The sequence below is a fragment of the Elephas maximus genome, chromosome 5 (assembly GCF_024166365.1).
Source record: "Elephas maximus indicus isolate mEleMax1 chromosome 5, mEleMax1 primary haplotype, whole genome shotgun sequence".
Lineage (NCBI taxonomy): Eukaryota > Metazoa > Chordata > Mammalia > Proboscidea > Elephantidae > Elephas > Elephas maximus.
The window spans coordinates 154,334,512-154,478,690 of NC_064823.1; positions in this window are offsets into that span (position 1 = coordinate 154,334,512).

The window sequence follows — 144,179 nt, forward strand, 5'->3', positions numbered from 1 at the left end:
AATGTATTTTATTACTTAACTTTGCTTCTAGGAAGACTTTGTGATGATTACAGCATTGCCATTCCAGTTTGGCCTTTCCGTCTGTCTTAGTTATCCAGCACTGCTATAACAGAAATACCACAAGTGGATAGCTTTAATGAACAGAAATTTTTTTTTTTTCACAGTTTAGGATGCTGGAAGTCTGAATTCAGGGCGCAACCTCTAGGGGAAGGCTTTCTGTCTCTGTTGGCTCTGTGGGAAGGTTCTTGTCCCTTCAGCTTCGGTTTTCTGGTTCTTTGGAGATCTCCAATTGGCTTGGCATCTATCTTCCTCCAACTCTGCTTGCTTAATCTGTTGTTTAATATTTTGTAAGAGGTTGACTCAAAACACACCCTACGTGAATCCTGCCTCATTAACATAACAAAGACAATCCATTCCCAAATGGGTTTGGGATTATAACCACAGGCATAGAGATTAGGATTTACAGCACATTTTTGAGGGACACATTTTAATCCATAATACCTTCCTATTTAAAAATTGGTTTTGCAAGACTCCACTCTGCCTCCAGTTATTCTCGTTTGATTGCAGTTACAAGCCTCATCAATTCTGCCTCTCAAAGAGGTCCTGTCTTCTGCAGGTGAGATTTCCTCTCCCACATTGGTGCTTTAGAAGATCAAAAAAATGACTTCCACATCAGTTATTAGAATCTTGCTCATTTGAGTTCTGATTCTCCCTTGATGTTAGAAGCAATTCCATTAATAGGATAAAAAGGATATACGATGTTATATTGGAATAGGGAATTGAGCTGGGATTAAAGAGTTACCTTTAGTTAAAACTCATGGAAAATAATCCTCTGCCTGGTTTCACGCTGACAGATTTTTTTTTTTCTGAAAACTTGAGGTATCTAGGAATTGAAACCAGACAGTTTACTTTTGGTATGTATGTGTATTTTAGACTGTTCGGTAGGGAACTACTCCAGAACACTGTTTATACATCATGTGTAATGTCACTATTCCAGTTGCCAACATAAGTCATGAAACGCACATGCAACGGAACAATGCTCTACTCACATAGAAAAGAGATAGAGCCAGGTCAGAACTCCCACGGCCAGCAAGTTGGCTCCAGTGACCTGAGCAGGGCAGATGTGTACATTCCTCTTGTGCTGCAGGTGAGAAACCCTGTTCTCTCCCTGCCTGGAACAGATAGAGAAGTGGAATTGTCCAGATGCTATACGATGCCTGTACATAAACAGGACAGAGAAAGTTACTGTGTGACCAGAAGAGGGAGGGAAGCTTCCCTGACAGGGAGAAGAAACCGGAAGAAAGAAAGAGACTCAGTTTCCAGGTTCTCTTATCAGAGAATGTTCTGGGTCTAAGGTTTCTACATGGGCAACTCAGATGGGAGATGCAGAAGCTGACAGACAGACCTTTCTTCTAACATCATGCATTCCATCGTTTATCCAGTAAACAGTAAACACTCACCATGCCGAGCACTCTACTGGATGTTAGGGATAGATGAAAAACATAACCCTGCCCTCAAAAAAACCCATACGTTGATGACAAGCACAGTTACGTTAGAGAATGATAAGGACTGTGGATAAACCAGAAGAACAGAAAATGGTTACTTACATGCCCGAGAGCCTCTGACCTTCTCAAAAATTACTGAATGATGTCAAATCTACAAGACTTCACAGCTAGGCATTTCATCATGTTAACAATCATTTCCAACAATCAGCACAGAAGGGGAAAGAGAGTTTTACTTCAGCTACCAAATGGAAAGATAAAATAGATTCATTTTATATATATATGTGTGTGTGTGTGTGTGTGTGTGTAACGGCCTATTTGTACAACCTAACTTTGGTCCTATATAGAAGAAGGTCAGGGCACTCTTTCCATTTGCCCTCTGATAAAAGCTTTGAAAAGTGACCTGCTGAAAGATGGGGTTGCAGAGTGGAAAGGGTCAGTTTTTTTACAATTTATAAATGCACTGCAATAGACTTCAAGGTTTTGTTGCAGCAAAGTGTAGATACAGAACTCTGGAATTGTAAATAATAGAAATGTGACACTCAGAGGGACCTTTGAAATTATCTAAGACAATTTGTACAAAAATTAGTTTAAAGATGTGAAAATTACTTTTATAAGAGTATTAATCATAGGGCCAAGAGCGTTGAGAAGTAGAGTGGGTAGATAGAGTGTGAGGTGCAAAGATGGGGTAAGAGAATTCTCCACATGTAATGTTTTCTTCCATGTGGAAGGGCTCCATTAGCAGAATCCCTGGCCGCTCCTTATACCTCCTTCTCCCTCTCTGGGGACAAAGATTGCGCAGCAGATTGGTGTATTTAGAAGTGCGTACATAGCAAGTCTGCTCCCTCCTTTTGCTTTTCAGCAGGCCTATTTGTGGAGGGCATGAAATTTGATAACTGTTGGCTCTGCAGTGCAATCATCAGAGAGTCTGGACACCCTAGGGAAGGACCATAGTGCTCCAGAGCTGCCTAACAAAGGGAGGGGAAATCTGTGTCTAACATTCAATATTAGGAAGTCTACTTCGTCAATACTTATCTATTAGTAATCATAGTAATATACTGGTTCCTGTTATGGATTGAATTCTGTTCCCCCAAAAATATGTGTTATAAACCTTAATCTTTATGCCTGTGGTTGTAATCCTATTTGGGAATGGATTGTCTTTGCTATGTTAATGGAACAAGATTAATGCAGTGCGTGTCTTGAGTCAATCTCTTTTGAGATATAAAAGAGATAAAACAAGAAATGAAGTAAGAGAAATGGAGGAAGAGAGATGTCAAACACATGAAGATAGCCCAGGAGCAAAACCTCAGACGAGATAAGGACATTTCTACAGAGCTGACAGACAGACAAAACCTTCCTCTAGAGCTAGTGCCCTAAATTCAGACCTCTAGCCCGCTTAACTCTGAGAAAATGAATTTCTACTTGTTAAAGTCAACCACTTGTGGTATTTCTGTTATAATACCACTAGATAACTGAGACAGAATTTGGTACTGTAAGTGGGGTGTTGCTTTAACAGATACCTAACATGTGGAAGTGGTTTTGGAATTGGGTAATGCGTAGAGGCTGGAAGAGTTTAAAGATGACTGTGGGGGAAACCCTGGTGGCATAGTGGTTGAGAGCTATGGCTGCTAACCAAAAGGTCAGAAGGTGCTCCTTGGAAAATCTATGGGGCAGTTCTATTTTGTCCTGTAGGGTCCTATTAGTCAGAATCAACTTGACAGCAATGAATTTGGTTTTGTTTGTTTGTTTTGTTTTTATAAGATTGCAATGAGTCAGAATCGAATTGACAGCAATGGGTTAGGTTTTTGGTTTTAAGAGCAAAAACATAGATTGCCTTGAAGAGACTTGGTAGAATTATAGACATCAAAGGCTATTCTGATGAAGGTTAAGAAGTAAGGAGAGCTACAAAGTCTCTATCACCTCAGAGAATATATATGGGGCCAGCAACAGAATATTGCTAGTAAAGTGGATGTCAAATGTGCTTCAGGTGAGGCTTTAAAAGAAAATGTTGAACATGTGACTGGACGATGGAAGAAAGGCTATGCTTTTTATGCAGTACCAAAGAGCTTGTCTGAATCATGTTCATATGTTTGGCGGAAGGTAGAACTTGTAAATGATGAACTTGGGTATCTAGCTGATGAGATTTCTAAGCAAGATCTTAAAGGGGCTACATGGATTTTCCTTGCCCCTTAAAGTGAAATGTAAGAGAAAAGACATGGACTTAAAAATGAACCCTGAAAAATGAAAACTGAACTTAAAGATTTGGGAAGTTCTGTTGTATAAACTAATGACACATGTTCTTGAATTTTCTCCAAGGATATGGCTACACAATCTTTTTTAAAAGAGATTAAGCTGTGACTGATGACTTTAACCAACTACCACAGCAAATCCCCACCTGTCTCTCAGCTTGTCATACTGTGGGGGCTTGTGTGTTACTGTGATGCCAGAAGCTATGCTACCAGTATTCAAATACCAGCAGGGTCACCCATGGCAGACAGGTTTCATCAGAGCTTCCAGACTAAGATAGGCTAGGAATAAAGACCTAGCAGTCTACTTCTGAAAAGAATTAGCCAGTGGAAACCTGATGAATAGCAGCAAAACATTGTCTGATATAGTGCCGAAAGATGAATCCCTCAGGTTGGAAGGCACTCAAAAGACAACTGGAGAAGAGCTGCCTCCTCAAAGTAGAGTCAACCATAACGACATGGGTGGAGTCAAACTTTCAGGACCTTCATTTGCTGATGTGGCAAGACTCAAAATGAGAAGACACTGCTGCAAACATCCACTAGTAATTGAGAGCTATGTCATTAATATCACATTCAAGAAAATTTTGCTGAAGATCATTCAAAAGTGGTTGCAGCAGTATATTGACAGGGAACTTCTGGAAATTCAAGCCAGATTTAGAAGAGGACATGGAACCAGGGATATCACTGCTGATGTCACATGGATCCAGGCTGAAAGAGAATACCAGAAAGATGTTTACCTGTGTTTTATTGACTATGCTGTCATTGGACAGTGTGGATCATAACAAATTATGGATAGCATTGTGGAGAATGGGAACACTTAACTGTGTTCTTGGGGAATCTGTGCATGGATCAAGAGGCAGTCATTCAGGAAAGGTGTGCATCAGGATTGTATCCTTTCACCATACCCATTCAATCTGTATGCTGAGCAAATAATCCAAGAAACTGGACTATATGAAGGAGAAGGGCATCAGGATTGGAGGAAGACTCATTAACACTAACATTATGCAGAAGAAATAACCTTGCTTGCTGAAAGTGAAGAGGACTTGAAACACTGATGAAGGCCAAAGACCACAGGCTTCAGTGTGAATAACGTCTCAACATAAAGAAAACAAAAATCCCCACAAATGGACCAATACGCAACATAATGATAAATGGAGAAAAGATTGAGGTTGTGAAGGATTTTATTTTACTTAGATCCACAGTCAACACTCATGAAAGCAGCAGTCAAGAAATCAAAAGATACATTGCATTGCAAAAATCTGCTGCAAGAGATCTCTTTAAATTGTTAAAAAGCAAAGATGCCACCTTGACGACTAAGGTACACCCCAAGCCATGGTGTTTTCAATCACCTCATATACATGTGAAACCTGGAAAATGAATAAGGAAGACCGAAGAATCGTCACCTTTGAATTGTGATGATGCTAAAGAATATTGAATATACCATGGACTGCAAAAAGAACTAAGAAATTTGTCTTGGATAAAGTACAACCAGAATCTTCCTTGGAAGCAAGGATGGCAAGGCTGCATCTCACATACTTTGGACATGTCAGCAGGGATCAGTCTCTGGAGAAGAACATCATGCTTGGTAAAGTACAGGGTCAGTGGAAAAGAGGGAGACCCTTGATGAGATGGATTGACACAGTAGCTGCAACAACGGGCTCAAGCATAGCAACAATTGTTGAGAATGGCACAGGACTGGGCAGTGTTTCGTTCTTTTGTGCATAGGGTCACTACTAGTCAGAACCAACTTGATGGCACCTAACAACAACCACCACCACCACCACAGCAGAAAACCCATCAGCTGAGGTTAAAAGGCACAGAGAAAGAGTGAAAGCAAAGAACTCTGTCTGCATCTTGAAATTCTACATGCAGGAATTAAGCCAAAAGAGCTACATCTGTTGTCCTCCAGAAAAAGAAAAGGACCACCCCCGGAGCAACTCAGAGATCAGCAGAGCTGTTGAAAGGAGCACAGGACCTAGGGCCTTCTTGGTTTTAAAAGGCGGGGTCATGGTCTCCTGAATCTCAAAAGGTGAGGCCACAGCCTCCAAAGTTTGAAAGAGTCAGATTTTTGCCTACTCTGGGGCTGCCATGAAGTTGTGCCAGGGAGACGATGCTGCCACCGAAAGCTGAGGTGGCGGGGCTGCCATGACCAATTGGCAGAAGAACAGCACTTGCCAGAACTGAGGGTGTGGGGTCGCCACTCATATGGACTAGGAGAATGGGCCACCCAAAGCTGAGAGAGCATAGTTGCCATTCCAGTGGGCCTGGAAAGTGGAGCTGAAGCCCAGGGCCTGGGGGCCCCCACCCAAAATCCAGAGAGCACGGCCAACACCGAGAAACCGGAGGGCAGGGCCATTGCCTAGATGGTCTCGGGAAGAGAGGATTATTTTCAAGCCTTGAAAGCTAATGTAATTTTTTTTTTTTGCTGGGTTTTCAACTTGCTTGGTACCTGTTATCCCTTCTTTCCCTCCAATTTCTCTGTTATGTAATAAAAATGTCTACCTTGTGCCTATTCCATCATTGTACTTTGGAACAGATAGTTTGTAATCTAAATATCACAAGTTCACAAATGCAGAGGAATTTTGCTCCAGGATGGAATATGCCTAAAGTCTCACTCATATTTGACATAGATAATTCAGAAGATGGAATTTTTCAGTTGGAATTGATTTAAAACTTTTGGGATGATGTGATTGGATAAACATTTTTTGCATGTAGGAAGGATGTGAATTTGGGGGAACAAAGGGTGAAATGCTGCAGGTTGAACTGCGTCCTCCCAAAATATGTATTATAGTTGCTAATGTCTATGCCTGTGGTTATAATCCCATTTGGGTTGTGTTGTCTTTGTTATATTAATGAGGCAAGATTACTATAGGGAGTGTCTCCAGTCAATCTCTTTTGAGATATAAAAGAGATTAAACTAATGAGCCAGAAGCAGAGATGAAGAAGATCACTCAGGAGCAAAAGCCCAGAAGAGACATAAACTTACCTCCATAGCTGACAAAGAGAGAAAGCTTTCCGCTAGAGCTCTCAGACTGAATTCAGACTTCTAGCCTCCTATACTGTGCAAAAATAAATTTCTGTTTGTTAATGGCACCCATTTGTGGCATTTCTGTTATTCTACCACTAGAAAACTAAGACAGCCTCTTATCAGTGGTGTGCTGTTAGATGTTTTACAACTAGTTCTTCAAAAACAACAACAAAAAGCCCTGATTTACATTGTTGCGAGGTGCCCTTGAGTTGATTCCAACTCATAGCAATGCTATGAACAACAGAACGGAACACCGCCTGGACCTACCATCCTCATCATAGTTGCGATGTTTGAGACCATGGTCACAGCCACTGTGTCAAACTCTCTCGTTGAGGGTCTTCCACTTTTTCATTGACCCTCTGCTTTACCAAGCATGATGTCCTTCTCCAGGGGTGGGTCCTTTCTGATAACATGTCCAAAGTACATGAGATGAAATCTCACCATCCTCACTTCCAAGGAGCATTCCAGCTATTTTTCTTCCAAGACAGACTTGTTTGTTCTTCTGGCTGTCCATAATATACTCAATATTCTTTGCCAACATCATAATTCAAAGGCATCAATTCTTGGGTGTTCCTTATTCATTGTCCAGATTTCACATGCATATGATACGATTGAAAATACCATGGCTTGGGTCAGGTACACCTCAGTCCTTAAAGTGACATCTTTGTTTTTTCACACTTTAAAGAGATCTTTTACAGCAGATTTGCCCAATGAAATACATCCTTTGATTTCTTGACTGCTGCTTCCATGGACATTGACTGTGGATCCTAGGAAAATGAAATCCTTGACAACTTCAATATTTTCTCCATTGATCATGATGTTGCACACTGGTCCAACTGTGAGGATTTAAGTTTCATCAGTAGGTGCTTCAAGTCTTCTTCACTTTCAGCAAGCAAGGTTGTGTCTTCTGGATATTGTAGGATGTTAATGAGTCTTCCTCCAATTCTGATGGCACATTCTTTTTTCCATACACTCCAGCTTCTCAGAGTATTTGCTCAACATAACAGATTGAATAAGTATGGTGAAATGATACAATTCTGACACACACTTTTCTTGATTTGAAAACATCTAGTATCCCCTTGCTCTGTTTGAACTACTGCCTCTTGGTCTCTAGACAGCGTCTTCATGAGCACAATTTAGTATTCTGGAATTCCCATTTTTTGCACTGTTATCCAAAACTTGTTATGATCCACACAGTGGAATGCCTTTGCATAGTCAATAAAACACAGGTATACATCTATCTAGTATTCTCTGCTTTCAACTAGGATCCATCTGACATCAGCAATGATATCCCTGGTTCCACGTCCTCTTCTGAATCTGGTAGTTCCTTGTCAATGTACTGCTGCAACTGATTTTGAATGATCTTGAGCAAAATTTACTTGTGTGTAATGTTAATTATATTGTTCAATAATTTCTGCATTCTGTTGTATCACCTTTCTTTGGAATGGACACAAATATGGATCTCTTCCAGTTGGTTGGCCAGGTAGCTGTCTTCCAGATGTCTTGGCATAGACGAGTGAGCATTTCCCACACTGAATCTGTTTATTGAAACATCCCAATAGGTATTCTGTCAATTGTTGCAGCCTTCTTTTTCACCAAAGCCTTCAGTACAGCTTAGACTTCTTCCCTCAGTACCACAGGTCCGTAATCATATGCTACCTCCTGAAATGTTCGTCTGTCGGCCAATTCTTTTTGATACAATGACTCTGTGTATTCCTTCCATCTTCTTTTGATGCTTTCTGTATCATTCAATTTTTGCCCATAGAATCCTTCAATATTGCAACTCAAGTCTTGATTTTTTTTTCTCCAGTTCTTTTAGCTTGATAAATGCCTAACATGTTCTTCCCTTTTGGATTTCTAACACCATGCCTTTACACATTTCATTATAATATTTTGTCTTCTCAGTTCACCCTTTGAAATCTCCAGTTCTTTTACTTCATCATTTCTTACATTTGCTTTAGCTACTCTACTTTCAAGACCAAGTTTCAGACTCTCTTTTTGTCTTTTCTTTCTTTCCTGATTTTTAATGAGCTTTTACTTTCTTCCTGTATGATATCCTTGATGTCATCCCACAACTTGCCTGTCCACAACTTGCCTGTCTTTGGTCATTAGTAGTCAGTGCATCAAGTCTATTCTTGAGATCATCTTCCCAGGTAAGGATTCCAATATTTTTTTTTTTTTTGAGTGTGTGAAGGGGCACAATTGCATCCATAACTTCAATCCAGAAACACAGGATATGTCTGCATTTAGACTATCTTTAAAAAAAAAAAAAATTTTTTTTATTTTTATCAGAACTTTTTTTTTTCCTTTCTGTAGTTTTTTTTTTTTTTTTTTTTAACAAGGTTTCTTAGGTTTACTACTGTGCATGGTGTTACCACAAGCCAGGAACCAACTTTAAGTCTGCTAACAACAACAATAACCACTGTTTTCTGAGGTGTGTTGGGTGCTATTGGAAATGGTCTTTTTTTTTTTTAATTTCAAAATCAAATGTTTTTTACTGATGTATATAAAAAAATGGTTTCTGTATATTAATCTTTTATCCTGTAACTCATTTGGTCATTAGTGTTCAATGTGTTAAATCTATTCTTGAGATGGTCTCCAAATTCAAGTGGGAATATATTCAAGGTTAGCCTTTGACTCTCGTGGACTTGCTTTAGTTTTTTTTCAGCTTCAACTTGAACTTGCATAGGTGCAATTGATGGTCTGCTCCACAGTTAGCTCCTTGCCTTGTTCTGACTGATGATATTGAGCTTTTCCATTGTCTCCACAGATGTAGTCAATTTGATTCCTGTGTTTTCCATCCAGTGAAGTCCTGGAGTATAGTCATCATTTATCTTGTTGAAAAATAATATTTGCAATTAAGGACTCATTGCTCTTGCAAAATTCTATCATGAGATCTCCAGTGTCTTTTCTATCACCAAGACCATGTTTTCCAACTACTGTTCCTTCTTTTTTGTTTCCAACTTTCCCATTCCAATCACCAGTAATTATCAATGCATTTTGACTGCATTTTTGATCAATTTCAGACTGCAGAAGTTGGTAAAAGTCTTCAATTTCCTCATCTTTAGCATTAGTGGCTGGTGGGTAAATTTGAATAATAGTCATATTAATGGGTCTTCCTTGTAAGCATATAGATATTGTCCTATCACTGATAGCATTATAATTTAGGATATACCTTGAAATGTTGTTATATTATTGACAATGAATGTGATGCTATTCCTCTTTAATTGGTCATTCCAAGCATAGTAGACCCTATGACTGTCTGATTCAAAATGGCCAGTGCCAGTTCTTTCAGCTCACTAATGCCTAGGATATCGATCTTTATGCGTTCCATTTCATTTTGGGGACACTCAATTTTCCTAGATTCATACTTCGTGCATTTGACTTTCTGACTATTAATGGTTGTTTGCAGCTGTTTCTTCTCATTTTGAGTTGTGCAATATCAGTAAATTAAGATCCCAAAAGCTCGTCTCCATCCACCCCTTTAAGGTGGACTGTACTTTGAGGAGGCTGCTCTTCCCCAGTTGTATTTTTAGTGCATTGATGGAGCAGTGGTTTAGAGTTCTGCTGCTAATCAAAAAGTTGGCAATTTGAATCCACCAGCCACTCCCTGGAAATACTATGAGGCAGTTTTATCCTGTCATATAGGGTCACTATGAGTCAGAATCAACTTGATGGCAACGAGTTTGAGATTTTTTTTGGTTTTCCAACCTAAGTGGCTCATCTCCCAGCAGTATATCACACAATGTTCCTCTGCTATTCATAATGTTTTCACTGGCCAATTTTTTTCCGTAGTAGGCCTCCAGGTCCTACTTCCTAGTCTGCCTTAGTATGGAGCCTCTGCTGAAACCTGTCCACCAAGGGTGACCCTGCTGATATTTGAAATACCTGTGCCAAAGCTTCCAGTATCACAGCAACACACAAGCCACTGCTGGAAGACAAACTGACAGACTCCTTGTTTATAGCATTTGCAAATTCTGTTCTGTAAATACGCTCATCAGGGCTTATTTCAAGCCACTAATATGGATGTCACTGAATGAGGCATTGAAAAGGAAGGTGAACAGGTGACTCCCACATCTGGAACAAGATGGATTCAGCCAATTCACTGTCTCTTTCCCAACTTAATATTTATCTCACATCTCAGTGGTTGGAGAACCTGGTTAGAGAGGAAGACTGCTATTTATTCCGGCCCTTCAAATACCAGCACTCGGTTTTCCTAATATCCAGTTTGCTATGCACTGAAGAATGTTCCCCAAAATGTGAATTAAGATAATGTTCCCTGCACCTGTAATTATGATTTTATTTGGAAAGAAAAGTCTTTTGTCATGTTAATGAGGTCATAGTACTGTAGAGTGGGTGCTAAACCTAATCACTTCTGAGCTATAAAAAATTAAGAGTAGACAGAGAGACTTATGGGGTAAGAGGAAAACAGATGACTATGACACATGCTTCTACAATCCTAGCAACACCAAGGATTCCTCCAGCTACTAGAAGACAAAATAGATAATGAGGGATCTCTTCCTATAGCTATGCCCTAAATTCAGACATCTAGCCTCCTGAACTGTTCTATAAAACCATGCACTGCGGTGTTTCTGTTATGGCAGCACTTGGCAACTAAGACATAATCACACTACTAGCTCACGTTACATCACAGTGACATTGGGAGACTTGAGTTGTGCTATTTATTATATAGCCAAACAAATACACACACAACATGTATAACTTGATCATGGTAGTGGGTACACAGGTACATGTGTATGTACCTATATATATATATATATATGTATATATACATCAGAACTTACTGACCACTTAAAATTGATGAATTTAGTTCTATGTAATTTGGAGGTTAATTAAAAAGTTAGTTTTAATAATGTCAATATATTCACTTGGAATGAAAAGAATTAAATTATTAGTATGAAGCAAGCATAAGAAAACAGCCAAGTGATAGTGGGTATTCACTTCTCTACCTACAAATCTTCACCCCTGGATATTTATGCTTTGGCCATGTGACTTGCAGTTTCTCCATTGATGTTGAGTTTAACCACTTGTCCTTCTTTGTTCCTGTGACTTTTAGTGTAACGTGCGTGTAAGTGACAGTGTGAGTTCTGATCCTTATGCTTCTGTACTTACTGCAATCACCATGAGTTCATGGCTTGAGTAGCCCAATAGGCCTAAAAGAATGAAAGACACAGAGACCTAAATAATGACCTAGAGCTAAGCCTGACCTGGATCTACGGAATTCAGCTGACCCTCAGACATGTGAGTGTGAGAATGCATACTTACTCTTGACCACTGAGTTCTGGGTTGCTTTATTTCACATTATTAGATTCCAGCTGACTGATAGCATAACCTTGGTTCTTCTGAGTTATAGCTGTAGAAGGAAGGACTCTGTCTTTAGCCTGGGACAGCTATACGACCTTAGGAAAATTATTTAATAAAGTTTCCATTACTCAATTCATTCATTTATAAAGTGAGAATTGTGTCAGTAATCTAGTTCATACAGTTGCTATATGGCCAACATGAGTTTATACGTCAAAAGTTTTTGGCTCACCATCTGGAACCCACTGAGAATTCTACGAGAGCAAGTAGAAGTGTGAGGAGTGGTAACAGAATTAGGCAAATCCCACCTCAGTCACTCACTATCTGTGCAATTAAAAAGTCTTTCCGTGATTTAATTACTCACCTGCAAAATATGTGCTTGTTGTTGTTATTAGGTACCTCAAGCCAGTCCCAACTCATAGCTACCCTATATACCACAGGATGAAACACTGCCTAGTCCTGCGCCCTTCTTACTATCATTGTTATGGTTGAGACTGTTGTTGCAGCCACTGTGTCAATCCACCTCATTGAGGATCTTTCTCTTTTCTGCTGACCTTATACTTTACCAAGCATGATGTCCTTCTCCAGGGACTGATCCTCCTGATAACATGTCTGAAGTATGTAAGATGCAGTCTCTCCGTCCTTTCTTCTAAGGAGCATTCTGGCTGTACTTCTTTCAAGACAGATTTGTTTGTTCTTCTGGCAATCCATGCTATAGTCAATATTCTTTGCCAACACCACAATTCAAAGGTGTCAACTCTTCTTCAGTCTTCCTTATTCATTGTCCAGCTTTCACATGCATATGATGTGATTGAACATACCATAGCTTGGGTCAGGCAACCTTAGTCGTCAAGATGACATCTTTGATTTTCAACACTTTGAAGAGGTCTTTTACAGCAGATTTGCCCAGTGCAATGCATCTTTTGATTTCTTGACTGCTACTCCCATGAGTGTTGATTGTGTTTCCAAGTAATATGAAATCCTTGACAACTTCAATCTTTTCTCCATTTATCATGATGTGGCTCATTGGCCCAGTTGTGAGGATTTGTGTTTTCTTTATGTTGAGGCATAATCCATACTGAAGGCTGTGGTCTTTGATCTTCATCAATAAGTTCTTCAAGACTTCTTCACTTTCAGGAAGCAAAGTGTGTCACCTGCATAATGCAGGTTGTTAATGAGTCTTCCTCCAATCTTGATGCCACTTTCTTCTTCATCTAGTCCAATTTCTCGGATTATTTGCTCAGCATAAAAATTGAATAGGTATGGTGAAAGGATACAACTCTGAGGCACACCTTTCCTGACTTTAAACCACTCAGCATCCCCTTGCTCTGTCCGAACAACTGTCTCTTGATCTATGTGCAGGTTCCTCAGGAGCACAATTAAGTGTTTGGAATCCCCATTCTTCACAATGTTATCCATAATTTGTTATGATCCACACAGTAGAATGCCTTTGTGTAGTCAATAAAACACAGGTAAACAGCCTTCTGGTATTCTCTTCTTTCAGCCAGGATCCATCTAACATCAGCAATGATATCCCTGGTTCCATGTCCTCTGCTTAATCTAGCTTGAATTTTTGGCCGTTCCCTGTTGATATTCTGCTGCAGCCACTTTTGAATGATCTTCAGCAAAGTTTTGTTTGCATGTGATATTAATGATACTGTTCGATAATTTCTGCATTCGGTTGGATCACCTTTCTGGGAATAAGCATATTTATGGATTTCTTCTAGTTCGTTGGCCAGGTAGCTGTCTTCCAGATTTCTTGCCATAGACACATGAGCACTTCCAGTGCTCCATCCATTTGTTGAAACATATCAGTTGATGTTCTATCAATTCCTGGAGCTTTGTTTTTTGCCAATGCCTTCAGTGCACCTTGGACTTCTTCCTTTAGAACCATCAGATCCTGATCATATGCTACCTCTTGAACACCTATGAATTCTTTTTGGTATAATGACTCTGTGTATTCCTATCATCTTTTTTTTTTTGATGCTTCCTGTGTCGTTTAATATTTTCCACATAAAATCCTTCACTATTGCAACTCAAGGCTTGAATTTTTTTCTTCAGTCTTTTCAGCTTGAGAAATGCTGAGCACGTTCTTCCCATTGGTTTTCCAGCTCCTGCTCTTTGCAAATGTCATTATAATATTTACTTTGTCTTCCCCAGCTACCCTTTGAAATCTTCTGTTCAGTTCTTTTACTTCATCATTTCCTCCATTTGCTTTAGTTGCTCGATGTTCAAAAGCAAGTTTCAGAGTGTCCTGTGACATCCATCTTGATCTTTTCTTTCTTTCCTATCTTTTCAAAGACCTGTTGCTTTCTTCATGTATGATATCCTTGATGTCATTCCACAACTTATCTGGTTGTCCGTCATTAGTGTTCAACTCTCCCAATCTATTCTTGAGATGGTCTCTAAATTCATGTGGGATATGCTCAAGGTCGTACTTTGGCTCTCGTGGACTTGCTCTGATTTTCTTCAGTTTCAACTTGAACTTCCATATGAGCAATTGATGGTGTGTTCCACAGTCAGCCCCTGGCCTTGTTCTGACTGATGATATTGAGCTTTTCCATTGTCTCTTTCCACAGGTGTTGTTGATTTGATTCCTGTATATCCATCTGGTGAGGTCCATGTGTTTAGTCACCGTTTATGTTGGTGATAAAAGGTATTTGCAATGAAGAAGTCATTGGTCTTGCAAAATTCTATCATGTGATCTCCAGCATTGTTTCTATCACTAAGGCCATATTTTCCAACTACTGATCCTTCTTGTTTATTTCCAACTTTCACGTTCCAATCCCCACTAGTCATCAAGGCACCCTGATTGCAGGTTCGATCAATTTCAGACTGCAGAAGCTGATAAAAATCTTCAATTTCTTCATCTTTGGCCTCACTGGTGGGTGTGTAAGTTTGAATAATAGTCGTATTAACTGATCTTCCTCTTGGGCGTATGGCTGTTATCCTATCACTGACAACGTTGTACTTCAGGGCAGATCTTGAAATGTTCTTTTTAATGATGAATGCAACACCATTCCTCTTCAAGTTGTCATTCCAGGCATAGTAGACTATATGATTGTCTGATTCAAAATGGCCAGTATCAGTCCATACCAGCTTATTAATGCTTAGAATATTGATGTTTATCTGTTCTATTTCATTTTTGACAGTTTCTGATTTTCCTAGATTCATACTTTGTACATTCCAGGTTCTGATTATTAATGGATGTTTGCAGCTGTTTCTTCTCTTTTTGAGCCATGCCACATCAGCAAATGAAGGTTCCAAAAGTTTTACTCTATCCAGGCCATTAAGGTCGACTCTACTTTGAGGAGGCATCTCTTACCCAGTCGTCTTTTGAGTGCCTTCCAATCTGATAGTCTCATCTTCCAGCAGTATGTCAGACACTGTTCTGATGCTGTTCATAAGATTTTCACTGGCTAATGCTTTTCAGAAGTAGACTGCCAGGTCCTTCTTCTTAGTCTGTCTTAGTCTGGAAGCTCAGCTGAAACTATTCCTCCATGGTGACCCTGCTGGTATCTGAATACTGGTGGCATAGCTTCCAGCATCAGAGCAAAACACAAGCCCTCACAGCAAGACAAACTGACAGACACGTTTCAAAATATGGAAGTGTTTATAATGATACCCATCCTACCTGCCTCTCATAGAATTTGATGAAGATCACAAGAGAATATTATGCAAAATCAGTTTGCCTAATAAAAGGAACAGGATACATTAGAACTATTTTGTTGATTTAATAGGAAAGGGTGTTACTTCTTGCTGAATGTTGATAGTCCTCCCGCAGTAATCCTTATGTATGTCTCATGGGAATCTGTGATTATTTGCAATGTTTTAAAATAAAACTATCAGCAGCAGATTTTAAGAAAAAGAAAGAAATGAGGAAAAAAGAAAAACCTGGGAACATTGCCAATAAAAATTGCTGTTGGATGTTTGCACAACTTGAAGAATGTAATCAATGTCACTAAATGGTACAGGCAGAAGCTGTGAATTGGTGTATGTTTTGCTGTGTATATTCCCAACAACACCAACAAAGAAATAAAATTAAAATTTTGCTGCTGGAAAACAGAAATTAAATGGTCAAATGTTATCTTGTCCACAGGCAATAATCTTGGAGCTATGACGGGCACTTCTGATTCCTGAATGGCCATGTTTTAATGGGACAAAATTGCATACTGCTTGTCCTTGGCAGCAAATATCAAACAGATGAAAGTTGCATTAGGTTTGTAATTAAGATATTACTTTGACGTTGTAAGCTGTTAGTGGATTGGATCTCAATTAACTTCCTGAACTTCTGGCATCTTAATTGACCATGTCACCTTTCTATTTTAAACAGAAATTGTTAAATGATATTTTCCCAGAGCTGTAGCTTCAGTTAATCTCCTTCCCCTGGGCTATAGTGCCAAGACAATAGATACCTGGTATAAAATCTCTTCATCATGGCAGTAACAACCATTTGGCTTCTAAATACATAAATATACATATCTCATATACACAAAAAAACTCACTTATGTGTATTGTAGGTTTTCAGCACAACACATGGCATACCCTGAGATACTTTTATTTAATCTGAAATATGTGTCTGTATGCATTAAATAGATCATAGATCATAGACAACAGATTTTATATGCACATATACATATATATACAACTGAAAGTAATTACTTGATGTTTAAATAAAATTTTAATTATATAAAAGCAAACTCCAGGAATAAATCATATATAAAAAAGAACCAGAACCCAGTGCCGTCGATTCCAACTCTTAGAGATTCTATGGGACAGAGCAGAACTGTCCCATAGAGTTACCAAGGAGCGCCTGGTGGATTTGAACTGCTGACCCTTTGGTTAGCAGCTGTAGCACTTAACCACTACACCACCAGGGTTTCCAAATCATATATAGACACATTTATGCATACACAGGCATGCATGACTTACTAGAAAGTAATGTGATATTTTTAACCAAATTTCAGGAGCATTTATGCTGAAGTGAATGTGATCCTTTTCATAGTGTGACTGTCCCTATGGGGCGCCGTGCATTGCAAAAAGGGCTTATGTTGCTAAAAACATTCCTGAAACTGTTCTGTTTGAGAACTGCCTTCAGTGTTAACTCTTCCCTATAGTAACCAGTGACAACTCTTGGCAAAATCTCAGTCCTTTGAAAGTTGACTGAACATCTAGAAACTGCCAAAAGCATCTGGCATGAAGAATGATGAAGATGGCTGTGAAGAAGGTGGGGACATTGCTTGGGATCAATGGCTCCGAGTGATGATAACATAATAAGAGTTTATTTTTCTCTGTGGCTTCTAACCTGTGTCTAAAGTCATGGTCAAAAGTAGGGATGACAACATGCTTTGAGCAAATTTATACAGGGATGCATATGAAACCTTTTCTTAATCGCCTACTTTGAGTACACAGAATAATAAATCATTACTGGTAACGCATTCACTCTTCTTTCTTGCTTTACCCCCTTCCTGAAAGGCCCTATTTTGTAACAACAACTGAATACAATCATTTCCCATCTTCGCAAAAAGGAATTAACCTTCCTTTTTGGAAGATGAAAAAGATTTGAAAAAGGAGTTTTCCCCTGGAATCACAGAGTTAGGATGTCACTTACCTTTTCTGTGAAATAGGCACATTACGCCTTTGTTAGGAAGTTTTTGTGAGGATTTAATAATAAAACCTGTAAATTACTTATTACAGTGCTTGGGCAAAATACGTGGACAGTGTTTGTTAGTTCTCTTCTTCCCACTCTTCTCAACACCTCCCAGCTAATAAAGTGTCCGGAGCATCCTAACTTGTGTTATTAGTTTCCTGGAGGCCAGAAATCAATCAAATATTTAGCAGGGGTGGTTCCTTCTGGATGTTCTGAAGAAGAATTGCTTCCAAGCTTCTGGTGACGGCCAGAAATCCTTAGTGTCCCAATCTCTGCCTCCATCTTCACATGGATGTCTTCTGTTTGTATATCTGTCTGTGTCTTTTAATCTCTTTTATAAGGGCACTACTCAACATCAGATTAGAACCCACCCTACTCAAGTATGATCTTATGTTAACTGATAACATCTTGAAAAACCATATTTCCAAACAAGGTTACAATAACAGATATCCAAGGGTTAAGACTTCAATATATCTTTTGAGGAAGACACAATTCAATTCATATGGTAACTTTTTAAACAACAAATAAAAAAATTTAGCCTTTTTAAATGTGATGAAAATATACACGATGAAACATTTTCCAATTCAACAATTTTTACATGTATATTTCATTGACATTGATTACATTCTTCTTATTTGCAAACATCATTGCTCTCCTTTTCCAAATTATCCCACCATCAATATAAGTTCAATGCCCCCTCACAACATAATTTTTAAAAATGATTTTGTTAATTACCACAAATAGTAAATATTATACAATTAAAAACATGGCAGCCACTTTCCACCCATCTTAAAGCAGATATCTAAGAGTTTTAGGGATATTCTACTAATTCATGTTGCCTCTTGGTTCCAATATAAGAAACTCTTTATCCTTCTCTGATAAATTCCAACAAAACATTTCAACTTAAAACATTTTTGTAATATCTTTACCATTACACATTGGTGTTGATACAGAACAAAAGAAGGTAGTGGCATTTTAGACACACATTAATTTACTTAGATGTATTTTTGATTGTTTGGTGGATTGACTGAAAGAAATCTTGTTTCCTTTTTTTTAAAATTTAATTTCAAGGAGAACAAAGAAGATTGTTAACCAAAATATATGCAAGGCTTTCAAACACTATTTCAGATTTGTCTCCCAGAGAGCTCAGATGCAAACCAGGAGGTGCTGGAAAGCTAATTACGCTGAGTTTGAACTAAGCCTGTGTCTAAGCCAAAGTTATAACCCCAGGAACCACTTGCTTCAGCAAATCCTCATTCAGAAGCAGTGAGCACTCACTCCATGCTGCTAGTGGTCACACACACTGTGGCCACAAAGGCAGGATGACAGCCCTTGGATAAACCTGCCAGTCTAAACTGCATTTTCTCACATAGGGGCCATAGGAACCATGGGAAAATTCTTGAACCAGAAGATTTTACAGGTAACAGACAAAGCCTCTTTACTGGAGATGTGAGGTATGGCCTTCTTGAATGAGTCATATTTAATTATATAGTTTTGTTTTCTTTAAGTGCGAGGGAAGGTTTTGATGTGACTTTTGGGCAAAGTGAACCAAAATCTGTCATTAATTAAAAAGCAATTTAAGAATTCCGTGGAAAATGCTGTGATTTTTACAATGTGGCTTGAATTTATTAGTTGGGGGGCTTCAAATGAGCTCATCAGGTTCTCACATAGGGGACACCCATCATGTATGTCTCAATTGGTATCCATGGTCCTTTATCTGAGAAGAGAGTGCCTGCTGCTTCCTGCTATCAGAAAAGGCCTACTTCTTTTTTTGTGGAAAGTCTATCCTTTCATATTAGCTGTCATCATACTGTACATTTCCTAGAATTGTTTCTGAGACAGTAGAAAAATACATATGGGGTGGAGGTGGAAAAAGGGGGGTGATTGAAGACCCAACTGCACAATTCCTCAGAGAAAATATATCCACATTTTTGCAAAACACCTTGATGGAACATTTGGCTGTGGAATGTGGATAGAACATTTGGCCAAAGTCTCCAGGCTAAGACCCAAACCGACTACGCTGGAGATAAGGAAAACTTGATTACTTTGCATAATAACATAGGTAAAATTTGGGGTTTCTATAGGTATGGACTGCCAAAAGAATGACCAAATCTCCCTTGGAAGAAGTACAGCCAGAATGCTCCTTAGAAGCAAGGATGGCAAGACTTACTCTCACATACTTTGGACATGTTATCAGGAGGGATCAGCCCCTGGAGAAGGACATCATGCTTGGTAAAGTAGAGGGTCAGTGAAAAAGAGGAAGACTCTCAAGGAGATGGATTGACACAGTGGCTGCAACAATAGGCTCAAGCATAACGATGATTGTGAGGATGGTGCAGGACCAGGGAATGTATCATTCTACTGTACATAGGGTTGCTATGAGTCAGAACCAACTGGATGGAACCTAACAACAACAACATAGACAGCCAGGAAGAAGAAGGTTCAGGTCATTGGCAAAAAAGAGGAAAGGTTTTGATAGAGAGAAATAGCCAAGAGAGAATTGAGAGACTAGGACTCTAGAAGATAGGGTATTTGGAGATAGATTTGGGGGCTAGGTTCTTTAAAGAATGAAACTATATAATATTTAATTTTAAATGATTTTTAGCCTGGTTCTTTGTTGTAATCCCTTTGGTATTAACCCCAAAATTCAGTTAAATTCCACTCAGAACAATGGCCATGTTAGAATGGTGTCTTGAGAAAACCAAGATCACAGAGGTTTTGTTTAGTATTTGTTCCATATGTGATGTAGGAAAGGACCTATGCTCAAGAAACAAGACAAGAGGAATGTTAAGAATTAAATGGAAGCAAAATAGAAGAGTACAAAGGGATAAGAGGAACATGAGCTGCTTTATTAATTTCCAAAGCTAATGGAAAGTAACTGAGTATTGCTATGTTGACCACCCAGTCTGTGTGAAGATTTGATTCATTTTTATTTAAATTCTATTACTTAATGTAAATCCAGAGTGCTTAAAGGCTTGGGGATATCCAGGAAGCTGACACTACTGGGTAGCAATCTCGGTGTTTCCACTCTAGCTTTATTAAAGCATTTCGATCAATTAAGTCCTTTTCCTCAGCTGTGAACATGGCTCCCTAGTGGCTACATATAAAATACAAACTCTTAAGCATGGTATATAAAACTTGTGGGCCCAACCCACCTTTTCAACTCATTTCCAAAATGTTCTAACCCACACTCCGTGCTTTCACCTGTAAGAATGTTCAATGGACCTATTTGCAAAAGAAAAACTGTCCCAAAATTGGCCTTGTTTAGAACCAACTTGCATGAGGTTAAGTCATAACACCATTGCTATAGAAGAGAAGGTGCCCAATTCCCTAGAAAAGAAAGGACCTTTTGAGTATACAGCTCACAATTCCTCCTTCTGGGGAGAAATTAGTATTTCTGGCAAAATGCTAAGTGATTTTTTGCTGAACTTTAATGCAATTAATCCTTATTCTGGGACCTTCGCCCATTCCATTTACTGCCATCTGACTGTCACTCAAGAATCCAGTGACCTTAAGAGACTTTCCTTTCTTTCTGTATCTAACATAATTACCTGTATTTAATAGAAAATCTAACAAGGTACCATCCAGTCTCTTGCCCTATAAAGTGCACCATCCAATAGCTAGGAAAAGACATCAAGCATGGTAAAACAGACTAGTCAGAAAAAAAATGAAGAAAAATCTCCATGAGATGGATTGACACAATCACTGCAACAGTGGGTTCAAATATACTAACAATTGTGAGGATGGCGCAGGCTGGGGAAATACTTTGTTTTGTTACACATTATGTTGCCATGAGCAGGAAATGACTCAGTAGCAACTAAGATCAACGATAGCTAAGAATAAACCCTTGGATGGGCTCACTATGGACTTTATTTTTATTATTATTTAATCCCTCACGCAAGTTTGTGACAAATCTTTGACCCATGTTTATAACTAAACTGACTGAAAAGTTTTCTTTAATACACGCAGCAGTATTTGAGTTGCTTCAAACTCTGAGATCCAGATGTCCTTGAAAGCTAAAATTACATGGAAAGTTACATTAAGAACCTGCAATATGCAGCTGACACAATCTTGCTTGCTGAAAGTGGAGAGGGCTTAAAGCATTTATGATGAAGATCAAAGACCACAGTCTTCAGTATGGATGACAACTAACATAAAGCACACAAAAATTCTCACAATTAGACCAGTAAGCAACATCATGATAAACAGACCTGAACAGATTTCAGAGGGCAGCTCAAGAAGACAAAGTAAAGTATTATAATGACATGCAACGACCTGGAGGTAGAAAATCAAAAGGGAGGCACACACTAGGCATTTAACCAGCTGAAAGAACTGAAGAAAAAAGTCAAGCCTCGAGTTGTAATATTGACAGATTCTGCAAGCAAAATGTTAAACAACCCAGGAAGCATCAAAAAAAGATGGAATACACAGAGTCACTATACCAAAAAAAATTGATCGATGTTCAGCCATTTCAGAAGGTAGTAAATGATCAGGAACCAACTGTACTGAAGGAAGAGATTTAAACAACACAGAAAGCAGTGGCAAAAAACAAGCCTCCAGGAATTGACGGAATACCAACTGAGATGTTTCAACAAACAGATGCAGCACTTGAAGTGATAACGTATCTGTCCCAAGAAATTTGGAAGACAGGTACCTGGCCAACCAACTGGAAGAGATCAATATTTATGTCTATTCCAAAGAAAGGTGATCCAACTGAATGTGGAAGTTATTGAACAATATCATTAATATCACACACAGGAAAATTTTGCTGAGGATCATTCAAAAGGGACTGCCACAGTATATAGACAGGGAACTGTCAGAAAATCGAGCCGAATCCAGAAGAGGCCGAGCAACCAGGGATATCATTGCTGATGTCAGATAGATCCTGTCTGAAAGTGGAGGATACCAGAAATATGTTTACCTGTATTTTATTGATTATACAAAGACATTCAACTGTATGGATCATAACAAACTATGGATAACATTGCAAAGAATGGGAATTGCAGAACACTTAGTCGTGCTCATGAGGAAACTGTACATAGATAAAGAGACAGTCCCTCAAACAGAACAAGGAGGTATTGTCTGGTTTAAAGTCAAGAAAGGTGTATGTCAGGCTGGCATCCTTTCAGCATATTTATTCAATCTGTATGCTGAGCAAATAATCCGAGAAATTGGACTATATGAAGAAGAATGTGGCATCAGGATTGGAGGAAGTCTTATTAACAACTTACGTTATGCAGATGACACAACCTTCCTTGCTGAAAGTGAAGAGGACTTGAAAAACTTCCTGATGAAGATCAAAGACTACAGCCTTCAATATGGAATACATCTCAACACAAAGTAAACAAAAATCCTCACGGCTGGACCAATAAGCAACATCATGATAAACAGAAAAAAGATTGATGTCAAAGATTTCATTTTGCTTGGATCCACAATCAACACCCAAGGAAGCAGCAGTCAAGAAAGCAAAAGATGCATTGCATTGGGCAAATCTGCTACAAATGATCCCTTTAACGTGTTAAAAATCAAAGATGCCACCTTGAAGACTAAGGTCTGTCTGACCCAAGCCACAGTGTTTTCAATTGCCTCATAAGCATGTGAAAGCTGGACAATGAATAAAGAAAACTGAACAAGAATTGACACCTTTGAACTGTGGTGTTGGAGGAGAATATTGAATATACCATGGACTGGCAAAAGAAAGAACAAATCTATCTTGGAAGAAGTACAGCCAGAATGTTCCTTAGAAGCAAGGATGGAGGGACTATGTCTTTCATCCTTTGGACATGTTATCAGGAGGGACCAGTCCCTGGAGAAGGACACTATGCTTAGTAAATTAGAGGGTCAGTGAAAAAGAGGAAGACCCTTAACTAGATGCGTTGCCACGGTGGCTGCAACAATGGGCTCAAGCATAATCATGATTGTGAGGATGGCACAGGACCAGAAGTGTCCCATTCTGTTGTACATAGCATCGCTATTAGTCAGAACTGACTAGCCAGCACCTAACAACAAACAACAACAGCTTATTTTAATTTTTTTAATATAGACACACAAAAAAATTTGCAATACACGTGTAGCTTTCATTCCTAAAACATAAATTTTTCTTGGGCAGTGATTTTATAGATGATGGGTTTTTTTTTTCCTTCTGGTGGAGTAATTTTGCTTGTTTGCTTTTCCTCTCATTTCTAAGAGTATTTGTAAAAATTATGAAATTTTTTTGACTCAACTTGGTACGAGACAGTAATAAATAAAGAATTCCATCTGAATACAGGTAAAGAACATAAAATGTTTCCTGGAATTAAGGCATTCCAGTAATTTTATAGTTTTATTCATTCAATAAATATTTGCTAAAAGCCTACTATGTACTGAGCACAGTGCTACTGGGGATACAGTGATGAATACTGATGACTGTGGTTTTCTTCCCCCATGAAACTTGCAGAGTAAGCAGGTGACGGGGCTCAAACATATAACTGTCATCATGACAGCATCATATAAAAAGCTTTAAGTAATGCTGTTGGTGAATTGTTGTCCTGCCACAATGGGCTCAAGCATAACAACAATTGTAAGGATGGTGAAGGACCAGGCAGTGTTTTGTTCTGTGGTACATAGGGTCACTATGAGTCGGAACCAACTCAACGGCACCTAACAACAACAAGAACAGTTGGTGAATAGAGGAATCCTTGGATAGCGCAAATGAGTAAGCGCTCAGCTACTAATTGAAAGGTTACTGGTTCCAATCCACCCAGAGGCACTTTGGAAAGGGCTGGCAATCTACTTTGGAAAGGTCACTGCCATTGAAAACCCTATGGAAGGAACACAAACAAAAATATTTACAGCAGTATTCATTGTAGCATATTTCACAATAGCCAAAAGATGAAAACAACCTAAATGACCTTCAACAGACGAATGGATAAACAAAATGTGGTATATACATACAGTGGAATATTACTTAGCTATAAAGAGAAATGAAGTCATAATACATACTACAACATGGCTGAACCTTTAGAAAACATTGTACTGAGTAAAATTAGTCAGTCAGAAAGGACAAATACTCTATGACCTCACTTATATGAAACAAGGAAATATACAGCAATAAAAGCTTCTCAGTGTTTACCAGGGATGGAGTGAAGTGGGAAAAGGAGAGTTTTTGCTTGAGGGCAACAAATTTATTTTAATGGTGGTAGAATAATTAGAAAAAAGACAAGGATAGACGTTTTGCAACAAGAAGTGTGTAATCAATGCCACTTAATTGTTCATGTAAAAATTGTTAGAATTGACAAACGTTTTATCGTGTATATTTTCACAACAATAAAAATAAAACAAAACAAACTTTTGGAGGACAGCTCTACTCTGAAACACATGGGGTCACCATTAGGCAGAAAGGACTCAAAGGCAACTGTTTTGTTTGTTTTTATTTATTGGTGAATGCAACTGGGGGCCATAGCTAGACTGGAGGGTTTGGAAATTGACTCTCTGATTAAACATTTTTTAACCTGATAGCTAAAAGACCAATATATATTATCTAGATGCTATGGATTGATTTGTGTCTTCTAAAAATGTGTGTCAATTTGGCTAGTCCATGATTCCCAGTATTGTGTGATTGCCTACCATTTTGACTTCTGATGTGATTTTCTAATGTGTTGTAAATCCGAACGCTATCATGTTAATGAGGTGGGGTTAACGGCAGTTAGGTTGAAGAGATAGCGCTTGACCTACAAGTCTGTTGTTGTTAGTTGTCTTGGAGTCAGTTCCAACTCATAGTGACCTTATGCATAACAGAAGAAAACACTACCTGGTCCTGCACCATCCTCACAATAGTTGATATGATTGAACCCATTGTTGCAGCCACTGTGTCAATCCATCTTGCTGAGAATCTTCCTCTTTTTCGGTGAGCCTCTGCCTTACCAAGCATGATGTCCTTCTCCAGGGACTGATCCATCCTGGTAACATGTCCAAAGTACATGAGACGTAGTCTTGTGATCCATACTCCTAAGGAGCATTCTTGTCGTACTTCTTCCAAGACAGATTTTTTCGTTCTATTAGCAGTCTGTGATACATTCAATATTCTTCTCCAACACCACAATTTAAAAGTGTCAATCCTTCTTCATTCTTCCTTATTCATTGTCCAGCTTTCGCGTGCATGTGAAGTGATTGGAAACACCATAGCTTGGATCAGGGTCACCTTGGTCCTCAAGGTGACATCCTTGCTTTTCAACCAATTTTTTTGCAGCCAATTTGCCCAATGCAATGCGTCTTTTCATTTCTTGACTGCTGCTTCCTTGGCTGTTGATTGTGGATCCAAATAAAATAAAATCCTTGACCACTTCAATCTTTTCTCCATTCATCATGCTGTTGCTTATCAGTCCAGTTGTGAGAATTTTTGTTTTCTTTATGGTGTTGTCCAATTCATAGTGAAGGCTGTGGTCTGTGATCTTTATCAGTAAGTGCTTTAAGTCCAGTTCACTTTCAGCAAGCAACGTTGTGTCATCTGCATAATTCAGGTTGTTAATGAGTCTTTCTCCAATCCTGATGCCCCTTTCTTCTTCATTTAGTCCAGCTTCTCAGATTATTTGTTCAGCATACAGATTTAATTGGTGTGGTAAAAGGATACAACTATGACACATGCCTTTCCTGACTTTAAACCACACAGTATCCCCGTGTTCAGTTCGAAAGACTGCATCTTGATCCATGTACAAATTCCTCATGGGCACAATTAAGTGTTCTGGAATTTCCATTCTCTCCAGTGGTATCCATAATTTGTTATGATCCACACAGTTGAATGCCTTTGTATAGTCAATAAAACATAGATAAACATCCTTCTGGTATTCTCTGCTTTCAGCCAGGATCCATCTGACACCAGCAATGATATCCCTGGTTCCACATCCTCTTCTGAATCCAGCCTGAATTTCTGGCAGCTCCCTGTTGATACACTGCTGCAGCAGCTTTTGAATGATCTTCAGCAAAATTTTGTTTGCATGTGATATTAATGCTATTGTTCAATAATTTCTGCATTTGGTGGAATAACCTTCCTTCAGAATAGACATAAATATGGATCTCTTCCAGTCCTTTGGCTAGGTAACTGTCTTCTGAATTTCTTGGCATAGATGAATGAGAACTTCCATCTCTGCATCTGTTTGTTGAAACATCTCAATTGGTATTCACTCAATTCCTGGAGCCTTGTTCTTCATCAATGCCCTTCATGCAGCCTGGAATTCTTCATTCAGTACCATCAGCTCCTGATCATATATTACCTCCTGAAATGGTTGAACTTTAACCAACACTTTTTGGTGTAGTGGCTCTGTGAACTCCATCTTTTTTTTTTTTTTTTTTTTTGATACTTTCTGCATCATTTAATATTTTCCCTGGTAGAATTTTTCAGTATTCCAACTCAAGGCTTGAATTTTTTATTCAGTTCTTTCAGCTTGAGAAAGGCAAAGCTTGTTCTTCCTTTTTGTTTTCCAAGTCATTCCACATGTCATTATAATACTTTACTTTGTCTTCTCAAGCTGTCCTTTGAAATCTTTTGTTCTGCTCTTTTACTTCATCATTTTTTTCTTTCGCTTTAGCCACCCAAATTTCAAGAGCAAGTTTCAGAGTCTCTTCTGACATCCATTTAGGTTTTTTCTTTCTCTCCTGTCTTTTTAATGACCTCTTGCTTTCTTCATGTATATGTCCTTGATGTCATTCTGGAACTCATCTGGTCTTTGGTTATTAACGTTCAATGTGTCAAACCTATTCTTGAGATGGTCTCTAAATTTAGATGGGATGTACTCCAGGTCGTACTTGGCCTCTTGTGGACATGTTCTATTTTTTTTTTACTTTCAACTTGAACTTGCATATGAGTAACTGATGGTCTGACCCAGAGTCTGCCCTGGCCTTGTTTTGACTGATGATATTGAGTTTTTCCATTGTCTCTTTCCCCAGATCCAGTCAATTTGATTCCCATGTATTCCATCTGGCAAGGCCCATGAGTATACCTGCCATTCACGTTGGTGAAAAAAGGCATTTTCAATGAAGAAGTCCTTGGTCTTGAAAAGTTCTATCATTCAATTTCCAGCATTGTTTCTATCACCAAGACCATATTTTCCAACTACCGATCCTTCTTCTTTTTTCCAACTGTCACATTCCAATCACCAGTAATTATCAATGCATTCTGATTGCATGTTCAATCAATTTCAGACTGCAGAAGCTGGTAAAAATCTTCAAATTCTTCACGTTTGACCTTAGTGGTTGGGAGTAAATTTGAATAGCAGTCATATGAACTGGTCTTCATTATAGGTTTATGGATATTTTCCTATCATTGACTGTGTTGTAACTCAGGGTAGATTTGATTTATTCTTTTTGACAATGAATGGAACACCATTCCTCTTCAAGTTGTCATTCCCAGCATAGTAGACCATAGGCTTGTCTGATTCAAAATGACCAATGCCAGTCATTTCAGCTCACTAATGCCTAGGATATTAATCTTTATGTGTTCCATTTCATTTTTTGATGATTTCCAATTTTCCTAGATTCATAATTTGTATGATCCAAGTTCCAATTATTAATGGATGTTCATAGCTGTTTCTTCTTATTTTAGGTCATGCCACACCAACAAATGAAGGTCCCAAAAGTTTAACTCCATCCCCGTCATTAAAGCTGACTCTACTTTGAGGAGGCAGCTCTTTTCCAGTTGGCTTTTGAGTGCCTTGCAACATGAGGGGCTCATTATCTGTCACTATATCAGATGAAGTTTTGCTACAATTCATAAGGTCTTCTCTGGTTAATTCTTTCAGAAGTAGACCATTGGTTCCTTCTTTCTAGTCTGTCCTAGTCTGGAAGCTCAGCTGAAACCTGTCCACCACGGATGATTCTGCTGATATGTGAATTCTAGTAGCATAGCTCCCAGCATCACAGCAACACACAGGCCCCCACATTATGACACACTGACAGACATGTGGGGGTCTACAAGTTTATGTTGTGTTTTAAGCCAATCTCTTTTGAGGTATAAGAGAGAGAAGCAAGCAAAGAGACACAGGGATCTCATAAACCAAGGAAAAGAGCCAGAAGAATAGCGTTTCCTTTGGACCACGGGTTCCTGCACTGAGAAGCTCCTTATCCAGGGAAAATTGATGACAAGAACCTTCCCCTGAGCCTACAGAGAGAAAACTTTCACCTAGAACTGGCACCCTGAATTTGTACTTCTAGCCTCCTAGATTGTGAGAAAATAAATTCATCTGGTTTAAAGCCATCAACTTGTGGTATTTCTGTTATAGCAGCACTAGATAACCAAGATGCTAAGTAAGGGGACTCCCAGGTGAGGTTATTCTCTTTAGTTAAGGGCCATTCCTAGAAAGGGGTTCAATTGAGCACCAATAGCCATCCACACTCCCAGTGGCTGAGGGATGAATGCATCAGCCCTGAATGGGGAGACTAAGAAGCACACCACAGCTTAGCTTACTCTATAGATAAGTTAAATTGGCAGTGATTTGCGATAATGCAATTATAGCTCTGCACCAGGTTTAGGGGTGGAGTTAGTGAGAACTAATGAATCTTAAGCTTTAGAAGATTTCCATAGCAGAAGTTCCTTCTAAGGTCCTGGAAAGGACACTAACAATGAGGTCATATGGTCTGATATTTCTGTATATTCACAAAAGTAAGGTATTTTAGCCACTATTTATTTCCTCTCCCCCATGCATCTGTCAGTTTGTCATCTGGTGAGGGCTTGTGTGTTACTGTGATACTGGAAACTATGCCACTGGTATTAAGATAAGAGCAGGGGCAGAGCCAAGATGGCGGACTAGGCAGACGCTACCTCGGATCCCTCTTACAACAAAGACACGGAAAAACAAGTGAATCAATCACATACATAACAATCTACGAACGCTGAACAACAAACACAGATTTAGAGACGGAGAATGAACTACTACGGGGAAGAAGCGATTGTTTCCAGAGCCTGGAGCCAGCGTACCAGTCAGGTACGGCACAAGCACAGAGAGCTGCTCCACCCCCCTGAACTAACCCCGGGAGGGAGACCAGCCGGTTCCGCGGGCGGAGTGGGACGCAGCCGGTAGGAGAAGTCCCCGGGAGGCAGTGGCTGGTCTTGGAGCAGGAAGAGCAGCGTCCCAGCCGGGGAACTGTCTCGCCGGGATTTGGACTGGACGCAGGTAAGGCATAAACACGGAGAGCTCCTCCATCCCCCTGAACTAACCCCAGGAAGGGGCCCAGCCGGGTCGCACAGGCAGCGTGGGACGCAGCCATAGGAGAAGTCCCCAGGAGGCAGCGACTGGTATTGGAGCGGGGAGATCAGTGTCCCAGCTGGGACACTCGGTCATGGCACAAGCACGAGGAGCTGCTCCACCCATCTGAACTAACCCCGGGAGGGGGCCCACCTGGTTTGCGGGGGCGGCACGGCCACGCGGCTGGAGGGACGAGAAGTCCCCGGGAGGCAGTGACTGATTTTGGAGTCGAGAGTGCACCGTCCCAGTAGGGGAGCCTTGATGCTCGGCCTGGGGCTGGAAGTGGAGGATCTGACCGTGACTCCAGCGGGCCAGACGCCCCGGGGGCAATCTCCACACAGCCAGCACACATAGGCGACGCGCCCACGGGAATCTCAGAAATAATAGTCACTCCAAGCAAGACAAGCAACTCTGGCTATATTCTGAGGTGCTACTCTCGTATCTCTCTGTTCCCTCCCCCACCCTCCCCAGGCGGCTTCATTAACATCTGAATAGCCTGAGCCAGAGGGAGAACTCTGATAGGGATCTGACTGCATTTTTTTTTAGCGGATTTTCTAGAAAAACTAGTTTCCCAGTGATGGCTCGGAGACAACAATCCATATCAAACCACTTAAAGAAGCAGACCATGACAGCTTCTCCAACCCCCAAACAAAAGAATCAAAATCTTTCCCAAATGAAGATACAATCTTGGAATTATCAGATACAGAATATAAAAAACTAATTTACAGAATGCTTAAAGATATCACAAATGAAATTAAGATAACTGCAGAAAAAGCCAAGGAACACACTGATAAAACTATTGAAGAACTCAAAAAGATTATTCAAGAACATAGTGGAAAAATTAATAAGTTGCAAGAATCCATAGAGAGACATCATGTAGAAATCCAACAGATTAACAATAAAATTACAGAATTAGACAACGCACTAGGAAGTCAGAGGAGCAGACTCGAGCAATTAGAATGCAGAGTGGGACATCTGGAGGACCAGGGAATCAACACCAACATAGCTGAAAAAAAATCAGAGAAAAGAATTTAAAAAAATGAAGAAACCCTAAGAATCATGTGGGACTCTATCAAGAAGGATAACTTGCGGGTGATTGGAGTCCCAGAACAGGGAGGGGGAACAGAAAACACAGAGAAAATAGTTGAAGAACTCCTGACAGAAAACTTCCCTGACATCATGAAAGACGAAAGGATATCTATCCAAGATGCTCATCGAACCCCATTTAAGATTGATACAAAAAGAAAAACACCAAGACATATTATCATCAAACTCACCAAAACCAAAGATAAACAAAAAATTTTAAAAGCAGCCAGGGAGAAAAGAAAGGTTTCCTTCAAGGGAGAATCAATAATAAGTTCAGACTACTCAGCAGAAACCATGCAGGCAAGAAGGGAATGGGATGACATATACAGAACACTGAAGGAGAAAAACTGCCAGCCAAGGATCATATATCCAGCAAAACTCTCTCTGAAATATGAAGGCGAAATTAAGATATTTACAGACAAACACAAGTTTAGAGAATTTGCAAAAACCAAACCAAAGCTACAAGAAATACTAAAGGATATTGTTTGGTCAGAGAACCAATAATATCAGATATCAGCACAACACAAGGTCACAAAACAGAACATCCTGATATCAACTCAAATAGGGAAATCACAAAAACAAACAAATTAAGATTAATTAAAAAAAAAAATACACATAACAGGGAATCATGGAAGTCAATAGGTAAAAGATCACAATAATCAAAAAGAGGGACTAAATACAGGAGGCATTGAACTGCCATATGGAGAGTGATACAAGGCGATATAGAACAATACAAGTTAGGTTTTTACTTAGAAAAATAAGGGTAAATAAAAAGGTAACCACAAAAAGGTATAACAACTCTATAACTCAAGATAAAAGCCAAGAAAAACGTAACGACTCAACTAACATAAGGTCAAACACTATGAAAATGAGGATCTCACAATTTACTAAGAAAAACGCCTCAGCACAAAAAAGTATGCAGAAAAATGAAATTGTCAACAACAGACATAAAAAGGCATCAAAATGACAGCACTAAAAACTTATTTATCTATAATTACCCTGAATGTAAATGGACTAAATGCACCAATAAAGAGACAGAGAGTCACAGACTGGATAAAGAAACACGATCCATCTATATGCTGCCTACAAGAGACACACCTTAGACTTAGAGACACAAACAAACTAAAACTCAAAGGATGGAAAAAAGTATATCAAGCAAACAATAAGCAAAAAAGAAGAGGAGTAGCAATATTAATTTCTGACAAAATCGACTTTAGACTTAAATCCACCACAAAGGATAAAGAAGGACACTATATAATGATAAAAGGGTCAATTGATCAGGAAGACATAACCATATTAAATATTTATGCACCCAATGACAGGGCTGCAAGATACATAAATCAAATTTTAACAGAATTGAAAAGTGAGATAGACACCTCCACAATTGCAGTAGGAGACTTCAACACACCACTTTCGGAGAAGGACAGGACATCCAGTAAGAAGCTCAACAGAGACACGGAAGATCTAATTACAACAATCAACCAACTTGACCTCATTGACTTATACAGAACTCTCCACCCAACTGCTGCAAAATATACTTTTTTTTCTAGCACACATGGAATATTCTCTAGAATAGACCACATATTAGGTCATAAAACAAACCTTTGCAGAGTCCAAAACATCGAAATATTACAAAGCATCTTCTCAGACCACAAGGCAATAAAACTAGAAATCAATAACAGAAAAACTAGGGAAAAGAAATCAAATACTTGGAAACTGAACAATACCCTCCTGAAAAAAGACTGGGTTATAGAAGACATCAAGGAGGGAATAAGGAAATTCATAGAAAGCAAAGAGAATGAAAATACTTCCTATCAAAACCTCTGGGACACAGCAAAAGCAGTGCTCAGAGGCCAATTTATATCGATAAATGCACACATACAAAAAGAAGAAAGAGCCAAAATCAGAGAACTGTCCCTACAACTTGAACAAATAGAAACTGAGCAACAAAAGAATCCATCAGGCACCCGAAGAAAACAAATAATAAAAATTAGAGCTGAGCTAAATGAATTAGAGAACAGAAAAACAATTGAAAGAATTAACAAAGCCAAAAGCTGGTTCTTTGAAAAAATTAACAAAATTGATAAACCATTGGCTAGACTGACTAAAGAAATACAGAAAGGAAACAAATAACCCGAATAAGAAACAAGAAGGACCACATCACAACAGAACCAAATGAAATTAAAAGAATCATTTCAGATTATTATGAAAAATTGTACTCTAACAAATTTGAAAACCTAGAAGAAATGGATGAATTCCTGGAAAAACACTACCTACCTAAACTAACACATTCAGAAGTAGAACAACTAAATAGACCCATAACGAAAAAAGAGATTGAAACGGTAATCAAAAAAATCCCAACCAAAAAAAGCCCTGGCCCGGACGGCTTCACTGCAGAGTTCTACCAAACTTTCAGAGAAGAGTTAACACCACTACTTCTGAAGGTATTCCAAAGCATAGAAAATGACGGAATACTACCCAACTCATTCTATGAAGCCACCATCTCCCTGATACCAAAACCAGGTAAAGACATTACAAAAAAAAGAAAATTATAGACCTATATCCCTCATGAACATTGATGCAAAAATCCTCAACAAAATTCTAGCCAATAGAATCCAACAACACATCAAAAAAATAATTCACCCTGATCAAGTGGGATTTATACCAGGTATGCAAGGCTGGTTTAATATCAGAAAAACCATTAATGTAATCCATCACATAAATAAAACAAAAGACAAAAACCACATGATCTTATCAATTGATGCAGAAAAGGCATTTAACAAAGTCCAACACCGATTTATGATAAAAACTCTTACCAAAATAGGAATTGAAGGAAAATTCCTCAACATAATAAAGGGCATCTTTTTTTTTTTTTTTTTTTATGCAAAGCCAACAGCCAATATCACTCTAAATGGAGAGACCCTGAAAGCATTTCCCTTGAGAACGGGAACCAGACAAGGATGCCCTTTATCACCGCTCTTATTCAACATCGTGCTGGAAGTCCTAGCCAGGGCAATTAGGCTAGACAAAGAAGTAAAAGGTATCCGGATTGGCAAGGAAGAAGTAAAGTTATCACTATTTGCAGATGACATGATTACATACACAGAAAACCCTAAGGAATCCTCCAGAAAACTACTGAAACTAATAGAAGAGTTTGGCAGAGTCTCAGGTTATAAAATAAACATACAAAAATCACTTCGATTCCTCTACATCAACAAAAAGAACACCAAAGAGGAAATCACCAAATCAATACCATTCACAGTAGCCCCCAAGAAGATAAGATACTTAGGAATAAATCTTACCAAGGATGTAAAAGACCTATACAAAGAAAACTACAAAGCTCTACTACAAGCAAGTCAAAAGGACATACTTAAGTGGAAAAACATACCTTGCTCATGGATAGGAAGACTTAACATAGTAAAAATGTCTATTCTACCAAAAGCCATCTATACATTTAACGCACTTCCGATCCAAATTCCAATGTCATATTTTAAGGGGATAGAGAAACAAATCACCAATTTCATATGGAAGGGAAAGAAGCCCCGGATAAGCAAAGCACTACTGAAAAAGAAGAAGAAAGTGGGAGGCCTCACTTTACCTGACTTCAGAATCTATTATACAGCCACAGTAGTCAGAACAGCCTGGTACTGGTACAACAACAGGCACATAGACCAATGGAACAGAATTGAGAACCCAGACATAGATCCATCCATGTATGAGCAGCTGATATTTGAGAAAGGACCAGTGTCAATTAATTGGGGAAAAGATAGCCTTTTTAACAAATGGTGCTGGCATCACTGGATATCCATTTGCAAAAGAATGAAACAGGACCCATACCTCACACCATGCACAAAAACTAACTCCAAGTGGATCAAAGACCTAAACATAAAGACTAAAACGATAAAGATCATGGAAGAAAAAATTGGGACAACCCTAGGAGCCCTAATACAAGGTATAAACAGAATACAAAACATTACCAAAAATGATGAAGAGAAACCCGATAACTGGGAGCTCCTAAAAATCAAACACCTATGCTCATCTAAAGACTTCTCCAAAAGAGTAAAAAGACCACCTACAGATTGGGAAAGAATTTTCAGCTATGACATCTCCGACCAGCGCCTGATCTCTAAAATCTACATGATTCTGTCAAAACTCAACCACAAAAAGACAAACAACCCAATCAAGAAGTGGGCAAAGGATATGAACACACATTTCACTAAAGAAGATATTCAGGCAGCCAACAGATACATGAGAAAATGCTCTTGATCATTAGCCGTTAGAGAAATGCAAATTAAAACTACGATGAGATTCCATCTCACACCAGCAAGGCTGGCATTAATCCAAAAAACACAAAATAATAAATGTTGGAGAGGCTGCTGAGAGATTGGAACTCTCATACACTGCTGGTGGGAATGTAAAATGGTACAACCACTTTGGAAATCTATCTGGCGTTATCTTAAACAGTTAGAAATAGAACTACCATACAACCCAGAAATCCCACTCCTAGGAATATACCCTAGAGATACAAGAGCCTTCATACAAACAGATATATGCACACCCATGTTTATTGCAGCTCTGTTTACAATAGCAAAAAGTTGGAAGCAACCAAGGTGTCCATCAACGGATGAATGGGTAAATAAATTGTGGTATATTCACACAATGGAATACTACGCATCGATAAAGAACAGTGACGAATCTCTGAAACATTTCATAACATGGAGGAACCTGGAAGGCATCATGCTGAGCGAAATGAGTCAGAGGCAAAAAGACAAATATTGTATAAGACCACTATTATAAGATCTTGAGAAATAGTAAACCTGAGAGGAACACATACTTTTGTGGTTACGAGGGGGGGAGGGAGGGAGGGTGGGAGAGGGTTTTTTATTGATTAATCAGTACATAAGAACTGCTTTAGGTGAAGGGAAAGACAACACTCAATACATGGAAGGTCAGCTCAATTGGACTGGACCAAAAGCAAAGAAGTTTCCGGGATAAAATGAATGCTTCAAAGGTCAGCGGAGCAAGGGCGGGGGTCTGGGGAACATGGTTTGCGGGGACTTCTAAGTCAATTGGCAAAATAATTCTATTATGAAATCATTCTGCATCCTACTTTGAAATGTGGCGTCTGGGGTCTTAAATGCTAACAAGCGGCCATCTAAGATGCATCAATTGGTCTCAACCCACCTGGAGCAAAGGAAAATGAAGAACACCAAGGCCACACGACAACTAAGAGCCCAAGAGACAGAAAGGGCCACATGAACCAGAGACCTACATCATCCTGAGACCAGAAGAACTAGTTGGTGCCCGGCCACAATCGATGACTGCCCTGACAGGGAGCACAGCAGAGGACCCCTGAGGGAGCAGGAGATCAGTGGGATACAGACCCCAAATTCTCATAAAAAGACCAAACTTAATGGTCTGACTGAGACTAGAGGAATCCCGACGGCCATGCTCCCCAGACCTTCTGTTGGCACAGGACAGGAACCATCCCCGAAGACAACTCATCAGACATGAAGGGGACTGGTCAGCGGGTGGGAGAGAGAGGCTGATGAAGAGTGAGCTAATTATATCAGGTGGACACTTGAGATTGTGTTGGCAACTCTTGTCTGGAGGGGGGATGGGAGGATAGAGAGAGAGGGAAGCTGGCAAAATTGTCAAGAAAGGAGAGACTGAAAGGGCTGACTCAAGAGGGGGAGAGCAAGTGGGAGTAGGGAGTGAGATGTATGTAAACTTGTATGTGACAGACTGATTGGATTTGTAAACGTTCACTTGAAGCTTAATAAAAGTTATTAAAAAAGATAAGAGCAGGGTCACCCATGGAGGTCACCCATGGAGGTTTCAGCTTAGCTTTCAGATCAAGACAGAGTAGGAAGGAGGGCCCGGCAGTCTGCTTCTGAAAAGAATTAGCCAGTGAAAACCTCATGAATAGCAGCAAAACATTGTCCAATATAGTGCAGGAGGATGAGCTCCCCGGGTAGGAAGGCACTCAAAAGACGACTGGGAAAGAGCTGCCTCCTCAAAGTAGAGTTGACCTTAATGACATAGATGGAGTCAAGCCTTTGGGACCTTCATTCACTGATGCGTCATGACTAAAAATGAGAAGAAAGAGCTGCAAATACCCATTAATAATTGGAAACTGGAAATGTATGAAGTATGAATCTAGGAATACTAGAAATCATCAAAAATGGAATGCAATGCATAGACATTGATATCCTAGGTATTAGCGAGCTGAAATGGACTGGCATTTGCCATTTTGAATTGAACAATCATATGGTCTAGAACTCCAGGAATGGTAACTTGTACAGGAATGGGTGTTGCATTCATGGTCAAAAAGAATATTTCAAGACCTATCCCGAAGCACAACGCTGTCAGTGATAGGAAAATATCCACATACTTTCAAGGAAAACCAGTTAATACAAATATTATTCAAATTTTCTCACAAACCACTAAGGCCAAAGATGAAGAAATTGAAGATTTTTACTAGCTTCTGCAGTCTGAAGTTACTCGAACATGCAATCAGGATGCACTAATAATTACTGGTGATTGGAATGTGAAAGTTGGAAAAAAGAAAGATCGGTAATTGGAAAACACGGTCTTGGTAATAGAAACAATGCTGGAGATCGAATGATAGAACTTTTCAAGACCAAGAACTTTTTCACTGAAAATGCCTTTTTTCACTAACATAAATGACAGCTGTACTCATGGACCTCACCAGATGGGATACACAGGAATCAAATCGACTGCATCTGGGGAAAGAAACAATGGAAAAACTCAATATCCTCAGTCAAAACAAGGCCAGGGGTGGACTCTGGATCAGACCATCAATTAGTCATATGCAAGTTCAAGTTGAAACAGAAGAAAATTAGAATAAATCCACCAGAGCCAAAGTACGACCTTGAGTATATCCCACCTGAATTTATCGACCATCTCAAGAATAGATTTGACGCGTTGAGCACTAATGACCAAAGAACATGTGAGCTGTGGAGTAACATCAAGGACATCATAAGTGAAGAAAGCAAGAAGTTATTAAAAAGACAAGAAAAAAAGAAAAGACCACAATGGATGTCAAAAGATACTCTGAAACTTGCTCTTGAACTTCAAGCAGCTAAAGCAAAAGGAAGAAATGATGACGTAAAAGACCTGAACAGAAGGTTTCAAAGGGTGGCTCAAGAAGACAAAGTAAAATATTACAATGGCATGTGCAAAAAGCTAGAGATAGAATACCAAAAGGGAAGAACATGCTGGGCATTTCTCAAGCTGAAAAAACTGAAGAAAAAATTCAAGCAAAGGGTTGCAATAGTGAAGGATTCTATAGAGAAAGTATTAAACGATGCAGAAAGCATCAAAAGAAGATGGAAGAAATACAGAGAATCATTATACCACAAATAATTGGTCAAAGTTCAACCACTTCAAGGTGTAGCATACGACTAGGAACCGATGGTGCTGAAGGAAGAAGTCCAAGTTGCACTGAAGTCATTGGCGAAAAGCAAGGCTCCGGGAATTGATGGAATATCAACTGAGATGTTTCAACAAATGGATGCAGCTCTGGAGGTACTCACTCAACTATGCCAAGAAATTTGCTAGACAGCTATCTGGCCAATCAGCTGGAAGAGATCCATATTTATGCCTATTCCCCAGAAGAGTGATCCAACTGAATGCCGAAATTATCAGACAATGTCATTAATATCACACGCAAGCAAAATTTTGCTGAAGATCATTCAAAAGCTGCTGCAGCAGTATATCAACAGGGAGCTGCCAGAAATTCAGGCTGAATTCAGAAGAGGATGTGGAACCATGGATATCATTGCTGATGTCAGATGGATCCTGGCTGAAAGCAGAGAATACCAGAAGGATGTTTAACTATGTTTTGTTGACTCTACAAAGGCATTCAACTGTGTGGATCATAACAAATTATGGATAACATTGCAAAGAATGGGAATTCCAGAACATTTAATTGTGCTCATGGGGAAACTTTACATAGATCAAGAGGCAGTTCTTCGGACAGAACAAGGGGATACTGAATGGTGTAAAGTCAGGAAAGAAGTGCATCAGGGTTGTACCCTTTCACTAGACCTATTCAATCTGTATGGTGAGCAAATAATACAAGAAACTGGACTAAATGAAGAAGAAAGGGGCATCAGGATTGGAGGAAGACTCATTAACAACCTGCATTACGCAGATGACAAAACCTTGCTTGCTGAAAGTGAAGAGGACTTGAAGCACTTATTAATGAAGATCAGAGACCACAGCCTTCAGTATGGATTACACCTCAACATTAAGAAAACAAAAATCCTCACAACTGGACCAATAAGCAATATCATGATAAACGGGGAAAAGATCGAAGTTGTCAAGGATTTCATTTTACTTTGATCCACAATCAACAGCCATGGAAACAGCAGTTAAGAAATCAAACGATGCATTGCATTGGGTAAATCTGCTGCAAAGGACCTCTTTAAAGTGTTAAAAACCAAAGAGATCATCTTGGAGACTAAGGTGCTCCTGACCCAAGCCATGGTATTTTCAATTGCATCATATGCATGTGAAAACTGCATAATGACTAAGGAAGACCGAAGAAGAATTGATGCCTTTGAGTTGTGGTGTTGGCGAAGAATATTGAATATACCATGGACTGACAAAAGAACAAACAAATCTGTCTTGGAACAAGTGCAACCAGAATGCTCCTTAGAAGCAAGGATGGCAAGACTACTTCTTACATACTTTGGACATGTTGTCAGGAGGGATCAGTCCCTGGAGAAGGACATCCTGCTTGGCAAAGTAGAGGTTCAGCGGAAAAGAAGAAGACCCTCAGTGAGGTGGATTGACACAATGGCTGCAACAATGAGCTCAAGCATAGCAACAATTGTAAGAATGGTGCAGGACCGGGCAGTGTTTTGCTCTGTTGTGCATAGGGTTGCTATGAGTCAGAACCAACTCGATGGCACCCAACAACAGCAACATTATAAGAACTCAAGAAATAGTTTAAACAGAGAAGAAAATATTTTTTGACTATTACAAGAGTAGGGAGGGATGGAGGGGAGGATTTTTCACTAATTAGATAAATTAACCACTGCGCCACCAGGGTTTCCAATTAGACAGTAGATAAGAACTATTTAGGTGATGGGAAAGACAACACACGATATAGGAGAGATCAACACAACTGGACTAAACGAAAAGCAAAGTAGTTTCCCGAGTAAACTGAATGCTTCGAAGGCCAGCGTGGGGGGAGGGGTTGGGGACCATGGTCTCAGGGGACATCTAAGTCAATTGGCATAATAAAATCTATTAAGAAAACATTCTGCATCCCACTTTGGAGGGTGGTGTCTGGGGTCCTAAACGTTAGCGAGAGGTCATCTAAGATGCATCAATTGGTCTCAACCTACCTGGAGCAAAGGAGAATGAAGAAAACCAAAGGCACAAGGTAATCATGAGCCACATAGACAGAAAGTCCACATAAACCAAAGACTACATCAGCCTGAGACCAGAAGAACTAGAAGGTGCCCAGCTACAACCGATGACTATCCTGACAGGAAATATAACAGAGAACCCTTGATGGCGCAGGAGAGCATGGGATGCAGACCTTAAATTCTGGTAAAACACCAGACTTAATGGTCTGAATGAGACTAGAACAACCCCGAAGGTCATGGTTCCCAGACCTTCTGTTAACTCAAGACAGGAACCATTCCCGAAGCCAACACTTCAGACAGGGATAGAAAATGATACTGGTGAGGAGTGAGCTTCTTTGATCAGGTAGACAAATGAGACTATGTGGGTAGCTCCTGTCTAGAGAGGAGATGAGAGGGCAGAGGGAGTCAGAAGTTGGCTGAATTGACACGAAAATAGAGAGTGGAAGGAAGGAGTGTACTGTCTCACTAGAGGGAGAACAACTAGGAGTATATAGTAAGGTGTATACAAATTTTTGAATGAGAGACTGACTTGATTTGTGAACTTTCACTTAAAGTACACACACACACACACAAAAAAAAAACCCTATGAAGAGCAGCAGAACATTGCTAACATAGTGCTAAAGATGATCCCCTCAGATTGAAAGGCACTCAAAATACAACTGGAGAGGGCCTATCTCCTGAAAGTAGAGTTAGCCTTATCGACACGGATATAGTAATCTTTTGGGGACCTTCATTTGCTGATGTGGTAGGACGTAAAATGAGAGGAAACACCTGCAAACATCCATTAATAATTGGAATGTGGAATTTACGAAGTATCAACTTAGGAAAAATGGAAGTCAAAAAATAAAATGCAACTTGTAATGATCAGTATCCTAGGGATTAGTGAGCTGAAATGGACTGGTATGGGCAATTTTGAATTGGACAAAAAAAAAAAAAAAAAATTTTTTTTTTTTTTTTTTATGGTCTACTATGCTGGGAATGAAAACTTGAAGAGGAATGACATCAGTTGCATCATTAAAAAGAGTATTTCAAGATCTATCTTGAAGTACAATGTTGTCAATGATAATATCCATACATCTGCTATGGCACAGTGATTAAGAGATTGGCTGCTAACCAAAAGATCGGCAGTTTGAATCCACCAGCCACTTGTTGGAAACTCTAGGGGACAGTGCTACTCTGTCTTATAGGGTTACGATGAGTCAGAATCCGCTCAATGACAACGGTTTACTAGAAAGACCAGTTAATATGACTATTATTCAAATTTACACCAAAGATGAAAAAATTGAAGTTTTTACCAACTTCTACAGTCTGAAATTGATCAAACATGCAGTTGAGATGCATTGATAATTACTGATGATTAGAATGCAAAATTCGGAAACAAAGAAGGGTCAGTAGTTGGAATATATGGCCTTGATGTTATAAATAATGCTGAAAATTCCATGATACAATTTTGAAAGAGCAATGACTTATTCATTACAAATACCTTTTTTCAACAACATAAATATACACATGGACCTCACCAGATGAAATACACAGGAATCCAATCGACTATCCTGTGGAAAGAAACGATGGAGAAGTACAATATAATCTGTCAGAACAAGGCCCGGGGCCATCTCAGACCGTCAATTATGGACCATCAATTGCTCATACACAAGTTCAAATAGAAGCTGAAGAAAATTAGAGCCAGTCCATGAGAGTCAAAGTACAACCATAAGTATTGTTGTTGTTGTTAGATGCTATCAAGACAATTCCTACTCATAGCAACCCAATGTAAAACAGAAGGAAACATTGCCCAGTTCTGTACCATCCTCACCATTCTTGTTACGCATAAGCCCACTGGTGCAACCGATCCATCTCACTCAGGGCCTTCCTTCCCTTCAATGACCCTGCACTCTACCAAGCATGATGTCCTTTTCTAGGGACTGATCCTCCCTGATAACATGTCCCAAGTATGTGAGACATAGTCTAGCCATCCTTGCCTCAAAGGAGAATTCTGGTTGTACTTATTCCAAGAAAGATTTGTTCATTCTTTTGGCAGTCAATTGTATATTCAATTTTCTTTGCCAACACCACAATTAAAAGGTTTCAGTTTGTCATGGATTGAATTGTGTCCCCTCAAAAATGTGTGTATCAACTTGGTTAGGCCATGATTCCCAGTATTCTGTGGTTGCCCTCCATTTTGTGATTGTAATTTTATGTGAAAGAGGATTAGGGTGGGATTATAACACCACCCTTATTCAGGTCACCTCCCTGATTCAATATAAAGGGAGTTTCCTGGGATGTGGCCTGCACCACCTTTTATCTCTCATGAGATAAAAGGAAAGGGAAGGAATCAGCGAGTTTGGGACCTCTCACCACCAAGAAAGCAGCACCAGGAGCAGAGCACATCCTTTGGACCTGGAGTCCCAGCACCTGAGAAGCTCCTCAACCATCGGAAGACTGAGGACAAGTATCTTCTTCCAGAGCCAACAGAGAGAGAAAGCCTTCCCCTGGAGCTGACGCCTCGAATTTGGACTTTTAGCCTACTTTGCTAGGAGGAAATAATTTTCTCTTTGTTAAACCCACCCACTTGTTGTATTTCTGCTATGACAGCACTAGATGAGACAGAATTCTTCTTAGGTCTTCCTTATTTTCGTTCTGTTTTACATTGGGTTGCTGTGAGTAGGAATTGTCTTGATAACACCTTCCTTCCGGCTTTCACGTGCATATGAGACAATTGAAAACGCCATGGCTTGAGTTGGGTGCACCTTAGTCTTCAAGGTGGTGGCATCTTTGCTTTTTAAAACTTGAAAGAGTTTTTAGCAGCAGATTTGCCTGATACAATGCGTCACTTGGTTTCTTGACTGCTGCTTCCATAAGTGTTGAATGTGGATCCAAGTAAAGTAAAATCCTTGACAGCTTCAATTTTTTTCTCTGTTTATCATGATGTTGCTTATTGGTTCAGTTGTGAGTATTTTTGTTTTCTTTACAGTGAGGTGTAATCCACACTGAAGGCTGTGTGGTCTTTGATCTTCTTCATCAGTAAGTGCTTCAAGTCCTCTTCACTTTCAGCAAACAAGGTTGTGTCATCTTCATAATGCAGATTATTAATGAATCTTACTTAATCCTGATGCCCTGTTCTTCTTCATATAGTCAGATTTTTGGATTATTTGTTCAGCATATAGATTGAATAGTTATGTGAAAGGATACAACACTGATGCACACATTCCCTGACTTTAAACCACTCAGTATCCCCTTGTTCTTTTCTAACCACTGCCTCTTGATCTACATACATGTTCCTTATGAGCACAATTAAGTGTTCTGGAATTCCCATTCTTCACAATGTTATCCATAATTTCTTATGATCCACACAATCCATTACCTTTGCATAGTCAATAAAACACATGTAAACATCCTTCTGATATTCTCTGCTTTTAGCCAGGATCCATCTGACATCAGCAATGATATCCCTCGTTCCAAGTCCTATTTTGAATCTGGCTTGAATTTCTGGCAGTTCTCTGTAGATGTACTGCTGCAGCTGCTATTGAATGATCTTCAGCAAAATTTTACTTGTGTGATATTAATGATATTTTTTGATAATTTCTGTATTTGGTTGGGTCATGTTTCTTGGGAATAGGCATAAATATGGACCTCTTCTAGTTAGATGGCCAGGTAGCTTTTTTCCAAATTTCTTGGCATAGAAAAGTAAGCACTTTCATTGCTACATTCATTTGTTGAAATACCTCAACTGGTATTCCATCAATTCCAGGTATATCTCACCTGAATTTAGAGACTATCCCAAGAATAGATATGATGCATGAACACTAATCAGTGAAGACCACACAAGTTGTGGGATGACAGCAAGGACATCATCTATGAAGAAAGCAAAAGGTCATTAAAAAGACAGGAAAGATAGAAAAGAACAAAATGGGTGTCAGAAGAAGCTCTGAAAGTTGCCCTTGATCATCAAGTACCTAAAGGGAATGGAAGAAATGATGAAGTAAAAGAGCTGAACAGAAGATTTCAAAGGGCAGCTCCGGAAGATGAAAGTAAAGTCTTATAATAAAATGTGCAAGGACCTGAAGTTAGCAAACCAAAGGTAAAAATAAGCTCAGCATGCCTCAAGCTGAAAGAACTGAAAAAAAAAAAGCGAAACCTCGAGTTGTAATATTGAAGGATTCTATGGAGAAAATATTGAATGAAGCAGGAAGCATCAAAAGAAGATAGAAGGAATACACAGAGTCACCTTACCAAAAAGAACTGGGTAATATTCAATTATTTCAAAAGGTAGCATAAGATCATGAAATCATGGTACTGAAGGAAGAATTCTAAACTGCACTTGTGAAAAACAAGACTTCCAGAATTGACAGAACACCAATTGAGATGTTTCAACAGACGCAATGCTGGAAGCACTCGTTCATCTAAGTCAAAAAATTTGGAAGACAGCAACCTAGCAATCCAACTTGAAGGGATTCATATTTGTCCCCATTTCAAACAAAGGTGATCCAACAGAATGTAGAAATCATTGGACAATATTATTAGAATCACAAACAAGTAAAATTTTGCTGAATATAAAAATGGTTGCAGCAGTACATCGAAAGGGAAATGCCAGAAATTCAAGCCAGATTCAGAGGACTTGAAATAAGGGATATCATTGCTGATGTCAGATGGATCTTGGCTGAAAGGAGAAAATAGTAGAAAGTTGTTTATGTGTGTTTTATTGACTGTACAAAGGCATTTGACTGTGTGTATCATAAAAATTATGGATAACATTGGGAAGGATGGGAATTCCAGAAGTCTTAGTTTTGCTCAAGAGGAATCTGTACACAAATCAAGAGGCAGCTGTGCAGTGAGATACTGTGAGTCGGAATTAACTCGGTGGTAATGGGTTTGTTTGTTTTGGCTTGTGTGGTTTAAAATTTTAAAAAGAGGGTGTGTCAAGCTTGTACCCTTTGACCATACTTATTCAATCTGTATGTTGAGCAAATAATCCAAGAAGCCAGACTATATGAAGAAGAATGTGGCATCAGAATGCAATATGAGGTGACACAACCTTGCTTGCAAAAAACCAAGAGGCCTTGATGCCTTCAGTATGGATTACACCTCAACATAAAGAAAAGAAAAATCCTCACAACTGGACCAATAAGCAACATTATGATAAATGGAGAAAACATTGAAGCTGTCAAGGATTTCATTTTACTTGGGTCCACAATCAATGCCCATGTAAGCAATATTCAAGAAATCAAACAACTCATTCCATTGTGCAAATCTGCTGCAAATGTCTTCTTCAATATGCTAAAAAAGCAAAGATGTCGCTTTAAGGACTTTAAGGACACCTCACCCAAGCCATGGTGTTTTCAGTGGCCTCATATACTTGTGAAAGCTGAACAATAAATAAGGAAGATAGAAAAAGAATTGATGCCTTTGATCTATGGTATTGACGAAGAACATTGAATATACCACGGACACAGCCAGAAGAATGAACATATTTGTTGTAGAACTACAGCCAGAATGCTTATTAGAATCAAGGGTGGTGACACTTATTCACACGGACCAGTCTCTGGAGAAGGGCAGCGAAAAAGAGGAAGGCCCTCAACAAGATGGACTGACACAGTGGCTGCAACAATGGGCTCAAACATAGCAAGGATTGTGGGGATTTTGAGGGACCAGGCAGTGTACCCTTCTTTTGTATGTAGGGTTACTATGAGTTGGAACTGGCTGGAATAGCACCTAACAATAGCCAAACTGTAGTAATTTAATAAATTAATTATTAAACCAGCATGAGTTTTTTGTTAAAAAGAGGGTGGAAGGGTGGGATATTTCCTAAGAATAATAAGAAAAGTTACAGAGTCTTCTGAAAATTACATGCAGAAATACAGACGGCACCAACCCTGAGGGTGGGCTTGAAGAAACAGTGAGAAAATAACTAAAGCTACTTGTTGCTTCTAATGGGCATTCTGTTTGTACTCCTTCCAAGTCAAATTTGTTCTTTTGGCAGTCTATAATATATTCAGTTGGACATGTTGTCAGGAGGTATCAGTCCCTGGAGAAGGACATCACGCTTGGCAGAGTACAGGGTCAGCGGAAAAGAGGAAGACCTTTAACGAGGTGGATTGACACAGTGGCTGCAAGAATGAGCTCCAGCATAACAATGATTGTAAGGATGGCTCAGGACCGGGCAGTGTTTCATTCTGTCGTGCATAGGGTCGCTATGAGTCAGAACCGACTCAATGGTACCTAAAAACAACAATAACAACAATATATTCAGTATTCTTCCTCAGCACTGTAATTTAAAGGCATAAATTCTTCTTCTCTCTTCCTTATTCATTGTCCAGGTTTCGCATGCATATGAGGCCATTGAAAACACCATGGCTTAAGTTACCTGCACTTTAGTCTTCGAGGTGACATCTTTCCTTTTTGACACTTAAAAGAGGTCTTTTGCAGCAGATATGCCAAATGCAATGAGTCCTTTGATTTCTTGACTGCTGCTTCCATAGGTATTGATTATAGACCCACGTAAAATGAAATACTTGACAACTCCAATCTTTTCTCTGTTTATCATGATTTTGCTTATTGGTCCAGCTGTGAGGATTTTTGTTTTCTTTATGTTGAGGTACAATCCATACTGAAAGTTTTGGTCTTTGATCTTCATTGGAAGGGCTTCAAGTCCTCTTCACTTTCAGCAAGCAAGGTTGTGTCATCTGCATATGGCAGGTTGTTAATGAGTCTTCCTTCAATCCTGATGCCCCGTTCTTCTTTGTATAATCCAGTTTAGCGTTGCTTTAAAGCTTTCATTTCCACCTTGGTCAATAAAATCCTTTCCCACATGTGTTATATGGAAATTATTGGGTCACACATATACCTCTGTGCTCAGCACATTATGGACTCATCTATACCTTAATTTTCCATCTCTGTGTCTTGAAAAATAAATTCAACTTTGGGCATGTACTGGTAACTGAATACATTTTTAATGAGTGAATAAATGATTCTAGTGTGTGTGAGGGTGTACTTTTTTGGGGGGCCGCGGGGTTCTTAATAAATCTCTGCCAGGCTTTGCCTGAGCACAATGTAGATTAAATACATGCATTTAACTGTTGGAAAGTAGGAAAGGTAATTTCTCACAGCTTATCAACACTGATGAAGTGCTACCCCCATGCAGACTTCTGAGGTCTAAGGGAATGAAATTTCTTACACCTTATCAACACTTTTGAGTGGATCTTTAACAACCAAGCTAATCACAAAGAGTTTACATCATGAGAGTTAATGAGGAATTAAAACAGTTGACTGAATCGAGGAAGATTTTTCAAAGTTGCCTGCCGTGTGCTATTGATCTCTCGGCAGTTCATTAAATACCTGAAGCAAAGGCTGCTGTGTGTAGGCTGGGCAGCGATGGGAGAGCAAGAGATTTACAGCTCAAATGGGGATCTCATCCATCAGCCACCCTCTTTGAATCCATGGTTCACTCCTACCTTTGTCCCAGGCCCCTCATCCTACTTTTCTGTTGCCTATTTCCTAATCCTCTCTGACTCCTCGCAAGGGCTCCTGGTGATTGATGAAGGCAGAGCACTAGATGGATGCCCAGTACAGAGAATTAAAAACTAATGTGACGTAATGGCCCTTTTTTCTAGAACTATATTTGATGAGACGAGAAACTTGTATCAGTGATCAGTGATTCTCCTTTCTAGTTCATCTACTCACACCCCCTGTCTCTGCAAGTCCAATAGCTACGTATCAGCTGTTGTTAACTATACACTATAGGAATTTGATTAAGATACCTGGAAATATAAAAATAATAGGAAAGGATACTTAACCCAGAAGCTGAGTGTTATCTAAAAAGCTAATGGATAAATAAAAATTATTTAGTACACATTCAAGTATAGTGCTGATAGGCATCAAATCTAAATAATAGTAGTTAAGTAGTTCATGAGGAGCCCGGTGGTACAATGGTTAGAGCACTCAGCTGTTAACCAAAATGTTGGCAGTGCAAATTCACCAGCCACTCCATGGAAGAAAGATGTGGCAGCCTACTTCCATAAAGATTACAGCGTTGCAAACACTATGGAGCAGTTCTACTCTGTCCTATACAGTCGCTATGAGTTGGAATTGATTCAACAGCATACAACAACAACAACAACAAAATAGTTCATTGAAGATTAGATCCAGCCCTATATCTGGAAATATTCTGTTGTGATCTACAGGGTTTTCATCAGCTAATTTTCAGAAGTAGATTGCCAGGCACTTTTTCCTAGTCAGTCTTGTTCGGGAAGCTCACTGAAACCTGTCTACCGTGAATGACCCTGCTGGTATGTAAAACACTGGCAGCATAACTTCCAGCATCATAACAAAGCAAAAGTCACCACCGTCTGACAAGCTGACAAATAAGGGGGAGGATAGGTAGACAGATAGACAGACAGGTAGGGAGATGATAGACAGACGGATGGACAGGGAGATGATAGACAGATGGACGGATGGACAGACAGACAGGCAGGCAGGCAGGCAGACAGAAAGACCAACAGACGGACAGACCGATGGATCGATAGATAGAAATTTATGTTTTAATTAACTTTCTTCCCTTTCCTGGATCATTCACCAGTTTAACATAGATTTGTTAGTCACCTACACCATCAGGAGGGTGCTACATAATTGAGGACAAATGGGTACTGGAAGCCCTGGTGGCGTTGTGGTTAAAAAACTTGGCTGCTAACTGAAAGTTCAATGGTTCAAACCCGTCCCTTGCTCCATGGGAGAAAGATGTGGCAGTCTGGTTCTATAAAGATTATAGCCTTGGGTACAGTAGGGGACAATTCTTTTCTGTCCTATATTGGCTCAATGGCAGTGGGGTTTTGTTTTTGTTTTTTAGGAACCAAGTCTTGACTCAAGAACTCATAGTCTAAGGGATACAGCAGGTGAACACATGATCACAACACACATAAACTGAGCTCTGAGAGAGGCACTCATGGCTTTCCAGGAAACACAGCGGAGGGCACCTTACAGCATTGATGTGCAAGTGTCTGTCAACAGTAGCCTAAAGATATGATACACTTGCAGGCTCTGAGGTTATCAAGTAAGGCAGAGTAGGGAGTGAGAAAGTGGTTCAAGTAGAGGAAACAGAACATGAAAAACCAGGGCATGAGAGAACATGGAGGATTCGAGACTCTCTAGCTGAATATGACTGGAGGGAAGAAGGAGAACAAGGTCACAAATGAATCAAGGGCTTTAAGAAGGGTTCTAGAAGATCAGTAAAAATTAAGAAAACTCTCAATGAGATGGATTGGCACAACAGCCAGAGCAATGGACTTAAACATACCAATGATCATGAAGATGGCGTAGAACCAGGCAACATTTTTTTCTGTTATCCATAAGGCCTCAGTGAGTCACAGACAACCTGATGGAACCTAACAACAACAGCAAGCAGAGTTCATATCTTACAGAGCAATGAAACAATTGTTAGCAGGCATCACTGACTTTCTAGTTAAAAAAGAAAGGAGTCTTCTTCTGTGGAGAAAGACACACTGGCAAAGTTGAATTTCCCCTTCTCTGCTTCCTCCTTGCCATTTTGATAATTCTCTGCCTGGTGACTCATTGCTCCTTTCACCTGTAGTGGGGATAGCCACATGGCATGATCACAGGATTAAAACCACCTTTGCAACAGGACATAAATTTATTGGCAGGGGTTCTAAGGGTTGCTAGGACGAATTGAGCACAGCAGATGGAGAGAAGTCGCTTGAGGAAATGAACAGCTGGATCAGTCTATGTTTCTTTTTCATAATCTCAAATTTATAATAAAGTTAATACAACTTATTACAAGAGATTAATGGAATTGCAGAAGCAATAGCAATCAGATAAGTGATTTTTTTTTCTTTTCTTTATATATGTATGAACAGTCATTAGTTAAAACAAGAAATTTTTTAAAACTATGAGACGGATGACTGGATAGGTCAATAGAATTTGAATACTGACTAATAAAAGAGATTTTCACATTTTGTAAAGCAAGCTTTGATGATGTTAATAAATAATCAAATCTTTATTGGAAGATGAAGCATTAGTGATTAAAAACATGGATCCTGGGTTCAAATCCTAACCCTACCACTTATTAGCTGTTTAATCTTGGAGAATTCACACAACCACTCTGTGCTTCATTTTTCCATTTTAAAAAAAATATTGGTAGTGAGCATTATGGTATATGCCAGTCACTATAATAAGTGCTTTACATACATTACCTCATTTTAAACTCAGAAAAACCTTATGCTATATATATTAGTATTATCCTCATCTTTCTAATAAGGAAACTAAGGCAGAGAGTGGTTAAGTGATTAGCCCAAGGTCACACAGCTAATAAGTGACAAAGCTGAGATCAGAACCCAGGCAATCTCTTCAGAGATTAGAGTCTATGCTCTAATCCCATTCTGATAGCTCCATGTAAGCATTAGCGACATTACTATTATTGTAAAATGGTGTTGTAGGCACACTATCTGCCCTGTTATCCCACAGATCTGAGCTCACCCTACCCTGAATCTCGAGCCGGCTGCCTCTTTAAGTAGACCTTGGTTCTTACTCTCATGCCCTGGGTTCTGGTCTGGACCTTTCTTCCTCGATCTCTAAATTCCTCTCCAGAATTACCTCCAGCTGTTTGCTCTCTTGTACCTGGATTTTGGTATCTAATCAATGTTCCTCTTGTTCAGCTCCCTGGTCCTGGTCTGAGACATCTCTGACTTGATTGACTCTGGAACTGCCTCCTCTCCATTGGAACCAGTTAACTCCTTCCACTACAAATGTCTTTCTCCTCTCTGTTTTCTTGATGTAAAATTACAGCTGGTCAGAGATAACTTCTTGCTTTTGGTCAAGGTAAGAGAGTTGAGGATTTATACATAAGATTGGAGGATAGTGGTTGAAAGGCTGGGCTTTAGAGAGGACAGTCTTCATTTTGATCCTTGACCCTGTCCTTTGTTAGGGGTGTAAACCCAAATGAGGTCTTTGACTTCTCTAAGACTCATGTACCTCCTCCGTGCCATGTGAATAACACCAGCGCATCCCTTATAGAGTCGTTGTAAAGACTAAAGGAGGTAACCTATCCAGAGAGCTATATTCTGAGTTTTTTGTCCCATTCGTTGTTGTGTGCCCAGGATGAATTAAGATGTCTGATCCTTACTAGGGTTCCAAGCTTTGAATGGACAAATGGCATATGAAAGCATTGATGAATAACAGTAAATAACATTGCCTTAAGACCCTCTTTACCAAGACTCTCTGGTGGCTCAGTTGCTACCAGAAATCAGAGATAGACAGCTTTCTGTCCATATCTTCAAGTTTCTGTGCTGTACAGTCTGTATGTTAATAAATATTACCTATTAAGCACTCAGCTGGCTTTCATGTAATCACCCTTCATTTCTCCCTATATAAAGCGAGTCAGCTGGTATGGCTAATATCTTTGGTTTTCTCTATGCCCAGCATCCTCTATTCTTGTGAAGGCAGTACAGTAGAATAGAAAGAATATATCATGTTTTTATGCAAATAACACATGCCTTCTAAGGTTGTTTGTCAACTGCTCCTGCCCCCCCGCCAAGATATTTTCATAAGCATGCTGTGCTAATTTTTTACTGCGCTTTAGGTGAAAGCTTACAGCTCCAGTTAATTTCTCATTCCAACATTTATACACATATTGTTTTGTGACATTATTTGGTACTACATATTGACTAGGAACATTTCTCCTTAGTCTTCATGTTTTCTTCCTTGTAGAGGGCGCTCGATTAATGTGACATCCTGCCTGCCTCTTCACCAGAACACTTAGTGCGGTTGTTCATTTTGTGTCTGGCAGGAATCTAGTGACATCATTCCTCCCGTAGTCTCTGTAAATAGGCCCACTGGAGTAATGCTGTACGCACCGTGTGCTGCTGTACTTGGATGCCTACCTTTAACTCCTTTTACTTTGGGTTGGAGAAGTAATCTTTCTGGTTGAAATATTTTGGAAGACTAACTGAGCATTCTTGGCTGAGTTCCTCCCTTTATGCTCTTGAGAACGAGCTGCCATGATGTAACTTTGTTCCTCCATGACATAACTTTTGCAACGACTGCTCCCATGTAGGGTGGCTTGAATATTCCGGAGACCTATGGTTTTTGGACCATTAAGTGGGTTGAATTTGGAGGTTTAGTGTTAGTAAGTCTAATTGGCCATGCATACAAGCCTTGTCGTCCAACCTGTTCTGTCTTGTTAATAAAAGAATTATTTTCTTTTGTATTTTAGTTTCTATTTGCTGACAACCTTATTTTATTTCTCTCTTTTTCATGACCCAGGTTACAACATAAAGGAATGATGTTTATTTAGCTCCTCTCAAGTAACCTTTATGTGTGTGCTGTGGGCCTTCAGAAATAGGCAAAGTGTACAATTTTGGAAAACAAATTATGCATGGAATGATTTGAGATTTTGGCATTGCCCAAACAGATGTCTTTAAGTTTTGGCAGTACTTTCTCAAGTACTGATTTTTTCTTTTTTTTATTTTAGTCTTAGGGATTTGCAGCCAGCCTTGCAACATACAGCTGATTTTCCAGTTGTAGAGTTAACTTACGAATGTGTGCCTTAAGCAAGGGGCTTTAAACCTTCGACTCTGCTATATTTTGATTTTAGCAGGTTACTGCAACTTATGGTGGCCACAATACGGGTTTTGTGAGAGTTTATCTAGAAGGATGCCACAGCATATGTGCAGGGGTCTCCTCGAACCTCAACAAACGCGTGGAGGGCTTCAGGGTGCAGGCTGCAGCACCTCAGTTGTGATCTGTGAGAAGGCCAGAGATCACAGCAAATACAGACAAGCCACAGAGACCTTGGTAAAAAAGGGGTAACTGAGGCAAGAATTTGATTAGAGAAAATAATTTTTCTTTACAAAACTTTTGGCATCAGTGGCTGAAGAATGCGTACTGTATTTAATCTGAAAAAGAATGAATTACGAGTGTATTACAGAGCACAAGGAAAATTCTGGCTTTCATTTGTTAGGGCTTATGTAGGAGGCTGAATGGGCTACTCCCAATTTCAATAATGACTCAAGGCCAAGGAGGAAAGCTCCAGGGCTAGAACTAATGCTGGCTTGTCCGCAAGGTCAAGAGTCAACACACTCACCCTTCCAGTTATCACCACCATCTGGTGTCAAGCTGGCTTTGTATTTCCTAATTACTTAAAAAGGGGAGAACTCTCCCTAAGAAGAAAGATTCCTTAGGACTTTAATATTCCAAAGGAAAAGGAAGGCACAACAGTCCTAGTGCTGCTGGACCGAAAATGTTTTTTCTTAAGAGAGTGTGATAGTCTCTACTTTACTCACTAGAGTCTACATTCAAAGCACTCTGCCTGAAACTTGAGGCTCAAAGCAGAAATAGAAATAAATATGTGTTAGATAACATGGATAAGAAAGCAAGGCAACCCCCATTCTGACTTACCAGATAGTATTGATAAATAGATCTGTTTTTTTTTTTTCTTATAAAGGTAACAGTGCCAACATTAACCTCTTACTGAGTTTCCTAGGTGAACTTAAATTCCAAGTTTGAATTAATCGGTGTGGACTAACTTGTACCCCAGCAAGGCCTCAACCAAGATATCCATCTTCCTCAGTTTCTACTGTGGTCTTTGGCAAGAAAAAGATTAGGTGGGGAGTAATTTGCTGATATAACTGCTTTAGGTAAAGGGACTGGCTTGTTTTCCCAGTTCTGTGTATATGTTGTCAGCACTGTGATAACTTTGCGTTTCATGATAACTCTTTGGAATCTTTAAAATGGTGAGGAACATCAGAAGACTCAGAGTTGAAAAAATATAATTTCTAACGCCCTGGAGTAACTATTCTCCTTCCAATGATAAAGAGCACAAGCTTCAAATACTGAAAGGATCCGGTTGCTACTGACAGGTTGGTAACCCTCCTAACTGAAACTGAATGGACTACAAAAAAAAATTAGAGATGACTTTAAGATCTTTGGGATTTCAACTCACAAGAATGAGGAAAATCTGCTTGGGGCCTTAATTCTATGAAAATTTAATGTATTTGGACTTTAACTTATAAAGGAACTTAATCGTTATTTTAGTATTCCCTCAGTAAGGCTGTAGGAGTAGCAGAGGGTTTATAATTAAATTTCAGCCATCTCTATATTGACATTTTGTTATTGGAGTACTTTGCTAGGTTTTTGTTTGCTTGTCTTTGTTTTGTTTTGTTGTTTCCTTTTATTTTTAACCTATAATTCACACTTTCACTTACAACCCTGTTCTTGATGGGCGTATAGAGCTTCGAGAAAAATTCTTTAATTCCTGGTACACCAGATGCTTTCTCTTAGATCTTTTTATGAAGACATTCTGGAAGAAGAAAAACAGAATAAAGACATTCTTATTGAGTTTGAATGTATTTCTTTTTTTTTAAGGATGAGCAACCTGACATTATGTTTCTATACTTATTAAAAGAGGAGAGCATGTATGTGGTCTTCACAATAATTCTTTCACTCATGTAGGGAAAATATTACACTCCTCACTGTGTAGATGAGAACACTGAGACACAGAGGTTCAATAACAAGAAAAAGAATATAAAAAGTGTAGAACAAAGATCGAAACCCATTATAATTATTACAAGCTTGGTCTTTTATTCATTGTAGCTTAATGTTAATGGAAAGCAATCTGTATATTTTAATTTCATGCCCAAGATAATTTAGATGAAAGTGCTGCAAGTGCTCATTATTAATAACTACTCATGAATGTTATGACAAGAATTAGTTTTTTGCCCTGTAGTTATAGCTGTGTTTCCACATCCAAACTGGCCTTTAATTTCTAAAAACCCTTTTTGGCTATGGAGAAAATATCAGAAAAAATAAAAATACAACCATACGGGGGGAAAAAAAAAACTTTAATAATGACAATGTTGGCCCACAAGAAACCTTTGGACTATTAATCTGAAATCTGGGATGTCAGCCCACATACCCATAATATAAATACCTTTTTTTTTACATAGATGAAAATCGTAGGGAGCTAAAGTTTGGAAAAGTCAATAATTTCTAAAGATTTTCTAAAGGAGAGACGAGTCAGCACTTAAAACCTACAGGGAACTAGTAGATGAGTCTGACATGGAAAGATTTCTTCACAGTTCAAAGCCTTAGATAGTACCAGTGTGATTAACGCCCCATTTTAATCCATTCATACATCGATGTGTATCATGTGCCAGCTACTGTTGGTTCTACATGGGGAAGAACCCAGGAGTCATGACTTCTCTATATGATATTGGCCCCCATTTGGCATACTCATTGGTACAGGGGTAGGCACCTGATGTCTGGCCCAAACTGGGCTCATCAAACATCTTTTGGGTATTTTTCAAATTGGAACCAAGAAAAGTGTTTCAAGTCCTTTGCAGAAGGAATGGTTTTGTGGTGTATGACTTGAAAAAAGAACATAAAATGGGCATTCAAAGTCAGCAAAGACAGACACAGATTTCTTGTAATGCTGGAGTTCTTGGATCCTCTGGTAATGTTATCTTTCTCAATAAAATACTTCGAGTTGGCATTCTGCCACTAGCAATAAAATTGGCCCTTACTTACATGGCAACCCATGTACGGCAGAATAGAACAGTGTCCCATAGGTTTTCAGCAGCTGAATTTTGGGAAGTAGATCACCAGAGCTCTCTTATGAAGTACCTCAGGGTGGAATCGAACCATCAACCTTTTGGTTAGCAGAGGAGCATCTTAACCGTTTGCACCATCCAGGGACTCCATTAAAGACAAGCAGAGATGGGAAAATATGAGACACAAGGAAATTGGAAACAATTTGCAAAGACTAAATAGGAGTTTCATATGGTAGAGAGAGAGAGAGGAAAACAGCTTTCAAGGTAGCGTATCAGATCTTTCCTTTGCAAGCCATGTGAGGTTGATTTGAATTGGTTTAAGCAAAATGGCTCCCTTCCTTGAAGTACCTGGGAATAAACCTGTGTTTTGTTTTTTTTTTTTTTAACCCTGGTGGCGTAGTGGTTACGTGCTACGGCTGCTGACCAAGAGGTAGGCAGTTCGAATCCACCAGGTGCTCCTCGGAAACTCTAGGGGGCCGTTCTACTCTGTCCTATAGGGTCGCTATGAGTCGGAATCGACTCAAAGGCAGTGGGTTTGGTTTTTTTTTGGTTTAAGCATAGATGAATCTCTCTTGTACCTGCTTTCTTCTGGTCTGACTTCATATTATATCTCCTTGGGACTATTCTAACAGGGATTTGAAAAGCTTCTTGTTTAGGGATCAGGGAGATGTGAAGCTGAGGCAGCTTGTGGAAAATATCAGCCTATAGTAGGAGAGTAAAAGCCCAGCACAGAAAAAAAGGCAGAGCTGTGAGGAAACAAAGCCACGCTACCACCTTCATTAGAATGTATACCCTCACCTATGCCTGAGGTCAGATCCACACCATCCTCCCCAGTGGTTTGTGCTAATAAAATCTCCTTCTTTGTTTAATTAGGTTGAATTGGGTTTCTGTCACCTGCAATTAAAAGAATACGAATTATACTCTGGGTACTAAAGAGTATCCCAATGTGTTTCTCTGTTGGATATGCATGTATTCATTTGTTAGATTATGTCGTGAAATGCTTTTAAGAACTAGAAGAAAACAGAGGTAATGGAGAGCAGCTTCTATAGTTTACACATGGGAAAGCTGAGGGTTAAAGTGGGCATGTGACTTACCCAACATCAGACAATGAATTGCTGCTAAAGTAATCACTTGATGTGCAATTGGGAGCCATTCTACCTCAAAGTTCTGTAAGAGAGTCACTTGTCTATCCCTGGTGATGAAATGGTTAAATGCTAGGCTGCTAACTAAAAGGTCAGCAGTTCAACCCAACTAGCCACTCAGTGAAAGAAAAGACCTGGCAATCTGCTTCTGCGTGGTTTACAACCTAGGAGACCTTACAGAGCAGTTCTACTCTGACATATAGGCTCACTATGAGTCAGAATATACTTGACAGCACACAACAAAAACAATGTAGACAGACTGGTATATAATACATACATATAAAAAAATATATAAACATATACATACATATGTGCATACATACATAGATACATATATTGTTACTGTTAAGTGCCATCTAGTAAGTACCAACACATAGTGACACTATGTACAAAAGAACAAAACACATCTAGCCACGCGCCATCCTCAATTCATTGCTATATTTGAGTCCATTGTTGTAGCCACTGTGTCAGTCCATCTTGATGAAGGTATTCTTCTTTTTTGGTGACCCTCAACCTTACCAAGCATGTTGTCCTTCTCCAGGGCCTAGTCCCTCCTGATAACATGTCCAAAGTACGTGAGACAAATTCTCCCTGTCCTCACTTCCAAGGAGCATCCTGGCCGTACTTCTTCTAAGACAGATGTGTTCTTTGTTCTGGCAGTCATGATATATACAATATTCTTTGCCTACACCATAATTCAAAGGCATCAATTCTTTGGTCTTCCTTGTTCATTGTCCAGTTTTTGCATATATATGAAGCAAAGAATATGAAGCCACTGAAAATACCAAAGTTTGAGTCAGGCACACCTTAGTCCTTAAAGTGGCATTTTGCTTTTTAACATCTTTTGCTTTTTTTAGCCTTTTTTAAGAGATCTTTTGCAGAAGATTTGCCCAATGCAATACTTCATTTGATTTCTTGACTGATGCTTCCACGGGCATTGGTGTAGATCAAAGTAAGATGAAATCCTTGACAACTTCAATATTTTCTCCATTTATCATGAGGTTTTTTGTTTTCTTTACGTTGAGGTGTAATCCATACTGAAGACTGTGGTCTTTGGTCTTCATTAAGTGTTTAAGCCATCTTCACTTTTCAAAAATAAGGCTGTGTCATCTGTATATCACAGGTTGTTAATGAGTCTTCCTCCAATCCTGATGTCTCCGACTTCATATAGTCCAGCTTCTCGGATTATTTGGTCACCATTCAGATTGAATAAGTATGGTGAAAGGACACAACCCTGATACACATCTTTCCTAATTTTAAACTGCTCTTTATCTCCTTGTTGTTTCACTACTGCTTCTTGGTCTACACACAGGTTCCTCAGAAGTACAATTAAGTGTTCTGAAATTCCCATTCCTTCCAAAATTATCCATAATTTGTTATGGTCTACACAGTCAAATGCCTTTGCATAGTCAATAAAACATAGGTAAACATCTTTCTGGTATTCTCGGCTTTTAGTCAAGATCCATCTGAGATCAGCAGTGATACACCTGGCCAAGTTCTCTTCTGAATCTGGCTTGAATTTCTTATAGTTCCTTGTTAACGTGCCACTGCAACAGCTATTGAATGGTCTTCCGCCAAATCCCTGTGTTCTGTTGTATCAACTTTCTTTGAAATGGGCACAACTTTAGATCTTTTCCAGTCAGTTGGCCAGGTAACTGTCTTCCGAAATTCTTGTCATAGACCAGTGAGTGCTTCCAGTGATGGATCCATTTTTTGAAATATCTTAACTGGTATTCCATCAATTTCTGGAGCCTTGTTTTTTGGCAATGCCTTCCATGAAGCTTGGACTTCTTTCAATACTCTCTGTTCTTGATCAAATGCTAACTCCTGAAATGACTGAACATCAACCAATTCTTTTTGGTACAGTGACTATGGGTATTTCTTTCATTTGTTTGATGCTTCCTTGTACTTCAATATTTCATCCATACAATTGTCAATATCTCAACTCGAGTCTTTAATTTTTTCTTCAGTTCTTTCATCTTGAGGAATGCCAAGTGCATTCTTCCCTTTTGGTTTTCTATCTCCAGGTGTGTGCACACTTCATTATAATTCTTTACTTTGTCTTCCAAGAGCACCTTTGAAATCTTCTGTTCATCTCTTTTTTTTTTTTTTTTTTATAATAACTTTTATTAAGCTTCAAATGAACGTTTACAAATCCAATCAGTCTGTCACATATAAGTTTACATACATCTCACTCCCTACTCCCACTTACTCTCCCCGTCTTGAGTCAGCCCTTTCAGTCTCTCCTTTCTTGACAATTTTGCCGGCTTCCCTCTCTCTCTATCCTCCCATCCCCCCTCCAGGCAAGAGTTGCCAACACAATCTCAAGTGTCCACCTGATATAATTAGCTCACTCTTCATCAGCATCTCTCTCCCACCCGCTGACCAGTCCCTTTCATTTCTGATGAGTTGTCTTCGGGGATGGTTCCTGTCCTGTGTCAGCTGAAGGTCTGGGGAGCATGGCCGCCGGGATTCCTCCAGTCTCAGTCAGACCATTAAGTTTGGTCTTGTTATGAGAATTTGGGGTCTGCATCCCACTGATCTCCTGCTCCCTCAGGGGTCCTCTGCTGAGCTCCCTGTCAGGGCAGTCATCGATTGTGGCCGGGCACCAACTAGTTCTTCTGGTCTCAGGATGATGTAGGTCTCTGGTTCATGTGGCCCTTTCTGTCTCTTGGGCTCTTAGTTGTCATGTGGGCTTGGTGTTCTTCATTTTCCTTTGCTCCAGGTGGGTTGAGACCAATTGCTGCATCTTAGATGGCTGCTTGTTAGCATTTAAGACCCCAGACGCCACATTTCGAAGTGGGATGCAGAATGATTTCATAATAGAATTATTTTGCCAATTGACTTAGAAGTCCCCGCAAACCATGTTCCCCAGACCCCCGCGCTTGCTCCGCTGACCTTTGAAGCATTCATTTTATCCCGGAAACTTCTTTGCTTTTGGTCCAGTCCAATTGAGCTGACCTTCCATGTATTGAGTGTTGTCTTTCCCTTCACCTAAAGCAGTTCTTATCTACTGATTAATCAATAAAAAACCCTCTCCCACCCTCCCTCCCTCCCCCCCTCGTAACCACAAAAGTATGTGTTCTTCTCAGGTTTACTATTTCTCAAGATCTTATAATAGTGGTCTTATACAATATTTGTCCTTTTGCCTCTGACTAATTTTGCTCAGCATAATGCCTTCCAGGTTCCTCCATGTTATGAAATGTTTCAGAGATTCGTCACTGTTCTTTATCGATGCGTAGTATTCCATTGTGTGAATATACCACAATTTATTTACCCATTCATCCGTTGATGGACACCTTGGTTGCTTCCAACTTTTTGCTATTGTAAACAGAGCTGCAATAAACATGGGTGTGCATATATCTGTTTGTATGAAGGCTCTTGTATCTCTAGGGTATATTCCTAGGAGTGGGATTTCTGGGTTGTATGGTAGTTCTATTTCTAACTGTTTAAGATAACGCCAGATAGATTTCCAAAGTGGTTGTACCATTTTACATTCCCACCAGCAGTGTATGAGAGTTCCAATCTCTCCGCAGCCTCTCCAACATTTATTATTTTGTGTTTTTTGGATTAATGCCAGCCTTGCTGGTGTGAGATGGAATCTCATCGTAGTTTTAATTTGCATTTCTCTAATGGCTAATGATCGAGAGCATTTTCTCATGTATCTGTTGGCTGCCTGAATATCTTCTTTAGTGAAATGTGTGTTCATATCCTTTGCCCACTTCTTGATTGGGTTGTTTGTCTTTTTGTGGTTGAGTTTTGACAGAATCATGTAGATTTTAGAGATCAGGCGCTGGTCGGAGATGTCATAGCTGAAAATTCTTTCCCAATCTGTAGGTGGTCTTTTTACTCTTTTGGTGAAGTCTTTAGATGAGCATAGGTGTTTGATTTTTAGGAGCTCCCAGTTATTGGGTTTCTCTTCATCATTTTTGGTAATGTTTTGTATTCTGTTTATACCTTGTATTAGGGCTCCTAGGGTTGTCCCAATTTTTTCTTCCATGATCTTTATCGTTTTAGTCTTTATGTTTAGGTCTTTGATCCACTTGGAGTTAGTTTTTGTGCATGGTGTGAGGTATGGGTCCTGTTTCATTTTTTTGCAAATGGATATCCAGTTATGCCAGCACCATTTGTTAAAAAGGCTATCTTTTCCCCAGTTAATTGACACTGGTCCTTTGTCAAATATCAGCTGCTCATACGTGGATGGATCTATGTCTGGGTTCTCAATTCTGTTCCATTGGTCTATGTGTCTGTTGTTGTACCAATACCAGGCTGTTTTGACTACTGTGGCTGTATAATAGTTTCTGAAGTCAGGTAAGGTGAGGCCTCCCACTTTCTTCTTCTTTTTCAGTAGTGCTTTGCTTATCCGGGGCTTCTTTCCGTTCCATATGAAATTGGTGATTTGTTTCTCTATCCCCTTAAAATATGACATTGGAATTTGGATCGGAAGTGCGTTAAATGTATAGATGGCTTTTGGTAGAATAGACATTTTTACTATGTTAAGTCTTCCTATCCATGAGCAAGGTATGTTTTTCCACTTAAGTATGTCCTTTTGAATTTCTTGTAGTAGAGCTTTGTAGTTTTCTTTGTATAGGTCTTTTACATCCTTGGTAAGATTTATTCCTAAGTATCTTATCTTCTTGGGGGCTATTGTGAATGGTATTGATTTGGTTATTTCCTCTTCGGTGTTCTTTTTGTTGATGTAGAGGAATCCAAGTGATTTTTGTATGTTTATTTTATAACCTGAGACTCTGCCAAACTCTTCTATTAGTTTCAGTAGTTTTCTGGAGGATTCCTTAGGGTTTTCTGTGTATATAATCATGTCATCTGCAAATAGTGATAACTTTACTTCCTCCTTGCCAATCCGGATACCTTTTATTTCTTTGTCTAGCCTGATTGCCCTGGCTAAGACTTCCAACACGATGTTGAATAAGAGCGGTGATAAAGGGCATCCTTGTCTGGTTCCCGTTCTCAAGGGAAATGCTTTCAGGTTCTCTCCATTTAGAGTGACATTGGCTGTTGGCTTTGCATAGATGCCCTTTATTATGTTGAGGAATTTTCCTTCAATTCCTATTTTGGTAAGAGTTTTTATCATGAATGGGTGTTGGACTTTGTCAAATGCCTTTTCTGCATCAATTGATAAGATCATGTGGTTTTTGTCTTTTGTTTTATTTATGTGATGGATTACATTAATGGTTTTTCTGATATTAAACCAGCCTTGCATACCTGGTATAAATCCCACTTGATCGGGGTGAATTATTTTTTTGATGTGTTGTTGGATTCTATTGGCTAGAATTTTGTTGAGGATTTTTGCATCAATGTTCATGAGGGATATAGGTCTATAATTTTCTTTTTTTGTAATGTCTTTACCTGGTTTTGGTATCAGGGAGATGGTGGCTTCATAGAATGAGTTGGGTAGTATTCCGTCATTTTCTATGCTTTGGAATACCTTTAGTAGTAGTGGTGTTAACTCTTCTCTGAAAATTTGGTAGAACTCTGCAGTGAAGCCGTCCGGGCCGGGACTTTTTTTTGTTGGGAGTTTTTTGATTACCGTTTCAATCTCTTTTTTTGTTATGGGTCTATTTAGTTGTTCTACTTCTGAATGTGTTAGTTTAGGTAGGTAGTGTTTTTCCAGGAATTCATCCATTTCTTCTAGGTTTTCAAATTTGTTAGAGTACAATTTTTCATAATAATCTGAAATGATTCTTTTAATTTCATTTGGTTCTGTTGTGATGTGGTCCTTCTCATTTCTTATTCGGGTTATTTGTTTCCTTTCCTGTATTTCTTTAGTCAGTCTAGCCAATGGTTTATCAATTTTGTTAATTTTTTCAAAGAACCAGCTTTTGGCTTTGTTAATTCTTTCAATTGTTTTTCTGTTCTCTAATTCATTTAGTTCAGCTCTAATTTTTATTATTTGTTTTCTTCTGGTGCCTGATGGATTCTTTTGTTGCTCACTTTCTATTTGTTCAAGTTGTAGGGACAGTTCTCTGATTTTGGCTCTTTCTTCTTTTTGTATGTGTGCATTTATTGATATAAATTGGCCTCTGAGCACTGCTTTTGCTGTGTCCCAGAGGTTTTGATAGGAAGTATTTTCATTCTCGTTGCTTTCTATGAATTTCCTTATTCCCTCCTTGATGTCTTCTATAACCCAGTCTTTTTTCAGGAGGGTATTGTTCATTTTCCAAGTATTTGATTTCTTTTCCCTCGTTTTTCTGTTATTGATCTCTAGTTTTATTGCCTTGTGATCTGAGAAGATGCTTTGTAATATTTCGATGTTTTGGACTCTGCAAAGGTTTGTTTTATGTCCTAATATGTGGTCTATTCTAGAGAATGTTCCATGTGCGCTGGAAAAAAAAGTATATTTTGCAGCAGTTGGGTGGAGAGTTCTGTATAAGTCAATGAGGTCAAGTTGGTTGATTGTTGTAATTAGATCTTCCGTGTCTCTGTTGAGCTTCTTGCTGGATGTCCTGTCCTTCTCCGAAAGTGGTGTGTTGAAGTCTCCTACTATAATTGTGGAGGTATCTATCTCGCTTTTCAGTTCTGTTAAAATTTGATTTATGTATCTTGCAGCCCTGTCATTGGGTGCGTAAATATTTAATATGGTTATGTCTTCCTGATCAATTGTCCCTTTTATCATTATATAGTGTCCTTCTTTATCCTTTGTGGTGGATTTAAGTCTAAAGTCTATTTTGTCAGAAATTAATATTGCTACTCCTCTTCTTTTTTGCTTATTGTTTGCTTGATATACTTTTTTCCATCCTTTGAGTTTTAGTTTATTTGAGTCTCTAAGTCTAAGGTGTGTCTCTTGTAGGCAGCATATAGATGGATCGTGTTTCTTTATCCAGTCTGTGACTCTCTGTCTCTTTATTGGTGCATTTAGTCCATTTACATTCAGGGTAATTATAGATAAATAAGTTTTTAGTGCTGTCATTTTGATGCCTTTTTATGTGTGTTGTTGACAATTTCATTTTTCCACATACTTTTTTGTGCTGAGGCGTTTTTCTTAGTAAATTGTGAGATCCTCATTTTCATAGTGTTTGACTTTATGTTAGTTGAGTCGTTACGTTTTTCTTGGTTTTTGTCTTGAGTTATAGAGTTGTTATACCTTTTTGTGGTTACCTCATTATATACCCCTATTTTTCTAAGTAAAAACCTAACTTGTATTGTTCTATATCGCCTTGTATCACTCTCCATATGGCAGTTCAATGCCTCCTGTATTTAGTCCCTCTTTTTGATTATTGTGATCTTTTACCTATTGACTTCCATGATTCCCTGTTGTGTGTATTTTTTTTTTTTTTAATTAATCTTAATTTGTTTGTTTTTGTGATTTCCCTATTTGAGTTGATATCAGGACGTTCTGTTTTGTGACCTTGTGTTGTGCTGATATCTGATATTATTGGTTCTCTGACCAAACAATATCCTTTAGTATTTCTTGTAGCTTTGGTTTGGTTTTTGCAAATTCTCTAAACTTGTGTTTGTCTGTAAATATCTTAATTTCGCCTTCATATTTCAGAGAGAGTTTTGCTGGATATATGATCCTTGGCTGGCAGTTTTTCTCCTTCAGTGTTCTGTATATGTCGTCCCATTCCCTTCTTGCCTGCATGGTTTCTGCTGAGTAGTCAGAACATATTCTTATTGATTCTCCCTTGAAGGAAACCTTTCTTTTCTCCCTGGCTGCTTTTAAAATTTTCTGTTTATCTTTGGTTTTGGTGAGTTTGATGATAATATGTCTTGGTGTTTTTCTTTTTGGATCAATCTTAAATGGGGTTCGATGAGCATCTTGGATAGATATCCTTTTGTCTTTCATGATGTCAGGGAAGTTTTGTGTCAGGAGTTCTTCAACTATTTTCTCTGTGTTTTCTGTCCCCCCTCCCTGTTCTGGGACTCCAATCACCCGCAGGTTATCCTTCTTGATAGAGTCCCACATAATTCTTAGGGTTTCTTCATTTTTTTTAATTCTTTTATCTGATTTTTTTTCAGCTATGTTGGTGTTAATTCCCTGGTCCTCCAGATGTCCCAGTCTGCATTCTAATTGCTCGAGTCTGCTCCTCTGACTTCCTATTACGTTGTCTAATTCTGTTATTTTATTGTTAATCTTTTGGATTTCTACATGTTGTCTCTCTATGGATTCTTGCAACTTATTAATTTTTCCAGTATGTTCTTGAATAATCTTTTTGAGTTCTTCAACAGTTTTATCAGTGTGTTCCTTGGCTTTTTCTGCAGATATCCTAATTTCATTTGTGATATCATTAAGCATTCTGTAAATTAGTTTTTTATATTCTGTATCTGATAATTCCAAAATTGTATCTTCATTTGGGAAAGATTTTGATTCTTTTGTTTGGGGGGTTGGAGAAGCTGTCCCGGTCTGCTTCTTTAAGTGGTTTGATATGGATTGTTGTCTCCGAGCCATCACTGGGAAACTAGTTTTTCCAGAAAATCCGCTAAAAAAAAAACTGCAGTCAGATCCCTATCAGAGTTCTCCCTTTGGCTCAGGCTATTCAGATGTTAATGAAGCCGCCTGGGAAGGGTGGGGGAGGGAACAGAGAGATAGGAGAGTAGCACCTCAGAATATAGCCAGAGTTGCTTGTCTTGCTTGGAATGACTGTTATATCTGAGATTCCCGCGGGCGCGTCGCCTATGTGTGCTGGCTGTGTGGAGATTGCCCCCGGGGGGTCTGGCCCGCTGGAGTCACGGTCAGATCCTCCGCTTCCAGCCCCACGCCCAGCGTCAAGGCTCCCCTACTGGGACGGTGCACTCTCAACTCCAAAATCAGTCGCTGCCTCCCGGGGACTTCTCGTCTCTCCAGCCGCGTGGCCGTGCCGCCCCCGTGAACTAGGTGGGCCCCCTCCCGGGGTTAGTTCAGATGGGTGGAGTAGCTCCCTGTGCTTGTGCCGCGACCGAGTGTCCTGGCTGGAACGCTGTTCTCCCCACTCCAATACCAGTCGCTGCCTCCCGGGGACTTCTCCTACCGGCTGCGTCCCACGCCGCCCGCGCGACCCGGATGGTCCCCTTCCCGGGGTTAGTTCAGGGGGTGGAGCAACTCTCCGTGTTTATGGCGTACCTGCGTGCAGTCCTAATCCCTGCGGGACGGTTCCCCGGCTCGGATGCTGCTCTTTCTGCTCCAAGATCAGTCACTGCCTCCCGGGGACTTCTCCTACCGGCTGCGTCCCACGCCGCCCGTGGAACCAGCTGGTCCCCCTCCCGGGGTTAGTTCAAGGGGGTGGAGCAGGTCTCTGTGCTTGTGCCGTACCTGACTGGTACGCTGGCTCCAGGCTCTGGAAACAATCGCTGCTTCCCCGTATTAGTTCGTTCTCCGTCTCTAAATCTGTGTTTGTTGTTCAGGGTTCGTAGATTGTTATGTATGTGATCGATTCACTTGTTTTTCCGTGTCTTTGTTGTAAGAGGGATCCGAGGTAGCGTCTGCCTAGTCCGCCATCTTGGCTCCGCCCCCCTGTTCATCTCTTTTACATCATCATTTCTTCCATTCACTTTAGCTGCTCTAAGTTCAAAAGCAAATTTCAGAGTCTCTTCAGACATCCATTTTGGTCTTTTCTTTCTTTCCTGTCTTTTTAATGACCTTTTGCTTTCATCTGTATGAGGTCCTTGATGTCATCCTACAACACCTCTGGTATTCAGTCATTTATGTTTAATGTGTGAAATCATTTCTTGAGGTGGTCTCTAAATTCAGGTAGAATAAACTCAAGATCAGATTTTGGCTCTTGTGGATTTGTTTTAATTTTCTTCAGCTTCAACTTTAACTTGCATAGGAGCAATTGATGGTCTGTTCTGCAGTCGGCCCCTGGCCTTGTTCTGACTGATAATATTGTGTTTCTCCATTGTGTTTCCACAGATGTAGTTGATTTGATTCATGTGTATTCCATCCAGCAAGGTCCACACTTATTGGTGCTGTTTATGTTGTTGAAAAACAGTACTTTGCTATGGATAAGTTGTTAGCCTTGTAAAATATATCATGTGATCTCTGGCATCATTTCTATCACCAAGGCCATGTTTCTGACTACCAATCCTTTGTTTCCATCTTTCACATTCCATTTATGAGTAATGATCAATGTATCTTAATTGCATGTTTGATCAATTTCAGACTGCAGAAGTTGATAAAAATCTTCAGTTTCTTCATCTTTGGCATCAGTGGTTGATGCTTAAATTTGAATAATAGTTTTCTTAGCTAGTCTTGCTTGTAGGTGTAAGGATATTTTCCTATCACTGGCAGCATTGTACTTCAGGATAGATCTTGAAAGTTTTTTTTTTTTTTGACAATTAGTCAATGCCATTCCTCTTAAATTTGTTATTCCTGGCATAGTAGACCATGTGACTGTCCAATTCAAAATGGCCAAAAGTAGTCCATTTCTGCTCACTAATGCCTGGGATATTGATCTTTATGGATTTTATTTCATTTTTGATGACTTCCTATTTTCCTAGACTCATACTTCAAACATTCCATGTTTGGATTATTAATGGATGTTTGCAGCTCTTTCTTCATATTTTGAATCATGCCACATCAGCAAATGAAGTTCCTGAAAGCTTGATTCCATCTATGTCATTAAAGTGGACTCTACTTTGAGGAGGCAGCTCTTAGTCATATTTTGAGTGCCTTCCAACCTGAGGTGCTCACCTTCCTGTATTATATTAAAGGCTGATCGTTGATCTTGATAAGTGTATCAAGTCCTCTTCACTTTCAGCAAGCAAGGTTGTATCATCTGTATACTGCAGGTTTTTACATTCTTCCTCTAATTCTTCATCTCTAACTAGCAGTAAAGGAACACCATTTCCAGCAGTCACCAGAAGCTAGGAGAGATGCCCACAGAAAGAGTAGGCAAGGCCAGGACCCTTATTTGTACTTTTAACCATTAGTAATATATGAAAATAAGTTTCCTTTCTTTAGAATTATCTACTTTGTGGTACTTTGTTATGGTAGCTCTGGGAAACTGAGACATTAAAATTCAAATTTAACTGGGTGTCCTGTACTTTTTGGCAACCTTCTGCATATTAAATATTATTTTAGTAGTATTTTCTTAGATGTTATAATGATCTTTAGGGGTGAAATATCAGGATGCCTTCAACTTTCAGGAAGAATATTTTCATAACGCGAACATTTATAAATCAAAATGAAAGATGTACTGTGATACATTTATCATGCTTTATTATATTTTTTAATTTCAAAAAGTTTCAAAATGTAAAATTGGCAAAAAAATTTACAAAATGAATATCCCTTCTATATAGTCTACACTAAAAATCAATATGTAAAATCGAGTTTTTCAAGTTTTCCTTTCAAATCAGGTTTCAGGCTATTTTGAAGTCAGGAATCAATTTAGAAGAAATATATTTGGCTGAAAACGATAAAGAAATTAATTAAATAGAGGATTTTTGAAAAAATTAATAACTTTAATCTAATGTTTTTAATGTAGGGATTTCCACCAGGAGTTAATAGATATACCTTTTTTTTTTTTTTTTTGACTATCAATAAAACACTAACAAAATAAGCCTTGGTAACTTTGTCATAAAGCAACCATCAACAATTTTAAAAAATTGATATCTCTGATTATTAATAAATGACAATACCCCATTTTTCTAAATAACTACTGTGCCAAATTAAAAAAAAAAGGAAAGTAGAAAATACTTATAATAATGAAGGAAATAAAATATATATAATGAAAGAAATAGTTCAGTATAAAATGTGTGAAATGCAGCCATAACAGTGCTTTGAAGAAGATTTATAGACACAACATCATACATTAAAAAGGAAAACAAATGAAAAAAAGGCTCAAAACTAATGAGCAAGACATCAAACTTAGAAAATCACATAACAGTAGGGCACCGTTGCGGTGCCTTATATCCAACTTGGAGGATAATATATGGCTATTTGTGCCTCTAATGTCTTTTCAAAATCGATTTTATAAAAATCCTAGGTAGCCTATTTTAACATTTAAATATACATATTTGTGAAAGATGCTTTTAGACTTTTTTTTAATGTTAGAATTTCTATATTCTCTTTTTAAGAGTAAATTTAAACTTTCCAAGGTTAGTAATTCTTTTTCCAGAGCAGCATAACGAGAAAGTCAGATTGGTTTAACGGACCACAACACAGTGATAGAAGAAATTTGTGTATGGCTTAAGGAGACAGATGTGAAGGAAAAAAATTGTTTTGATGTAACAGAAATGAATGTTTAAATAAAACTGTGCTTTTTTAATGTAGTTTCATATTTGATGCTATAGTAGATCAATGTTTTATAGGGCTAACATAGAAACCTAGCTCTGTTTAAAAACTGAAGAACTTTCTACTGTCACCAGCCTGGGAGGAAATCATACTCCACAGCCTTCCAGATGGGTAACTGATTGCTCTGTTTAGCTGATGCATGCTTTAATATTTTGCCTAGAGCCTGGCATCATTGGAAGTTCGGTGGGGGCTTTTTTATCCTCCCACTTAAAGCATCGTGAATCTTTTTCGGCACTGGCATTTTGTGAAACCATTGAAGGAGGATAATGGGGGTGGAAAATGTGAATTAAATTATGTAGATGGGTGTTTTCATGTCTTCTACCCCTTTTCTAGAACTGATACAACTCTCTTACTTGTGCCAGTCCCCAAATCATCAGCCTCATGTCCAGTTGTCATTTCATTATCTGGTGACAGTGGCCATAACTAAGTTACTTGGCAAGTTTGACTCTCAACAATAACAGAAATGCTTTTGGATTTGGGTTGTTTCTTTCTTAAAAATATATGCAATAACAGAGCTTCACATCTGACAGATGGACTTTGGCTGAAAGCAGAGAATACCAGAAAGATGATTACCTGTGTTTTATTGATTACGTAAGGGCTTTTGACTTTGTGGATCATAACAAATTATGGATAACATTATGAAGAATGGGAATTCCAGAACATTTAATTGTGCTCATGAGGAACCTGTAGACCAAGAGGTAGTAGTTCAAACAGAACAAGGGGACGCTGAGTGGTTTAAGATCAGGAAAAGTATACGTCAGAGTTGTATCCTTTTCTCATACTTATTCAATCTGTATGTTTAGCTAATAATCCGAGAAACTGGGCTGCATGAAGAAGAACAAGACATCAGGATTGGAGAGAGACTCACTAGCAACCTGCAATATACAGATGACACAACTTTGGTTGCTGAAAGTGAAGTGGTCTTGAAGCAATTAACGAAGAAGATCAAAGTCTACAGCCTTTAGTATGGATTGCACCTCAACATAAAGAAAACAAAATTCTTCACAACTAGACCAATAGGCAACATCATGATAAAAGGAGAAAAGATTGAATTTGTCAAAGGTTTCATTTTACTTAGATCCACAATCAACACCCATGGAAACAGCAGTCGAGAAATCAAATGATACATTACATTAGGCAGACATGCTGCAAAAGACCTCTTTAAAGTGGTCAAAATCAAAGATGTCACTTTGAGGGCTCAGGTGAGCCTGACCCAAGCCATGGTATTTCAATAGCCTCATATGCATGCAAAAGCTGGAAAATGAAAAAGGAAGACTAATGAAGAATAGATGCCTTTGAATTATGGTGTTGGAGGAGAATATTGAATATACCTTGGACTGCCAGAAAAATGAACATATCTGTCTTTGAAGAAGTACAGCCATAATGCTCCTTAGAAGAGGGCATGGTGAGACTTTGTCTCATGTACTGTGGACATATTAATAGGAGGAACCCATCCTTGGAGACGCACATCATGCTTGGTAAAGTAGAGGGTCAGAGAAAAAGAGGAAGACCCTCAAGGAGATGGATTGACACAGTGACTGCAATAATGGTCTCAAATATAGCAACGATTATGAGGATGGCTCGGGGCAGGGTACTGTTTTGTTCTGTTGTACATAAAGTTGCTGTGAGCTGGAACCAACTCAAGGGCACCTAACAACAATAATAATATGACAGAGTAAAACTAGCACATAAGGTTTTCTAGGCGGTAATCTTTACAGAAGCAGATTTACAGGCCTTTTCTTCCATGGAGCAGCTGGTGGGTTAGAACTACAGACCTTTCAGTTAGCAGCTGAGTGCTTAAATATTGCACCACCAGGGCTCCTAAACAATCAATAAAACCCATTGCCATTGAATCAATTCCAACTTATAGTGACCCTGAAGAACAGAGTAGAACTGTCCAGTAATGTTTCTAAGGCTGTAAAGTTTTTTGAAAAGACTAAAGCTAGGCAAACCAATGTCAAGATCAATAAATCAAAATACAGAGAAGGTATAAAATATATTAAAAAATGTGAATAAAAAAGAATAAATCCATAGGTGCTACAGTGATTAACCAAATATTATGAATAAATTTATGCCATTAAATATTGAAACCTGGATAGAATTTGTAGAAAAAGTAAATTTACTGAAACCATCTCTATTAAAACAAACAAACAAGCAAATAAAATTGGGAATACTTCAGTAGTTAATTAGGAAAATGAGTCAGTAGTTAAACATTTGCCCACCAATAAAACACTCCATCCACATAGTATTATAGGGAAGTTTAACCAAATGATCAAGGGCAACACAATTTCACTATTTTGGCAGTGGCTTCCAAAGGCTCCTGATGGCCAACTTTTCCCTACATCCAACAGTCTCGTTAGTTTTCAGTACCCTTTCCTTCGCACCTGTAGTTGTAACTGCTTCCTTTATTGTAGGCCCCAGGGTGCTTCAACATTCATTGTTGGTTTTCTTTACTTTTTCACACATTTGCAAATATTCCCTTCATTAAATTCTTTCCCATAGAGCCTCACCTACTTATCTTCTGCTAAGACTAATACAGTGTCCAAATGGGGAAAACGAGAAAGAAAATAGGGACCAAGAGAAGGAATATATATATATAACTTCTCAAAGCTTACTCAGGCTCTTGCAGCTTTAAGTCGCAAAGTCCTAGCATTGAAAGAAACCTCAAGAACTCTCTAGTATGGTTTCTCCAGTGCGGGTCACAGGAAAATCCAATTCCCAAGTGTCTATGGCTCCTATACATGAAGAAAATGAAGTCTGGTAAACTGTTCAAGGCCACAGGGAGTTAATGACAGAACTGGTCCTTGATCAATCCATTCTCACCTCTAAAACCAGTTTTTTTATCTGAACAAGTATGTCCTCATGCAATCTCTTCTTCCTTGAACCATCTTTTAATCTTCCTGTGTCATTCTTAGACTTAACACAACACCCTTGAGAGCAAAGATGGCCCCTTTTTTAATTATTTTTATTTTTTTTATTGTGCTTTAAGTGAAAGTTTACAAATCAAGTCAGTCTCTCCTACAAAAAGTTATACACACCTTGCTATGTACTCCTAGCTGCTCTCCCCCTAATGAGACACTCCTTCTCTCCACCCTCTATTCCCCTTGTCCATTCAGCCACCCTCTGTCCTCCTCTGCCTTCTCATCTCCCCTCCAGGTAGGAGCTGCCCACACATTTTCATGTGTCTACTTGAGCCAAGAAACTCACTCCTCACCAGTGTCATTTTTCTGTCTTATGATCCAGCCCAATACCTGTCTGAAGAGTTAGCTTTGGGAATGGTCCCAGTCTTAGGCTAACAGAAGGTCTGAGGACCATGAACTACGGGGTCCTGCTAGTCTTAGACCATTAAGTCTGGTCTTTTTATGAGAATTTGAGTTCTGCATCCCACTGCTCTCCTGCTCCATCAGGGATTCTCTGTTGTGTTCCCTGTCAGGGCAGTCATCAGTTGTAGTCGGGCATCATCTAGCTCTTCTGGTCTCAGGCTGATGTAGTCTCTGATTTATGTGGCCCATTCTGTCCCTCGGGCTCATAATTACCTTGTATCTTTGGTATCTTTCATTCGCCTTTGCTCCAGGTGAGTTGAGACCAATTGATGCACCTTAGGTGGCCACTTGCTAGCGTTTAAGACCCCAGACGCCACTCACCAAAGTGGGATGCAGGATGTTATCTCTTTTTTTTTTTTTAATTAATTTTTATTGTGCTTTAAATGAAAGTTTAAAAATCAGGTCAGTCTCATACAAAAATCTACATACATCTTGCCATACACTCCTAACTGCACCTCCTCTAATGAGATAGCACCGTACTTCCCTCCACACTCTCTCCTCGTGTCCATTCGGGTAGCTTCCAGCCCCCTCTGCCCTCTCATCTCTCCTCCAGACTGGAGATGCCAACATAGTCTCATGTGTCTACTTGATTCAAGAAGCTCGTTCTTCACCAGTATCATTTTCCTTCCTATATTCCAGTCCAATCCCTGTCTCAAGAGTTGGCTTTGGGAATGGTTCCTGTCTTCAGCTATCAGAAGGTCTGGGGACCATGGCCTCTGGTCCCAGTCTGACCATTAAGCCTGGTCTTTTTACAAGAATTTGGGATCTGCATCCCGCTGCTCTCCTGCTCCCTCAGGGGTTTTCTGTCAAGTTCCCTGTCAGAGCAATCATTGGTTGTGGCTGGGCACCATCTAGTTCTTCTGGTCTCAGGATGATGTAGTCTCTGGTGTATGTGATATTTTCTCTCTCTTAGGCTCATAATTACCTTGTGTTTTTGGTATTCCTCATTCTTCCTTGCTCCAAGTAGGTTGAAACCAATTGATGCATCTTAGACGGCTGCTTGCTAGCATTTAAGACCCCAGACACCACTCTCCAAAGTGGGATGCAGAATGTTTTCTTAATAGATTTTTCTGTGCCAGTTGGCTTAGATGTCCCCTGAAACCATCGTTCTCACACCCCCGCCCCTGCTTCGCTGGCCTTTGAAGCATTCAGTTTATTCAGGAAACTTCTTTGCTTTTGGTTTAGTCCGGTTGTGTTGACCTCTTCTGTATTGTGTATTGTCTTTCCCTTCAACACCCTCCCTCCCTCCTTCCCTTTCTCCCTCCCTCCCTCCCCCCTCTCATAACTATCAAAGAATATTTTCTTCTCTGTTTAAACTATTTCTTCAGTTCTTATAATAGTGGTCTTATACAATATTTGTCCTTTTGCAACTGACTAATTTCACCCAGTGTAATGCCTTCTAGATTTCTTCATGTTATGAAATGTTTCATGGATTTATCATTGTTCTTTATCAATGTGTAGTAGTCCACTGTGTGAATATACCATAATTATCCATTCATCCGTTGATGGATACCTTGGTTGCTTCCATATTTTTGCTATTGTAAACAGTCCTGCAATGAACATGGGAGTGCATATGTCTGTTTGTGTAAAAGCTCTTGTTTCTCTAGGATATATTCCAAGGAGTGAGATTGCTGGATCGTACGGTAGTTCTATCTCTAGTTTTTTTTAAGGAAGCACCAAATCGATTTCCTAAGTGGTTGTGCCATTTTACATTCCCAGCAGCAGTGTATAAGTGTTCCAGTCTCTCCAAAAAATCTCCAACATTTATTATTTTGTGTTTTTTGGATTAATGCCAGCCTTGTTGGAGTGAGACAGCATCCCATTGCAGTTTTCATTTGCATTCCTCTAATGGCTAATGATCATGAGCATTTCCACACATGTCTCTCAGCTGCCTGAATGTCTTCTTTAGTGATGTGCCTGTTCATATCCTTTGTCCGTTTTTTAATTGGGTTATTTGTCTTTTTGTGCTTGAGTTTTAGCAGAATTACGTAGATTTTGAAGATCAGGCTCTGATTGGAAATGCCATAGCTAAAAAGTTTCTCCCAGTCTGTAGGGGATCTTTTTACTCTTTTGGTGAAGTCTTTGGATGAGCATAGGTGTTTGATTTTTAGGAGCTCCCAGTTATCTGGTTTCTCTTCTCCATTTTTAGTAATGTTTTGTATATTGTTGATGCCATGTATTAGGACTCCTAACGTTGTTCCTATTTTTTCTTCCAGGATCTTTATCGTTTTAGACTTTAAATTTCGGTCTTTGATCCATTTTCAGTTAGTTTTTGTGCATGGTGTGAGGTATAGGTCTTGTTTCATTTTTCTGCAGATAATATCCAGTTATGCCAGCACCATTTGTTAAAAAGACTGTCTTTTTCCCATTTAATGGACTTTGGGCCTTTGTCAAATATCAGCTGTTCATATGTGGATGGATTTATATCTGGATTCTCAATTCTGTTCCATTGGTCTATGTATCTGTTGCTGTACCAGTACCAGGCTGTTTTGACTACTGTGGTGGTATAATAGGTTCTAAAATCAGGTAGAGTGAGGCCTCCCACTTTGTTCTTCTTTTTCAATAATGCTTTATTTATCCAGAGCCTCTTTCCCTTCCATATGAAGTTGGTAATTTGTTTCTGCATCTCATTAAAAAATGCCATTGGAATTTGATCAGAATTGCATTGTTTATATAGATGGCTTTTGGTAGAATAGACATTTTTACAATGTTAAGTCTTCCTATCCATGAGCAAGGTGTGTTTTTCCACTTATGTAGGTCTCTTTCGGTTTCTTGCAGTAGTGTCTTGTAATTTTCTTCATATAGGTCTTTTACGTCTCTGGTAAGATTTATTCCTAAGTATTTTATTTTCTTGGGGGCTACTGTAAATGGTATTGTTTTGGTGATTACATCTTCGACTTTCTCTTTGTTGGTGTAGAGGAATCCAACTGATTTTTTGTATGTTTATCTTGTATCCTGATACTCTGCTGAACCCTTCTATTAGTATCAGTAGTTTTCTTGAGGATTCTTGAGGGTTTTCTGTGTATAAGATCATGTCATCTGTAAACAGAGATAACTTCACTTCTTCCTTATCAATCTGTATGGCCTTTATTTCTTTATCTAGCCTAATTTCTGTGGCTAGGTCCCCCAGCACAATGTTGAATAAGAGTGGTGATAAAGGACATCCTTGCTGGTTCCCATTCTCAAGAGGAATGCTTTCAAACTCTTTCCATTTAGGATGACGTTGGCTGTTGGCTTTATATAAATGCTTTTTATTATGTTGAGGAATTTTCCCTCTATTCCTGTTTTGTTGAGAGTTTTTATGGTGAACAGGTGTTCAATTTTGTCAAATGCCTTCTCTGCATCAATTGATAAAATCATGTGGTGGTTGTCTTTTGTTTCATTTATATGATGGATTACATTGATTGTTTTTCTTTAATGTTGAACCTTCCTGGCATACCTGGTCTGAATTCCACTTGGTCATGGTGAATTATTTTTTTGATATATTTTTTAATTCTATTGAGGAATTTTTCCTCTAAGTTCATGAGGGATATAAGTCTGTAATGTTCTTTTTTTGTGGTGTCTTTATGTGATTTTGGTATCAGGGATATACTGGCTTCATAGAATGAGTTTGGGAGTATTCTGCCCTGTTCCATGCTCTAGTAGTAGCGGTGTTAACTCTTCTCTGAAAGTTTCGTAGAATTCTCCATTGAAGGCATCAGGGCCAAGGTTTTTTGTTTCTGTTGTTGGGAGTTTTTAAATTACCTTTTCACATTTGTTCTAGTACAATTTTTCATAGTAATCTGATATGATTCTTTTAATTTCAGTTGAGCCTTTGTGATATCTCCCACCTCATTTCTTATTTGTGTTATTTGCTTCCTCTCTGGTTTTACTTTTATCAGTTTGCCAATGGTTTATCAATTTTGTTAATTTTTTCAAGGAACCACCTTTTGGTCTTGTTAACTCTTTCAATTATTTTTCTGTTCTCTATTTCATTTAATTCTGCTCTAATTTTTATTACTTGCTCTCTTCTGATGCCTGAGGGTTTCTTTTGTTGCTGTCTTTATATCTGTTCAATTTGTAGGGATAATTCTTTGAATTTGGCCCTTTCTTCTTTTTGGATACATGGATTTATTGCTATAAATTGACCTCTGAGTGCTACTTTAGCTGTGTCCTAAAGGTTTTGAGAGGAATGTGTTTTCATTCTCATTGGATTCTATGAAATTCTTTATTCCATCCTTAATTTTTTTTCTAACCCAGTCATTTTTGAGCAGCGTGTTGTTCAGTTTCCAAGTTTTTGGATGTATTTTCTCTGACTTTTCTGTTATGGATTTCTACTTTTATGGCTTTATGGTCAGAGAAGATGTTTTGTAATATTTCAATGTTTTGGATTCTGTTAAGGCTTACTTTATGACCTAATACATGGTGTATTCTAGAGAATGTTCCATGTGCACTAGAAAAGAAAGTATACTTGGCTGCTGTTGAGTGAAGTGTTATGCATACGTCTATGAGGTCAAGTTGGTTGACTGTGGCAAGGATGGCCCCTTTCCCACATGTGTGTCCCTCAGAGTACCAAGCCCAGTGTCATCCATAGAGTAAGGCATTAAGTCATCTTATTGACTATTATTTATTAGAAAGACCTTCATTCCCTGTGAGATCAAGGGTAATTGATTCACTACTGTCCTTTAGGATTTTATTTTAAAATAAGTTGAGAAACACTTAGTTTGCCATACGTAAACTCATTTAGTTTATTGCAAGATAGTCACAGCAAGGCAAGCAAGAAAGACTGCAAGACATTCATTTAGAGCCAAAGAATCAGAATTAACTATTCCAGTTGTAATATTAGTTTAATGGCTAGAGTCTAAATCTTTAAACTTCAGGCATTTACCTTTAATGAGTGGTCTTAGCAGGAAGACTCCAACCATGACTCAAACTGAGTGGAGGTTCCTATTAGCTAGTGTCTGTGGCTTTGGACAGTTTCAGAAGGCTCTTGGTCTTCAGATAGAGTAAGAGACTCAAGAGAGATCACTTTGCATCTGCCTTGTCTCACTGACTGAGCAGAAGTCTTTGGTTTATATATACCTTGCCCTCACATGTAAGGGCTAGTGTGACATCAAAGAGTAGTAGGTTATCTACTATGTTATCTTTTCTTCAAGATAATAGATTAGTTGTATATTGCATCTTTTCTTCAATGTTAGAGATTATGGATGTTGTTGAAAGCTTACTTTTGTCTCAAGGCTAGCTTACAAAGATTAATTACATGTTATATTTTCTTTTATGACAACATTCAGAGGCAAAGTTAACTTAAAGGTTGTTTACCACATTCTTCATGTACTTTTGTTTTTCTATTTCTAAAGTTAGAGATTTTCCAAATTACTTTCTAGTGACTTATAGTTAATTGTTAGAGAGGGAGTCTCATAAAGGTAGACATATTTCTATTTCTAATTTATGTTATGAATATACCTGTTTCCTGTTGCCATCAAATTGATTCCAGCTCATAGTCAACCCTCTGAGACAGTAGAACTGCCCCATAGACTTTCCAAGGAGGACCTGGTGGATTTGAACTGCCGACCTTTTGGTTAGCAAACATAGCTCTTAAGCACTATGCCAGCAGATTTTCCATATTATGGATATGTATGCATAGAGATATATATATGTGTATATGTATATATATATATATATATATATATATATATATATATATATATATATACCAGAGTAAACCCATTGCCATTGAGTTGATTCCAACTCTGAGTCACCCTATTGGACAGAGTAGAATTGCTCCATAGGGTTTTCAAAGCTGTAAATCTTTACACAAGCAGACTGCTACATCTTTCTCCCATGGAGTAGCTGCTGGTGGGTTTGCACCATCGACCTTTTGGTTAACAGAAGAGCCTTTAACCACTTAGCAATGACTTCTACCTATGAGATTCAAGAATAATGTAGAAATATACAGCAAAACCATCTTACCTGAAAGCTTTTATTTGTTTATTATAGGTTTGTAGACATTCTAATGCATGAAATTCCTCACAAACAGTTCTAAAATCTAGTCTTTGAAAAGTAATCCCTAGGTTTATATGTTCACAATAGTATAAAATAAGGAAAGAAATCTTATGGGTAAACAATTGTATGTGTTTGGCCTAAGCAAAACAAAGTACACTGGAGAAAGAGTTCTATAGAATAGAATCATAATTCACCAACACAAGTTGATTTCATTTGCATAGACATTTCTAGTGGCGTTTTTTGAGAGTGATTGTCCAACTGCATGCAGACCATATGTTATCAAAATGATAAAGCATAAACAAGAATTTATAATTTGGATGCTAGATTTTTAAGGCAACAAATTCACATGGTTTTAGGAAAAAAAAGTTCATATGCCATAACATATACTTGTTCAGAGAATGACAATTATATGTTATGATTTTTTTTTTTTAATTGCACAGTATTTGAAGCTCAATTGCCATTGAAAACAAGCAATTAGAAAGGAGGATTAGAAAGGGTTGCTCTGATAAGCTCTGGACCTAGGTAATACCAAACCAAAGCCAAACCTATTGCCGTTGAGTCGATTCCGACTCATAATGACCCTATCAGACAGAGTAGAACTACCCATTGAGTTTCCAAGGAGTGCATGGTGGATTCAAACTGCTGACCTTTTGGTCAGCAGCTGTAGCATTTAACCACTGTGCCACCAGGGTTTAGATAATGGTGAAGGGAAAATGGGGCTCAACGTACTATTTGTTTAGCAAAAGTGTGTGTCCATCCTCTGTTTTTGAGCTGTTTGGCACCTACCAGTTTAAGTTTGGAATATACGGTTCATCTGAAAAACGAAAAGAGAGAGTATTTTGCCACCAGATTTCAAAAATTATCATCAAGAAGAATTGAAGTTTTTCATAAAAATGTTAAATGAAAAGACAACATTGTATAGACAAAAGGCTTAAGTATGAATATGTCTCTTTATCTGGGACAGTTCTGCTCTGTCACATGGGGTCACTACGAGTCAGAATCAACTGGACAGCACTCAACAACAGCAATCTAATCAGATTACACTTGACTGTAGAAAGAAAAGAAGTTCCTCCTGTAACATTTACCTAGCTCTCAGGCCTCTTGCAGAAATGGAGATTCAATATGCAGAATGATTGCTGGTGCATTACATAGTTTAATTCACAAACGCTTGTTTGAAGGTAACTGTCGTGGATTGAACTGTGTCCCTCAGAAAATATGTGTCAACTTGTTTAGGTCATGTGTGGTTGTTCCCCATTTTGTGATTTTCCTGCGTATTATAAATCATAATCTCTGCCTGTGGTAAAAAAGGGTTAGAGTGAGATGTAACACCCTTGTTCAGGCCACATTCCTAATCCAATGTAAAAGGATTTTCTCTGGGTTGTGGCCTGCACCACCTTTTATCTCTCAAGACATAAAAGGAAAGGGAAGCAGAGGGTGAGGGACCTCACACCACCAAGAAAGCAGCACCAGGAGCAGAACACTTCCTTTGGACACCGTGTCCCTGTACCTGAGAAGCTCCTTGACCAGGAGAAGGTTGAAGACAAGGACATTCCTCCAGAGCTAACAGAGAAAGAAAGCATTCCCCTGGAGCCAAAGCCCTGAATTTGGACTTGTAACCTACTAAAACCAAAACCAAACCAAACCCAGTGCCGTCAAGTCTATTCCAACTCAGCGAACCTATAGGACAGAGTAGAACTGCCCCATAGAGTTTCCAAGGAGTACCCGGCGGATTTGAACTGCTGAGCTTTTGGTTAGCAGCCATAGCACTTAACCACTACACCACCAGGGTAACCTACTAGACTGTGAAAAAATAAATTTCTCTTTGTTAAAGCCACCCACTTGTGGTATTTCTGTTATAGCAGCACTAGATGATTAAGACAGAATTTGGTACCGAGAGAGTGGGGTGCTGCTCTAACAGATATCTAAAACGTGGAAGTGGTTTTGAAACTGTGAATGGATAGAGCTATGACAGCGGCAGAGGACCAGGGTAGCAGAGAACATGCAGCAGTAGAGAAGTGGCAATGGCAGTGAACCAACAGCAGCAGAACCAGGAGACCAGTGCAAGATGGAGCTGAAGCCAACACATGGATCGAGAGAGCTGAGTGCCTGTATGCAGGATGCTTCCTGACAGAGTGGGGCATCTCTAGGCACTTATCAGTGGAGCTGCAGAGCTTTGGAACACTTGCCCCAGCAGGGCAGATGTGAGTGTGAAGTCTTAAGAGCTGAGAGGCCAAGAAACCAGGAAGCAGGAGCTGAAGAGACAACACAAGAAGCCAAGCTGCCACAGTCTCAAAAGGTATGGCCATGACCTCAGGGGTTACAAAGGGTGGAGCCATGGCCTCTGGTGTTTCTAAGGGTGGAGTTGCCACTCAGATGGACCAGGAGAATGGTGCACCTAAAGCCAAGGGAGCAGATTTGTGGTCCCAGTGGACCTGGGAGGCAGACTTGAAGCCCAGGGCTGAGGGGTCTCCACTCAACTTGGAGAGCATGGCCAATACCTAGAGTCTGGAGGGCAGGGCTATTGTGTAAATTGTCTCAGAGAACAGGGGATTATTTTCAAAGCTTTGAGGGCTAATGTAATGTGTTCTGCTGCCTTGCTTGGTGCCTGCTATGCCTTCTTTCCCTTCAGTTTCTCCCATTTGTAACAGAAATGTCTGGCTTATGCCTGTTCTGCCATTGCACCTTTGGAAACAGATAACTTATATTCTAGATTTCAGAGATTAAGAGAAATTTTTGGATTTTGGATTTGGAGTTAAGACTTTTGCTATGATATGATGGGGTAAATATGTTTTTCATGTTGCAAGGATGTGATTTTGGGGAAGCCAAAGAGTGGAATGCCATGGATTGAATTGTGTCACCCCAAAAATATGTGTCAAGTTGTTTAGGCCATGTGTGGTGGTCCCCCGTCTTGTGATTTTCCTGTGTATTATAAATCATAATCTCTGCCTGTGATAAAAAAGGATTAGAGTGGGATGTAACACCCTTGTTCAGGCCACATTCCTAATCCAATGTAAAAGGATTTTCTCTGGGTTGTGGCCTGCACCACCTTTTATCTCTCAAGACATAAAAGGAAAGGGAAACAAGCAGAGAGTGGGGGACCTCATACCACCAAGAAAGCAGCACCAGGAGAAGAGCTCATCCTTTGGGTACGGGGTCCCTGTGCCTGAGAAGCTCCTTGACCAGGAGAAGATGGAGGACAAGGACCTTCCTCCAGAGCTAACAGAGAGAGAAAGCCTGCTCCTGGCGCTGACACCATAAATTTGGACTTGTAACCTACTAGGCTGTGAAAAAATGAATTTCTCTTTGTTAAAGCCATCCACTTGTGGTATTTCTGTTATGGCAGCACTAGATGACTAAGACAGACTCACTCTATGTAGAGTTGTGTTTCATGGCCCAGGGGAAGAAGAACAAAAGTTGAGAATCAAATTTTACCTTTGAGAGTCTCTGGAACAATTTCAGCTACCTCACTGCTGAGGATTAATCTTGAAATTTTAGGAAAAGGGAAATGTATAAAGATAGTTAAAACAGAACAAAAAAGAAAGAAAAGATAAGGTAAAGGTGGTGGTGTAAGAATTTAGCTGCCCTTCAGTGGGCTCCAATTTGATATTTGGAAAGTATAAGAACATATTCTGAGTTTAGAAGAAAATAGTAAAACTTCAATTTATGTATTTTTCATCTTTTTTTATTTTAGCTTTGCTATCATTTTTTTTTATCATTTACATTATATATAATATATTGATATAGTGTTGTTGTTTAGGTGCCTTCAGGATGGTTTCTCCTCAAAGTACAGTCGACATTACTAACATGGTAGGAGTAAAACTTTCAAGACCATCATTTGCTGATGTGGCACGACTCAAAATGAAAAGGAACAGCTGCAAACATCCCTTAGTAATCAGAAAGTGAAATACATAAAGTATGAATCAAGAAAAATTGGAAGTCATCAAAAATGAAATGCAACGCATGAGATCAATATCCTAGATATTAGCGAGATGAAATGGAATGGTATTAACCATTTTGAATCAGACGATCTTAGGGCCTACTATGCCAGGAATGACAAATTAAAGAGGAAGGACATCACATTCATTGTCAAAAAGAACATTTCAAGATCTATCCTGAAGCACCCCTATATGTTGGTCAGTTTGTCATACTGTGGGGGCATGCATGTTGCTGTGATGCTGGAAGCTATGTCACTGGTATTCAAACACCAGCAGGGTCACACACTACGGAGAGGTTTCAGCTGAGCTTCCAAACTCAGACAGACTAGGGAGAAGGGCCTGGAAGTCTACTGAAAAAAATTAGCCATTGAAAAGCTTATGAATAGTAGCAGGACATTAACTGTTATAGTGCCAGAAGTTGAGCCCCTCAGTTTGGAAGGCACTCAAAAGATGACTGGGGAAGAGCTGCCTCACCAAATGGTGTCAACAATCTTAATGTTGTGAATGGAGCGAAGTTTTTGCGGTCTTCATTTACTGGTGTGGCATGACACAAAATGAGAAGAAACAGATGCAAACATCTATTAGGATGAGATGGCTTGACATGGTGGCTAAAACAGGGGCCTTAAGCATAATCATGAAGATGGCACAGGATCCAGCAGCATTCGCTTCTGTTGTACGTAGAGTTGCTATGACTCAGAACAGCTTATTGGCACCTAATAACAATAACAATCCTGAAATACAACACTGTCAGTAATAAGAAAATATCCATATGCCCACAAGTAACACCAGTTAATAAGACTATTCTTCAAATTTACACACCTACCATTAATGTCAAAGATGAAGAAACTGAAAATTTTTACTATCTTCTGCATTCTGAAATTGATGAAACATGCAGTCAAGATGCATTGATAATTACTGGTGACTGGAATCAAAAGTTGGAAACAAAGAAGTATCAGTAGTTGGAAAATATGGCCTTGCTGAGAGAAATGATGTTGGAAATCACATGATAAAATTATGCAAAACCAAGGACTTTATTCATTGCAAATACCTTTTTTCAACAATATAAATGGTGAGCTATACATGTGGATCTGGCCAAATGTAACACAAAGGAATCAAATCAACTACATTTGTGGAAAAAGTTGATAGAGAAGCTCTATATCATCAGTCTGAACATGGCCAGGGATCAACTGCAGAGCAGATCATCAGTTACTCAGATACAAGTTCAAGTTGAAGCTGAAGAAAATTAAAGTCCACAAAAGCTAATGTGCAAACTTGAGTATATTTCACCTGAATATAGAGACCATCTAAGGAATAGATTTGACACATTAAGCAATGACTGAAGACCAGGCAAGCCTGTGGGATGACATCAAGGATGTCATACATGAAGAAAGCAAAAGGTTATTAAAAAGATAGGAAAGAAAGAAAAGACCAAATGAATGTCACAAGAGAATCTGACTGATCTTGAACATAGAGTAGCTGAAGCAAAATGAAGAAATTATGATGTGAAAGAGCTAAACAGAAGATTTCAAAGGGCAGCTCAAGAAGACAGAGTAAAGTATTACAAGGAAATGTGAAAGACCTGGAGTTAGGAAACCAAAAGAGAAGGACATGCCGGGCATTTCTCAAGCTGAAAAAATGGAAGAAAAAATTAAGCCTGAAGTTGCAATATTGAAGGATATCATGGGCAAAATGTTGAACGATGCTGGAAGCTTCGAAAGAAGATGCAAGGTATACACAGGGTCACTGTACCAGAAAGTATTAATTGGTCGATGTTCAACCATTTCAGGAAGTAGCATATAATCAAGAACCAACTGGTATAGTAGTAAATGTAGATAATTTATTAACAAGTAAAAATATACATAATAAAATGCTTTGGATTATAACCTAGATTTGAGAGCTAAGCATGATCCATGAAACTTTGGAGACCACTGGGTTAAGTTAAAAGCATTGCTATACATATGGTTGCTGTGAGTTGCAAATGACTCAATGACAATGGTTTTGGTTTGGTTTAGGTATAGAAGAATAGATATTAACGTTTATTGATTCTTATTGAAAGACAGAGACCATTGCCAAATCGTATTTCCAGGACTCTGTACTTGTTCTTCCAACTGCCTGGAATGTTCTTTCTCCTATTATCCACCTAGCTCCTTCCTTCAGTCCTTCAGATCTCTTCAAATACTACTTTTCTCATAAACCTTCTTTGTTCACCTTACCTAAACTTTAACACCCCTTGCCCCAGTGTTTCATATTGCTTACTACCCTATTTTTCCTTTTAGCACTTATTATAAGCTAATAACCTATTATGAAGTAGTGGTGGTTCAGTGGTAGAATTCTTCCCTTCCATGCACGAGATTCAGGTTCAGTTTCCAGCCAGTGCATCTCAGGCTCATCTGTCAGTGGAGGTGTTTATGTTGCAATGATGCTGAACAGATTTTAGTGGAGTTCCAGACGAAGGCAGACTAAGCGGAAAGGCTTGGCAATCTACTTCCAAAAATACCCTATGGATTGCAGTGGTCTGATACACAACTGATGACGGGGATGGTACAGGGCCAGGAAATGTTTCATTCCATTGTGCATGGGATCCCCATGAGTTGGCAGCAGACTTGCTGCAACTAACAACAATAATAATAATGTGTCATGTATTTTACTTATTTATTATACTATACGATAGGTTGTTTAAGGAACTCTGGTGCACAAAGGTTAAGGCTGGACTGATAACCAAAAGGTTGGCGGTTTGAACCCACCCAATGGCTCCATGGGAGAAAGACCTGGCAATCTGCTTCCATAAAGATTATCATTGCTGTTGTTGTTAGATGCAGTTGAGTTGATTCCGACTCACAGCAACCCTATGCACAACAGAATGAAACACTGCCTGGTTCTGTGCATCCTCACAATTGTTACCATGCTTGAGCCCATTGTTGCAGCCACTGTGTCAATCCATCTCGTTGAAGGTCTTCCTCTTTTTCTCTGACCCTGTTCTCTGACAAGCATGATGTCCTCCTCCAGAGACTGATCCCTCCTGACAGCATGCCCAAAGTATGTGAGACACAGTCTCACCATCTGTGCTTCCAAGGAGCATTCTGGTTGTACTTCTTCCAAGACAGATTTGTTTGTTCTTTTGGCGGTCCATGGTATATTCAGTATTCTTCTCCAACACCACTATTCAAAGGCGTCAACTCTTCTTTGGACTTCCTTACTCATTGTCCAGCTTTCTCATGCATATGATGTGATTGCAAATACCATGGCTTGGGTCAGGCACACCTTAGTCCTCAAGGTGACATCTTTGCTTTTTAACATTTTAAAGAGATCTCTTGCAGCCAATTTGCCCAATGCAATGCATCCATAAAGATTATAGCCATCTACCCTGTTACATGGGGTAGCTGAGTCGCGATCAAGTAGACAGCACAGAACCACATAGGTTGTGTACTGTCTGCCTCCTCTACAAGTATGTAAACTCATGAGAACAGATAATTAGTACATTTTGTTCACTGCCATATCCCTACAAGCTAGACTAGTGACTGACATATAGTAACCCATTGCTGTCGATTTGATTCCGACTCATAGCAACCCTATAGGACAGAGTAGAAATGCCCCATAGAGTTTCCAAGGAGAGGCTGATGGATTTGAACTACTGACCTTTTGGTTAGCAGCCAAGCTCTTAACCACTGTGCCTGCAGGGCTGCGGCATAAATAGGTGCATAGTAAATATTTGTTGAATGAATAAACGTATGCTTCATTTATCTTCACAACCAAAAAAAGTTGATATCATTATCAGAACTTTTAATTGAACATACTGAGTGCCAACATTAGTATACAGCATGCCCCAAATGTTTCCTCAAGTAATGGTCTTCCTCTGATTGATGACAAGATGTCGGAGGGCAGCAGATTGCCAAGAGCTGACAGAGGAAGAGGCATCAGACTTGCTGTGGAGGAATCCAGGGAGTCAGAGTGAAGCCAATGAGTAGAAGCTAGGAGAGAGAAATGTCATAGCTTAACAGAGACAGGAAAAACCAAAATGCAACTTCTATGGAAAAAGGAAATTCCTGAAAAACGGAAATAGCCAAGAAAAATGTGCATGTTCAGATCGCAGTCAGTTTCAAGGATGGTTGATGTACTAGAGGGAACACGGAGTCAGGTGTTTTCAAGAACCCTGAGCGATTTTCAAATATAAATTTTTAATAAAGCTTTGCTGACAAGGATGTCAATTACTAAGCTTCTAAGGAAAAAGAAATGCTGGGATTTCTCATAAAAGTTATGAAACATCACATTGTCCTATTTTGAATAAATAAATTATAGCTCCATAAAGAAGTAACATTGGGGGTTCTGGAAATCATTTCCACAGTACCTCTACTGTGCCAAACACTGTGTGAGGCCCTATAGATACATTTTCTGTTTTTCTCTCCAACTTTCAAGTGAGAAAACAAAGTTTCAGAGAAATCAACAACTTGCTCAAGGTGAACATAGTAAGCTGCAGACCTAGAAAACGCACCCAGGCTTCCACTCTCCTGGCCCTGTGTTTTGCCTCTTACACTGTAGCTCAGTTTTCATAAAGACAGGCTCTCAGTTAGCCCAAAATATACATAAACTAATAGAAAAGGCCCTAAAATATAGTTTTGATGGCTCACAAGAGGACCCTGAAACAAACTAGCTTTGCTTGTCTTAGGAGAATAATTTAAAGCTATTAAAAATCACCGTGTCGGTGAGTTCCGACCTGAGTGAAGCAGAATTGAAGCTAACCTCACCAAGTGAACTTGATTTGTTTTTTCGTTTGTTTGTTTGTTTTTTTCTTAACTTCAGAAAGGCTTAAGAATATTGGCCAAATATTTTGAGGAAAAAATAATTTCAATGTGCTTATAACTTTTTAACTATATTTAAGTCTTGGGTGGTGCAAATGGTTTGCATTCCACTACTAACTGAAAGGTTAGAGCTTTGAACCCAGAGGCATTGCAGAAGAAAGGCCTGGCAATCAACCGTCATAAAGATCACAGCCAGCGAAACCCTAAGGAGCTTGTTTCTACTTTGCACCACAGGTTTTTTTGTTTTGTTTGTAAATAAGATAAGTAACTCGATTGACTGATTCATCCACTGATGTGTTCATTACAATTGGGCTTCAATATATCAACATACTTCATACTGTTTTCTTTTTTTATTTCAAGTTATTTTCTAATTATAAAAGAAATCATGCCTTTTATGAGCTTTGGGAATTAGAGAAAATATTTCTTAAATTACCACTGTAAAATCCCTTGTCTTCAGTGGTGAACTATGTGATCTCAGACAGGTTGGCATGCATTTATTCGTTAGCTAATATAACAATAACAAAGAATACTTAAACCCAGAAAATACAACAATAACAAAGAATACTTACGTAGTATTTATTCTGTGAAAGCCTCTAGACGGTGCAAACAGTTTGCATTCGACTATTAGCCAAAAGGTTGGTGGTTCGAACCTGCCTGGTCATCTGCTTCTGTAAAGATTCTATCAAACTGCTCCATGGGGTTTTTTTTTTTGTAAGATAGGGTCGCTGTGAGTAGGAATCGTCGCAACGGCAACAGGTTTGGTATTTTTTTTTTGTATGTAGTCAGCATACATACCTAGCATTGGACTAGGAATTGTCAGGATTCAAAAATTCTATGTCAGAAGCATGATCTGTCCTTAGCATAAATAAATAAGTAAAACCCCTGAAATACCTGATTATTGAATGGACAAATAAATGGATGAATCAATAAATCAATCGAGTGCTTAATGAAAGAACCAAAGAACAACACGTGCTATAAGATCAAATGCTATCTTTGTGGTTACTGAATTTAAGTACTTTAAAGTTTACGGAGAAAGGAATACAGACTAGGACTGGTATTTGAGGGAAGTGAAGTAACTACTACTGGACTAAATCCTAGCGATATACAAATGAATATGGTAAGTTCTCTGCCCTCAACATCCCTCTGTTGTTTTTTGCCCTAGAGTGGATTCTGACTCATAGCAATCTTATAAGGCAGAGTAGAACTGCCCCACAGGGTTTCCTAGGCTGTTGTGCTTAAGCACTTGGCTACTAACTGAAAGCTCTGGAGGTTCGAACCCAGCAGCCACTCTGCAGGAGAAAGATGTGGCAGTCTGCTTCCCTAAAGATTACAGCCAAGAAACCCTGTGGGGCAGGTCTGCTCTATCCTATAGGGTTGCTATGAGTTGGAATCTGCTGGATGACAACAGGGTGGGGGTGGGAAATGTGTAGCCTTTACAGGAGCAGATCACCAGGTCTTTTCTCCCACAGAGCAGCTGAGCTGGTGGGTTCTAAAAGCAGACCTTTTGGTTAGGAGCTGAGCACTTAACAATTGAGCCACTGGGGCTCCTTAACATCTCTCTAGTGGGAGAGAAAGGTTTGCAAACAAAGGATCACAAGAGGGTTGGGCTTAGTAACAGAATACAAATAAGGTATAGAAGTGCTACAGGAGAGAAGGACAAGGCTGGGTGTTTTCTGAATCCTGATCGAAAATGCATAAGGGTCTCATTTGAAATTAAATCCAAATTGGCATTCAGGGTGAAGAGCCACCCTGCCAGCGCCCCTGCACTTTACATTTGTATGAACTCTTTTTTTAAACTTCAGTGAACATCGCCACCCAGCACTGTATATTAAAAAATAGTACATCCCATAAATAGGAAATGAACCTCACTTCACGTAGCTCAGTTTTCTGTTGTGGTGAAGCCAAATGATGTCTAAATCATTAGACTAAATTAGTGTCCTAGGATTATTCTTTTAACTGGAAAAATATACAGATGCCAAATTTTCACAAGGGCATTGTCGATGAAAACTGCGGCACTCCTTTTGCAATCTGTGTTCATTTGCGAAAATCTAAACCAACTGCACAAATGGGACCTCTGCTGTCAAATGGAAAGTTTTGTAACTCTTCACCTTGGGGACCTACTCATATATATATATCTGATTATTATTCATCTTCTAAGAGGGTGGGAGGTTATTTGAAATTTAACGTGTTAAGTAGAAACGTGTCTAAGAGACTGAGAACCAACGTTGTGCAACATAAGTCGAGCAGCGCAATGGCTTGCTTAAAGATTAGTAATTTCTGTCCAGAGGTGTAGGCTGGGAAGGATGGAAGTGTTAAACACAATGCAAATTTCATAGGAGACCATCATAACAAAAAGTATTCTAGACAGGTCCAGAAATCAGAAAAGGATTTTTACCAGTCATCGAAAATGGAAATGAGGATTGTTGAAACACTTCAAAAGTCCCAGAAATTCAAATTTAAAATTCCAAAGATTCTCAGACAAGATGGCAGCAAGGGATGGGGCTAGGGTGGCATCCAAAAGAATTAGCTCTGACACCCTATTGTGCCAAGTGCTGTGGTAGGATTACTTTTATGTTACAGAACCGATGTGGCCCCATTTGAATCTGTAGCACTCATTTGCAAATCAGTTATACAGCATTGGGGGAGATGGACGTGAAGAAGGGGGATAACATTTTTGAGCGACTCCCATTGCTGAGTGGATTCTGATTCATAGCTACCCTACAAGACAGGACAGAACTGCCCCAGAGGGTCTCCAAGGAGCAGCTGTTAGATTTCAACTGCCAACCTTTTAGTTAGCAGCCAAGTTCTTCACCACTCCCAAAAACGCAGTGCTGTGCGGCCCTAAATATCAAACAGAATTCTAGCCTCTTGGCAATACAGTGAATATGGTGTCATCACTGCTGTCAAGGTAATGAACGTGCTTGAAACATTTTATTTTTTATGCACACAGTACAGTAGCCACATGCACCGGTACTTACAACTTGCATATGTTAAATACACGTTAAGAGAATGTATATATGTGGGCCATCTCAAAGAAACGCTGAACAAATACTGATTGTGTTTTTATTACCAGACAAATTCACTATGTGGACATTGTTTCCCAGGCCCAGTGAGTTTCTCCGTACCATGCCCAAGAGCCCATAAATAAATGAGCTGCCATAGCAGCTAAGATCAGAATCTGAATCTTAAGATAGCAGAACCAACTAGGAATTCTTTTTCAAGTTAAAGGATGTGCCTTAATTTGGAATAAATATATACGTCTACTTTTAGAATATGGTTACCAAACACAAATCAATACACTTGCTGTGGAGCTGACTCTGACCCACGGGGACCCCATGTGTGTTACAGTGGAACTATGCTCCATGGGGCTTTCAGTGTCTGATTTTTTTGGAAGCGAGATCACCAGGCCTGTCTTCCAAGGGAACTCTGGGTGGACTCGAACCTTCAACCTTTTGATTAGCAGCCTAGAGCATTAACTGTTTGCAACACCCTGGGACTCCAGAATAGGAATAATAAAAAAAAAATTGACGTTGAGTCGATTCCGACTCATAGCAACCCTGTAGGACACAGTAATACTGTGCCTTAGTGTTTCTAAGGCTGTAAACCTTTACAGAAGCTGTCACATCTTTCTCCTTCAGGGTAGCTGATGAGTTTGAACTGTCGACCTTTCGGTTAGCAGGCAAGCGCTTAACCACTGAATTACCAAGGCTCCTGAGACTATGGATAACCAAATTAAAACCAAACCCATTTCCATCAAGTGGATTCTGACTTATAGTGACCCTGTAGATAATTAAGGCTTATTTCATCTGGAGAGAGTCTGGGATTAGGGCATATCCAAGTAATCCCATTTAGAAAACACCTCTTCTTTTCTAAAATCCAGCTGGTGACCTTCACCGGTTTACTTGATCTTGCCCCCCTGGGCATCATCTTCTGTAAAATAGGGGTTCAAACTTGCCTTTCAGGGTAATACCTAGTTTCTTTCTCAGCAGACCCCATTCTGTTTCTGCTCAAATCCAATCCCACACCCTTACAATTTACCAATAGGCATAGGGAAGCCTCCAGGCTCTAAGAGAGGGCATGCCTAAGGACTTCCCGAAATGTTAGTAGAGTGATGGAAGTATATCAAAGCCTGTGATCCCACCAGGACTATACTTAATAGTCTCTTTCTTCCCTTCTGAATATGTTCTGGTTTATTTATGGCTGAACTAAGTAAGAACTTTGGGAAGTCTTAAGACTCAAGCTAGTAACTACCCAATCTCAGTTCACTGGATACTCAGTGTACTTTGTGACATCTATATGCTGGTCTGTTACCCTCGATGGTGTCTCTATGAACAAAAAGTCAAAAGAAGAATACAGAAAATTATCCATATTCTTTAAGACACAAAGAATAGAAAACCCTTGGCTTGATTTTCTGGATATACAAGATACTTTTGTATAATTTTTTTTAATTAATGTATTATCAAAATATTTCTATTTATATATTTACTCAATTAAAAATTATGCTTTTTGAGAGAAACATTAAAATATGTGAAAACCCATTGGATGGGAGGGTCAGAAGATCTCTGTTTAAACACTAACACTGAGAAGACCTGTATGCTTTTGAGCAAGTCGGTTAACCCTCTGAATATCAGAGTGTTTTTCTTTAACCCCTGGACACTCTGCCAAGCCTCCCTCATACTGTCAATAGTTTCCCCAGAAACAAGGCCTGTCACTCCTTGGAATACTAGAAATCTCTCTCAGCTTCCAACCACCAAACATAAAATGTGACCCCATGTCTGGCATAATTCCTTAATTTTCCCTGTGACCATTGTTAAAAATAACCAAAACTCAAGGAAACCGAAACATAAGGTTTATTCTGAGCAGTTATTCTAAATGCACGTGGGGAGACAATTCTGATTCCAAAAAAAAGCAAATGGCTTGGAGCTGGCTATTTACAATGAAGCTTATAAAGAGAAGAGGATAAAGACTAGAAGAATAACTATTGGCTAATCTTAACACGATTTAACTATTGGCTAATCTTAACACGATCCATTGAACCCTGCCTTCCCCCTTTTACTGAGATCACCTGATAGCAGTTACAAGGTGGTCTCAGGCCTCCACCCATCTGTGGCCATGATATCTCTTGAAATTTAAGTTAAGACAGCCTGACTTTGAACAGGGAAGGAACTTGGGGTTAAAAAAGCCACTGGCAGGATTTGGTCAGGAGTTTTTATGGTTAACACTTGGTTTCATGGGTAAGAAAAATCCTAAAATCAAAGTGTGTGTTCATAATTTTTCTCTTCAACACCATGGAATGGCTCTTTTACTGTATCAGTTTTCTAACACTGCATGACAAATTGTCCCAAAAGAAGCAGCTTAAAACCACACATATATTTATTAGTTCACAGTTCCCATGAGCCCAGGCATGACTTAGCTGAGTCCTTTGCTCCAAGGTTTCACCAGCCTGCAATCAAGTTGTCAGTGGGCCTGTGTTTTCATTGGGATGCTTGACTGGGGAAGAATTCACTTCCAAGCTCATTCAGATTGTTGGAAGAATTAATGTCCTAGTGAGACAGGTCTGAGTTCTGAGGTAAAATTAACTCTCTCATGAACAGACGCTATAAAGAAAATTCCAAAACAGACAAGATATGGCATAGTCTGGACATGAAGAAACCAGTATCTCAAGCTGAGGCTAAATTTTAAAGTTAAGCAACCAGATTTCCCTTAACGCTTCCTTTTAGGATTGTTTTTCAGGCAAACCAACTAAAACCAGAATCTCGTGCAGGCACAGAAACGATTTGGTTGACTGCTGGATGTCCCCATCCCGTAAATAGCCCTGCCTAGAAACCAAAAGTTTCATGCCAAGAAACTAAAATCACCAGATTTATGTCATCTGTAGTACTCTGACCCATTTCAGAAGCTAGAGGTCTACCAGCCACTGCCTGCAGAAAGCCTGAACCAATCCCTTTTTTGAATATGCATAGTATTTCCCAGAAATCCAATGTATATGTATAACTTCCTTTTACTGCATAGTATAAAACTTCTCCCAGCCCTTTGTTCTGTGAGACAATGCTTTGAGAGTGATCTCCCTGTCTCCTACTTGCTACAAGTATTAAACTATGTCTGCTTTAAAGCCACTTGACCCTTAGTTACTCTTAGTGAGAGTACAAGCGGCAGACCTGTTACACTTGAGGCTGGAAGACAGGGAGTTAGCATTCTGCCGGCTGTCTGCCGTAAGCCACTCTCAACTCTTAGAGACTGGCTGCGGTTTCTCGTCACGAGATCAGCTTATTCTTCAAAGTCAGCAACAACAGGGAGGAGTTTCTCTCCTCAGGGGGGGCTAAGTCCTTCTTATAATGATTTTCACCTGATTAAGTCAGGCCCGTTCACAATTACCTTCCTTTTGATGAACTCAAAATAAGGGCTTCAAAGCAGTTCAAACCAGTTCATTCATAGCCAATGAAGTGAAACCGGAACAGACCCAAATGTTTACAATATGAGTGCTCTGAAACAATCACCAGAAAGAGAAACATTACAGGCTGAAGTCCTGGAATGGGAGACTCCGAAGAGGCAAGGTGAGCCTTTTTAGGAGTCTGATGCGTGAGACTGGATTATTGGCAGGAGCATGGAGAGTGACACACACTTGAAGTGGTGTGGTTAGCTGCCATCTTTGAGCTGGGCATCATTGTTTCCTACTCTTCTCAAAATTCAGCTGGCAAGAGATTTGGTTGCCATCCAACACATATGCTGCTTTTGTTTTCTAGGAGGGAAATTAGGTTTCTAGCACAGCTTGGACCTGTAATTTTTCCCATTCTGGAGCACCCAAATTGTAACTTTTGTTCCTGTTTTGCTTCCTCAGCCATGACTGAGCTGCGAAGAACCAATTCGAAGCTCTGCTCAAAATCAACTGATGTTCTACAAATAAGGATAGTTTTGTTGTTTCCTCTTTGTTACCTATGCCTTTATTTATTTATTATCTTTTCTCTTATCTTATTTCACTAGATAGCACTTCGAACACACTGTTAGCTGAAGTTGTGATACTGGCTTTCTTATTTTTTTCTTGAGTTTGATTTTGAAATAAAATATAAAAATTCTAAGTATCAACCTTTAGTATAAACTTGCCTTTGATTTCTGAAAAAGCAATCATTATTAAGTTAAAGAAGTTATCTTCTCACTTTTAATTTGCTGTCTAATTTTTAAAATCACCAATGTGTATTGAATTTTATTTAATCCTTTTTCTTCACCTGTGCAAAAATTTCTTCTTTAATCTATTTAATGTGGTATTATGGGTTGAATTGTATCCCCCCAAAATATATATTGAAATCCTAACCTTTGTAAATATGACAATATTTTTAAATTTAGGCATTAGAATATTGTGTGAGGCAAAAGCCGAATGGCTAGTTCTTCTGTGGTTTGATAAAAGACATATAAACTTTTGAAATTATTTCAAGTCCTATTTTGGTTAGGAAGACTAATTTGAGTCAAACATTCCAGAGTTTCAACCCCAACTTAACCACTTTTTTATGAGATTTGGACATATTACCTCATCCCTGGGCTTCTTAGTTTTCTCATCTGCTGAATGGAAAGAAAGAAAGAAAGGAAGTATAATTACTGCATACATTTGTTGTTAGGCTCAGATATGCTCATTTACATGCAGTGGTTAGTATAATCCCTGGCCCACAGTAAATTTTCTTTAAATTGTAGCTACCATTGTGATTTCAGTAATCATTATAATCAAGAGAAACATTACCAGCAATTGCATGGTGCTTTTGAGTTCACAGCTATTGTTCATTTTGCTCACAGAGAAAATCTAGTGATGTAGAAGGAACAGCAACTCTTATCCCAATTTCACAGATGAGGAGCCTGAGATTTATCCTAGGGTAAGGCATTGTTCAAGGTCATAGAGGTTATCGTCAGCTATCCAGCCGACCTTAACCTGGGTCATTTGACTGGAAACCGTGAGTTTTTACTGAACCACACTGTATTTTCATGTATTAAAGTAGTTTCTGTTTTACATTAATGTCTTAAATGTACTTGGCGGAGGGATACAAATGTGTTGTGTAAAGCAGTGAAAACATAATTGAAAAACTGAGGCCAAGCAGGCAAGCTCTGACGAATAATACAGCGATATGCAGGAATAAATAGGCAGGTCTTCTAACTCATTCCTGGAGGTGGGGAAAGAAGGACATGAGACTCAAGCAAAAGCGGTCAAGCTTAAAGTAATGCAGGCCTGTGTGTCTGATACTTCTTGACTATTGTTATTCAAAGACCCACAACGGTTACCTGGACCTTTGGCCTAAACGCTTTGCTTCTTTCTATATCTGTTGTGAATTTCACTAAATGGAATATTTGTAAACAACATTTGTAACAGAATACATGTGGAAAAAAAGTATGACATTGAATAGAACTCAAATTTTCTTATAAATTTATGAGCTCCATAATTTAATATCTCCTTTTCTAAAATGTAAAAATAATAATAAACAGGAACAAAAAACAAAAAAAGACTTGCCAAGAGGCAGTCATTTGAACAGAACAAGGTGACACAGCATGGCTTAAGATCAGGAAAAGTGTGCATTAGGGTTGTATCCTTTCACCATACTTATTAAATCTGTATCCTGAGCAAATAATAAGAGAAGCTGGACTATAAGAAGAAGAACAGGGCTTCAGGATTGAAGGAAGACTCTGTAACAACCTGTCATATGCAACTGACACAGCCTTGGTTGCTGAAAGTGAAGAGGACTTGAAGTACTTACTGATGAAGAACAAAGACTACAACCTTCAGCATGGATTACACCTCAACAAAAGAAAACAAAAATCCTCACAACTGGGCCAATTATCAACATCACAATAAGCAGAGCATATATTGAAATTGTCAAGGATTTCATTTTACTTGGTTCTACAATCAAAGCTCACGGAGCCAGCATTGCAGAAATCAAACAGTATTGCACTGGGCAAATCTGCTGCAAAAGACCTCTTTAAACAGTTAAAAAGCAAACATGACACTTTGAGAACTAAGGTGCTCCTGACCTAAGCCATGGTATTTTCAATCACCTCAAATGCATGCAAAAGCTGGACAATGAATAAGAAAGACCAAAGAAGGACTGATGCCTTTGAATTAGGGTATTGGTGAAGAGTATTGAATATACCATAAACTGCCAAAGAACGATCACATCCGTCTTGGAAGAAGTACAGCCAGAATTTTCCTTAGAATCCAGGATGGTGAGACTTCATCTCACATATTTTGGACATGTTATCAGGAAGGGTCTGGTCTCTGGAGAAGGACATCATGCTTGGTAAAGTAGAGGGTCAGCGAAAAAGAGCAAGACTCTCAACAAGATGGAACACAGTGGCTGAAACTCTGGGCTAAAGGATAGCAACAATTGTGAGAATGGTGCAGGACCAGGCAGTGTTTCGTTCTGTTGTACATGGGGTCACTATGAGTCAGAACCAATTCGGTGACACCTAACAACAACAGCAGCAACAGGGATTATTCAGTACCCACTTGTGAACATCAGTTTCTCCTAAAGAATCCAGATGCTACAATTAGCAAAGTTCACAATTCAGAATCTGAAGAACTGGAGGAGTGTAGCAGGTTCCCTCAGAGTTAATATTGCTACCAACTGTCTTGCAGAGTAAGCATTAAATGAAGGAATATCATGGTTATGAAACCCTGGTGGAGTAGTGGTTAAGAGCTACAGCTGCTAACCAAAAGGTCGGCAGTTCGAGTTCACCAGATGCTCCTTGGAAGCCCTATGGGGCAGTTCTACTCTGTCCTACAGGGTCACTATGAGTTGGAATCAACTTGATGGCAATGAGTTTTTTTTGTGTGTGTGTGAGCTATAAAGTAAATATAGATATATGGTGACATTATCTTTCCAGGCCATGTCAAAATTTTGTATCTCTGCTAGGATATTGTTTCCCTTTCACAGGATTTCCTTCTTAGTATGCAGCCTTTTGGAGGATTTTTAAAAATTTTCCTATTGCCTCATCCAGGCAGAAGGAATGAAGAAAAGTTGCGGACCTCAGCCTAAGGCCGACGATGAGAAAGAGAGCACGGTAGGCAATAGGAAACATCTGGACATAGAGACATGAATCTGTCAACTAAGGGTGGGTTTCTTAAAACTTTCCTGTTAAACAGAACAACCAGAAGGGAAATAATGATAATATTCACACATCCTGAAGAATGTAACCAATGTCATTGAACAATTTGTATAGATATTGTTGAATGGGACCCTAAACTGCTGTGTATACCTTCACCGAAAATAATTAAATATCATTAAAAAAGAATAATAAAGTGGATTGATGGATGGATAGATTTGGATGCATGATAAAGCAACTATCAAACAAAACCAAACTCACTGCCGTCGAGTCGATTCCGACTCATAGTGACCCTGTAGGACAGAGTAGAACTGCCCCATAGGGTTTCCAAGGAACGCCTAGTGGATTTGAACTGCCAAATTCTTGGTTAACAGCTGTAGCACTTAACCACTACACCACTAGGGTTTCCACAAAGCAAAACTATAAAAAACTATAGCAAGTGTTAATTATAAAATCTAGGTGGTGCATATAGGAGTATTCTCTCTACAATTCGTTCAACTTCTCTATATGTTTGAAAACTTTCATGTTGGGGAAAAATGTATGTAGACAGTTCCAAACAATGAAAGAATGAATAAATAAATAAAGCCTCAAAGATGAGGAAAAAAAAAAAATTCCTGTTTATGTTTGCCTTGAAACGCCTCCCAACTTCCTGTTGGTTTGAAGGTTTTCAGATTTTAACCCTATCAAATCATAAAGGTACAAATTCATGAAGCTAAAGAGTTAAGGAAGCAACACAATATAGTGGGAGAAGGTACTTAGCACTACACACACATGCATTCATGCCCTGCTCCATAACAAAAAGTTGTGGGGCTTTGCAATCTTACAGAACCTCCCTAAACCTCAGTGTTTTTATTTTAAAGTAGAGGCAACAACTTCTGCACCACTAGCCCCCACAGAGTTGTGGGAATCAAAATAGGTAATGCTTGTAAATGTGCTTTTTCAGCTCTTAACCTGTAGATTTGAACTCATGATGGCCCCATGTGCTTCAAAGTACTGCACACCACAGGATTTTCTTTGGGATAATGTTACAGGAACAGATTGCCAGGCCTTTCTTCCATAGTGCTACTGGGTAAATTCTAACTACAACTTCTCAGTTAGTAGCTGAAAGGAAACTGCTTGCATCATTCAGGACCTTTTTTAAGCTCTTAGAGACTATGTTGTTGTTAGGTGCCATCGAGTTGGTTCCGACTCATAGCAAACCTATGCAAAACAGAACGAAACACTGCCCAGTCCTGCGCCATCCTTACAATCGTTGCTACCCACTGTGTCAATCCACCTCGTTGAGGGTCTTCCTCTTTTCCGCTGACCCTGTACTCTGCCAAGGATGATGTCCTTCTCCAGAGACTGATCCCTCCTGACGACGTGTCTAAAGTGTGTAAGATGCAGTCTTGCCATCTTTGCTTCTAGAGAGCGTTCTGGCCGCACTTCTTCCAAAACAGATTTGTTTGTTCTTTTGTCAGTCCATGGTATATTCAATATTCTTTGCCAACACCACAATTCAAAGGCATCAACTCTTCTTCGGTCTTCTTTATTCATTTTCCACCTTTCACATGCATATGATGTGATTGAAAATACAATGGCCTGGGCCAGGCGTACCTTAGTCTTCAGGGTGATATCTTTGCTCTTCAACACTTTGAAGAGGTCCTTTGCAGCAGATTTGCCCAATGCAATGCGTCTTTTGATTTCTTGACTGCTGCTTCCATGGCTGTTGATTGTAGATCCAAGTAAAATGAAGTCCTCGACAACTTCAATCTTTTCTCTGTTTACCCTGATGTTGCTCATTGGCACAGTTGTGAGGATTTTTGTTTTCTTTATGTTGAGGTGTAATCCATACTGAAGGCTGTGGTGTTTGATCTTCATTAGTAAGTGCTTCAAGTCCTCTTCACTTTCAGCAAGCAAGGTTGTGTCATCTGCATAACGCAGGTTGTTAAGGAGTCTTCCTCCCATCCTGATGCCCTGTTCTTTTTCATATAGTCCAGCTTCTCAGATTATTTGCTCAGCATACAGATTAAATAGGTATGGTGAAAGAATACAACCCTGCCACACACCTTTCCTGACTTTAAACCAATCAGTATCCCCTTGTTCTTTCTGAACAACTGCCTCTTGATCTATGTAAAGGTTCCTCATGAGCACAATTAAGTGTTCTGGAATTCCCATTCTTCACAGTGTTATCCATAGTTGTTATGATCCACACAGTCGAATGCCTTTGCATAGTCAATAAAACACAGGTAAACATCCTTCTGGTATTCTCTGCTTTCAGCCAGGATCCATCTGACATCAGCAGTGATATCCCTGGTCCCATGTCCTCTTCTGAAACTGGCCTGAATTTCTGGCAGTTCCCTGTCGATATACTGCTGCAGCCATTTTTGAATCATCTTCAGTAAAATTTTGCTTGTGTGTGATATTAATAATATTGTTCTTTAATTTTCACATTCAGTTGGATCAGCTTGCTTGGGAATAGGCAAAAATATGGATCTCTTCCAATCAGTTGGCCAGGAAGCTGTCTTCCATGTTTCTCGGCATAGACGAGTGAGCACCTCCAGCACTGCATCTGTTTGTTGAAATATCTCAACTGATATTCCATCAGTTCCTGGAGCCTTGTTTTTTGCCAATGCCTTCAGAGCAGCTTGGACTTCTTCCTTCAGTACCATTGGTTCCTGATCATATGCCACCTCTTGAAATGGTTGAATATCGATTAATTATTTTTGGTATAATGACTCTGTGTATTCCTTCCACCTTCTTTTGGTGCTTCCTTCGTCATTTAATATTTTCCCCATGGAATCCTTCACTATTGCAACTTAAGGCTTGAGTTTTTTCTTCAGTTCTTTCAGCTTGACAAATGCCAAGCGTATTCTTCCCTTTTGGTTTTCCATCTCCAGCTCTTTGAACATGTCAGTATAATACTTTGTCTTCTCGAGAGGCCCTTTGAAATCTTCTGTTCAGTTCTTTTACTTCATCAATTCTTCCTTTTGCTTTAGCTGCTTGACCCTCAAGAGCAAGTTTCAGAGTCTCCTCTGACATCTATCTTGGTCTTTTCTTTCTTTCCTGTCATTTCAGTGACCTCTTGCTTTCTTCATGGATGATGTCCTTCCACAACTTATCCGGTCTTTGGTCACTAGTGTTCAATGTGTCAAATCTATTCTTTAGATGGTCTCTAAATTCAGGTGGGGTATACTCAAGGTCATATTTTGGCTCTCGTGGACTTGCTCGGAATTTCTTCAGTTTCAGCTTGAACTTGTGTATGAGCAATTGATGGTCTGCTCCACCTTTGGCCCCTGGCCTTGTTCTGACTGATGATATTGAGCTTTTCCATCATCTCTTTCCACAGACGTAATCAATTTGATTTCTGTGTGTTCCATCTAGCGAGGTCCATGTGTATAGTCACCATTTATGTTGGCGAAAGAAGGTATCTGCAATGAAGAAGTCGTTCGTCCTGCAAAATTCTATGATTCGATCTCCAGCATTGTTTCTATCACCATGGCCATATTTTCCAACTACTGATCCTTCTTCTTTGTTTCCAACTTTCGTATTCCAATCACCAGTAATTATCAATGCATCTTGATTACATGTTCGATCAATTTCAGACTGCAGCAGCTGATAAAAATCTTCTATTTCTTCATCTCTGGCCTTAGTGATTGGTGAGTAAATTTGAATCATGGTCACATTAGCTGGTCTTCCTTGTAGGTGTATGGATATTATCATATCACTGACAGCGTTGTACTTCAGGAGACATCTTGAAACGTTCTTTTTGAAGATGAATGCAACACCATTCCTCTTCAAGTTGTCATTCCCAGCATAGTAGACTATATGATTGTCTGATTCAAAATGGCCAGTACCAGTCCACTTCAGCTCATTAATGCCTAGGATATCAATGTTTGTACATTCCATTTCATTTTTGATGATTTCCAATTTTCCTAGATTCATACTTTGTACATTCCAGGTTCCGATTATTAATGGATGTTTGCAGCTGTTTCTTCTCATTTTGAGTCATGCCACATCAGCAAATGAAGGTCCCAAAAGCTTTACTCCATCCACATCATTAAGGTCGACTCTACTTTGAGGAGACAACTCTTCCCCAGTCATCTTTTGAGTGCCTTCCAACCTAGGGGGCTCATCTTCCAGCACTATATCAGACAATGTTCCACTGTTATTCACAAGTTTAGTATAGAGACTAAAAAAAAAAGTATGTATTATTTGTATCATTAAGATGATGATGATGATCATCATCATCATCATAATGGTAGTGATAATGACCAAAGCAAAATAGTGCTGTTAATAATGACACTGGGGCAACAGCCATAGACCAGGATGGCCCTAACAACCTGGGGACACAGTCATAGTCACCCTACTAAGCATCTAACTTCACAGCCTGTTCAATACCAAAGCCTTTCACCTTGTTCTGGGACTGTAGAGGGATTTTTTTTTTTTTTTAATCTCTTTCCAACAGTATGCCTAATATAAGAAAGTCCTTACTGGGAAAAAAAAAAAGATGGAAGAGTAGTTCAAGTGAGGGGATAGGTCATAAAGCCTCTTATAAGTTATTCTTGACTGGACAGCTTTACTTGTATGCCTCTCAAAAAACAAACAACAAAAAAAGTTGTCATCAAGTGGATTCTGACTCATGGTGACCTCATTTGTGCATAGGAGAACTACAATTCATCGAGTTTTCAAGGCTGTGATCTTTTGGAAACAGATCACCAGGTCTTTTTCCAAGACCCCTCTGGGCGAGCTTGAACAACCTTTCCATTAGTATTTGGGATCTTAACCTGCACCTAACCCACCCAGGACTTCTATGTCCCTCAACCACCTAAACATCAACAATCTCAAACCCAGCTTTCCTACCCCCAAAAGTTCTCCTTGTTTATGAAGTTATACAAAAGATTACTTTTCCATTGTTGTTGTTGTTAGGTACCACCAAGCTGGTTCCAACTCATACTGACCCTATGTACAACAGAAAGAAACACTGACAGGTCCTGTGCAATCCTCACAATTGTTGTTATGCTTGAGCCCATTGTTGCTACCACTGTGTCAATACATCTCATTAAGGGTCTTCCTCTTTTTCCCAGACTCTCTGCTTTACCAAGCATGAAGTCCTTCTCTAGGTAATGGTCCCTCCTGCTAACATGTTCAAAGTATGTGAGACAACGTCTTGCTATCTTCGATTCCAAGGAGCATTCTGGCTGAACTTCTTCCAAGATAGATTTGTTCATTCTTTGGGCAGTCAATGGTATATTCAATATTCTTTGCCAATGCCATAATTCAAAGGCATCAGTTCTTCGGTCTTCCTTATTCATTGTCCAGCTTTCCCATGCTTATGAAGTGACTGGAAATACCACGGCTTGTGTCAGGCACGCCTTAGTCCTCAAAATGACATCTTGGTTTTTCAGCAGTTTAAAAGAGATCTTTTGCAGCAGATTTGCCCAATGCGATACATCACTTGATTACTTGACAGCTGCTTTCATAGGAGGTGATTGTGAATCCAAGAAAAATGAAATCTTTGACAACTTCACTTTTCCATTAAATGCCCCATATTCTATCTGGCAGAAAATCTGTTAATTTTGACATTTAAGTCTCATTCAAATCTGCTTCTACTTTTTCAAGGTCATTACCACAAATTCTGTAGAGACACTTATCATCTTTTACGTTAGCTATCACAATAGGCTTTATTTGGCTTCTTTACTTCTAGCCACCACACTTCCTTCTTCCCTAACTTCTCTGTCTGCTACACTTCCCTTAGAAACATACTGCTTAATGAATCCCTATCATTTTCTTTTCCATATATACATAGGATGGTGTACCATGGGATTCTGTCTCTGCGCTTGCAGATGGTGAATCATAACTGTTTGCTGTCCGTTCACACACTACACTCAACAGGTAAGCTCCTGGAGATCAAAGCTATAAATTACTTGACACAGAGCACAGACTCAATAACTCATTCCTGAACAACAGACTGTGTCTACACATTTTTTATAAGCATCTACTATTTATAACCATCTGTCAGTCTGTTGTACTGTTTGGTGGCTTGCATTTGCTCTGGTACTGGAAGCTTTGCCAATAATATTTCAAATACCAGCAGGGTCACCCTTGGTGGACAGGTTACAGGGGAGCTTCCAGACTAAAGCAGACTAGGAAGAAGGACTTGGCAGTCTATTTCTGAAAAAAATCAGCCTTTGGAAACCTTATGAATAACGGCGGAACATTGTCTGATATAGTGCTGGAAGATGAGCGCCTCAGGTTGGAAGGCACTCAAAGACAACTGAGGAAGAGCTGCCTCCTCAAAGTAGAGTCGATCTTAATGTCATGGATGGAGTAAAACTTTTAGGACCTTCATTTGCTGATGTGGCACCACTCAAAATGAGAAGAAACAGCTGCAAAACATCTATTAATAATTGAAATGTGGAAGGTACAAAGTATGTTGTTGTTATTGTTGTCATAACATAGTTAGGTACCTTTGAGTTGGTTCTGGCTGCTAGAGACCTCATGTACAACAGAACAAAACACTGCCTGGTTCTGCACAATCCTCACAATCATTGTTATGCTTGAGACCATTGTTACAGCCACAGTTATCAATTCATCTTGATGAGGGTCTTCCTCTTTTTCGTGGACCCTCTATTTTACCAAGCATGACCTCCTTCTCCAGGGACTGGTCCCTTCTGATAACATGTCTAAAATATGTGAGATGTATTCTCACTACCCTTGCTTCTAAGGAGCATTCTGGCTGTACTTCTTCCAAGACAGATTTGTTTGTTCTTTTGGCAGCCCATGGTATATACAATATTCTTCACCAACACCATAATTCAAAGATATCAATTCTTGTTCAGTCTTCCATATTCATTGTCCAGCTTTCACGTGCATATGAGGAAATTGGAAACACTATGACTTGGGTCAGGCACACTTTAGTCTTCAATATGACATCTTTGCTTTTCAACACTTTTGCAGCAGACTTGTCCAATGCAATGCGTCTTTTGATTTCTTGACTACTACTTCCAAGGGCGTTGATTATGGATCCAGGTAAAATGAAATGTTGACAACTTCAATCTTTTCTCCATTTATCATGACGTTACTTATTGGTCCAGTTGTGAGGATTTTTGTTTTCTTTATGTTGAGGTGTCATCCATACTGAAGATTGTACATAAGTAAGGGTTTCAAGTCCTCTTCACTTTCAGCAAGCAAGGTTGTGTCATCTGCATAACACAGGTTGTTACTGAGTCTTCCTCCAATCCTGAGTCCTCATTTTTCTTCATATAGTCCCCCTGCTTGTATTATTTGCTCAGCATAAACTTTGAGTAAGTATGGTGAAAGGTAACAACCCTGACATACACTTTTTTTTTTTTTTTTTACTTTAAACCTTGCAGTATTTCCTTGTTCTATTCAAAAGACTGCCTATGGATCTATGTACAGGCTCCTCATGAGCTCACTTAAGTGTTTTGGAGGTATGAATCTAAAAAAATTGGAAGCTGTCAAAAAATGAAATGGAATGCATAAAGATCAATATCCTAAGCATTAGTGGTCTGAAATGGACTGGTATTGGCCATTTTTAATCAGACAATCATATGCTCTACTATGACAGGAATGCAAAATTGAAGACGAATGGCATTGCATTCATCATCAAAAAGAACATTTCAAGATGTATTCTGAAGTACTACGCTGTCAGTGATATGATAATATCCATACCCCTACAAGGAAAACCAGTTAATAAGACTGTTATTCAAATTTATGCACCAACCACTAAGGCCAATGGTTAAGAAATTGAAGATTTTTACCAACTTCTACAGTCTGAAATTGATACAACATGCCATCAAAATTCATTGATAATTATTGGTGATTGGAATATAAGGAGATCCATATTTGTGCCCATTCTACAGAAAAGTGATCCAACAGAATGTAGAAATTATCAAACAATAAGATTAATATCACACACAAGTAAAATTATGATGAAAATCATTCAAAAGTGGTTGTAGCAGTACATTGACAGGGAACTGCCAGAAACTCAAGCTAGATTCAGAAGAGCACGTGGAATGAGGAATATTATTGCTGATGTGAGACAGATCATGGCTGAAAGCAGAGAATACCAGAAAATTGTTTACCTGTATTTTATTGACTATGCCAAGGCATTTGAATGTACAAATCATAACAAATTATGGACGACATTGAGAAGAATGAGAATTCCAGAACACTTAATTGTGCTCATGAGGAACCAGTACATAAACCAAGAAGCTATTGTTGGAACAGCATAAGGGGATACTGCGTGGTTTAAGTCAGGAAAGGTGTGAGTTAAGGTTGTATTCTTTTACCATACTTATTCTGACTGTATGCTGATCAAAAAATCCAAGAAGCTGGGTTATATGAAGAAGAATGTGGCACCAGGATTGGAGGAACACTTATTAACAACCTACCATATGCAGATGGCACAACCTTGCTTGCTGAAAGTGAAGAGGACTTGAGGTACTTACTGATGAAGAGCAAAGACTACAGCCTTCAGTATGGATTGCACCTCAACATAAAGAAAACATGAATCCTTGCAACTGGATCAATAAGCAACATTAGGATAAATGGAGTAAAGATTGAAATTGCCCATGGCTTTATTGTACTTGGATCCACAATCAATGCCCATGGAGGCAGGAGTCAAGAAATCAAATAGTGCATTGCATTGGGCAAATCTGCTGCAGAAGATGTCTGTAAAGTATTAAAAAGTGAAGATGCCATTGTGAGAACTAAGGTATTCTTGACCCTAGCAATAGTATTTTCAATCACCTCATATGCGTGGGAAAGCTGGACAATGAATAAGGAACACTGAAGAAGAATAGATGTCTTTGAATTATGGTGCTGGTGAAGAATATTGACTGTATCGTGGACTGCCAGAAGAATGAACAAATCTGTCTGGGAGGAAGTACAGTCAGAACGCTCCTCAGAAGTGCGGATGGCGAGTCTCATCTCATGTACTTTGGACTGTCATCAGGAGGGACCAGTCCCTGGAGAAAGACATCATGCTTAGTAAAGTAGAGGGTCAGTGAAAAAGAGGAAGGCCCTCAACTAGATGGATTGACACAGTGGCCGCAGCCATGGGCTCAAGAATAATGATTGTGAGGATGGCACAGGATGAGGCAGCATTTCGTTCTGTTGTACCTAGGGTTCCTTTGGGTCAGAATTAACTCAACAGCACTTAGTAACCACAACAACAATATGCCTGAGTACCTGGGTGGTGCAAATGGTTAGTGCACTTGATTGCTAACTGAAATTTTGGAGCTTCCAGTCCACCCAGGTACACATTAGAAAAAGGCCTGGCCATCTGCTTCCAAAAAATCAGCCATTGGAACACAGTTCTACTCTGGCACGCATGAGGTCACCATAAGTTGTCATCAATTCCATGGCAACTGGTACTGGTACTGGTGATACATGTTAATGCTTTGGAGTTACACAGACAGCAAAAAAGCAAAAACATTTTTTGAAGATTTTCTTCCCCTTCCTGGAAGTTTTGTCTTGCCATGAGTTTTCCACGTGTCTTTAATCTCTCACCTTGTCATTTTATATGTATTGGAAAGATCATAACTGATTTTCTGTGATATTCTGATTTCAATAAATCACCACTGCTGTAAGAGATCTTTCATATCTAGTTGAGCAGATCACAAACTCATTTTTCAATAAAGCTGTTGAACATCATGGTCTCTTTTTAGAATTCTGTGATATAATGATTTTTATCAAATATTTAATTTAATCATGTAGAATGAGAAAGCATTTAGTATCAGATAATATGATTGTGATACATGAATTCAACATGAAATGCATATCTACCTGCTGTAATGAGATCTGGGGGAGAAGGTGGTTGGGAGGCAGTCTTTTAATCAAGTTTTTTTCTGTTTGTTTTTGTTGCTGTATCTGCATATTCAACACGTCTTTATTTGGGTTTTGTTGGTATTTGACAGGAGATGAACAATAAAGACCAATGACCTTATTAGAAAGATATTAGGAGAGAATACTTCATCCCTAAGAAAATTCTAAAAATTAACTTAGTTTTTCACATATATTTGTAAAATATTCTACATGACTGAACACATTGCTTCTATATTTCCCAGCCACATCGCTTAAGAAATAGTGGTCCAAAATCTTTATTTTAAAAGACGAGTAAGTAAAAATAAAATAAATCGCTCTTATTTTATGATTGCCATATGCTAAGGTAGTGAACATTGTATCCTAGGTAACACTTAAAACAAACTTTTGCTTTGCTTGTTTGTTTTATTTTATTTTCTCCGAATTTGAGAGTGCCAGAGTTTTTTTTTTTTAGAGATGACACTTAATGACATTGGGAAAACAAATAAGCCATATGTATATTAACAGACCCACATACATATTAACCAGCCACATAGATGAATAGATGAGAACGAGACCGAGTTAAGTCTTTGGCACAAGACAATACGAGTAAGGTTTCTGGAGGATATGTCAGGGAGGGGCTCTGAATTTCTGGAAGTATATTTAGTGTGAAGAGGGAAACTGATGAGAAAGGTCATGGATGGGTTACTTTGTATTGTGGCGAAACCTTGATATGCTGAAAAACAGGCAGTGCAAAGAATTCTGAAGAACTTGAGATGTGGAGTCAGAGGGATGGGGTCGAATTCCAGCTCTGCCACTTTCAAGCTGAGTTACATTAGGCAAGTCAGTTACTACTATGTCAGTGTTATATTTTCTTAAGTGAGACAAATGATAAAAAATAATGCTTATATGATGTATAATGCATATGTGTATAGCCATCTTACTGGATATTTTAGGATCGAATATATAGAAATTGCTTTGTACTCAAAAATTGCTGCTACCTACTGAAATGTTCACATCAATAAACATAGAGAGCTGTAGAGTGATGAGTTGTATCAGATGGTTGATCTGATTTATTTTTTATGCTAATATTTTACACATAGAGATTCTGTAAAGGAAGTGAACACTTAAACATGTAGTAAACTCATTGAACTGCTAGAAGAATAAACAAACCCCTCTTAGAAGAAATACAACCAGAATCTTCCTTAGAAGTGAGAATGATGGGACTTCAGCTTTCATATTTTGGACATGTCATCAGGAAAGACCAATTGCTAGGAAAAGACATCATGTTTGGTAAAGTAGAGGGTCAAAAAAAATGAGGGAAATCTTCAAAGAGATGGACTGACACATACCCTCAACAATGGGTTCAAGCATCCCCACAATTTTGAGGATGGCACAGGACTTGGCAAAGTTTTATTATGTTATACATAAGATCCCCACAAGTTGGAGCCAACTAAATAGCAACTAATGAAGACAACAACAAACCCATTAAGGAGATCAGTCACTTGGAGATATAAAAGCCTAGACCAGATCAAAGCTCTCAAAGACACTGTATATGCCTTCTTGCATATAGAAAAACCACCAGCATGACAATTGCTTTTATCAGAACATCTTAGTTTGTGTTCATTATATACTCCTCAGAAACCCTGGTGGTGTAGTGGCTAAGAGTTACGTCTGCAAACCAAAAGATTGGCAGTTTGAATTCACCAGATGCTCCTTGGAAACCTTGTGGGGCAGTTCTACTCTGTCCTTTAGAGTTCCTAAAAGCCGGAATCAACTCGACAGCAGTGTTTTGTTTTGTTTTGTTAATATACTCCTTGGAAGTGAGGATGGCAAGACTTGATCTCATTACTTTGGACATGTTATCAGGGAGGACCAGTCCCTGGAGAAAGACATCATGCTTGGCAAGGTAGAAGGATAGCGAAAAAGAGGAAGACCCTCAACAAGATGTATTGACGCAGTGGCTGCAACAATGGGTTCAAACATATCAAAGATTGTGAGGATGCCATGGGATCAGGTAGTGTTTTGTTCTGTTGTAAATAGAGTCCCTATGAGTCGGAACCAACTCCATGGTACCTAAAAAGAACATATGCTAAAGTCTTTTCTTTAAGAAGTCTGAAAATCCTTATATTTGAAAGTTATCATCTTCCAGCACTGTCCTATGTTCTGTTGAAGAAGCCTTATCAGACAACTGAGACCACTTACACATACTGTGTCCATTGCTTCCTTTTGATTCTTTTGAATCTGTTATGCCTTTGTTGTTTCAAAGTTACATGTCCTCATGTCACATGGGATGTGTGTCCTCCAACAAGTGTTTTTATGTAAACAGGGAGGAGGGAAATAATGATTTTGCTCATCTAATTATATGGTGCTTTTCTCTCCCCTCCCCCAAGTTTAAAGACTCTCAATGTCCACTGGAAGAAGATACTGGCTGTGATGGCTAAGATTGTGTGTCAACTTGGATGAGACATAAGTCTCAGTGTTTCGGCAGTTGTGTAATGTTGTGATCCCTTTCCTGTTGAAATCTGATATGTGATGGAATCTGCTGAGTGGCACCAGCAGAGGTGGGGTCCGTGGCGACTCACGGCCACCTCAGCCTTCATCTCTTCACCCTTCACCACCTACTTACTTCCTGCTTACCTTGCCAAGGTTTTTGGCTTGTTCTGGATCCTGTGGGCTGCCTCTTGTTTGTCTGACCTGCCAATCTTGGATTTGCCAGCCCCTGCAGCTATCGATCTTGGGATTCGTTGATCTTCACAGCCTGTGAGCAACAGCCCTGCTCTCTGACCTGCTGATCTTGGGCCCACCAGCTCCTGAGGCAACGTGAATCAGGAGAAGTCCTATCCTGATCCTCGGACTTGGGACATTCCAGCTGTTTTCTTGATATAAATCTCTCTATGTATATATTTATATGCTTATATAAACCCTGGTGGAGTAGTGGTTAAGTGCTACTGTTGCTAACCAAAAGGTTGGCAGTTCAAATCCACCAGGCACTCCTTGGAAACTCTATGGGGCAGTTCTACTCTGTCCTATAGGGTCGCTATGAGTCAGAATTGACTCAACGGCACTGGGTTTGTTTTGTTTTTATATATTTATACAGGTTTTGCTTCTCCAGAAAACCCAGCCTAAGACACTGGGTATTCAGAATCACATGGAAGAGGTTGCAATGTAGGGTTTAGCATGAGTTTGGGAGGAACAAAACCTGGTGTTAAATTCTGGCTCTGACTTGTGTAAACCATGTTGCTCCACTCAGATGATTTGAATGATTTGAACTCTCTGCACCATACTTTCATTATTAGTAATACCTACTTCACTGGTACATAAATGTGGAAAATGTTCCATAAACCATCAAGCACAATGCAAATATTAGTTGTTATTGTTATGACTTTTTTTATATTACTTCTGTAAGGAAAAGAATGCTGCAAGTTATAACTAAGAATTCTAGTTACTTTACAATTCCATAAACAATATTCTGAAAAACTTCAAATGTCAGCATCAAGGATCATACATATTTAGTAGGCTTTATATGTATGTCTATATATATACTTGTTTATTCAGAATAATATGGTCACTAAAATTGGCAGAATTTGTAAACACAGTGACTGTTAACATTGTAAAGTATACATCAACCCTGCATACACAAGAACTGTATTGCCTAAAAACCTTCCTAGCTAAATACTATTTAGAAAGTATTCTGCTAAAATACATAAATGAAAAGGAAAGAGCATTAACACTAAAAGGAAAGGAGGATGCTAATAGGCTCAGATGAGGGTAAAAATTTTCCCAACCCACAGGCATCAGTTAAAGACTAGGGATCAAGGGTTCTTCTTGAGACCATAGCCCTGAGGCCTGGCCTATTATCAGGAAAAAAAAAATAAAATTACCTTTGAGTCAATTCCGACTCATGGCAACCCCATTTGTGTCCACACGGTTTTTGTGGCTGTGACCTCTCAGAAGCAGAGCTCCAAGCTTTTCTTCCAAGGTGCCTGTGGGTGAGTTTGAACAGCCAATCTTTCTGTTAGCAGCTTAGTACTTAACCCTTCTCAACACCCAGGGACTACCGGTATCAGGGGGTCCCCTTAATTCCGGAGAAATTTAAGTGCAACAGACCAAATTCCAGGGCCACGCATAACTCTGTGCTGGGAACAGATCCTGATGAAGCCATTCTGCCTTCTTCTTGCCCCAGTGTAGAGCACAAACTTTGTTTCTGAAATTCCCCAAAGTTTCCATGAGCTTGGCTCTGGGCCCTGGTTGGACCACAGCACTAGCCATGCAGGGGCAGCTTCCTTCCCCTTCCCCACTAGAATGCTAGGGCAGCACGTCTGCTGGTGAGCTATGAGCATAGGAGGGCAATCCTTTGCTGCCTGGAGCATTCTGTATATTCCAGATTGCTTCACTTCAAATTCCAGTCATCTCTCAAATATAAATAAATAAAAATAAAGGAACTGAGAAAAACATGCTTTCATAAATTTCCAAATGCTCTTGAAGGGGACTTAATACTTGAGTTGAGAATCGCTGAGGTTGGGTTCTTAGAGGAATTGAGAATTTCTTTCTTTTCTCTTAGGTCAAACTACTATGCTCCTAGACCTGGGGGCTGGGAAGGTTTCAGTGGCCAAAAGATGAAGGGCGATGTAGCTGGCATCTCACATTTCACTGGCTGCCCTATATTTAGTGAACACTTGCCTCTCACTATAGGCTTCATAGAGGTCCAGATCTAACCTTCCCTGCTCCCGGGAGAATACAGATGAACGCAGGCAAACTCAGCCACTGCTCCAGGAATGTGCATCTGGGTTAGTGATAACAAAGGAGCCAGGAAGTGGAGAATTTTTTGGGGTGGGCAGCAGTATGGGGGATCTTGTAAGCAGCTTGGAGAAGGGCTGCAGCAGTCTGGCCCTTGCCAGAATAGTTCTATAGTTTTATTTGTACTGTGCTTCTGGCCAATGAGGCTCCCCTTGTTTCTTCCATTTTCTGACTCTCCTTGTCCAACCTTCTTGGAAAATCTATGGACCACCCACTATCATTTCAGGAAATACCGTTTCTGCTGAAAGTAGCTATGGTTGGTTTGTATTGTTTCAGCGCAAAGCCCTGAATCATGCAGAGGGCTAACCATTTGTGAACCACTGCACAGAGGATTATTCTGTACAGGAAGACCACACATGCTGTACTTTAGTGGACTTTTTCGAGTTAATTGTGTAATCATTCCATAAATGTTGGCTGTGCACCAGTGTGTGCCAAGTACCATGCCAGGTGCTGGGGCTGCAAAAATGGTCCAGACGCAGTTCCTATCAAAGAGCTCAATGTGTCCTAAAGGGGGAAAGACAAGCACATGCTTACATCCACGTGCTACAGCTAAAACAGAGGTATGGTCCACGCACAAGGGTAACGAAAGTCAGGGGAGGCTGAAAAGTTCTCCACAGAAAAGATGGCATAGGGACTGGGCCTTGGATAATGACAGTTTACCAGGCACACAAGAGCAAGGAGGTTGCTTGGAGAAAGGTAAAGACAATCTTAAAACCATATGGGAACAGATCAAGCAAAATCCATAAAATGCCACTGCTGAACACGAAACATGGGAGATCTAAAGGACAGCTCATTGCGGTTTTAGTTTTCATTTCCCCAATTGTTGGCTAGTTGTGGGTGTTTTCTCTGTGAGCATCATGATCATCTAGCTCTCTCTTCTGTGAATGGCCTGTTCATTGCCTTTACAGGTCTCCCTGTATCTCTCAATCTTAATGAATTATAGCCTTTCTGTTAAATTGTGACTCTTAATTCTTTGTTGGCTATAACCCAGTGCCATCGAGTCTATATGCATTGCAAATGTATTCTTCCAGTTTATGCCCCTTATTTGCGCTCTTTTATGGTGTCTTTGATGTAGAGTTCATTACCTTATAATCTGTGCTTCTGTAGCATGTTAAAAATGTTCTTTTGAAATTGAAAATCATTAAAATACTGACCTCTGTTTTCTTCTAAAGGTTTAGGTTTTCCATAATTTTTTAAATTAATTTAGCAAATGTTTTAAAGTGATTTTATGGTGGATTTTATGAGGAAGAATTACTTTAAAAGATTTCCTAATATTAAGCTATTCCTGTTGTGTAGCCACATTAGTCTTAATTAAAAAAAAAAAAAATCACTTAGCTAATAGTTTCCTTAGAATTTTTGCATCTATGTTTATAAGTGAGATTTCCATGTAAAATTTATTTAGCATCCTTGCCTGGTTTGATACTAAAACTATCCCAGCCTCATAAAATCAGTTCTCTGGAGTATTCGTGTAAGTTTGGAATTAACTCTATTCTTGAATATTTGCTTAAACTTGCCTGTAAAATCTTCGGAGCCTGGTGAGTCTTTTTTTTTTTTTTTTTTGGCGGAGGGTGAATTCAGCCATTTGTTTCTTCAGAATCATTATATCTGTGCTATACAAGCTATGCATTTTGAATAAAGAAAAAACATAAAATATACCATTCCTTATTCTACAAATGCCTTCTCATTATCCCTATTCTTTAATTCTTTTTAAAGCCCTTCCCCTTTGCAAGCCTTTCAGAGATATCCATTTCATATAACTGTGCTAATTGATCCTGCCTTGACTTGCTTTCTTAGAGAAGTCTCAAGGACCCCAGAGAGCTGAGTCTATCACTGTTCAGGAAATGGCCCTTTAATAGTTGCAGGGCACTGACTGCTCCCTTCTTATTAAAATACCCATTATCTGATCCCTGAGTGCCCCTCAGGAAATTTAATTGTTTCTCCTGCAGTCATTTACCAAGCACTCAAAGAGTACCCACTCTGTGCCAGGCTCAGAGCCAGGAGCTGGGAGAGGATAAAAAGGTCCCTGCTCCTGAAGGTTTTGCAGTCTGTTTGGGAGATGGCCAATTTATAAGCAAACAATTAGAGCAATGAGATAAATAATGAGATAAAAACCAGGGAGCCCAGAGGAGGAAGTATTTAAATGGCCAAAGACTGCTGCTGCTGTTGTTGTTGTTATTAGGTGCCTTCAAGTTGATTCTGACTCATGGCAACCCCTTGTGACAGAGAACTGCACCATAGGATTTCCTAGGCTATAACTGTAAAGTGTTGAAAAGCAAATATGTCACTTTGAGGACTAAGGTGCTCCTGACCCAGCCATGGTATTTTCAATAGCCTCCTCATTAGCATGTGAAAGCTGGACAATGAAGAGGGAAGACAGAAGAAGAATTGATGCCTTTCAATTATAGTGTTGACAAAGAATATTGAATATACAATGGACTGCCAAAAGAAGGAACAAGTCTGTCTTGGAAGAAGTACAGCCAGGGTGATCCTCGGAAGCAAGGATGGCAAGACTTGGTCTCATGTACTTTGGACATATTATCAGAAAGGACCAGTCCCTGGAGGAAGACATCAAGTCTGGTAAAGCACTAGGTGGTTGAAAAAGATAAAGACCCTCAACGAGATGGACTGACACAGTGGCTGCAATAATGGGCTCAAACATAGCAATGATTGTGAGGATGGCACAGGACCAGGCAGTGTTTTCTTCTATCGTACATAGGGTGGCTATGAGTCGGAATCTACTCCACAGCACCTGACAACAACGATAACCTTTATTGGAGCAGATGGCCAGTTATTTCTCCCACAGAGCCACTGGGGGGTTTGAAACCCTGACTTTCAGTTAGCAACTGAGTGCTTAACCATTGTACCACCAAAGCTCAAAGCCTAAAGATGGTCAGTTATTTCTCCCACAGAGCCACTGGGGGGTTTGAAACCCTGACTTTCAGTGAGCAACTGAGTGCTTAACCATTGTACCACCAAAGCTCAAAGCCTAGAGGTATCAAAAAGAGAAGTTAATCATTCTTCTAGATCTCAGATGCCCAACTACTTGTGCAGATCAATCCCAGTTTTGGAGTCCTTGTGTTACCTGGTTAGGGTCCGTGCCCTGGAGCAGTCAAGCCAATGAAACATACTTCAAGTCAGAAAGAGTAAGAAAGTTTATTAAGGGGATGTAGGTTTTTAACAGGTATACATCACTGGTGATCCAGCAGCAACACAGGCTGTCTCCCTGGAGTCCCAAAGAGCAGTTTTACATTAGAGCTTATATAGAATCGTACAAGGGTTACAAGTGTCTTTGTAGTCCCCTGCCAGACATTTCTTTATTAGGCTAAAGATAGACATATCTAATACCTGGGCTCCAACTTTCCTGTGGGGCTTGTATGCCACAGGTAGTCCGGACAGAACAAAAGGTTATTTGCATCAGTTTAAAACGAAGAACAAAGTCATCAACATTTGGTCAAAACAAAGTCATTAACACAGGTATGTGAAGGAGGCAGGCAGAGGAAGAGCAAATTGTAGGTTTATCATGACCTTAGTTATGTTAAGCTCTCAGCTGTCCATTTTGAAAAAGGAGAAAACATGCTGGGGAGTATTCAGGGTCACACTTGGGTGGTGCAAATAGTTAAGCATTGTGCTACTAACTGAAAGGTTAGCAGTTCAAACCCACCCAGAGTTGCCTTGAAAGAAAGTCATGGCAATCTTCTTCCAAAAGGACACAGCCATGAAAACCCTATGGGGCACAGTTCTGCTCTGACACATGGGGTCTCCATGAATCAGAATCAACTCAATGGCAACTTTTTTTTCTTTTTTTGGCTTTATCTCAATTTTCACAAAGTTCTGTGACTTGGGAAACCCGTTGATCTCAGGGAAATTGTGCCAGTTGGCTACCTTATGTGGACCTCAAGTGGCTGCAATTATACCTGGCACAGAGCCCAAATCAAAAAGTATATCCTGAATTAATTGAACTACAAACTGAGTAACAAACAGCAATAGGTTTTCACCAGGCACAGAGAGCAGAGATGGTGGCAGTGGAAAGAACAATGTGTGCAGAACCCCCAGGGAGCACGGTGGTGGCTGGAATTACAAGAATCAGAAGTCATCCTGTGTGATAAGTGTGCGTAAAGGAAGAGCAGAAGACAAGATTGCAGTGATAGGCAAAGGCTAGATAGAAGCAAGTCATGCTGAGAGGGCTGGATTTTATTTCATCCTCTGCTCTGAAAGTGGCAATACAAGGTGATTAACAGGAAGGCAGTAGCAGCTTTGGCTCTGAAATAACATGGGCAGATAGTGAGGAATCCAACTCACTTCACGCCCTTGTATATGCAGCCATTTCATTATAATTTGGTGGATTTTTCTGCATCTTTTTCTTTTTTTTTTAACCAGAACCTGGTATAGTGACAAAGAGAAAGTCTTAAGTTGGAATTAAACAGTCCTCCACCCTCATCAGAGTCTGCTGCATGTTTGCTGTGGACCTTAGGTAAGTATCTCAAATTCTTCATGCCTTGATATCTTCCTCTCTAAAATGGAAAGCACGATGTCAAGCTATGGTTTTTGTAAGGAACCAGTGGGTAAATGCTGGTGGGCAGGCTGTAACACATGTCAGGCAAAGAGCACAACTAGGTTTGGAATTTGTAGTTGGAATAATTGGATGGCTAATAGGGTATGAAAAAAACTGACTGAAAAGAGAAGGAACTGAACTGATTAGTGATTGAAGTTGCCCCAAAAGTGGCTGTGCACCCTTGGCAAGTCCATATAATAGGCCTCTAAATTTACCATAACTAATAGGCCTCTAAATTTGCGATAACTCGGAAGCAATAGGACAGCTTGGCACAGTTAATCTTAACTGTCTAAAATTTGCATGTGAAATGGATCAGCCTGTGATCTCAATGCAAAAGAGAGCTATATTTTATCTGACATTAAAGTTGAGCTAACTTTACAGAAAAGTTAACAGCCCATGAGGCTGATATAACATTTTTAATTAAATGGCACCCATCGAAATTTTCTTGGTGAATTCCAGCAAGGAACTGAACAGGTCCCTATGTGGGCCTTGATCTCCTAGGCTGCCAGCAGTGTGAATACTCTATCGTCTCCATTTGCTTTGAAATACCAGTTATCAACTAGCTGGCTCATTGTAGAATGGCTATCGGTGCCATTCTCTCCTGTGTTTCTCCAAAAGTTGCAATCACTATTTCCAAAATGGCTGCCTCCAGCACTGTAAGGAGGGCTATGAATATGGCTCATTCGTGGAGAAACTAGAGGTCATTTTGGCTTATCTGATTTACCATTTTATTAGAATTAGGTTAGACATTACCTTATATCTGTAGATAGAGCTCACCCAGAAGAGTATGAACTTCAACACATGGACCACAGATTTAATACCAGCTTATAGGGTTTTTATAGGGTTTTTTTTTTATAGGGTTGCTATGAGTTGGAATCGACTCAACAACAACAGGTTTGGGCAGGAGCCTTGTGTCTTAGGTTCCACCTCAGATCTTCTGCTACTTGCTGATGTAACCCTGAGAGAGTCCTTTGAATGCTCTCACCCTGAGCCCCGGTTTTCCATCTGTGAAGTAGAGGAGGGTAAATCTGTTTGTTCCAGTTGTTAGGCTGCATATCAGGAACATGTGGTAAATGGTGCTTTGTAAACTACAATTGCCACCAGGCTTAAGGAAGCAATGAGGAGAGTATGAGATTTTGAATCTGAAATTAAAGATTGATCTGCCACCCACGCACTGAATAACAATGTATGAATAATGGAAGGGTCGGCATCATTATTTTGGAGGAGTTACAAGAGTCTGGCTCTGGAGCCAGGGAGTCTAGGTTCAAATTCTGGTACTGCGAACTATCGGCTTTGTGTCTTGCTTTGTGTGGGTTGTTCGACTACTCTGTGCTTCAGTTCCCTCACCTGATAAAGGGGAACAATATTAATTGATCATATTATTAACATAATCAGAGGTGGTGCAGTGGTTAAATGTTTGGTTGGTAGCTGATGTTTGGCAGCTCAAAACCACCAGCTGATCTGTGGGAGAAAGATGTGGCAGTCTGCTTCTGTAAGGATTACCGCATTGGAAACCATACGGGGCAGTTCTACTCTGTCCTATAGGGTTGCTATAAGCCAGAATCGACTCAATGGCAATGGATGACAGTAGTAGTAATATAATAGACATTAATTAATTGTTTATTATTATTATTGATATTGCTAGATATTGATAGAGTTTATACTGTCTAGCTAATATGAGGATTAAAACACCAAACCCGTTGCCATTGAGTCAATTCCGACTCATAATGACCCTATAGGACAGAGTGGCACTGTGCCATACGGTTTCCAAGAAGCACCTGGTAGATTTGAACCACCAACCTTTTGGTTAGCAGCTGTAGCTTTTAACCACTACACCACCAGGGTTTCTGACGTGAGGATTAGCTGAGTTAAAACTCAATACATATTAGCCATTATCTTTATTTCAGTTACTGTTTCTAGAATGAAAAGGATTAAGATACCTCTGCCTATAAAATAAAATAAAATAATGAATTTTAAAGTTATTCCCTAACTTCAAACATAATTATTATGTTTGAATTATAATTCAAAGTTAGTTTAACATCACTGATGTGTACGAATAGATATTGGTGAAGGCCAATTTTGCTCTGTAGCGTGGAATCCCTGGTGTTGTAGATACACATGCACACGTCCGAATCCACTGGAGTGTTGATCATTCTCAGTGCAGAGTTCACTTTCTTTTCTCAATGTAGAGCCTTGAAGGGGGGAAAAAAAAAAAAAAAAAAACCTGAGTCTTCCAGACTATCTACCTCTCATTTTGCTTCCAGAAAATCCCCTGTGCTCTAGAGAGCACTAAGCTGCACAAAGTTCGGGATCATTAATCTTGCACAAGTCATTTCCCCTTTTGGCTACTCAGATATCTCATCTGTAAAATGAGGGAGTGCCCTATGATACATAAGTGACACTATAAATACCTGTTGAATGAAAGAATGAATGATCAAAAAAGAAAATGATAAGAAACCATCAATGCCAAGCTGTGCTGGTGATGACAAAATGCTAGTTGAATGTGCATTTCTTTTTTTTGGAACAAACTGTTATGGATTGATTTACCATCCCTTGGTTAGCTCAGTTCACATTTATCTTTCCCCATAGATCACTGGGTCATTTATAAAACTCAACACTCAGGATCTGATTGTGCAAACAAAATAACACTAGAAATTTTGTCCTGAGAATTCAAGTCTTTCCTACTGGGCTTCTCAGGACTCTCATTCATTCATCCCTCATTCATCATTCATTCAACAACGATTTACTGAATGTTTACTCTGTTGCTAACATTGTGCTGGTTTATAGAGATAGAAAAACAAAACTGATAGGTCCCTGACTTTAAGAAAGCTACATTCTGGTGGAGGAATGGGAAGGATATGCAAGCAGATGTGGTGAAGAAGGATTTCAATAAGCAGAGATGTTTGAACTGATTTAAAGCACAAGCAGGAGCATGTCAGGGACTCAGGGTCAGCTGCCTGTTAGCTGCAGGTTGGCAGAGGATTTGCTCAACTCTGCTCCGTGTGTCTCCTCATTCTGGCACCCAAACTGCAGGAGCATTCTCTACCTGGGTCACAGTCAGAAACCCAAGGGAGCCAGAGCCACAGCAGGCCATAGCGCTTAAACCACCTACTCTGACATGACAAACATCAAGTCTTCTCACATCCCAATGGACAAAGCTTGTCATATGGCCAAGCCCAATGTCAAAGAGGTATAGGTGCGTGATCTTCCCTCAGAGAGAGCCATGTGACAATCAGCTGATGTATAATCTCACTGGAGGGAGAGAGTAAAGAGTTGAGAGGAAAAACCTAATCTACCAGTGACTTTATTAAAGATCAGATGATTTAGTAGGATTGAGGAACAGGGAACAAAGGAGAAGAGACTAAAGCCTAAGCAGGGACAATTTCTCATGAATAACCCCAGGTGACATAGCTGAAAAACTTAGAGCTCTTCAACTCTTTCTTTCCTCTCTTCTCCCAAAGCTAATCATTTACTAATGGTGTATGTCAGCTCTGATTCATGGCAACTTATGTGTAACAGAATGAAGCATTGCCTGGTCCTGTGCCATCATCATGATTGTTGGCATGTTTGAGTCCACTGTTGTGGCCATTGTGTCAATCCATCTCAATGAGGGGCTCCTCTCACCTTGACCGGCCCTCCATCTTAGCAAACACGATGTGCTTTTCTACTGATCAGTCAGACAGTGAATTTTCAGCAGTAGATTGCCAGACCTTTCTTTTAGTCTGTCTTAGACTGGAAGCTCAACTGCAATCTGTCCATCGAGGGTGACCCTGCTGGTATTTGAAATACCTGTGGCATAGCTTTTAGCACCATAGTGACCCACAAACCACCACAGGACAACAAACTGACAGGTAGTAGAATCATTTATTAAGTCGGTAATTCCATCTATAAAACTTTCATTATAGTGTTTAGCAAAGTACCTGGCACATACTAGGTATTCATTATATAGTTGACAAATGAATTAATTCATGATTAAATAAATGAATGACTGGGGAGCAAGCTTCTCCAAGAATGCCTTCCCTGGAGCAGTCCATTTTAAGTTGGATACCCACGTAAGAACTCCTACAGCACCTGGGCTTATCAATTCTGTTACACTATTACGTTCAACAGTAACTGTTCACTTATCTACTGCTTTTCACACTGTGTGTAACTTCACGTTCGGGAACATGTCATTCCTAGGCCCTGGCACAATACCTGGCATACGATAAGAAATAAGAGCTCCATAATATATTCATTAATTGATTCCTGGTTATTACTCATGACCGCTTTATCATATAACCGAAACCAAGAGGTGTTGAGTAAGTATGAGGTCACACACTGAATGAGTGGCAACACTAGAATTTACCAGGCCCATCTGTCTTCATACTAATACTTGTTACACTACAACATGGATGACTCCCAAAGACCAGCTACAAAGTGAGAGAAAACATATTTAACATATGCAAGAAAGAATATATAAAGAACTTCTCCAGTTACTGAAAGGATCCTGTGTGGCACAAGCAGTTTGTGATCCACAGCTAACTGAAAGGTTAATGGTTCAAACTCACCCAGGAGCTCTGTGGGAAGAAAAGACCTGGCAATCTGCTTCCTTAAAGATTTCAGCCAAAAAAGCCCTATGGAGAAGTTCTACTCTATAACCCATGGGGCCAGCATGAGTTAGGGCCAACTCAAACAGCAGCTAACAGCAGTAACTATTACTAAGAAAAGCACAAACGATCCAACAAAAATATGGGCAAATACAAAGAGATTTGTTACATAACAGAAAACACATATGACTAATAGAATACAAGGAAATATTCAACCCTATTAGTGATAAGGGAAACGCAAGTCAAGACCACAATATGGTACTATTTTATGCTCATTTGGTTGGCAAAAGTTAAAAAGCCTGAAAATATCAAGTGTCAGAGAAGACAGAGATTCACAGAATCTCATATATTACTGTCCCCGTGTGGTGTAAATGGTTAATATGCTTCACTGCTAAGTGACGTTTTGTGTCCAACCAGAGGCACTTCAGAAAAAGGCCTGGTGATCCACTTCCAAAAATCAGCCATTGAAAACCCTATAGAGCACAGTTCCAATCTGACAGACATGGGGCTGCCTGGAAAGCAACTTGTTTTTGTTTGTTTTTTTGTTTTTTATTACTGGTAGGTGTGTACGTTAATTCAATAGATGAAAAAATAGTTTTACGTTATATTATCAAGCTGTTCATTCAGATACCATGCAAAGTGGCAATTTTGTTCCTACGTGAGCAACCAAAGAAATTTCTTAGACGTGTTCACCAGACACATGCATGATGTTTTCCTTAAGAGCATCCTTGACATTAGCAAAAACCTGGAAACAACCCAATGCCTGTAGACAGAGTAACACATGAATAAACCGAGATATATTTAGACAATTATACTATAGCCCTAAAAATAAATGAAGGACATAATATATAACAATATAGATGAATCATGTCAGTACTGTATGGTATCAATAAGGAATCAACTACCTAGCGTGATATTCAGTAACTTTAACGTATTCTGTCTTCTCCCTACCTTTCCTGTCTTGTCTGCCACAAAGGAATATTGGCAGTAGATACTAAAACGTCCATCATGATCTTTCAAATCCTTGCAGTATTTCATACTCTTCCATGTGGCTGAAATTCCCCGACCCCACCCAGGAAACATCAGTTCACTCAACAAGTCGAAGCTCACAATCCATTTTCCACTTCAGCCCAGGCAGAGTTGCACAACCTTGTTTGAAATGTCATTTGCCACATCACATGGAATGGTCTCCTTACGTGTGAGCCCCTTAATGGCAGAGAACAGATATTCAGCTTTTGTCTCCAGCACCGCCACAAAGCTTGGCAACAGTGGTCAAGCTCAACACACGTTTAGTGCAAAAATAAAAGAACGAACCTTGCTGGTTCAGATCATAGCATAGAAAATGCTGATGGTGGGGAGGCTGGAAAGGCATTTCCCTTGGTGACAAAGAAGAAAAAAAAAGTACTAATACTCTGAGCTTCTCGAATTTGCTCAGCCCTCAAGAGCTTACTTCCCGGGCAACATTGACTCTATGGAATTGAATTGGATTTTATCAAATAGTAATTCATCACATGTGTAATATTTGGAGGTGGGTGATTGATCTGGAATCTTGAAAAATCATTCTAACATGTCAGAAGGACAAATGGATTAGTAAGAATGATAATGTATAGTAGCAGATGTGGCAAAACTACCTCATACCTGACTCCTTCCTTAACCCAAGTATTATTGCCAATAAGGCGGGTAGAGTCAAAATATCTCAATTGTGTTGAATTTCAAGTCATTACATCTGCTTCCTTTGAGTAATCCTTCAAAACATTTTTCTTATTATGTTCATTTATAAAAATGTGAGGCTGAGTATTATAAAGTCTGCATATTACTAGGAAAAAAAAACTTGCCAAAAATATAAATATATCTTTCCAATCTTTTTTTTAGATACGTTTTAGTCTATAAGTATACACACGTTAAAACACAAAGATGTCGCCTTGAAGACTAAGGTGCACCTGACGCAAGCCATGGTGTTTTCAATGACCTCATATGCATGTGAAAGCTGGGAAATGAGTAAGAAAGACCAAAGAAGAATTGATGTTTTTGAATTGTGGTGTTGGTGAAGAATATTGACTATAACACAGACTGCCAAAAGGATGAACCAATCTGTCTTGGATGAAGTGCAGCTAGAATACCCCTTAGAAGCAAGGATGGTGAGACTACATCTCACATAAATTGGACATGTTATCGGAGGAATCAGTCCTTGGAGAAAGACATCATGCTTGGTAAAGTAGAGGATCAGTGTAAAAGAGGAAGACACTCAATGAGGTGGATTGACACAGTGACTGCAACAATGGGCTCAAGCATAACAATGATTGTGAAGATGATGCAGGACCAGGCAGTGTTTTGTTCTGTTGTAGAGTCGCTTTGAGTTGGAACCGACTCGAGGGCACCTAACAACAAACACTACTCTACCAAGTATGATGCCTTTCTGCAGGGACTGATCCATCCCTATAACAGGTCCAAGGTATGTGAGTCTCCCATCCTCACTTCTAACGAGCACTTCGGATGTACTTCTTCCAAGACAGATTTGTTCGTTCTTCTAGAAGTTCACGGTATATTCAATATCCTTTGCCCACACCATAATTCAAAGGTATCAGTTCTTCTTTGGTCTTCTTTATTCATTGTTTAGCTTTCAGTAAATATGAGGTGACTGAAAACACCATGGTTTGGGTGAGGAGCAGATGTCCTTAAAGTGACTTGTTTGCTTTTTAACACTTTAAAGAGATTTTTTTGTTTTGTTTTGTTTTTTGCGGCAGATTTGCGCAATGCGTGGTGTCATTTAATTTCTTAACTGTTGCCTCCATGAGTGTTGATTCTGAATACAAGTAAAATTAAATCCTTGATAATTTCAAAATTTTCTCCATTTATCGTGATGTTGCTTATTGGTCCAGTTGTGAGGATTTTTGTTTTCTTTATGTTGAGGTGTAATCTATACTGAAGTCTGTAGTCGTTGATCTTTCTCATTAAGTGCTTCAAGTCCTCTTCATTTTCAGCAAGCAAGGTTGTGTCATCTGCATATCACAGGTTGTTAATGAGACTTTCTCCAATCCTGATGCCCCATTCTTCTTCATATAGTCCATCTTCTTGAATTATTTGCTCAGTATACAGGATACAACCTGTATACAAAGGATACAATCCTGACGCTCACATTTCTTGACTAAACCACACAGAAGTCCCTTGTTCTATTCCAAAGGCTACCTCTTTGTCTAAGTATGTATTTCTTAAGAATACAATTAAGTGTTCTGGAATTCTTATTCTTCACAATGCTGTCCATAATTTGTTACGATCCACAGAGTCAAATGGCTTTGCATAGTCAATACAACACAGGTAAACATCTTTATTCGCTGCTATTCTATTCTAAACATCTATTCTCTGCTTTCAGTCAGGATCCATCTGATATCAGCAATGATATCCCTAGTTCTAAGTCCTCTTCTGAATCTGGCTTGAATTCCTGGAAGTTTCCTGGAATTCCTGCTACAACCACTTTTGAATGATCTTCAGCAAAATTTTACAGGTGTATGATATTAATGGCATTGTTTGATAAGTTCTGCATTCTGTTGGATCACCTTTCTTTGGAATGGGCACAAATACAGATTTCTTCCAGTCTTTTGGCCAGGTAGCTGCGTTCCGAAATTTTTGGCACAGACGATTGACCACTTACAGTGCTGCGTCCCTTTGTTGAAGCATTTCAGTTGGTATGAACTGTAGCCTTGTTTCTCACCAATGCTTTCTGTGAAGTTTGAACTTCTTCCTTCAGTACCATCGGTTCTTGATCACATGCTACCTACTGAAACGGTGGAATGTCAGCCAATTCTTTTTGATGCAGCCTTCTTGGTGAAGTGTTTGTTCGTATCCTTTGTCATTTTTTAATTGAATTCTTTGTCTTTTTTGCTGTTGAGTTATTGAAGTTTTCTATATAATTTAGAAATTAGACCCTTATCGGATAGATCATTCCCAAAGATTTTTTCCCAATCTGCTGGTTTATTTTACTCTTTCAATACAGTTTATTATTATTATTATTATTGGCATAAGTATTTAATTTTTAGGAGGTCCCAGTTATCTAACTTGTATTCTGTTGCTCATGCAATTATAGCTGTGTTCGGTAATCTTTTACTGAAAAAAATTAGGTTTCATAGTTTTGCCCGTGTATCATCTTCCAGGAATTTTATAGTTTTGGCTTTAGCATTTAGGTCTTTGATCCATTTTGATTTAGTTTTTTTGTGTATGGTTTTAGATATGAATTCTGTTTCATTTTTCTGCAAAAAAAAAAAAAATATTCAGCTTTGCCAGCACCATTCGTCAGACTGCTTCTTCCTCATTGAATGGGCTTTGACTCCTTGTTGGAAATCAGCCACCCATAGATGAATGGATTTATTTCTAGGTCTTCAACTGTATTCCATTGGTCTATATGTCTGTCATTGAACCAATATTATGCTGTCTGGATTACTGTGACTGTGTGGTATGTTTTGAGATAAGGGAGTGTGAGGCCTCCTAGTTTGCTCTTCTTCAACATTGCTTTGGCTATTCAGGTTCTCTTTGCTTTCCATGTGAAATTGGTGATATGTTTCTCAATTTCAGTAAAGAATGTTGTTGGAATTTGGATTGGGATTGCCTTGTATCTATAGATTGCTTTGGGTAATATTGACATTTTCATGATGTTAAGTCTTGCAACCCATGAGCGTGGAACTTTCTTTTTTTCATTTGTGAAGGTCACTTCTCTTTTTTGCAGTAGTGTTTTATTTTGTCCAGTTTTTATTGGTGTTGCTTTTCTCATTATCCATCATAATCAAAATAAAAGTGCTTTCCTATTTGTTTTGTTAATTAATACCAAACCACATAAATTTCTAGTGGCCAACAAGTATCCTGTAATCATTGCGCTTTTATCTCAGGAGGAGGTGTGTTTAAATGTTGAGTGATAAGTTATATGTGTTAATGTGGAGAAGAAATCTAGATTAGGGAACAGTTCTAAGGAAAGTGGTTCCTCGGAGAAGTAGGTCAGAACCGTAAGGTCCAAGAGCCTGGACTCACATGGTCCTATTACCAGATTGTCAAGCTGAAGAACATCTATGAGTAGAGAGAGGCACTATTAAGCATCTCAGAAATAAAACAGAAAACTGGAAATCCAGAGAAAAGAACTTCAATAAGTGAGTCAGGATGTAAAAGCTAAGAAGGAGAGAAACTAGAGAACACGGAAGGTCAGTAATATCCAAATGAGCAAACAAAGATCAGGAGTGGTTAGGTGGTATTTTCATAATACGACCTGAAGTCACTTGTCATCTGAGTTAAACATTAGTAATGCACATTCCACGGCTCCACCTAGGCTCAATGATAACAAAGAGCACTTTCATTTACCATTTGTCACAGAATGTACCAAGTGAATCATGTGAATGATCTCATTTAATTTTTATAGCAACCTTGTATGGTAGCCTTTACTAAAATCGCCACATTTTACAGATGAAGAAACTGAAGCTTGCACAAGGAATTTGTCTCCTCCAGTTCATACAACCAAATAATGGAAAAGGTAAATCTTATTTATGCACACTAAATTTAAAGCAACTGATTTAGTGATTCCATATGATGGAGGTGACCCCAAGTTGAATAGGGGGTGATGAATCCAATAAATTGAATAAAGCAACAGGGAATGACGATATCAAATTTATGTCTATTGGCAAATGATCTGCTCTTTTTAGCTCATTCTTGGAAACAAATCAGTCGTAAAACATTGGGGAGTTCAGCACCCACACTAGGAAAAGGATTTGGCTAGATAGCTTGTCAGAGCCCCAGGTCAGCTAAAGGGGGACATGGAAGATTCCCATCCTAGCAAGGAACCAAAAAGCCCATCATGGAATTGGGGAAGAAGTTTCACATGGGAAAACTTTGGCAGACAGCTAGCATACGTTAGACTAGACTCAACCCAGGCAGGACTCAAAGCAGGTAATAAGTCCGCGCAAGACAACCCCAGGCCACACCCCCCACCCCACAGGTGGCATGCATAATAGTGATGTCCTCCTTGCTCTGGTTATGTTTGCCTTGATCCTGAGTAGGGATGAATACACAGGTGGAAGGATCTCAGTGAAGAAGCTGAGTGGGCCGTCAGAAACAGTTTATTTCCATAAGGTCGACCATCACTCTAAAGCAAGATGAAAAGATAAGGGGTCAGGGAAACTAGAGTACTGGAAATGGAACAACCAGAATACGATTAAAGAGAATGTTGACCCCATGTGAAAAATGTAACTAATGTCACTGAACAATTTGTGTAGAAATTGTCAACTGGGAACTTAATTTGCTATGTAAACTTTCACCAAAAACACAATAGAATATTATTATAAATAAGTGTAGTAAAAATCAGAATTAAAAAAAGAAAGAAAGAAACAGTTTATTTTCCTGGCTTATGATGAAGAACTGTTTGTAGGGAGACAGTACAATGGTGGGTCAGGAGCAGGTATCTGAGTCCAACATGTGTTACAAACATGGGTTTGGCATTTAGTAATGCCATGATTCAGAGCATATTTCTTAAGCTTTCTGAGCCTTCCATTTTCATCTATAAATTAAAAACAATGCCCATGATAGGGTGTTTTTAACAATTAAATTGTGTATAAAGCACTAATAGCCAATAACTGCTTCCAAAACAGTCATTGTTTTGCAGACATTGTTTTATTCATATGTTACCGCAGTATCACTGGCAGTGCTAGAGTAGAGAGTAAGGCAGCCATGTAGGACGTGGGCCTCTGCACAGGAAGTTTAGGAAGTACCAATTAAAGCTCTGAAAACAGATGGAACTCAGAGATCTGAACAAGCAATGCATGTGGAATCCAGATTTCAGGCAAGGTTTCAACCTGAAATCAGCTGTCACGTAGATTGGAAATACCTGACCTAGATACCCAGGGCCAGGAACAAGAACTATGTTTGGTACCGAAAAAACTCAGAATGGCCAAACTAAGGAATCTTTTTATCAGTGCATGTGGGTGTGAACCTGGCATAGAAGCAAAGGTTGGGGGAGATCAGAGTTCTTTAACAGTATGTTCCCAAGGCAAGAATCTTGTCAGGTGAATTTGAAACTCTAATAGTTATCTATTGCTTCATAACAAATTACTCCAAAATGTGCCAGCTTAAGGCGATAAATCTTCATGGTTTCATGAAGTTCCTGTGGGTCAGGAATCTGGGAGTGGCTTAGTTGGATAGTTCTGGCTAAAGTATCTCCTATGAGATTGCATCAAGCTGTTGGCTGGGACTGCAATCATCTGAGTTGTTGGCAGTCCTCAGTTCCTCATTGTTGGCTGGAGACCTCAGTTCCTCACTCCGTGAGCCTCCCATAGGCTGCCTGCATGTCCTTGTAACATGTTAACTGGCTTCCCCCAAAACCAAATACAAGTTGCTGTTGAGTCAATTCTGACTCATGGTGATACCACGGGTGGCACAAACAGTTAAGCACACAGCTACTAACCGAAAGGTTGGCAGTTTGAACCCACCCAGAGGCATCTTAGAAGAAAGATCTGGTGATTTCCTTTCAAAAGTTTACAGCCATGAAAACCCTATGGAGCACAGCTCTACGGAGCCCACATGGGGTCCCATGTAGCCTTGAGCCCCCCCCAAACTGGATGATACATATACAGAGAGGATGATGCCACACTGGATCTTACGACCTAGTCTTTAAATTGCACATCATCACTTCTGCCTTACTCTATTCGTTAGAAGTGAGTCAACAAGTCCAGTTCACACTCAATAGAATGGATTGACACAAAGACACAAATTCCAGGACCACTGGGGGCCATCTTGGAAGGTGGCACCCACAGGAACTGTACTGTTAGTATTCAAGGCCTACCATTTACCTTGGGGGAAGAGGGCATGTATGAATAACTGCAACTGCAGGAAGGTTCAGATGCTGGTGGAAGAAAGAGCTCTAGCTTTGCCTTGATTCTAGACATTTAGCTGTTTTATGTCAACATCCATTCTCATCATCTGCACACAGATTATTCCAACCCCCAAGACTACAGTTGAAGAGCTTGCTTGTGTACATTCTCATACACCGTGCTTTTTATATTTTTTAAATAAATATATTTGTTGCAAATAAATGATACAAAGAAGGAAGTAAACGTCATCTGAAATCACTTTGCCTGTAGTTAACCACTATTACTGTTTTGATGAACATTTCAGCCATTCTTATATCCCCATAAAATGTACAACTATATATTATATAATTTTACACAAATATTGCACCTGCTTCTCGCTAACTGCAGTTTTCACTGATAACATGCTATGAGCAATTTCCATGTCAGTAAATACAGCTCTACGCCATCATTTGTAGTGACTGCAGTGTGTCCCATGGTATGGATGCTCTGTAATTTACTCCACCAGTCACTTATTATTAAATGTTAAGGTTGTTCTTTTTTTTTTCCAAAAAGGAACCAGATGTGAGGATATAAACCCCAAAACCAAAGCACAATGTCTTCATTATCCTTGTTTTATTTCCTTTTCTATATACCTTTTTCAATTTTTGTGGAAATGTCAATGTCTCACAATTATTTGTGAAAAAATTTAATCTTTTTTAAGGATTTCAAGAGTCTGGAGGATGCAGAGGCATATGTGACTTGCTTAGTAGGGCTTCCCCATATCCTGGCTAAAGTTAAACTTACTAATTTTATGGGAATAACCACTGTTGACTCTCTCTCCATTCTTTCCCCTTAACATGGCACATGGAAGAAACAGAAAGACATGAGTTAGAGTAATTGATGAGATTAACACCAGAAGGAAGGACTTAGTTCAAAATGGCACTAACTGAACAAGTACCAAGAACCAGAGTCATTGTTGCACTTCCATTGTATCGGGCTCATTTATTTCTCCACAGAGCAGAGAAAGAGGGCTGCCTGTAGGTCACCCAACTGGGGTAACCACATAGTGCATCACCCAAATGGGAGTATTTTAGAAAGTGAAAGGAGATGTTTTTAATAATTACCTGGGACAGCAGGAATAAACCAAAAATGTTCCAGGTGAACTGGCACAAAACATATCAGTGGCGTAAACAAGACCCAAAGAGCAGAAGTGACTCGTCAGCCTCCAAAGCTAGTAAATTAATTGGGAATCAAAATCAGACCTCTCTTATTCCAGACCCTTTGATTATTTTGTAGATTCCTATATCCCTCAATGGAAACCCTGGTGGCGTAGTGGTTAAGTGCTACGGCTGCTAACCCAAGGGTCAGCAGTTCGAATCCACCAAGCGCTCCTTGGAAACTCTATGGGGCGGCTCTACTCTGTTCTATAGGGTCACTATGAGTCGCAATCGACTAGATGGCACTGGGGTTGGTTTGGGTTTTTATATCCCTGAATATCCCCACGCATCCCTGGTTGGTGCCACTTTTTGGCCTTCTTTTCCTTACTAGATGGAGGCTCATATATACATCGTTTTTTATTTGCCAGAATTTATATATATAAATTGCTACTTAGGTTCAGTGAACAACTATTGAACACTTGTTTATCATTTTACTAATTTTCATGCAACTTGGGAAACCGAAGAGGGGTAGTTCATAGGACCAACACTAGAGAGAGTGCTGGCCAAGATTTTGGGTTTACAGCCTACATCTCAGTGTTTTGTGAAGGAGGGGAGTTGCTCCCGGATTCTCCAAGAGGATGAGATGTTTTAACATACCTGTAAAGATCCCCCCCAATTCTGCCTCTAATTTTTACTATTTTTGTTGTTGCTGTTCTTAATTTAATTTTAACATCTATGAGAAATGTCTGCTGCCCCACCTGTGGCTTTTTCCCCAGACTCTCCTAATTTTTTTTTCCTTTTCCCCATAACTCCCCATGTTTACCTCTATCATTTAACCATCATATTGTACTAGAAATATCTGTTAATATTTCTGCCTTCTCCTCCACAATGAGCTGGGATCTTCTGAAAGAAAAAAACTATCTTTTTAAATTTTACTCTTTCCAGCACAAAATTAGAACTTGGTGAATGTTGAAGGCATGGGTGAAAGAATGGAGGACTAAATGAATGAAATGTTGAGATGAGATGAACGATGTGATATGACGCAAGGGGAAACCCAGATTTTAGGATGGAAGCCTGGGAATGCAATTGATTGGGGTATTCAAATTGGGTTTAAAAAATTTTTTTTTTTAAAGTGTAGTCAAAAAAAAAAAAAAAAAGAACCCACAGAGCAAGTTCTAGATTTCTTAAATATCTCCGTCTTTGAATCCTAAGGAAGAGAAAGGCAGTACCCCACAGTCCTTCAAATAGCAGCATCAACATGAGCCAGAAAACAGTGACTCAAACAGATCATTCTTCATAATAATCAGAAGGATGTGTAGTTATTGCTTACATACCATATTTTTATGCAAATAATGTGTACCTTTTCTATATATGTTTGCCAACCACACCCTTCCCCCGCAAGGTATTTTAGTAAGTGAAACTATGCCAATTTTTTTAAATATGTTGCAGTAAAAAAAAAATTAGCATTGGGCCATATGCTGTGTTTCTCAGACACCTGAAAAAGGTAGATAAGAGGCAGAGAGTGAGAAGCCTTGATTCCACCTCATAAAATCCCATTTACGTGAAGACCACTAGATGTGAGCTTTTTATTTATTTATTTGTCTAAGTACAAGATACTTGTCAGGATCTTGGAGAATTTTGATTCTATTGCCCAGGATACAGGATAGATAATGCTCCCTGTTGTATGTCATCTACAACTATCCACATGCTGTCTGGGATCAGATCAGTGTTTTAATTAAAATGTTGAATAGTGTAGGGCTAAAGACAAGACCCTCAGATACATCACTAGGGACCTCTGTTTAGTTTGACATTGATTTATTAATTCTTTTCTTATGATTTATGCAATCACCTAGGAATTCAATTATGCTGTCAATATAACCCACATTTCTCTGTCTTGAACATGATGGGACCATGAGATTCTGGGCCAAATGCCTTCTAAAACTGAAGTAAAAATATGCACCTGTTTCTAAGTCTAACAACACTGCCAAAAGTGGTAACGGGTTTAGTTTGCCCTGTCTCGTTCGCCAAGAACTAGTGCAGGCTTTTACTGATTCCTGTCTTTTATCTAAGTAGCCATCCACGTAATGATTCCACAAATACTTGTTTCTAATTAATTCTCTGTGTTAAGCAGTGTGCTAAATACCAGTGTCAAACCACTAGCCTTTAATATTGTACACCTGCATTCAGACTCCTCTTCAAAATGTAACAATATTTGACCAACACCAGCTTTCAGGAACCCAGTTTGTTCCTCCAGGATTTCCCAAAAATCACTAACAATGTTTCTGTGGTAACAACTTAAAAATCTATTTTTTGTCCGAATCCAGGTATATAACTTGTCCATCACAGACTAGATGCCTGAATTTAAGCTCACCTAAAGCAAAGCTCTTTGTTTAATTTGTTCCTGTTGAGTTTCCCTTTCTTGAGACCTTATTTTCCCTGCACTTTCTCCATTAAGGATCACCCACCAGTTTTTTTGACTCCTCCAGGTATCTATCTAGAATCATTCTATAGCAATGCCTCAAATCTGTGCTTTAGGTTGTTTCTTTTACTCTGAAACCCATGCCCCACATTTGCTATTACTGGAGATAGAAAACCAGAAGAAAGTCTTAGTTCGTTGGCACTGATATATTTTTATCTTTCTCTCAGTCAATGACGTGCCCCTCTTGGTCGCTTCTCATGAGAATAACCCTTTTACTTTTTATAACATTAGTCAATTCCAACTCATGGCAACCCTGGATATTACAAAGTAGAACTGTTCCATAGGAATTTTTAGCTGTGATCTTTAAGGAAGCAGACGGCCAGGCCTTTCTTCCATATTGCTATTGGGTGGATTAGAACTGCCAATCTTTAGGTTCATAGTTGAGTGCAAATCATTGTTCCACCTGTGGACCTGTTTATACCATACAGGCACAACGTTTCCAACAAGCCATAGATATTCTTCTCTCTGTAGCACAAGTTATAGTAGTTTTAGCTACCTGTGTCATCTTTACTTCATATTTACTGTGTTACACATTTGTGGTCCTGCTAGAGTAGAAGCTAATACTAATAATAGCATCATAAAAATACTTATAGGTGAGATTATGTATATGATTCTCCTAAATCAATGGGTTAGTGGATCTTAAATAGAACTAAAGACCAGAGAGCATATATAATTCTGTAAAGCTAACCCCCATGAGTTAGCATTTTTTCATATGATTTCTGCTCATAGTCCTTAGTTAGTTTATCTGTTTTGCTCCTAATTCCTTCTTTGGTTATATGACACTTTCTTAAAAAAAAAAAAATCATTTGCAAAATCAAAATGCGAGAATGCAAGGAGCCACGTACTCTTCAGCGAATATTGATTGAGCGTCTACGTTGCAAAAAGCCATGTCTTTTCCCAGAGAACTTTGGAAAAAACAAATATACAACGATTAAGAAATAAAAACAGGGCCAAGAAGGAGAGCATATCTCAGAATCCTAAGGTCATTTTGTTTTGGGTTACTTTCTCCTTTCTTTTAATTTTTCTTTTCATGTCTCCTCCTTGAACCCTTGTCTCCCCAGGAGAGAAAGTCCTCATTCTTGCAAGATCACTGACAGATTTACAGAAGAAATGGACTCTTTTGTTTTTGTTCCTCATTCATCGTCTTTCCCTTTGCCAAAACAAACACATTTGCATCTTGATATTAACAGTACGGCCAACTGTGCTTTCCATAATCTCTATTAAAAAAAAAAAAAAAAACAAGTAAATTGCTTTGAAACTTTTGGAGGCTTTGATGGTTACTGAAAAGTCCACTCAGAGTTGGTTTAGAAATTGTGTTGCTAGAGTTCATGGGTGCCAGTTAGTCTCTTTTGGCTTACTGACTTCATGTTTGCCTCACCAGTGGTGGAATTTGTCAAACTGTGCACATTCTATATGATTTTCAGATGGAAAGTTTCTCTTAACTTGCTTCATGTTTATTTAGAGCACACATATCTCTTCTACTTAAAATATATTCGTAACCTCTAAGTACTCTTGCAATATAAGCAGAGAAAACATTCTTATTTTCAATTTTTAGATGATGAAATAAAAATTTAACTAGGGTAAGTAATTTACTCAGGGTCACAAAGCACCTTGCAAAACCAAAACACTTGAACTCAGGTCTTTGATAACATATTCAGTGGTCTTTCTACATTATTTTCTTAGCACCAAATCTAAAATCAAATAAAAGAATGCTGTTCATGGTCATCCCTCATCCTAAATTGTCTTTTCTCAGATAGGGAGATAACGTGGCACTATAGACAGAAGCACCATGCCATCCCTCTGCAGCAAAGACTGAAAAAACAAGTAAACCAGAAACAAATGTCAGTCCTAAAACCCTAAGTACCAAGTAAAGGAATAAAAAACTCAGTCAATCACAAAATGGAATAAGAAACTGACAGAGAATAGAGAACGAGGAGAGCTATGGAGTAGAGGTCTGATACCAGCTAATGTAACTGAATTCACCGTCTTGGGCTATAGCTGCCAAAGAACTGGGAACAGGGAGTACAGGAAGGGAACTTCACAGAGCTCCCAGCAGGAGATAGAGCACACAGTGACCAGGGGTACACACTTTCCCACCCCCATTCTTCTTCCGTCTATGCAGCCTATGCTGCTTGCCAACGGGCCATGGTTGCTCAGCCAGAGAGTAGCTCACTGCCTCCAGGATCTGTCCCACTCCCATGGTCTGGCCCCAACAGCACCATATTTTTTTGTTGTTGTTGTTTGGTTTGGCTTGTATTTTTGTTTGTTTTTTTTTATTTTCTTTTTTGGCTTTTTTGTTGTTGCCGTTGCTTCTCTATCTCTCCCTTCCTTTCCTTTCTCCTGTCCAGCTAGCCCTGTGTGGCATCCCCTCCCCTTCTTAATGGGCTATGATTTTCTGGTTTGTTTGCTTTGTTCTTCTTCTTTTGTGTGTGTGTGTGTGTATGTGTTTTATTTGTTTTTCGATGTGTTTTTTGTTTTTACTTTTTTGTTGCTTTTCTCTCTCTCCCTTTCTCCCTGTTCTTTCTCCCTCCCAGCTAGCCCCATGTGCCATCCCCTCCTCTTCTTGATAGGCTGTGATTTTTTACTTTGTTTGCTTTGTTCTTTTTTGTTTGTTTCTTGATATTGTTTTGGGGGCTTTTTCTGTTGCTTTCCTTCCTTCCTTCCTTCCTTCCTTCCTTCCTTCCTTCCTTCCTTCCTTCCTTCCTTCCTTCCTTCCTTCCTTCCTTCCTTCCTTCCTTCCTTCCTTCCTTCCTTCCTTCCTTCCTTCCTTCCTTCCTTCCTTCCTTCCTTCCTTCCTTCCTTCCTTCCTTCCTTCCTTCCTTCCTTCCTCTCTTTCTTTCTCTCTCTCTCTCCCTCCCTCCCTCCCTACCTTCCTTCCTTTATCTTGCCTAGCTAGCCCCATGTGCCATCCCCTCCCCTTCTTGATGGGTTGTGATTTTTAGGATTGTTTGCTTTGTTCTTTTTTAAATTTTCTTCTTTTTTTCTGTTTTCTCCCTCTCTCCATTCCTTTCTTTCCTTTCTCCCACCCACCTAGCTTTCTGCACCAACCCTGCCCCTTCTGGAGGGCTCATGCTGCAGAGCTTGATCGAAGAGTTACTGCATATGGCCTCCCCAGGTCTATGCCACCATCACCAACCAGCTCTTTCAGTACTATTTTATTTATTTATAATTTGTTTATTTTGGTCTTTTTTTTTTCTGTTTTGCTTTTTTGTTATTATTTCTTCTCCCTCTCTCCCTTCCTTTCCTTTCTCCCATCCAGCCAGCCCCGTGTGCTGCCCCCAACTCCTTGGTGGACTGTGCTGTAGCCCTTGGCTAGAGATTCTCTGACACACAGCATCAGTAGGTTTGCACCACCTCTACAGACCAGCTCCTTCAGTGTCATATTTTATATTTTTATTTATCTTTCCCCTTCTCCTTTTCTTCTTTTACCCACCTAGGCCCATGCACCACTGACACTGTTTCTCTACAGGCTGAGCCACACCACTCAACTTGAGAGCCGCCAGCACACAGCCTACTTAGGTCTGCCCCACCCCCACCCACTAAATCCTACCACATCACCATTTTATTTACTTTTTTCTTTTTATTTATTTATTTTTCTACTGTTTTGCCTTTCTGTCTCTTCTTTCTTATGTTTTACCCACTCACTTAGCTCTGCACATCACATCTTCCAATTTCCCTCCTGCCTATCTGCACCATTCACCAAATGCCATGCCCCAAGCAGGACTGATGCAATTCAACAGACCTCATGCTGCACTGCCCCACAGCCTCACCTCATCACTCTTAGTTTGTGCCACAAACTACCCATCCCCACCCATCCATCCCCACTAGACCCATCCTTCTGCACCATAGCTGAGTGACAAGCCCTGCCAACTTGGTCAAGGTGGTGAGAGTAGTGTGCCCATTGGTGAGCAAGTAACAAAACACACCTATCCAGCCTGCTCAGACATAACCAAGTTAAAAAAAAAAAAAAGCAGCATGAAACAATAAAATCTACAATCAATAAAAAAAAAGAAAATAATTCTTGAATGTTCTGGAGATAGCAGACAATATCAAAACATATTTTTTTTAAAAAAAGGAGAGGATGGTTGCAGAAAGCGACCAAAATAAAACACTCAGATAAGCTTTGGATGGAAGAAAAAGTACTGGAACTACCTGATAGGGAATTCAGAATTCTAATATTCAGGGTTCCTCCACAGATAAAGGAAAATGCAGACAAAAAGGGAAAATCATGGAAACCACAGAAAAAATCATGGAAAAGACAGACAAAACAATGGAAGAATCAGGAAAATAATACAGGAACAAAATTTCAAAATAAACTAGAAATCATAGAAAAACAGCAATTAGAAATAAAAAAGATAAACAAAAAGATTTCAGAAATGAAGGCTGCAATAAAAGGTTTTAGATGCAAATTTAAAACGGTGAAATTGAAGACAAATCCTTGGATATCACTTTGAGGAAAAATCAGAGAAAAGAACAAAGAAAAATGAAGAAGTTCTGAGGATGATGTGGGATACAATCAAAAGCAAAAATTTACATGTGATCAGAGTTCCAGAAGTGGGGGAAGAAACAGAAAACAGACAGGATCACTGAAGATTTGCTGACAGAAAGCTTCCCTAATATCATGAAAAATGAAAAGCCGACTATCCAAGAACTTCAATGAACCTCATACAGAATAGACCCCAAAAGAAAAACACCAAGACATGTCATAATCACAGTTGCCAAAACCAAAGAAAAATAATCCTGAGGGCAGCTTGAGAAGAACAAAAAGTGACACACAAAAGGGAAATAATAAGACTAAGATGTGATTACTCAGCAGAAACCATGCAGGCAAAAAGGCAATAGGATGACATACATAAAATCTTGAAAGAAAAAAAAGCTGTCAACCAAGAATAATATATCCTTCAGAACTGTCACTTGAATATGATAGATATGATAGAGAAATTAGGACATTTACAGAAAAAATAGAACTAAAGGGAATACGTAAAAAGCAAATCAAACTTAAAAGAATTGTTAAAGGGAGTCCTTTGTTTATGAACCAACAATCTCAGACAACAACCTGAATATAGCACATAAGACAGCGTCACCCCAGCCAGATACCAACCTAGATAATGAATTCCCAATGATAAATCAAAACCAAAAAATTTACAACAGGAAACCAGAGACATCAATCTGTAAATGAACAATATCAGAACAATAAAAGGGGGTATAAATGATGCAGGCATAGAGCTTTCAAATGGAGAGGAAGTCAAGGGGTTAGCAAGTAATAAAAGACTGGATTAAATTTAGGAATATAGGGGCAAATTCAAGGTAATTGCAAAGGAAGTTAACAAACTTACTCATCAAAATAAAAAAGGAAACATAAAGTCTCAGTAAACACACAATCTACAAAAACAGAAGAAAAAATACACAAAAGGAATTCAGAAGAGTAAAAGGAACAGGGAAAACATCAGCATTATGAAAAAAAGCACTAAAAAATGACAGCAATAAACTCACATCTATCAATAATCATACTGAACGTAAATGGCTTAAATGCATCCATAAAGAGACAGACAGTGACAGAATGGATTGAAAAAAAAAAAAAAAGGACACATCAATATGCTGTCCACAAGAGACACACCTTAAAAAAAAAGACATAAATTTGTTAAAAATCAAAGGATGGAAAATATACATATAATCAAGCATACAGCTACCAAATAAAAAGCAGAAATAGCAATATTAATCTCAGATAATATAGTCTTTAGAACAAAATCCATCATAAAAGACAAAGAAGGGCATTGTATAATGATCAAAGGGACAATACACCACGAAGACGTAACCATAATAAATATCTATGCACTGAATGACAGGGCTCAAAAATACATAGTGCAAACTCTAACAGCACTGAAAAGAGAAATTGATAGTTCCACAATAATAGTAGGAGTCTTCAATGCACCACTCTCGGTAAAGGACACAATGTTTAGAAAAAGCTCAATAAAAATAGAGAAGATCTAAAGGAGACAATCAACCATCTTGACCTCATAGACATATATAGAACACTCCATCCAACAGCAGTAAAGTACACTTTCTTTTCCAATGCAGAGGAAACATTCTCCAGAATAGACCACATCATAGGCCACAAAGCAACCCTCAACAAAATCTAAAATGTTGAGATAATACAAAGTTCCTTCTCTGGTCACAACACCATCAAAGTAGAAATTAATAACAGGAAAAGCAACCCCCCCCAAAAAAAATCAAATACATGGAAATTGAAAATACCTGCTTAAAAACCAGTGGGTAATAGAAGAAATCAAAGATGGAATAAAAAAATTCCTAGAATTAAATGAGAATGAAAATACATCAGACCAAAACCTCTGAAACACAGCAAAGGTAGGTAGCACTCAGAGATCAAATTATGCACACATCAAAAAAAAAGGGACAAAATCAAACCATTAGCAACACAACTCAAACAAACAGAAAAAAGAATAGCAAAAGAAGCTCACAGCCACCAGAAGAAAGCAAATAATACAGATCAGAGCAGAAATAAATGAAATAGAGAATAGAAAACTAATAGAAAGAATGAACAAAATCAAAAGTTGATTCTTTGAAAGGATTAAAAATATCGACAAACCATTGGCTTAATTGACAAAAGAAAACCAGGAGAGGATGCAAATAACCCACATAAGAAGCAAAATGGGGGATGTTACAATGGACCCAACTAAAATAAAAAGGATCATAGCAGAGTACTATGAAAAACTGTACTCCAGCAAATTTGAAAACCTAGAGGAAATGGACAAATTCCTAGAAACACACTGTCTATCCAAACAAACATAAAGTGATGTTGAAAATCTGAATAGGCCCATAACAAGAGAAGAGATTAAAAAGAATAAAAAAGAAAGAAAGAAAGAAAGAAAGAAAGAAACCTCCCAACCAAAAAAAAATGCCCTGGCCCAGATGTCATCACTGGAGAATTCTACAAAATATTCAGAAAAGAGCTTATACCAATACTACTCAAACTATTTAAGAACAGAAAAATGGAAGGGATGCTTCCGAATTCATTCTTTGAAGCCAGTATAACCCAGATACCAAAACGAGGCAAAGACACCACAAAAAAAGAAAATTACAGACCAATATCTGTCATGAATATAGATGCAAAAATTCTCAACAAAATTCTACCCAACAGAATTCAGCATCATATCAAAAAAATAACATGCCATGATCAAGTGAGATGCATACCAGGTATGCAAGGATGTTCAACATTAGAAAATCAATCAGCATAATTCACCACATAAATAAAAGTAAAGAAAAGAATCACATGGTCATCTCAATCAATACAGAAAAGACATTCAACAAAGTCCAACACTCATTCCTGATAAAAACTTTGAATAAAAAATGTATAGAAGGGAATTCCTCAACATAATAAAGGGCATCTATTCAAAACTAAAAGCCAACATCATTCTTAATGTAGAGAGACTGAAAACATTCCTCCTGAGTACAGGAACAAGACAAGGATGCCCTTTATCACCACTCCTATTTAACATTGTGCTGGGAGTCCTTGCTAGAGCAATAAGACAAGAAAAAGAAATAAAGGGCATTCGAATTGGTAAAGAAGACGTAAAACTGTCCCTATTTGCAGATATGATACTATACATAGAAAACCCAAACAACTCAATGAGAAGGCCACTGGAACTAATAGAAAGATTCAGCAGAGTAGCACAATCCAAGATAAACATACAAAAAGCAGTTGGATTCCTATACACCAATAAAGAGAACAAAAAGGAAATCAAGAAAACAATACCATTTATAATAGCCCCTAAAAATATAAAATAGGAATAAATCTAACCAGGAATTTAAAAGACTTACACAAAGAAAACTACAAAACTCTACTGTAAGAAACCAAAAAATGCATACACAAATGGAAAAATATACCATGCTCATGGATAGGTAAACTCAACATTGTGAAGATATCAACTGAACCCACAGCAATCTACAAATGCAATGCAATGCCAATCCAAATAAGAACATTTTTTAAAGAGATGGAAAAACTACTCATTAACTGTGCGGAAAGCGAAGAGGGCCTGGATAAGTAACCCACCACTATTGAAAAAGAATAAAGTAGGAAGACTTGCACTACCTGACCTCAGAACCTACTATACAGTTACCGTAGTCAGAACAGCCTGGGACTGGTACAATGACAGACACATTAACCGATGGAACAGAATTAAGAACCCAAATGTAAATCCATCCACCTACAGTCACTTAATCTTCAACAAAGGCCCAAAGTCCAACAAATGGCGAAAAGACAGTCTTTTTAACAAACGGTACTGACAAAATTGGATGTCCACCTGCAAAAAAAAAAAAAAAAAAAGAAACACAGCCCATACCTCACAATATACAAAAACTAACTCAAAACAGGTCAAAGACCTAAAAATAAAGCCAAAAGCTATAAAGATCATAGAAGAAAAAATAGGATTAACACTAGAGGCCCCAATACATGACATCAACAGGATACAAACCATATCTAAAAATACAGGAACACCAGCAGATAAGCTAGATAACTGGGATCTTCTAAAAATTAAACACTTATGCCCATCAAAAGATTTCACCAAATGAGTAAAAAGAGAACCTACAAACTGGGAAAAAATTTTGGGCTGTGAGAAATCCAACATAGGCCTATTCTCTAAAATCTGCAGGAAAATTCAACACCTCTACAACGAAAAGACAAATAATCTAATTTTTAAATTGGCAAAGGATATGAACAGACACTTCACTAAAGAAGACATTCAAGAGGCTAACAGACAGATGAGGAAATGCTGGCAATCACTAGCCATTAGAGAAATGCAAATCAAAACCACAAAGAGATACCATCTCACCCAAACATTACTGGCACAAATCAACAAAACAAAAAATAACAAATGCTGGGGAGACTGAGGGGAGATTGGAACTTTTATGCACTGCTGGTGGGAATGCGAAATAATACAACCATTATGGAAAACGACATGGCACTTCCTTAAAAAGCTAGACATAGAAATACTATATGATCCAGCAATTGTACTCCTAGGAATATATCTTAGAGAAATAAGAGCTGTAACAAGAATAGACATATTCACATCAATGTTCATTGCAACATTGTTCATAATTGTAAACAGATGGAAACAACCTAGGTGCCCATTAATAAACGAATGGATAAACAAACATGCACACAATGGAGTATTACACAACAATAGAGAACATTATAAATCTTGGAAGTATCTCACAACATGGATGAATCTGGAGGGTATTATGCTGAACAAAATAAGTCAATCACAAAAGGACAAATATTGTATGAGACCACTAGTATAAAAACTCATGAAAGCTTTCCACACAAAAAGAAACAATTGTTACAATGAAGAGGACAGGAGGGAAGAGCACTAAGTAGACAATAGACAAATGGTAACTTTGGTGAAGGATATGACAGCACACAATGCTGGAGAAGCCAGCACATCTTGTCCAAGGCAAGGTCATGGAAGCTCTATAGACACATCCAAACTCCCTGAGGGACAAAATTACTGGCCTGAGGGCTGTGAGGACCATGGTCTCAGGGAACATCTAGCTCAATTGGCATAACATAATTTATAAAGCAAGTGTTCCACATTCTACTTTGGTGAGTGGTGTCTGGTGGTGTCTGGGTTCTTAAAAAATTGTGAGCAGCCATTGAAAATACTGCACTGGTCTCACCCCATCTGCGGCAAGGGAGAATGAAGAAAACTAAAGACAAAAGGGAAAGATTAGTCCAAAGAACTAAAGGACCACAAGTAGCAAAGCCTCCACTAGACTGAGTCCAGCACAACTAGATGGTCCCCAGCTACCACCACTGACTGCTCTGACAGGGATCACAACTGAGGTTCCCGGACAGAGCTGGAGAAAAATGAGCAAAAAAATTCTATCTCACAAAAAAGAAAAAAAAAAAAAAGGACCGGACTTGCTGATCTGACAGGGACTGCAGAAAACCAGAGAAGATGGCCTTTGGATACCCTTATACCTCAGTAACGGAGTTAGTCCTGAGGTTTACCCTTCAGGTGAAAATTAGACAGGCCCATAATGCAAACAAAACTAAATGGGCACACCAGCTCAGGGGCAAGGATGAGAAGGCAGGAGGGGACAGGAAAACTGATAATGGGGAACCCACGGTCAAGAAGGGGTGAGTGTTAACCTACCATGTGGTTGGCAACCAGTGTCACAAAACAGTATTTGTATTGTTTAATAAGAAATTAGTTTGCTCTGTAAACCTTCTTCTAAAGTAAAACAAAAACAAAATTTAAAGAATATATGAAAATATGATCATTTTAAGAATTTTTGAGAAATGAGTAACTCCTACTAAAGTAAAAAAGATGGATTTTTAAAGGGAATTATGCCTTCTTCTTTTTTTTTTTTAAATTAAAATTTCTAAAAAAGTGTATACAGATATGCATGAGAAAAAAAATTCTGGAAATTATTTAAACCAAATTTCACAGAAATAAATCACAACTGTTGTTGTCTTGGTTATCCAGTGCTCCTATAACAGAAATACCACAAGTGGATGACTTTAACAAACAGAAGTTTATTCCCTCACAGTCTATTAGGTTAGAAGTCCAAATTCAGTTCCAGGGGAGGCTTTCTCTGTTGGCTCTGGTAGAAGATGCTTGTCATCAATCTTCCCCTGGACTAGGAGATTTCTGCATAGGAACTCGGGTCCAAAGGGTGTGCTCTGCTTGAAGCACTGCGTTTTTGGTGGTATGAGGTTCCCTACTCTCTGCTCGCTTCCCTTTCCTTTTATTTCTTCTAAGACAAAAGGTGGTACAAGCCATACCCTAGGGAAACTCCCTTTATATTGGATCAGGGGTGTGACCTGAGTAAGGCTGTTATATCCCACCCTAATCCTCTTTAACATAATCTAATATTACCTCATTAACAACAGGCAGAGATTAGGACTTACAACACATAGGAAAATAACAATCACAAAATGGAGGGTAACCACACAATACTGGGAATCATGGCCTAGGCAAGTTGACACATATTTCTGGGGAACACAGTTCAATACATGACAGCTGGTTTACAAGTGATTTCAATTTTCTTCTTTTAGCTTATTTTTATTGTATAATTTCCTCCAATAACCTATTATTGTCTAATTAATACATAAGTAAATAAATAAAATAATTACAGCTCTAAATAATAAGTTTTCTTTTCTCATCCTGATTTTTCCTCCAGTGAGCACCTTATTTGCATACTTCTTTTCATGAAAAAAATATCAGTAGTGTTGTGCAGTGGGAAAGGATTCTGGAAAAAAAATTGTGGTGGCAACATAGTTTTAAATTGCCTAGAATCCAACTTTCCACATTCCCAAATAAAACAGACAGATCAATTAAGATATTGAAACAAAATCAAAGGGATAAGTTCTATAGTAAATCTAGGTGATTGTCTCCACAAATCACTCCCCCCTTAAATATAAGCAGGTGGGTCAAACCAACGACATCTGTCAGAGTCATATGACACCAGTAT